This window comes from Lithobates pipiens, unplaced genomic scaffold (assembly GCF_037356315.1).
Source record: "Lithobates pipiens isolate NorthernLeopardFrog02 unplaced genomic scaffold, aLitPip1_a1.2 Scaffold_23, whole genome shotgun sequence".
NCBI classification, from domain to species: Eukaryota; Metazoa; Chordata; class Amphibia; order Anura; family Ranidae; genus Lithobates; species Lithobates pipiens.
The window spans coordinates 64,427,438-64,571,616 of NW_027507785.1; the positions used below are offsets into that span (position 1 = coordinate 64,427,438).

Here is a 144,179-nt window from a genome sequence, read left to right on the forward strand (position 1 = left end):
ATTGTCCGCTGAAACCAAAGTATGACGGACAGTATTACGGAAATTCCGAAATACTTAGTACGCCAGACTGCACGCTGAAAAAGTCAGCTGAAGCCCACACACGAGCGGACTGTCCGCTGAAATGTGTTTCGGCGGACTAAGTAGGCCATACAATCCGCCCGTGTGTACGCGGCTTTAGCCTATGTGTCTATGCACATGTAGGCGTTTAGAGGCATCTAGAGGCAGGGGCATTTAGAGGCAGAAAAAAAAAAAACACTGCCAGTGTGTCCAGGAGTAACAGTGTTTTGGCAGAAAAAAAATGCTTGATGCTTGGAAACACGCATTAACGCATACAAATGCGCATTGGCCAAAAGGCTCGCTTAGTGCTCAAGCGTTAATTAATTTCAATGGCCAAAATGATTTTTCTGAAACATGAAATGAACAAATGCCCAAGAAACATGTTACACAAATTTGCAAGTGTCAGGTTTTTTTTTTTTTCTGCCCAAACAGGGGAAAGAACAAAAGATGTCTCGAAGAGATAGCAAAACCATCCAGTGTGCATGAGGCCTAAATGTACAGCAGAGCTGCAAAAATAATTTAGATAAATACATCTGCTACAGTTTCTATAGATAGGTTTAAAAAAGTGTTTCGCTGTATAAATTATCAAAAATACTCACTCTGTCTGTTAAGGGTAAAAGGACATTGTCTTCAGGTAGCCCACCAACCTATTCAGTCTTTTATACTTACCGGGCCATGTTCCCCGCACCACTGGAGCCCTAGCCAATGGAGTGGGATATCTATGCAGATGCACATGATCTCTCCCATTTGATAGTGCTCAAGCCTGAATGGTCATTCACCAGGACCGAATTCTGTCACTTGAGTGGGACCCATGAGGTTATCTTTGTCTAAACGCCAAGGCTGAAGCTTAAAGTGGAACTAAACTGATCAATTTACTGGCATCCCAAAAGAGTTACATTCAAGGCATGCCAGGAATGTAACTGTCAAATTTGCTTGTGCTCTCAACCATCCCAACCAGATCAAAGGCTAAGATGGCAGCTTCCTTGGCTGTAAAAGATAGAAGGGTTTAGTTCCACTTGAAACTAGCTGAAATCCTGCAGCACGGAGGCAGCGTGGGATGTGTGTGTGTGTGTGTGTGGGGGGGGGGGGGCTTGGGTAGTTAGGAGGTGGTGTGCTATCTACAGACACTGTCACTTTGTCCTTATTGTCTTCTTAAAGTGTGTCCAGAGTCAAAACTTTTTTTTGGTCTGGAAAGTCTTGGATACAATAGGCAATGGTTAGAACCCCTTTGTAATTTGTGAGAGGAAAACCCCAATGGACTGTATGTTGGCCCAGTAAAGGGATACCCATGACCAGTATACTCAAAGTGGGCTTCATTGAAAGTTTTTAGAAGGTCTCAGGAATTTAAAGATCAGAGCCCAACAAGGTACCATTAGCATTATCGTATATGGGTAATCCCCCCTATGGTGGTCCACCCCTATCCCCCTTTCCCTCGCCCACCCCCTTTTTTTCTTTTTGTATCCAGAGTCAAAACTTTTTTTTGGTCTGGATAGACTTGGATACAATAGAGAATGGTTAGAACCCTTTTGCCATTTGTGAGAGGAAATCCCCATAGACTGTATGTTCCCTACAACATTTTTCCCCTCTTGGCCCAGGAAAGGGATACCCATGACCAGTATACTTAAAGTGGTCTTCATTGAAAGTTTTTAGAAGGTCTCATGAATTTAAAGCTCAGAGCCCAACAAGGTACCATTGGCATTATCGTATATGGGTAATCCTCCCTATGGTGGTCCACCCCTATTCCCCATTCCCTCGCCACCACCCTTTTTTTCTTACTTTCCCCTTTGTTTGTGGCCCAGTTCATTGCTACTCTTCCTCCCTCTTATATTTTGTCCCTATTTATACCTTTTCATTTTTTCTATCTTGTTTCTGGCCTCCAAACACAGTCACCACATGTTCCCTCTCTGACAGGACAAGAGTTAGTTATCTAGCTTGAATGGGAGCTAAAGAAGTGTGCCATCATTCACAAGAACACAACACACACCAGCTACTACTCTAGTCTCTCTGGAACAGCTGAGCCCAAACCACCAGCTATTCTGGGGAAAGAGACTACAGTAGCAGCCGATGTGTGTTGTTGTAGCACAGACCTTCCCGCCAGCCACTAACTGTAGTCTCTCTCCAGAGAAAGCTGGTGGCTGGTGGCAGGTCAGGCTAGTCTTTCTTTTCAGTACAAGGAAGTCTTTTCAGTACATGGAAGATGGTAGAGAAGAAAAAGCACAGGGCTGGAAGATTAGATGGGAGTGTCTATTAGAATGGAGAGGGGTGGGTGGCTTAAGTGTTGGTTGTAACTTCACCAACGGAATGCCTATAAATTAAGCTACAGCCTGGGGTGTAACTACAGCTAGCAAAAACATAGAATTTTTAAAAAATTTTATTATCAAACCACTGCATGGATCTGAAAATGACTACATGCTATGTGCACTGGGTCCCTTGAGGGATTCAACAAAGATTTTAACTTCTGGTCATATGTCTTCTTTAAACTGTGGAGACAGAAGATCTTATGGTTGAATTAGCTAGATGAAGAACTCATCTAAAGCAACAAACCAGATTCTCTCTTTCATGTTGTGAACAATTAAAAAAAATAATATTAAACACATTTTTGAATTTTCAAGGTGCCCCACCACATAATAGCATAACATAAAACATCTTCACAATTTTTATTTCATACAAATAATTAAAATATTAAATAAAAAGTAGAATAAACATAGATTGGCAGCCAGTTGCAACATGTAACACCTATACATCAGAGTGTATGTTTTTGTCTCTGTGCATCAACTCTCACAATTGTAGGGCTTCATTAGTTTAGTATGTTATAACCATCTTTTATACAAACCATACCATGAGAGTAGTTCAGTTCAACACGTTTTGCAATTAAGCTTCTTCAGGAACCCAGAAGTGTTTTGTGTTTAGTATCTCTTTTACTGGGATGTGGTGCCATTTGGACAATTTTTCAATCTGAGGGGCATATGTTAATGAAAATAATGAAACCGAAAACTCTGTTTGGAAGCCATGGGATACAAGAGCTAATAGTTGTAGCTTTTTGGAATTTAGCTTCAAAAAATGTTTCATGGATATAATCTGAGAGTAAAAATTGCTGTGTTTGTGAGCATAACTGAATCCTTCACAATATCTTTTCTTGAAATCTTCTAATAATAATAATTTTTGCCTTTTAGGTATGGCAAGCACTGGTATCTGCCATCGTCCACCTTCGTACATGCTAGGTCTGGCAGGCATGGACATGTGTGAACCATTCTTTTGCCAGAATATGGAATCTAAAGAAAAAAAATACATGAAATAGTTAGGGATAGGCAGCATTTGGGTCTTTTTTTAACCCCTTATCTTCTACAATCTGTATATATAGGAAGGCCAGTATGGTGGCCGGAATTTATGGGAGGAGCCTGGGGGGGGGGGCATTTAACCAGCCCGCTCACCTGTGGTCTTTGTCAGTTTCCTGTGCGTAATACCCACCCTCCCATCCCCTTTTTAGGTCATTTCTCAAATATTAATTTCTCACAGATTATTAAATTAATTTCATTTTCATTTAATTTCCTATCTAGGGTATGCCCCCTTATTTTGGTATACCGTCCATTAGACCAAGGCACACTTTCAGGTCCATTTCATGTGGTAAGTTTTATGTTAACCCGGTATGTCATCCCTATCCCTATCGCCATAGGGCTCCAACCATATATATATATATATATATATATATATATATATATATATATATATATATATATATATATGTTCTGCAGTATGATATCTTGTGCTGGGGATACATTTATAAACACCCCCACTTTGAGAACCAGGAGCCGTCACTTTGGGGTGACTTACTAAATTTGGAGAGCGCAAAATCTGGTTCAGTTCTGCATAGAAAACAATCAGCTTCCAGTTTTTTTTTTCTTCGTCAAAGCTTTATTGAACAAGCTGAAGTTAGAAGCTTATTGGCTGCCAATGCACAACTACACCAGATTTTTCACTCTCCAGTTTTAGTTAACCAATCCCTTTGTGTGGTTGATATCTCTCAATCCAAGTTGACAGCTTATGTCCGGTCTGAATATAATCACGTTATCACTATGTCAGCTATGATCTGGTGACAATAAGCATGCTATAGGCTTCAGTGTAAATTAGAAAACACAATTCTTCAGCCTGCCGTGTCTTCTGTTTAATACTGTAATTGTAAAAAAAAAAAAAAAATTGATTATTTACTTATATTTTTGCACATTTGTCAGTCTATAATAATAAAACCAGAGTAGAGTTTTTTTTTGTTTTTTTACAGTATAGCAAATAATGTCCCTAAAAACATGAAAAATATTTAGATGTTCAAATTAGCCTTTGTCAACTTGACAGATGCATGCTTGAAAATCTTCCCCTCCCACATTCACATAGTCCCATCACAATTAAGAGGGAATATAAAAATCTCATGAGAGGTTAGCTTTTCAAGTAAATTTTTTTTTTTTTTTTATTAATCCGGGAGTAAGTTTGTTTTCAAATATGTACTGTATGGTGGCCATAGGTTTGCTCATCCAATTGTTTCCTGTGCCCTACCATACCAGTAATAAGTTGTTGATTTTTAAGGGAAGGTTTGCTACAGCAGCTCAACCCATAGAATAGGGGTCTCCAAACTTTATAAACAAAGGGTCGGTTTACTAACCTTCAAATTTAGGGGGCCTGACTGTGGCCATTGGGAGAAGAAAATGTGCTGGCGTCAGTGGGAGTTAACAATGCTCCATGATTGGTATCAGTGGGAGGAATAGTGCAACATCATTTATATCACTAGGAGGAATAGTAAACCCATCACTGGTGTCAATGGGAGGAATAGCGCCTCATCATTGGTAGCAGTGGGAGGAATAGTGGCTCATCATTGGTATCAGTGGGAGGAATAGTGCCCCATCATTGGTAGCAGTGGGAGGAATAGTGCCCCATCATTGGTATCAGTGGGAGGAATAGTGCCCCATTGTTGGTGTCAGTGGGAGAAATTGTCCCCATTGTTGGTGTCAGTGGGAGAAATAGTGCCCTGTCATTGGTATCAGTGGGAGGACTAGTGTCCTAGTCAGTGGGCGGAATAGTGCCCCACCATGGGTGTCAGTGAGAGGAACAGTGCCCTGTCATTGGTGTCATTGAGAGGAATAGTGCCCCATCATTGGTATCAGTGGAAGGAATAGTGCCCCATCATTGGTATCTGTGGGAGGTATAGTGCCCCATCATTAGTATCAGTGGAAGGTATAGTGCCCCATTATTGGTGACAGTGGAAGAAATAGTGCACTATCATCGGTTTCTGTGGGAGGAATAGTGCCTCATTATTGGTATCAGTGGGAGAAATAGTTATCATCATTGGTATCACTGGGAGGAATAGTGGCCCATAATTGGTGTTAGTGGTAGGAGGAATAGTTCCCCATTGTTGGTGTCAGTGGCAGGACTTATATCAGCAACAGCGGGAGATAATGCCCCAAGTGCTGGATAAAAGAAAGCAAAGCCCCCCCTGCAGTTTAGAGACCACTGCCATGGAAGAACCTTGAGATTTCAGGATGCATCCATGAGAATAGAGGCCAGGCCTACAACTCTACTTCATCCAGGGCAACCCACCCTTGTTTCACAACCATATTGTAATCTGTAATACAGATTTGGTTTGTGGCCCTGATGAAAGGAAAGAAAGTCCCACATTTTGGATTATCCCCACAACAGGATATCTTTCAACTGAGACACTAATTCTGGTGAAAAACAGGGATTCCTCACTATAGAGGGATTTTCTCTGGCTATGGGATAAGAAATGAAGGGGAATCGTCCAAATGGAACACACATGGTAAAAAAAAAAGGATACTTAAAAGAGTTACAACCTTTCCTTACTCTAGCCCAAAAAAGTTTTACGTATATTTCTACTTTTATAACACTTTAAACAACGCATTCAATTGCTTTGACAGTCTAAATAAGCAGATCATAATATTCAGTTTGACATAAATGAAAAAGGATGAATCCGAAGCATAAAATGCAGGTGTTTGGCAGCATCCCAAAATTCTATTTTGTGCAGGGAATAATGTGGACTTTTCCATTTCCACAGCTGCAACATTAGTAACGGTTATTATCAGCAAGGACTTACTTTATGACTTAATGGATGACAATCTTCACCCTCATTGCCAAGCGGAGTACACATACGAAGGCCTCGTATCCAAAGGCTCACCGCGCAACACATCTCTCCTCCGCACTGAAGATCCCTTTCACAAGCCTATGAATATAACAATATGTAAAAAATTAATTTCACGTGTGTGCCACATTCTTGACACGCATAATAGAAGCAACAAAATTCCGTGGAATGCCATTAAGAAAAGTCCTTGTAATACCGTAAAAGTGTGATTGTTAAATAAAAATCAGAAGCTTCCCGGAGCACCACAATGAATAGCATTGTGCACATTCAATGTGTGTTGACTGATGCTTCAAAAATTGATTGTAAGGAGCGGTCAAGGCCTTTAAACGAAAATCTAAACTGATGGTGAGTAATTGTATTTTGTGAGTAATGCCGCGTACACACGACTGGACTTTTTCGACGGACTAGGTCCGATGGTCTTCCCGACTGACTTTCTGAACGTTTGAAAATCCGTTAGTTTTGAACGTGATGACGTAAACGGGACTAAACAAGGGAGTTCAATAGCCAGTAGCCAATAGCTTCCTTTGCGTCGTATTTGGTCCGTCGGACCAGCACACAGACGAACGGTTTTCCAGATTTTTAGTCTGTCAGATATGAGTCCGTCAGATAGATTTGAAATATTTTTTATTTCTAGGTTTGCTTGACTTTTGGAGAAAAAAAAAGTCCGCTGGAGCCCACACACAATCGAATTGTCCGAGGGATTCCGATCTGCCGGACCAAGTTTGTCGGAAAGTCCGATTGTGTGTACGCGGCATAAGCCCTTCTACACACGGTCGGACATTCCGACAGAGAATGTCCGAACGGACCGTGTTGTCGGATAATCCCTCCGTGTGTGGGCTCCATCGGACTGTTTCCTTCGGAGTATCCGACGGACCAAGTTTTTCAGCTGAGCTACAAAATTTTCCGACAACATGATCCGATCGGACTTTGTCCGATTGTTTGTAGAGAATTCTGATTGGACAAAGTGCCACGCATGCTCAGATCAAATTCCTAGACCAAAGCTATTGGCTACTAGCCTGAACGTAGTCCCGTCGTAATGAAATAACGTCATCACGTTACGAACGATCGGATTTTCCGACAACTTTGTCCGACCGTGTGTATGCAACACAAGTTTCGGACAAAATCAGACGGATTTTGTTGTTGGAATGTCCGACCGTGTGTACAAGGGCTAAGACTTACCTATGTTATTACATTGTAAGCTTTGAGTGTATTTTTTTTTTATATACTTACCTTTATTATGGCGTCTTCGGGTCAGTCACATGACACGCAGAGTCCTTTATGGCTCAATGATGCAGAGAGCTCTGATCTTTGCATCATTACACTATGGGGGTTATTTACTAAAGGAAAATCCACCTAGCACTACAAGTGGAAACTACAAGTGCAAAGTGCACTTGAAATTGCACTGAAAGTGCACTTGGAAGTAAAGTCGCTGTAGATCCGAGGGGGACATTCAAGGAAAATAAAAAACAGCATTTTAGCTCGCACATGATTGGATAATGAAATCAGCAGAGCTTACCCTCATTTTAGATCTACCCCTCAGATTTACAGCGACTGCACTTCCAAGTGCACTTGCAGTGTAAAGTGGATTTGCCTTTCGTAATAACCCCCCCTGTGTGTGTGTGGGGTATCATGGTGAACCCTCTAAGGCAGGGATGTGAAATTAGCGGACCTCCAGCTGTTGCAGAACTACAAGTCCCATGAGGAATAGCAAGACTCTGACAGCCACAAGCATGACACCCAGAGGCAGGGCATAATGGGACTTGGAGTTTTGCAACAGCTGGAGGTCCGCTAATTGCATATCCCTGGTCTAAGGGGTAGGTCCATGATATACTACAAACATAAGAAGACCTTAGGGCTGGTTCACATCATTTCTGTGCATTCCTGTACGATTTCTGTGCATTCATTTGAATAGGCTGAAATCACATGAGAATGCAGAGAAAGCATCATTGCACGCATTACTTTAAAAAAAAAAAAAAAAAAACATGCGACACCAAAACAAATTGTACTGGGGTACCATGTGATTTTGTGCCTGCAAATGCACTGTATTTGTGGTTTGCATTGGGGATAGACATGGGCACTGACAGGCTGCACTGATGGGCCCCAATGAGGTGGCACTGATGGGCCCCAATGAGGTGGCACTGATGGGCACTGATATGCTGCACTGATAGGCTGCACTGATGGGCCCCAATGAGGTGGCACTGATGGGCACTGATATGCTGCACTGATAGGCGGCACTGATGGGAACTGGCTGCACTGATGATCAGTGCTCTAACTGTGTACATGTCCCCTGTACTGCCGATAATTGTCAAGTTTGTTTACATTGTGATTAGCTGTGATTGGACACAGCTGATCACATGGTAAAGGGCCACTGTGATTGGCCCTTTACAGCCGGATGCATGCCCCTGGGGGCGTGCAGGGGACGTGGTTTCCGGGAAGACGTCCATGGGCTCCCTCCTGAAACAACAGATTCACACTGTAGTTGTTTTTGTGGCTATAGCACGGTAATGAAGTGGACGGCTGACACTGATGCAGGCTGCTGACAAACGCCCAGGCGCCAGGGCGCAATTCCTAGTGGCCGTGGCAACCTGGCACCTGGGGTTTGTCGAGCCCTGCATTAAGGTAAGAAAACCTTCTGCCTTCAGAACCACTTTAAGGTGATTGTTGCTGTATTAGTGCACTTTCAACAGCACAATTGACCATTTGAGTCCTTGGGGTCTACCCCCCCCCCCCCTAAAAAAAAGTCTCACATACACAAAAGGATATTATTGGAGCCAATATTACTGGATCACATAGCTGCAACACCACTAATGTCCCGTATGTCATTCAAAGCAACCAGTGCAACCAGGGATGTTACATTTGTAAAAAGACCACCCTATGGAAGACATGAGTGTTTTGGTTCTTAAAGGGAACCATTTAAAAAAGACCTTTGAACTATAAATGATAATTCTATTGAACCAGGGTGAATAAAAATCAAAGATTAAAAAACAAAACAAAAAAAAAAACAGATTTTTTGATTTTTAATCAAATTTATTTTAATAAAATGCATTTGGAGTAAAAGCTAGTTTTCTATTTAAGATATGTTAAAAATGTAGTTTGTTCAGCATGAAATGGAGCTTTTATGTAGCATGAGGTTGTATATTCTGCAATATTTAAATTTTTTGGTAAACTCATTCAATGAATCCAAGCTCTGCAAGCTGAGATAACAGGCACTACATTGATGGATTCACACAATGTCAAAGTAACCATGAGATAAAACAAAGTTCAGGAATACTTCTTTATCCCGTTGGTTTGTAAATCTATGTACACTACAAACTGTATGATTTAATTGGTTCTGATATCGCTGTTTTACTAACCTGACAGTTTATTATTCTAAATAGGAAACCTTCATTTTGTTTGCAAATATTAAAGATTCTAACTACCAACGAGAATAAGTCCTTACATTTAAAGAGCACCTGTCATTTTAGATTAATCATGGCAGCACATGTTAGTGGGTATCCAATCAGCTGCTGCCGCCACATCCCTCACCTTGTTGTGTCACTACCGCATCACCAGCCGTCCCATTAAAGTGAATGGGACTGTCGGTGAGTCAACAGCCGGTCAGAGGAAGGAGCCGCAGCGGGACAGAGATGACAGTTGTGGGACAGAGATGACAGTTGAGCTTTAAAAATTATGATTTAAATCAGATCCACCCTGTGCTGAACACAAGAGGCAACAGACTAAATGTGGACCTCAGATTTCTAAAGCCCCGTACACACGAGAGGACTTATGTCCGACAGACCTCCAAAGGAGTTCCGCCGGAGTTCCGACGGAGTTCTGGCGGACTTTTCGACCGGACGGACTTGGACACACACCATCACACCAAACTCCGACGGAGTCGAACGTGATGACGTACGACTGGATTCGAATAAGGAAGTTCATAGCCAGTAGCCAATAGCTGCCCTAGCGTCGGTTTTAGTCCGTCGGAGTAGCATACACACGAGCGGATTTTTCGAAGGGGACCGGGTCCGGCGGAGTTCCGTCGGGAAAATTTGAAGCATGCTTCATTTCTAAAGTCCGTCAGACTTTTGCGAAGCTAAAGTCCGTTGCAGCCCACACACGATCGGATAGTCTGACGGACTCGGTCTGACGGACTTTGGATGTTGAAAAGTCCGCTCGTGTGTACGGGGCTTTACTCATTAATACCGTATTTATCGACGTATAACACGCACCCTATGTTTAGGAAGGAATTTTAAGGAAAAAAACTTTTAGGAGTGAAGTTTAAGGAAAAAAACTTACATTTAAATGCCCATCAATGCAGCCTTATCAGTGTCCATCTGCAGCCTTGTCTATCAATGCAGCCTTATCAGTGTCCATCTGCAGCCTTGTCTATCAATGCAGCCTTATCAGTGTCCATCTGCAGCCTTGTCTATCATTGCAGCCTTGCCCAGTGTCCATCTCAAGCCTTGCCCAGTCTCTTTGCAGCATTGTCAGTCTCTTTGCAGGATTGCCCTGATTTAAATTTGGCGGTGATCTCCACTGACTGTGAGCAGAGAGGAGCGAGCGGAGCCGAGATACACAAAGCCAAGTGTACTTCGGCTAGACTCGGCTCTGCTCACAGTCTGCGAGAGGAGCCGAGTCTAGCCGAAGTACACCCGGCTTTCTGCATGTCAGCGGCGCTCACTCCTCTCGCAATCAGTGGAGGTGGGCGTGACTGTGAGAGGAGCCGAGTAAAGCCTAGTGTACTTTGGCTTTGTGTATCTCGGCTCCGCTTGCTCCTTTCCTCACAATCAGTGGGGGATCGGCGAGGATCGGTGTATAACACGCACCCACAATTTTACCCTGATTTTAAGGGGGAAAAAAGTGTGTGTTATACACCGATAAATACGGTATATATGGCCATTCTCACCTCAGTGACTTATTACCCCACATGTGTGTTTTTTCTATGATTTATTCAGCTTTTCTGGAAGTGGGTTCATTTTAAAAAAAAAAAAACATTTTTGGATGTGCTGCTAAAAGCGGAGTGCCACTCGTTTGCAAGTTTATTAAAAGTCAGCAGCTATAAAAAGTCTAGCTGCTGATTTTTAATAAACAGACACTCACCTGTTCCACGGTCCATCAATGCGGCCACCCGAAGCCTCTCTCCTCTCCCTCTCCGCCGGCATTGCAAGTGTGGGCACCTGGCTGTGACACATTGCAACTTCACAGCCAGGTGTGCACTGCGTATGCACGAGTCACGCTGCGCTCTCTTAGTGGCCAGGCAATCTTCTGGGATCTGTGAAGTCCAAGAAGATTGCATAGAGGGAGGGGAAGAGGAGGAGTCGCCTAGGGAGAAGGGGGAGTTGCCTAGACGGAGAGGCGATGAGAACAGGAAGAGCGAGCTGGGTACCTGTCAAAACTAGGTACCCGCCCCCCAAAGGAATGCTTAAAGCAGAAGTTCCACTTATGGGTGGAACTCCACTTTAAGGCTCGGTTCACACCTTTGCATTTTTTGGTGCTCTTCGCTTTTTTGCAGAAATGCACAACAGTCCATTTGACATGGTTTCCTATAGGACGCGTTCACATCTATGCAATTTTGGAAACGGTCAGAGTGAGTGCTGCCGCCACTGGGGAGCTACAGTTCATTGAGGGAACCATGGATGCCAACATGTACTGTGACATACTGAAGCAGAGCATGATCCCCTCCCTTCAGAGACTGGGCCGCAGGGTAGTATTCCAACATGATAACGACCCCAAACACACCTCCAAGATGACCACTGCCTTGTTAAAGAAGCTGAGGGTAAAGGTGATGGACTGGCCAAGCATTTCCCCAGACCTAAACCCTATTGAGCATCTGTGGGGTATCCTCAAATGGAAGGTGGAGGAGCGCAAGGTCTCTAACATCCACCAGCTCCGTGATGTCATCATGGAGGAGGGGAAGAGGACTCCAGTGGCAACCTGTGAAGCTCTGGTGAATTCCATGCCCAACAGGGTTAATGAAGTGCTGGAAAATAATGCTGACCTCACAAAATATTGATGCTTTGGACACAATTTGGACATTTTCACTTAGAGGTGTACTCACTTTTGTTGCCAGCAGTTTAGACATTAATGGCTGTGTGTTGAGTTATTTTGAGGGGATAGCAAATTTACACTGTTATACAAGCTGTACACTCACTACTTTACATTGTAGCAAAGTGTAATTTCTTCAGTGTTGTCACATGAAAAGATAGAATAAAATATTTACAAAAATGGGAGGGGTGTACTCACTTTTGTGAGATACTGTATATATATATATATATATATATATATATATATATATATATATTTTTTTTTTTTTGTCTTGTTGAATGGTTAGATCTCATCTGTTGGTCCATGTCCCCATTGATGGAATTTTACCCCCTCTATTTGTCCTAATGACTACTATCAACAGAGCTGACACTGATGGAGAACCCAAAGTAGCATTAAACCTTCCTATTTTTTATATTTGAAAGTATTCACTTACACCATGGAAACCTAGAACATATTTTGTGAACATTTCCCCGATCTCTTAATTTTTTTTCTTGTCCCTTCTTCCTTACGGATCTATGCTGCTAGCTTTAACTTCAGGTTGGACAGGAAGCAGAAACTGTAAAGGTTCCATGACCACTTGTGTGAGCAGTGATTGGTTATAGCACCTTGCCCCGCCCTTTCAGATTTACACAGTGTCGGGGCAAGGTCATCTAGAGCCCGGGGTAAACATGCCAAGTTATGATCCCCGCCACCCCAGATGCATGGGTATTATGTGAAAGCAAAATCCCCTCCCCCTTCCAGAAAAAACAATCTGCATGCTTACCCCTAAGCATAAATTCCCCCTCTTCCCAGTACAAATCCACTCCCCTGCTAAAATCCCCCCTTCCAGCACAAATCCCCCATCCTCCCCAGTTTAAATATTCTCATTCCACATATGCTCCGAGTACAACCCCCCCCCAAAAAAATCCCCCCTTACTGACACAAACCCTCTACCCCTCTAATTTTCCCTCCGAGCACAAATCCCCCCCTCCTAATCCCCGCCAGCACGAATTCCCTCCCCCAATCCTCTATCCTAGCACAACTCCCCCCACAATTTTCCCCTCCTAGCACAAATGCCCCCCAAACATACCTATTAGCACAAATCCCCCTCCTGAAAACTTTTTGCCCTCCTAGAACAAATCACCTCCCCTCCTACTATAATATCTTTTCTAGAGCAAACCCCCAAAATTGCCCCTCCTAGCACAAATCCTCTTCCCCCCATCCCTCCTATCAACACAATTTCACCCCAAATCACCACTCCTAGCATGCCTCCCTAAACTTCCCCTCCTAGAACAGTTCTTTCTTCCTTTCTCTCCCCAAATTCCCCCTCCCAAAACAAATCCCCTCCCTCCAATCTCCTTGTGGTGCCCCTGCCCCTCACATGATACCACAGTCCCCAGGGCAGCCACCCCACCCCTTGTGCCAGCCCTGGCTTTATATACAGCCCCTCTTCCATTATGATAAAACAGTGCATGCTTGCCCCATCCGCTCTACATAGTCACAATCCCCCATTGATAAAACAGAGCATGAGTGCCCTTTCTCAGGTTAAAATGAACACAACTTAGATACTTCACATTATAGTGGCTCTAAAAGTTTTTTTACCCTAATAAATTCTCTGCATTAAAGTGGTTGTAAAATCAGAAGTTATTTTTTAACTTTAATGCATTCTATGCATTAAGATAAAACATGTTTAGTGCCATACTGCCAACACACATGCGCAGGTTAGGGTGGCTCCTTGAGAACCTAGAAGGTGTTGGAGCCACCCTAAAGATGGAAATGGAGTACAGAGAAACTTCAAAGACAGAATGTTCACAAGTGACAGGCTGCAGACTGAAAGCAAAGAAAAGTCCTGCCGTATTCTGGCTGCTCTATATAACATTGAGGGTAAATAACAGGTAAAGGCACACAGATATCTGCACTCACCCCTGTGATGACAGCCGTGTCCCCGCACTCCACAAGAAGGAAAACCAAGCCCAGGAGAAACGGCAGACAGGTCAGTTTTCTCATAATAATGAAGGCGTGGCCGGAGGTGATATCCGCGGGGGAGGTCAAGGCTTGCTCAGGAGAGGAGCGGACGGAGGAGCAGATGAAGAAGTAGAAGGAGATCACCGGACTGGAGCCGTGTAACGTCTGTCTCTGGCTGCCTCTCTCCGGACTCCGGAGCCGTTATAAAGCTCCGCTCACCCTCACCGACCTCCATGACTCACCCGGAGATAAAGAGGAGCACAAAGATGCGCAACGGCCGCCAATCACAGGGAGGGAGACCGGCGGGCCCGCCCACAAGCGGACTGCACTTATTCTGCTCTCTGCTTTGGTCCAGCAAGATTACTGGGAAAGTGTGGTCACCTAAGATGTGATGGGAATGAAAATATAACACAGGGGGGGGGGGGGGGGGGGTTAATTCACTTTTTATGGGCTCACCAATGCATATGCAGAATTGAAATTACATATGCATATTGTTACCATACTGGAAGAAAAACTGCCATTGTGTGTGTGTATATATATATATATATATATATATATATATATATATATATATATATATTTTTTTTTTTACACTGTTAATTGCAAACCTGACATGGTAATCATATAAAAAAAAGTATATAATGAATGTAAACCCTAAATAATAATATAATAAAATGTCGTGAAAAAAAATGTAAACAGATACGCACAGGGACACATGCATTTTACAATCTATAGATTTATACCCAGTAAAGTAATTCCTATACCCATTTTAGTAATAGTAAATATGTATTTACTATTATAGAATTACTGTATAGAAACCTGTCATGACAATAATAAAAATGTATGCATGTGTGTGTATATATACACATAAATATATATATTATTATTATTAATATGATTATTATTAATACAGTGTTAAATGTAAACCTTTCATGGCATGAAAAAGTAAAAAAAAATGAAATAGATACTTACAGGGGCACATGCATTTTACAATGTCAGGTCTATACCCTGGAAAGTAATGTCCTTGGTGTATATACATACAAATACACATGTACAGTACATACACCAATATATATATATATATATATATATATATATATATATATATATATATATATATATAGTGTGTGTGTTTGCATATTCGTTTTAACTATTTACCAAAATGATGGAGCAGGATGTGTTTTTTTTTTTACATAACTGTGTCTCCAGATCATTTTCATTCCAATCAAGCCTTCAGTGGCTTAGTTTTCTGTTCTCTTCAATACATTCCTCATGTAAGGATAATGCCAGCTAGAATGTGGTGGCATTTTTTTTTTTGTCTGTTAAATCCCATGTGATCTTTAAGAGCTGACTTTTTGTATGAAATTTTAGGGCAGAAATTGAAATGATAACACGTACGCAGTCAGTTATATAGTTATTCTGGTTAAAAAAAAAAAGACTCAAGTCCAATCAGTGCAACCCACAGAGAGGAAAAAAAAACACAAATCAAAAACCTCCATATACACAATTCTATACCCACAGTTGATCCCGAGGACGGCAAAGTAAACCCCAATAAAGAATGATCCAACTTGTTCAACAGGGGAGGGAGGGGATTTCTTTCGGATCCACCAAGAGGCAATTGGAAATTCCCTGGATCAACTTTGCCTATAAATGTTAGCATCCAGCTATATTTTGTGCATTTTTTTAAAACATTTTTTTAAAACTTTTAGTGAATGAAATGCAAATTTTTTTTTGATGGTAAAATACAGTGCCTTGCAAAAGTATTCACCCCCTTTGCATTTTTTTGTGTTTTGTTGCCTCACAACCTGGAATTAACATGGATTGTTTGAGGATTTGCCTTATTTAATTTACAGAACATGCCCACAACTTTGAAGATGTTTTTTTTTATTGTGAAGCAAACAACAAATAGGACAAAATAATAGAAAAAGTCAATGTGCATAACTATTCACCCCCTTAAGTCAATACTTTGTAGAGCCACCTTTTGTAGCTATCACAGCTCTAAGTCACTTTGGATAAGTCTCTATGAGTTGCCACATCTTACCACTGGGATTTCTGCCCATTCCTCCTTGAAAAACTGCTCCAGCTCCTTCAAGTTGGATGGTTTGCGCTTGTGAACAGCAATCTTTATTTCTGACCACAGATTTTCTATCAGATTGAGGTCTGGGCTTTGACTAGGCCCTTCCAACACATTTACATATTTTCCCTTAAACCACTCAAGTGTTGCTTTAGCAGTGTCCCGCTGGAAGGTGAACCTCCGTCCTAGCCTCAAATCACACACAGAGTAGTACAAGTTTTGTTCAAGAATATCCTTGTATTTAGCACCATCCATCTTTCCCTCAACTCTGACCAGTTTCCCAGTCCCGACTGCTGAAAAACATCCCCAATGTTGCTGCCACCACCATGTTTCACAGTGGGGATGGTGTTCTTTGGGTGATGTGTTGGGTTTGCGCCAGACATAGCGTTTTCTTTGATGGGCAAAAAGTTAAATTTTTGTCTCATCAGACCAGAGCACCTTCCTCTATACATTCTCGGAGTCTCCCACGTGGTTTTTCGCAAACTCAAAATGTGCCATTTTGTTTTTTTGCTGAAAGTAATGTCTTTCTTCTGGCCACTCTGCCATGAAGCTCAACTCTATGGAAAGTACAGCTTATTGTTGTCCTATGTACAGATTCTCCAGTCTCTGCTGTGGAACTCTGCAGATCCTTCAGGATTACCTCAGGTCTCTGTGCTGATCTCTCTCTGATTAATGCCATCCTTGCCCGTTCCATGAGTTTTGGTGTGCGGCCATCTCTTGGCAGGTTTGCTGTTGTGCCATGTTCTTTCCATTTGGTTATGATAGATTTGATGGTGCTCCTAGGGATCATCAAAGATTTGGATATTTTTTTTTATAACCTAACCCTGACTTGTACTTTTCAACAATATTGTCCCTTACTTGTTTGGAGAGTTCCTTGGTCTTCATGGCAGTGTTTGGCTAGTGGTGCCTCTTGCTTAGGTGTTGCAGCCTCTGGGGCCTTTCAAAAAGGTGTGTATATGTAATGACAGATCATGTGACACTTAGATTGCACACAGGTTGACATCATTTCACTAATTATGTGACTTCTGAAGGTAATTGGTTACACCAGAGATTTTTATGGGCTTCATAACAAAGGGGGTGAATACATACGCACGTGCCAATTTCCATTTTTCTATTTCTGAAAAATAGATTTATGTATATATTTTTCTAATTTTACTTCACCAACTTAGACTATTGTGTTCTGATCCATCACATATAATTCAGATAAAAAAAAAAAAACATTGAACTAAAGGCTGTAATGTAACAAAATAGGTAAAAAGCCAAGGGGGTGAATACTTTTGCAAGGCACTGTATAGACACTAAAACTTTTAGTAAATTAAATAATAATTTTTTGATGGTAAATCACATCAAATTAGGCCCCGTTATGAATATTATACTGAATTGACCCAAAAGTAGCTTCAGTTTCTGTATATGAGCATGTCCACCAATAATGATGAAGAGGAAGCAGATTAGCAACAGCAATCACTCTAGACTGTTATTGTTAAGTATAAGCTTTAGTTGTAACACTGAAATATAAAACAATATGATCTTTAGGCGGCCATGTTTGATTTTATCAGTTGGTTGATATTGCAGCAGTTGCATTTCTGAGGTCATGGTTATTCTATAGCAGGCATTCTCAAACAGGGCTCCTTCAGAGGTTGCTAGGAGTCGCTTGAACAAAAAGCACTGGTAACGTCTCACAACAAGATAGTATCTTGACACCGTAGCACTAAAGGATTCCAGAGAAACAATTCAAACAGCCTTGAATATCTACTGTACATTGGCATAACAGCTGATGCATTTTGGGGGCATGCCCCCTTCTTCAGGGCAACCCTGGTCTGGGCTCACCATAGTTTCATAGTTAGTTAGGTTGAATAAAGACACCAGTCCATCCAGTTCAACCTGAGTAAGTGTCTACAATTGTCCCTATCCCTGTACATTGCACACTCACATTGGTCCCTATCCTCAAGGAGCCCACAATCCAAGGTCCCCATTCATATACTGGGGCCAATTTTGGACAGAAGCCAGAAGCCAATGAACCTACCTGCATGTCTTTGTATTGTACCATCTACTCTTATATATAGAAACTTTTGTCTCAGGGGAGGGGAGGGCGAAGGAGAGAGGGATCAGAAAAGAAGCTTGCTCAACCCAAAGGTTAAACTCCAAAGCTCTGTAAAAAAAATTGTAAAAAACCAAATCAACCTTTAGGCTCGGTTCACACTGCCGGGAATTGGCATCCAACTTGTGAGACTCCAAGTTGCGTGAAATGTGAAATCCCATGTTAGTCAATAAGAGTTGTCTTGATTAGCACTGCTGAAGTTGCTCCAACTTTAGAAAAGGTTCCTGTACTACATTAAGCTGACTTCTATCTGACTTTTGCCCATAGAGTTTAAAGGAAGTCGCCTCCAAGTCAGATCCTCATCTATATTGATGTGATTTGGATCTGACATTACAAGAAGATTACCCAGGCATTCCCTGTGGTGTAGCCCCTTCTTCCCTTCAAAGTCGCATCCAGTTGCATCAAAGTAGTACTCAAATCTCATCAAGTAACTAGCAAATCAACAGGAAGTCGCACTGTAAGTCGCATGACTTTCAGGTCACAATAGAGTGAACTGAGCCTTAAGTTGTATATACACTATATTCCCAAAAAGCCCAGTCTTAGTCTGTAGGGTTCAGTATTGAGTTGGCCCACTCTTTGCAGCTATAACAGCTTCAACTCTTCTGGGAAGGCTGTGCACAAGGTTTAGGAGTGTGTCTATGGGAATGTTTGACCAATCTTCCAGAAGCGCTTTTGTGGGGTCAGGCACTGATATGGACGAGAAGGCACTGGCTCGCAGTCTCCAATCTAATTGATCCGAAAGGTGTTCTTTTGGGTCGAGGTCCCCAAACTCGCTCATCCATGTCTTTATGGACTTTGCTTTGTGCACTGGTGCGCAGTCATGTTGAAACAGGAAGGGACCATCTCCAAACTGTTCCCACAAAGTTGGGAGCATGAAATTGTCCAAAATATCTTGGTATGCTGATGCCTTTATGCCCTGTACACACGGTCAGACATTCCGACGACAAAATCTGTCAGATTTTTTCAGACGGATTTTGGCCCAAACTTGTCTGGTATACACACGGTCGCACAGTTGTCGGAAAATCTGATCATTCAGAACACAGTGATGTAGAACACGTACGACGGAACTATAAAGAGCACAGTAGCCAATAGCTTTCGTCTCGTAATTTATTCTGAGCATGCATGGCACTTTGTCCGTCGGAATTATCTACACACTATCGGAATGTAAACGATTGGAATGTAAATGATTGGATTTTGTTGTCGGAAAATTTTAGTTCCTGCTCTCAAACTTGTGTGTTGGAAATTCCAATGGAAAAAGTTCTATGAAGCCTACACACGATCGGATTTTCCGACAACAAGATCCAATCGCACATTTTCCGTCGAAAAGTGCGACCAGGGATAAGAGTTTCCTTCACTGGAGCTAAAGGGCCAAGCTCAACCCGTGAAACCCTCCCTGGTTCCAGCACTAGTGATGGCCGAACGGTTCGCCCGGCGGTCGTTTCGCGGCGAATTTCCGACTTTCGCCGTCCGCGGGTTCGAACGCCTTTTTCCGTCGTTCGCCCCGGCGGACTTACGTGTTTAATGTATACAAGAACTTTAACCTTTCGTGACACGTTTATCATGTGTTACAGGACAACCAATTGAGACATGACAGCTCATGGACACTTGGACATTCCCCCTAACCTATAAATACACCCGATCCGGTGGCCATTTTACATTCTTTCTTCTGTCACTGTAGGGAAAGGATCCTGTGTGGAGTAGGGACAGAGAAAACGCTAGCTATTTGGTACACAAAAGTTCTTTTCAGGACTGGTATAGGTGTTAGGTCAGCAGCCTGAGTTTCTTTTGTCAGTTTAGATAAAGGGACAGAGCGCTGTATGCTGCTATTTTAGGGACAGCTCAGCCAGATTAGTCTTTCTTCATCATCATCATCATCATCATCATTAGCTGTTACTATCAGGTCCACAAAAGAGCTGTTCCAGCTAATCGTTCCAGCCTACTCTTTTTTGCCAATTTGTATAGGGACAGGCAGGAAGCAGTGTGTCAGGCAGTGAGGATAATTTTAAAGACTTGCTGTTACTATTAGTTCCACAAAGGTTCTTTTCAGGACTGGTATCAGTGGTACGGTAATAGGCTTGTACACGTATAATATTCTTTCTTCCAAATATAGAAAGAATATTATACTTGACTGCTGCCCTTCTGCTGCAGTCTGCTAATCATTCACAACTCACTTGTTCCACAAAGCTCTTTATCAGGACTGGTAACTTGGTCTGTCTAGGGTGCTACGGTACATAGGCTTGGGTGCGGTACAGTCTGCTGTTCTGTAAGGACCGCTATCGGTCCACAATACATAGGGTTGCCGTGCACTACTGCTGACCGCTGCCCTATACTGCAGCAGTCCTTCAGCGGTATAGGGACTGACGCACAGTCTGCTAAACACTAATACACAACCTGCTTGGTCCACAAAAGTTCTTATAAGGACTGGTAACTTGGTATAGGGTGCTACGGTACATAGGCCTGAGTGCAGTACAGTCTGCTGTTCTGTAAGGACCGCTATCGGTCCACAATACATAGGGTTGCCGTGCACTACTGCTGACCGCTGCCCTATACTGCAGCAGTCCTTCATTGGTATAGGGACTGACGTACAGTCTGCTAATCACTAACACACAACCTGCTTGGTCCACAAAAGTTCTTATAAGGACTGGTAACTTGGTATAGGGTGCTACGGTACATAGGCCTGAGTGCAGTACAGTCTGCTGTTCTGTAAGGACCGCTATCGGTCCACAATACATAGGGTTGCCGTGCACTACTGCTGACCGCTGCCCTATACTGCAGCAGTCCTTCATTGGTATAGGGACTGACGTACAGTCTGCTAATCACTAACACACAACCTGCTTGGTCCACAAAAGTTCTTATAAGGACTGGTAACTTGGTATAGGGTGCTACGGTACATAGGCCTGAGTGCGTTACAGTCTGCTGTTCTGTAAGGACCGCTATCGGTCCACAATACATAGGGTTGCCGTGCACTACTGCTGACCGCTGCCCTATACTGCAGCAGTCCTTCAGCGGTATAGGGACTGACGCACAGTCTGCTAAACACTAACACACAACCTGCTTGGTCCACAAAAGTTTTTATAAGGACTGGTAACTTGGTATAGGGTGCTACGGTACATAGGCCTGAGTGCAGTACAGTCTGCTGTTCTGTAAGGACCGCTATCGGTCCACAATACATAGGGTTGCCGTGCACTACTGCTGACCGCTGCCCTATACTGCAGCAGTCCTTCATTGGTATAGGGACTGACGTACAGTCTGCTAATCACTAACACACAACCTGCTTGGTCCACAAAAGTTCTTATAAGGACTGGTAACTTGGTATAGGGTGCTACGGTACATAGGCCTGAGTGCGTTACAGTCTGCTGTTCTGTAAGGACCGCTATCGGTCCACAATACATAGGGTTGCCGTGCACTACTGCTGACCGCTGCCCTATACTGCAGCAGTCCTTCATTGGTATAGGGACTGACGTACAGTCTGCTAATCACTAACACACAACCTGCTTGTTCCACAAAAGTTCTTATAAGGACTGGTAACTTGGTATAGGGTGCTACGGTACATAGGCTTGAGTGCGGTACAGTCTGCTGTTCTGTAAGGACCGCTATCGGTCCACAATAGATAGGGTTGACGTGCACCACTGCTGACCGCTGCCCTATACTGCAGCAGTCCTTCAGCGGTATAGGGACTGACGTACAGTCTGCTAAACACTAATACACAACCTGCTTGGTCCACAAAAGTTCTTATAAGGACTGGTAACTTGGTATAGGGTGCTACGGTACATAGGCTTGAGTGCGGTACAGTCTGCTGTTCTGTAAGGACCGCTATCGGTCCACAATAGATAGGGTTGACGTGCACCACTGCTGACCGCTGCCCTATACTGCAGCAGTCCTTCAGCGGTATAGGGACTGACGTACAGTCTGCTAAACACTAATACACAACCTGCTTGGTCCACAAAAGTTCTTATAAGGACTGGTAACTTGGTATAGGGTGCTACGGTACATAGGCTTGAGTGCGGTACAGTCTGCTGTTCTGTAAGGACCGCTATCGGTCCACAATAGATAGGGTTGACGTGCACCACTGCTGACCGCTGCCCTATACTGCAGCAGTCCTTCAGCGGTATAGGGACTGACGTACAGTCTGCTAAACACTAATACACAACCTGCTTGGTCCACAAAAGTTCTTATAAGGACTGGTAACTTGGTATAGGGTGCTACGGTACATAGGCTTGAGTGCGGTACAGTCTGCTGTTCTGTAAGGACCGCTATCGGTCCACAATAGATAGGGTTGACGTGCACCACTGCTGACCGCTCACCTATACTGCAGCAGTCCTTCAGCGGTATAGGGACTGACGTACAGTCTGCTAATCACTAACACACAACCTGCTTGTTCCACAAAAGTTCTTATAAGGACTGGTAACTTGGTATAGGGTGCTACGGTACATAGGCTTGAGTGCGGTACAGTCTGCTGTTCTGTAAGGACCGCTATCGGTCCACAATAGATAGGGTTGACGTGCACCACTGCTGACCGCTGCCCTATACTGCAGCAGTCCTTCAGCGGTATAGGGACTGACGTACAGTCTGCTAAACACTAATACACAACCTGCTTGGTCCACAAAAGTTCTTATAAGGACTGGTAACTTGGTATAGGGTGCTACGGTACATAGGCTTGAGTGCGGTACAGTCTGCTGTTCTGTAAGGACCGCTATCGGTCCACAATAGATAGGGTTGACGTGCACCACTGCTGACCGCTGCCCTATACTGCAGCAGTCCTTCAGCGGTATAGGGACTGACGTACAGTCTGCTAAACACTAATACACAACCTGCTTGGTCCACAAAAGTTCTTATAAGGACTGGTAACTTGGTATAGGGTGCTACGGTACATAGGCTTGAGTGCGGTACAGTCTGCTGTTCTGTAAGGACCGCTATCGGTCCACAATAGATAGGGTTGACGTGCACCACTGCTGACCGCTGCCCTATACTGCAGCAGTCCTTCAGCGGTATAGGGACTGACGTACAGTCTGCTAAACACTAATACACAACCTGCTTGGTCCACAAAAGTTCTTATAAGGACTGGTAACTTGGTATAGGGTGCTACGGTACATAGGCTTGAGTGCGGTACAGTCTGCTGTTCTGTAAGGACCGCTATCGGTCCACAATAGATAGGGTTGACGTGCACCACTGCTGACCGCTGCCCTATACTGCAGCAGTCCTTCAGCGGTATAGGGACTGACGTACAGTCTGCTAAACACTAATACACAACCTGCTTGGTCCACAAAAGTTCTTATAAGGACTGGTAACTTGGTATAGGGTGCTACGGTACATAGGCTTGAGTGCGGTACAGTCTGCTGTTCTGTAAGGACCGCTATCGGTCCACAATAGATAGGGTTGACGTGCACCACTGCTGACCGCTGCCCTATACTGCAGCAGTCCTTCAGCGGTATAGGGACTGACGTACAGTCTGCTAAACACTAATACACAACCTGCTTGGTCCACAAAAGTTCTTATAAGGACTGGTAACTTGGTATAGGGTGCTACGGTACATAGGCTTGAGTGCGGTACAGTCTGCTGTTCTGTAAGGACCGCTATCGGTCCACAATAGATAGGGTTGACGTGCACCACTGCTGACCGCTCACCTATACTGCAGCAGTCCTTCAGCGGTATAGGGACTAAGAGTTTTGTCACAGGGTCATTTAAAAAATGACATGCAGAGGAAGAGGCAGGCCCTTCCGCAGGGGTGGTAGGGGTAGGGCAGGAGCAACAGGCTTGAGCCAAAGTGGGAAGTTGCAGAAGGTGCGTTCAATTACTTTAAAGGATGCACCAGACTTGGTTGAGTGGCTCGCTCAGCCTTACTCTTCTGCACCCTCCTCATCCTCTCGATCTGCACCCTCTTCTTCACTCTCTGCTATGTGCACCCCCAAAGACACTACCACCAACAACACGACCACCACCACCACCACCACATACCTTCCGCTTGAGTCACTGGAATTATTTTCCGATCCATATCAAGAGGACATTTCTGATGCGCAGCCACTCTTGGTATTGGATCAGGAAGAGGAGGTAGCAACAAGCGCTACTCAGCAGTCTGACGCCAGTACCCAGATCAGCCCAAGGAGGAGGTTGGTCCCCGGTGTTGCTGCCTACTCTACTTATAGCGGTGGGGAAGGTGACGTTGATGATGACGTGTCTAGTGATGTCACGTGGGTGCCCACAAGAGAGGAAGAGGAGGGGAGTTCAGAGGGAGATATGGACCAGCAGATAGGGAGGAGAAGCAGCAATGACTTACATTGCACAGCAGGGACAAAGCAGACTGCAAATGTATCAGGAGCGAGTCATCGACCATGTACGGTCACATCTGGCGCTCCCAGGACACCGGCACATGGCTCCGCAGTGTGGGCTTTTTTTAACGTGTCCGCTGCTGACAATAGCGTTGCCATCTGCAATCTTTGCAGTCAACGCGTTAGTCGCGGTAAGCCCAATACTCACCTAGGGACGACCGCCTTAAGAAGGCACATGAGCAGCCATCACCGAGCCCAGTGGGAGCAACGGAACACACAAAGCCACACTGCAGGCTCTCACCGTCCAGCCTCGTCTTCTACTTCTCCTTCTCCTCTCTCCTCACAATTGTCCTCCACTCCACCTTCCATCACGCCAAGCTCACATTTTTCTGCAAAAAGGCAGGCTTCCGTGGGCCTAATGTTTGAGCGTAAAAAAATGATGACGCCGGATAACCCTCTTGCCCAACGGTTGGCGGCTGGCTTGTCAGAACTCATAGCCCGCCAACTACTGCCATATAAACTGGTGGACTCGGAGGCCTTTCGCAAATTTGTGGCCATTGGAACACCACAATGGAAGGTCCCAGGAAGGAAGTATTTCTCAGAGAAGGGCATCCCAGAGCTATATGGCCATGTTCAGCGGCAAGTGAATGTATCTCTGGCACACAGTGTCGGTGCCAAGATACATCTGACCACAGACACGTGGTCTAGCAAACACGGGCAGGGAAGGTATATCAGTTTTACTGCCCACTGGGTGAACCTTCTGACGGCCGTCAAGCATGTAACCCGTGGCACCCGTGTAGATTTGGTTTTACCGCCACGGATTGCATGCAGGCCTGACTCTTCTTCTCCTCCTCCTACTCCATCCTCCTCCCTCTCCTCCTCAGCTGCCTCCTCCTTTTCCGCTGCTAGCGTCTCTTCCACTGCACCGCCCAAGCTCCCCAGAACCTATTCCACATGCCAGGTGAGACGTTGCCATGCCGTGCTGCGTCTGTTGTGCCTGGAAGCAAAGAGCCACACTGGCCCGGCACTCCTTTCAGCTTTGCGTTCACAGGCAGATGAGTGGCTAACACCGCTCAATTTGACAGTTGGTAAAGTGGTGTGTGACAACGGTGCCAATCTGCTTAGCGCATTGAAACAGGGCAAAATCACGCACGTGCCGTGCATGGCACACGTCTTAAACTTGGTCGTGCAGCGATTCCTTGTCAAATACCCTGGGGTCCAGGACATCTTGCGGCAGGCAAGGAAAATCTCGGCCCATTTCAGAAGATCTTACACGGCCATGGCTCGCCTTGCTGACATTCAGCGGCGACACCATCTGCCGGTCAGACGTCTTATTTGCGATTGCCCGACGCGATGGAACTCAACCTTCTATATGCTTGATAGGCTGCTCCAGCAGAAACGTGCAGTTAACGTCTACCTGTATGAACTCTGCGAAAGAAACGGTTCTGGGGAGCTGGGTTTTTTTTCACCGCGCCAGTGGCTGCTCATGCGCGACACATGCAGACTTCTGCGGCCATTTGAGGAGATCACCAAACTGGTCAGTCGCAGCCATGGCGCCATCAGTGACATGGTACCTTATGCCTTCTTTCTGGAGCGTGCATTGCGTCGTGTCATTGATCAGGCTGTGGAGGAGCAGGAGCGGGAAGATGAGGAAGTCGCAATGCTGGATGAATTCCCAGGGGGGGCTACTCTATCTGAGACAAGTCAACAACAGGAGTCTGATGAGGAGTCAGAGGAGGATGGTGCCGGGGCGGATGAGCAGGAGCAAGAAGAGCATGCTTTAAACCTTTCTGGGATCCCTGTTGTGCGAGGATGGGGAGAGGAGAATGAAGAGGACGACATTATCCTGGATGATGAGCAGGAGCCAGGCCACCACACCGCTTCCACTTTAGTGCAAATGGGGGCCTTCATGCTCCAGTGTTTTAATAGGGACCCCCGTATAAAAAGCATGAGGGTCAAGGACCAGTACTGGGTGGCAACGTACTTAGACCCCCGGTACAAACACAAAATGGCGGAAATGTTACCGCCGTCGCAGAGGGCTGTCAGAATGCAGCACTTCCAGGCCTTGCTTCGAGAAATGCTGCATTCTGCTTTTGCGTGCGCTGGCAGAGGAGCAATTCCCACTCCCAGAGAAGGATTTGCGGGTACCAATCCAACAGCGCCTGCAAGAAGAGGCCGGTTTGAAGATGTGTTGGTGACTTCGGATATGAGGTCATTCTTTCAGCCGACCCATCGACAGGTGTCATCCGGATCCAGCATCAGGGAACGCCTAGACCGTCAGGTGTCCGACTACATTGGGTTAACGGCCGATGTGGACGCTCTGAGGAGTGATGAACCCCTAGACTACTGGGTGGGCAGGCTTGACCTCTGGCCAGAGCTTGCCCAATTTGCAATCGAACTGTTGGCTTGCCCCTCATCCAGTGTCCTGTCCGAAAGGACGTTCAGCGCAGCAGGGGGGATTGTGACCGATAAGCGTACTCGCCTAGCTCACCACAGTGTTAACTACCTCACATTTCTAAAAATGAATGAGGCATGGATCTCGGAGGAATTCAACACATGTGATCAGTAGACCATGTATATGTCTATAAACAATTTTTGGAATCAAGCACACAGACCTTCTTAATTCATTTGGCTCACTTCCCTGACCCAAAAAAGCACACCGTACTATATGCCCCTACCCTCCTCTTTGAAGAGGTTGAGCGGTGTCATATTTCTACTGGGGCTGCTTATTATGAGGGGTTCCCACCATCCCTGTGCTGTGCTGACTTCCTCCTGGGTGTTCTTATTATGAGGGGCTCCCACCATCCCTGTGCTGTGCTGACTTCCTCCTGGGGGTTCTTATTATGAGGGGATCACACCATCCCTGTGCTGTGCTGACTTCCTCCTGGGGCTGCTTACGGTGCTGCTGTCAGCGCTGTATGTCACGGAGCTGCTGTCAGCGCTGTATGTCACGGAGCTGCTGTCAGCGCTGTATGTCACGGAGCTGCTGTCAGCGCTGTATGTCACGGAGCTGCTGTCAGCGCTGTATGTCACGGAGCTGCTGTCAGCGCTGTATGTCACGGAGCTGCTGTCAGCGCTGTATGTCACGGAGCTGCTGTCAGCGCTGTATGTCACGGAGCTGCTGTCAGCGCTGTATGTCACGGAGCTGCTGTCAGCGCTGTATGTCACGGAGCTGCTGTCAGCGCTGTATGTCACGGTGCTGCTGTCAGCGCTGTATGTCACGGAGCTGCTGTCAGCGCTGTATGTCACGGAGCTGCTGTCAGTGCTGTATGTCACGGAGCTGCTGTCAGCGCTGTATGTCACGGAGCTGCTGTCAGCGCTGTATGTCACGGAGCTGCTGTCAGCGCTGTATGTCACGGTGCTGCTGTCAGCGCTGTATGTCACGGAGCTGCTGTCAGCGCTGTATGTCACGGAGCTGCTGTCAGCGCTGTATGTCACGGAGCTGCTGTCAGCGCTGTATGTCACGGAGCTGCTGTCAGCGCTGTATGTCACGGAGCTGCTGTCAGCGCTGTATGTCACGGTGCTGATGTCAGTGCTCTGTATTACGGTGCTGCTGTCAGTGCTCTGTATCTCCTGCACCCTCTTGTTTGCCTACCCTGGTCCCTGACCTTCCCTCTCCTCCATTGCCTTCATTAGCTCCATAGTCCTGAATTGTCAGAACAATTTCCCAAATAAAAAAAAAATGCTTGTAGTTATCGATCCCAAATTCACCTCATACATGTATTATGCTATTGTCCAGGTGGTGGGACTACGTGCTACCCCCTAATAATTACCCCGTGGCCGCAAATTCGACCTAAAGGTTTGCGAAATTCGCCTCCCATTGAAGTCAATGGAGCCCGCGGCGAACGGTCGTTTTCGCGAACGTTTGTGTCCGTTCGCGTTTCGCGTTCGCGAAACGTCCCGTCGGAAGTTCGTCCATCACTATCCAGCACCAATGTCACTTGTTAAAGAATTGGAACCAGTGATTACCACTATAAAGGAACATTACACTAATGATGAGCATAACAAGGCATTCTTTCCTCTGACAACCAATGTATCATAACAGGGCATTTTTTTCACTTGTCATTGTATCCTTATCTCCACTTTATCCTCCAAAAAATGATGGCTATAGATACACTCTTATGCCGCGTACACACGATCAAACATTCCAACAATGAAATCCTGGGATTTATTTCCGACAGATGTTGGTTCAAGCATGTCTTACATACACACGGTCGCACAAAGTTGTCGTAAATTCCAATTTCCAAGAACGCGGTGACTTACACGTATGATGAGCCGAGAAAAATGAAGTTCAATAGCCAGTGCGGCTCTTCTGCTTAATTCTGAACATGCGTGGAATTTTGTTGCTTCGGAATTGTCTACACACAATGGATTTTGTTGTTGGAAAATTTGAGAACCAGCTCTCAAATTTTTGTTGTCGGAAATTTTGACAAAAAATGTTCGATGGAGTCTACACACGGTCGGAATTTCCTACAACAAGCTCCCATCCAACATTTGTTGTCGGAAAATCCGATCATGTGTGTACGCGGCATTAATCTTATGCCCCGTACACATAGTCGGAAATTCTGATGTAAACGGTCTGATTGGATTTTCCGACAATATATATATATATATGGGCTCTATTGGACTTTTTCCATCGGAGATTCCAACAGAAAAAATTTAAGAGCAGGATCTGAAATTTTCCGACAAAAAAATCAGATTGGACTTTGTCCATTCATTTCTAGAGAATTCTGATCGGAAACAGTGCCACGCATGCTCAGATCAAATTACGAGACCAAAGCTATTGGCTAGTAGCCTCAACGTAGTCCTGTCTTAATGAACGAACGTCATCACGTTCCGATCGATCGGATTTTCCGACAACTTTGTCCGACCGTGTGTATGCAACACCAGTTTTATTTTGTGGTCGGAATGTCTGACCGTGTGTATGGGGGCTTAGCTTTTATAGAACTAAAGTCCATATGAAAGCTTAGGATTCAAGGGACCGCACAAGGAAACTTGGATTCATTGGAAGACTAAATAGGTACTTTTACCTACCAAGTGGATTGTTAGTATATTGTAATGGCATTTAAAAAAAAGATTTGGATAGAGTGTAGAGGGTCTAGAACAGTGTTTCTAAACTTCAGTAATCAAGGCGCCCCAACAGGTCATGTTTTCAGGCTTCCCATTAGTTTGCACAGGTGTTTCAATCGGTTTTACTGCCTTAGGCCGCGTACACACGGGCGGATTGTCTGCCCAACTAAGTTCGTCAGACAATCCGACAGACAGTCCGTCCAAACTTTTGAATGAACGGACTTGCCCACACACGGCACTTTTTGAGCGGACTAATACAGCGGACTAAGTCCGCCATACAATCCGCTCAACTTTTGAAATGAACGGACTCGCCCATACACGCGGAGGAAAGTCCGCTCATTTCGAGCGCGTCTCCAGGTAGGCGGGGCCCGCGAAGGAGACGTCGCGGGCCCCGCCGCCTGGTATGGACTTAAAGGGGAACCCCAACGCCGAAAAAAATCGGTGTGGGGGTGCCCCCCAAGTCCACAACAGACCCTTGTCCGAGCACGCTACCCGGCCGGCCAGGAAAGGGGGGCGAACGAGCGCCCCCCCCCCCTCCTGAGCTGTACCAGGCCGCGTGCCCTCAACATGGGGGGTGCCTTGGGGAAGGGGAGGCCACACGTCCCCCCCACCCCAAAGCACCTTGTCCCCATGTTGATGAGGACAAGGGCCTCTTCCCGACAACCCTGGCCGTTGGTTGTCGGGGTCTGTGGGCGGGGGGCTTATCGGAATCCGGGAGCCCCCTTTAACAGCCATTTCATCTGAGGGAAATCCTGAAAACATGACCTGTTGGGGCGCCTGGAGGACTGGAGTTGAGAAACGCTGATCTATAACACCTGTCAAGTTTGTATTGCTGTTTGTGTCCATCAGGGAGATTCATACTCTCTGTTGGTCCTGTTTACTCTTTTTGTGACTGGCCGGAGCCGCGATACCTGGAAGTTACTCCGGGATAGATGGCGGCGATGGAAGAGAAGAACGAGGGTCGCTTCGGGGGCTTCCATCTCAGTTAAGTTATTCATAATGAGCTAGTATGCTATGCATACTAGCTCATTATGCCTTTGCCTTACAGGGTGTGTTTTTTTTTTTTTTTCCTGCCTTTACTTCCTCTTTAAGCTAGGTACACACGGGACGAAAATTGTCCAAAAACTGTAGTTTCGGAAGTTACTGACCACAGTTACTGGATGTTACTGTCCTTTGACAAATAATAATTTGGCCATTTGAAAAAAAACTGTTCCCTAACGTTAATCCCAAACAGTGAACATAAACAGGCATTGCTTTTTACTGCCTTTACCTTTTAATTTAGAGCTATTCTGAGTGTACCTAGTTAAAAAGAGATCATTTTAAAGACAGATCATTTGGAATGAACAATCCTAAACCCTTGAGCATGGGTACACTTGGGAACCCTAAAGCCCCGTACACATGAGAGGACTTATGTCCGACAGACTTCCGAAGGAGTTCCGTCGGAGTTCTGCCGGAGTTCCGACAGAGTTCTGACGGACTTTTCGGCTGAGCGGACTTGGCCACACACAATCAAACTAAACTCCGACGGATTCGAACGTGATGACGTACGACTGGATTCGAATAAGGAAGTTCATAGCCAGTAGCCAATAGCTGCCCTAGCGTCGGTTTTAGTCCGTCAGAATAGCATACACACGTGCAAATTTTTCGAAGGGACCGGGTCCGGCGGAGTTCCTTCGGAAAAATTTGAAGCATGTTCCATATTCTAAAGTCCTTCGGACTTTGGCGAGTCAAAAGTCTGTTGCAGCCCACACACAATCGAATAGTCTGACAGAATCAGTCCGTCGGACTTTGGATGTTGAAAAGTCCGCTCGTGTGTACGGGGCTTAAGCATTTCTACCATGCAAAGTGTATTTTATTCATGTCAGCCTTGTAGTTGAGTTTTATTTGACATCCAGCGCTTTTTGAATGTTATCAGTGACACATCAAGCAAACATTTTACAAATTGCACGCACTAATGTAATTACATTTGTGACGGCAACATACGGTTGAGGAAGAGCATGTACAAAGTACTTATCTATATATTCTCACAGATAAAAAAAAAAAAAAAAGGGTTTTGACGAAAAAAGGGATTAGTAATCCTTCCACTTATAAAGTATTCGATGACCATGAGATAGCTCAGAGCGGTGGTTACTAAGCACTGCCTTTTTTGGCACTCCTTGGCATAAAAAATTAAGTAAAAACAAAAAAACCTTCACTTGGTTGAGCGAAAGGTTTTCAAGGATGTGCAGTAGCTATTTTTGGCATTCGTAAACTTGTGTGGTCGTTTTATAAAATGCATTATATACAGTATATTCCAACTTTTTTCAGGTTAGTCCTAATTTGTTATGAGGATATTTTAACCAACTTGCTCTTACCTATGTGTTTAGGCAAAAAAGAATAGGTGACAGTACCGGTTCTCTCTCTGTTGTAAGCCTCTCACTCTGCATGGAGGACCAGAAACCTTTCTTCTTTAGTGCTACCCCACAGGAGCCGCTGGTTATTTGGGCCTGTTTCCCCCCCTGCTCACAGCATATACAGCCAGGCACACTGCATTTTCAGCATCCTTCCAGTTCCTTTGGTTCAAGAATCAGTCTTGGGGGGTCTATATTTGGGAACAGGAACTTGGATAGGGGAGGGGAGCATGGTATACCTTGAAACTGTAGAACTGTAGAACTTGAGGACTGCTAGGTTTCTGGCCGTTCTGTACAAAAATGTTGGCTGTATTGCACAATCTTCAGCTGCACTGTACTATCTCCTGGCTGACATTCAACTCCTGACTACACTGAACACACTTTGGCAGTACTGCACACTCCTGGCTGTCTTGCACAACTCCTGGCTGCATGCACCTGCTGGTGAGACAACCCACAGTAATTTCTCCTCTGAAAGGCAGGTTTAGGTGCCCAGAATGGGTGGACCTCCTCACACACACTCTCTGTCTCCGATCCAGGCTCTCTTTGGTAGCACCCCCCTAGCTGAAACCTTGATGTCTTTAAAAAAAAAAGTCTCTCTCTCAGCCCCAAAGGCAGAGCCCCCAGCACAGGGGTCTCCTCCAGAAGGCTGGACCTGAGAAGTCTGCGCTCTGCTGCCAGTCCTTAGAATATTTATGGGCTCTGCCTCAACCTTCTGGGCATACCTCCCCAGGGATTGGCCGGAGTTCCATAAATATTCAGGCTGCCTGTCCTGTTCTCCCTCCACTATACTTCTATAAATCTCTAAAAGACAATGGGAAGTAGCAGAACAGCAGCCAATAAGACACTGAACGGCCCCAAACAATTAATCCATGCTCCACTGTTTACAGAGGAGCTAAGTACTGTAAATTTGCTTAGCAGCCTAATCTGAACTAGGAAGGTGATGCATCTGTTTTGACTTCCTCCTAACACTCAAAGAGAGAAGCAAGGCTAATAATGCTGTATAGCTCTCAGGAAGGAGTACAACTTGCAGAAGCTACATGGCTACGTCTCATTTGCAATCTCCTCCCAGAGATCAGAAGAAAGAATTTCCCACATGTGTCTGATCTTCTCTGTGCACCACTAGACTTCTTCTCCACTGCTACTACTGCTACTACATGCTCCATCTTAACTGGGGAAACCCACCAATCAAAATTAGGAATGACAGTAAACAACTGGGGACCAGATATCTGACACACCCAAAAATTTTGGATATCAGAGGCACCTACAGCTCTTCTAAAATGAATAATTGATTAATGCCTCTAGAAAAGTATTAAACTATAATTAAATATTTTTTTGCTAGATCAACAGTTTCTGCAACATTACTGTAGAAATTGTGCTCAAAGTTACAAGTGCCTGGGGCAAGTCAAGAATTGCGTCCCTTAACCCATAGACAATTAGCACTCCCTGAGTCCTTTCCACTATACATATATATAGATATATACAGTATCTCACAAAAGTGAGTACACCCCTCACATTTGTGAAAATAATTTATTATATCTTTTCATGTGACAACACTAAAGAAATTACACTTTGCTACAATGTAAAGTAGTGAGTGTACAGCTTGTATAACAGTGTAAATTTGCTGTCCTCTCAAAATAAACCACTGACAACAAAAGTGAGTACACCCCTAAGTGAAAATGTCCAAATTGGGCCCAAAGTGTCAATATTTTGTGTGGTCACCATTATTTTCCAGCACTACCTTAACCCTCTTGGGCATGGAGTTCACCAGAGCTTCATAGGTTGCCACTGGAGTCCTCTTCCACTCCTTCATGATGACATTACGGAGCTGGTGGATGTTGGAGACCTTGTGCTCCTCCACCTTCCATTTGAAGATGCCCCACAGATGCCCAATAGGGTTTAGGTCTGGAGACATGCTTGGCCAGTCCATCACCTTTACCCTTAGCTTGTTTAGCAAGACAGTGGTCGTCTTGGAGGTGTGTTTGGCTCCCACTGCTGTCAATCACAGCCAGTGAACCAATGAAGAGAGAGAGGGGGCGGGGTCGAGCCATAACTCTGTGTGTGAATGGACACGCAAAGCCATGGCTCAGGAACAAGCCTGCTTGGGGGCGCTATTGCAAGCGGTTTGGTGTGGGGGCACTTAGCAGGAGGGAGGGGTCAAAAATGTCCTATATGGCATCATACCAGTCCTTAAAGTAGAACTTCATCCTAAAACTAAAATCCCTGCATCTACAGATATCCACGATCTAGCACTGTCCCCTCAAAATAAATCAACACATAGTCATGTCCAAACCGCTGGCAACAAAAGTAAGTGAGTACACCCCTAAGTGAAAATGTCCAAATTGGGCCCAAAGTGTCAATACTTTTGTGTGGCCACCATTATTTTCCATTACTGCCTTAACCCTCTTGAGCATGGAGGCATGGAGGTCACCTGAGCTTCACCGTGCTACAGCTCAGTTTCAGGGTCTTGGAAATCTTCTTATAGCCTAAGCCATCTTTATGTAGCACAACAATTCTTTTCAGATCCTCAGAGAGTTCTTTGCCATGAGGTATAACCTCTGGGGGAATCTAGGATGGAAAAGGATCTGGGGGTCCTAGTAGATGATAGGCTCAGCAATGGCATGCAATGCCAGGCTGCTGCTAACAAAGCAAACAGAATATCGGCATGCACTAAAAAGGGATCAACTCCAGAGATAAAACGATAATTCTCCCGCTCTACAAGACTCTGGTCTGGCCGCACCTGGAGTATGCTGTCCAGTTCTGGACACCAGTCCTCAGGAAGGATCTACTGGAAATGGAGCAAGTACAAAGAAGGGCAACAACGCTAATAAAGGGTCTGGAGGATATTCGTTATGAGGAAAGGTTGCGAGCACTGAACTTTCTCTCTCTGGAGATGAGACGCTTGAGAGGGGATATGATTTCAATTTATAAAGACCCCACAATAGTGCTAAAACTTTTTAGCGGAGGGGAGCTTAACAAGACTCGTGTCCACTCCATGTGGCCAACTGTATGTTGTGGTCGTTTAGGTGCTTATCTAATAGTCTTTTTAAACCATCGATGCTTCCCGCTGAGACCAGCACCTGTGGAAGGGAATTCCACAGACAGTGGTCTCAGCGGGGTGCATCAATGGTTTAAGAAGACTATTAGATAAGCACCTGAACGACCACAACATACAATGTAATACAGACATATAATCACACACATAGGTTAGACTTGATGGACTTGGGTCTTTTTTCAACCTCACCTACTATGTAACTATGTTGAACTTCCAGTGACCAGTATGGGAGAGAGAGCGATAACACCAAATTTAACACACCTGCTCCCCATTCACACCTGAGACCTTGTAACACTAACGGTTGTGTGTTGAGTTATTTTGAGGGGGCAGCAAATTTACTTGGTTATACAAGCTGTATACTCACTACTTTACATTGTAGCAAAGTGTCATTTCTTCAGTGTTGTCACATGAAAAAATATAATAAAATATTTACAAAAATGTGAGGGGTGTACTCACTTTTGTGAGATACTGTGTATATATATATATATATATATATATTATATATATATATTTTTTTTTTCCAGGTTTCAATATATATTTTAAAGAAACGTGATAGACGCGTTTTAGTATCTTGTTTGTTATATGCTGTCAACATCTTTTGTATATTCATGAATTGCTAATGCCCTGAATCCTATTGTTTAGCTGCACATGACAAGAATTTTTCTGTGTCCCTGGAATTATTTGTCCTTCTATCCAAGGTTTACAAATAATATTGATGACAACAGAATATGCTTGAATGAAAACCACATAAACGTCGGATCCTGTCCTTGATTTCCAGCATACCTATTATAGAATCATCAAACCACTCTTTGAAATACTTACGTAGGACATGATGTTAATGATGTTCAAGATAAAATGATCGTGTTTAACTGGTGTTATCAAACATCCATGTGAACCTGTATTATTTTTGAAGACATTTGGTGCTTTATCAATTTAATGTGGAAGGCCATAATTAAAACATTTAACTAAAAATGTTAAGTCTGAACTCCACCCTTACCTTCAGTCTGGGGATCAGATATCCACCGCAGGCTTAATCTCCTAAACGTACCTTGTAAAAGTATGGATAGGAGGCATTCTAATTGGTTGGCGCCATCACATAGGCAGCGGCGACCAATCAGAACCCACCTAGCCTGTCTTGGCAGCACTGGAGAAGAGGAGAGAAAGCCGTAGGGATTTCAAATTCCCATACCGGTAAAGTGGCTTTATGATGTGTCAGTTTGGGAGCTCGCCAGCTTCAGGTACTGTGCGATGGGGAGGGGTTCCAGTGTAAGTTCACCTTACAGATTTTCTGAAAAGGTGAACTTAAATTTTAACAGTTTAAAAAAACAGTTACATTCCCAGCACGTACTGGGAATGTAACTGTAACATTGGTTGTGATCTCAACCAAACTGTCAAACCATCAAATGGCTGGTTTCATAACGGATCACATGTGCAGCATCATGGTAGTTGGAGATCGAATAGAGACCAAGATTGAAGCTTCATTGGCTGAAAACGATAGGAGGGCTTAGTTCTGCTTTAAAAGATCTCTACTAAATAGAAGAGACAAACAGCAACTCACATGAACATAATGGAAAAAACAGTCAGCATCAGAAGCTGTAGAAAAATCAGAAAAACCCTTCTCATTTCCTGTATGAAGGTCATACATTATCATCCACCTCTTTCCACCCCAAGCTCTACTTTCACTGGCCTGCCCCTTTAACTTATTAGGTTTCACTTCAATTATTAAGGCTCAGCATTACATGTGGGTACTACATAAAGCATTCTTCTTCATGCAAATACAGCCTGCCAAGGAACACGCACTCTTCCAGACTGACATCTACCCAACAAGGCATTTTGATACTTGCATAAGTCTGCTGCTTTCATCAGAGCTGTGGGCTCTCGAGAGGAGTGGTGTGAACATACTGTATGTAGCACCCTCTAGTGTGCTACTAGTGGCAGTACAAGAAGATTTATATGGACCAGGGATAAACCTGAGCCATGGAATCTGGGTCAGGGTTACTAGAGGTCAGGACTGGATGACTCATCCTAGCAGCTCTCCGGTGTCTCCCCCTGTTTTTAGAATGTTGGAGAACATTCTAAAAGATAGCGGGTGGAAGATAGGAGTAATTGCCTTGAATATTTAGGGACCCTTACCCATTCCCCAAGAGTGAGCCTGGCAGGAGACTTATGCCGCGTACACACGATCAAACAATCCGGTGTGGGCTCCGGCGGAGTTTTTTTCCCAAAAGTCCGGCGGACTAAGAAAGTAGTTTTGCACCAAAATATATCCGCAGTCCGGTGGACAATACGGCCCTGTGTGTGCTAGTCCGCCGTACTTTTGAAATGAACGGACTTTTCCCGCACGGAGAAAAGTCTGTTCATTTTGAGCGCTGCTCCAGGTAGCCGGGACCAGCGAATGAAGCGTCGCTGCCCCATCACCTGGTATGGACGTAAAGGGGAAGCCCTACGCTGAAAAAACGGCGTGGGGGTCCCCCCCAGGTCCATATCAGACCCTTATCCGAGCACGCAACCCGGCCTGTCAGGAAAGGGGGTGGGGATGAGCGAGCGCCCCCCTCCTGAGCCGTACCAGGCCGCGTGCCCTCAAAAAGGGGGCGTGCCCAAAGCACCTTGTCCCCATGTTGATGAGGACAAGGGCCTCTTCCCGACAACCAACGGCCAGGGTTGTCGGGAAGAGGCCCTTGTCCTCATCAGCATGGGGACAGGATGCCTGTGGCCAATCATAGCTCAGGCTGTGTAGTACATGCCCCACACTATATAAGGCCTCCAGCATGGCGGCCTTGTGTAGTGTGTTGGCGTCTGTAGGAGTTAGTGGCTGTTCTCTGTGTACCTTCAACGCAGTACACACCGTCCGTTATCCACCGATTTAGCATTCTTGCTCTTCTGTAATTGAGCTTTCAGTCATCTGCAGGAGTTTGTGGGTGTTGTCTGTGTGCCCTGAGCGCAGTATACACCATTATCCCCCTATATAGCTATATTGCTCTTCTGTAATTGAGCTTTCAGCCAGCTGCAGGAGTTTGTGGGTGTTGTCTGTGTGCCCTGAGCGCAGTATATACCATTATCCACCTATATAGCTATATCGCTCTTCTGTAATTGAGCTATCAGCCATCTGCAGGAGTTTCTGGGTGTTGTCTGTGTGACCTGAGTGCAGTATACACCTTATACCACATTATCCACCTATTTTGCTCTTCTCTAATTGAGCCATCTGCCATCTGCAGGAGTTAGTTGGTGTTGTGTGCCTCCAGCACAGCACAGTATACACCGGTATATACCCTTTAATTCCTGTTGTTCTATAATAAAGGCATCTGCAGGAGTTAGTGGGTGTTGTGTGCCTCCAGCACAATATACACTACCCAATTGCTGTTTTCCCATCTCCCTTCAGGCCATTACCATGTCTGGAAGGCCAACAAGGAGAGGCAGACAGGCACGAGCCGATAAAAGAGGGCAAGCAGGCTCTGTGTCTAGAGACAACAGTGCTGGTCGTGGACGCGGTGCATCGTCATCAGCACGTGGCCATGGGACATGCTTGTCCTTATTTTTGGCAGCTGGACGTGTTGAGCCGCATCATGCCGAAGACTTGGTAGAGTGGATGACCAAGCCCTCTTCATCCTCCTCATCCTCTCTCACCCAGGCTCAGGGTACTAGCAAAGCAGCTGCCAACGCATCGTCTAACCTCGTCTCAATGTCATCATCAGTGACTCCTTCCCTAGACCCACCACGTCCTCCTGAGAAGTCCCCTGAACTCTTTGAGCACAGTGTTGGGTACATGCTCCAGGAGGATGCCCAGTGTTTTGTAGGCTCTGATGATGATACTCAGCTAAAGGAAAGCAGTAGCTGCAGCATACTGCCAGATTTGCTCCAGCGATGAAGAGGGAGGGGATGATGAGGGCACTGACTCCACGTGGGTGCCTGGTAGGAGAGAGGAGGAGGCACATCTCCAACGAGGCAGGATGCCCTCCGAGGGCCAGCTTAGGGGCAGCATACCAACTGAATTACACCGCAGAGCTCTGCGCGTTATTCTAAAAGTTCTTTGGTGTGGGCCTTTTTTGAGACGAGTGCATCAGATCGCACCGCTGCTATTTGCAACATATGTCTCAAGAGTATCTCGCGTGGCCAAAACATCAGCCGCTTGGGCACCACGTGCTTGACCAGACATATGTTGACCTGCCATGCAGCTCGTTGGCAAGCGTACCTCAAAGACCCACACCAAAGAACAAAGCGGACCTCTCCTTGCTCCTCATCAGCTGGCATCTCCAACCCCACTAGACCTTCAGTCCTCTCTGAAACCTGCGCTGAGAGGAATGAAGGTGTAGAATTAGGTGTGTCACAGCCAAGTGCTTGCGGCCACTCTGCTAGCAGTACACCCACCTGCCCCAGCTGCTGGACCATCGAAAGAAGTTCACTCCCAGCCATCCACATGCCCAGCGGTTGAATGCTAGCTTGGCTAAATTGCTAGCACTTCAACTGCTGCCTTTTCAGTTGGTAGACTCTGCCCCCTTCCGTGAGTTTGTACAATGTGCGGTTCCTCAGTGGCAGGTCCCCAAATGCCACTTTTTCTCACGGAAGGCGATTCCGGCTCTCTACCGGCATGTGGAAGGCAATGTCTTTGCCTCGCTGGACAGGACGGTCAGAGGTAAGGTGCATATTACCGCTGACTCATGGTGCAGCAGGCATGGACAGGAACGTTACCTGTCTTTCACGGCCCATTGGGTCACTCTTCTGGCAGCTGGGGAGGATGCAGGACAAGGTGCAGTAATGTTGGAGGTTGTTCCGCCACCACGTCTCCAAAATGCTACTACTGGTTGTGACACACCTCTCTCCTCCACCCCCTCCTCTTCTTCTTCCTCCATGGCCTCTTCCAGTGCTCTGTCCTCGGAAACAGCGGTGCTCCGTAGGCGTTCAAGAGGCTACGCAAGTACGCAGGAAAAATGATGCCATGCCGTGCTTGCGCTGTTTTTTCTGGGGGACAGGAGCCACACTGGGGCAGATATTTTGTCAGCTCTGCAGGGGCAGGCCGAGAGGTGGTTGACGCCACGCCAGCTTAAGCCAGGATTGGTGGTTTGCGTCAATGGCACCAACCTCCTCTCCGCCCTCCGACAGGGACAACTGACCCATGTGCCCTGTGTGGCTCACGTCCTTAACCTGGTGGTGCAGAGCTTCTTGGGCAGGTACCCGGGCTTACAGGATGTCCTGAAGCAGGCCAGGAAAGTCTGTGTGCATTTCCGCCGATCATTTAATGCCTGTGCTCGGCTGGCTGAGCTCCAAAAGGAGTTGAACCTGCCCAAGAACCCTTATATGTGACATGCCCACCAGGTGGAACTCAACGTTGGCCATGCTGCAGCGGCTGCACATGCAGCAGAGGGCCATCAATGAGTACCTGTGCGACTACGGCACCAGGTCAGGGTCAGGGGAGCTTGGTTTTTTCTCACCACGCCAGTGGGGCATGATCAGGGATACATGCACTGTCCTGTCACCGTTTGAGGCGGCCACAAGGATGGTGAGCAGCGACAGTGCATGCATCAGTGACACTGTACCTCTTGTCCACCTGTTGGAGCATACGCTGCGTGGAATAATGGACAGGGCACTTGAGGCAGAACAGAGACAGGAAGAGGAGGACTTCCTTGCCTCTCAAGGGCCCCTTTATCCAGTGTTCCTGCTGTCCCACTCATCACACAGGAAGAGGAGGAGGAGGATAATTGTTTCAGCATGGAGGTGGAGGCTGGCACTCAGCATCAGCAGTCTTGTAGGGATGATTTACAGTCCCAAGAAACCCGTAGACTTGTACGTGGCTGGGAGGAGGTAGCTGCGGATCATGTTGTCCTTAGTGACCCAGAGGACTCCGGACCGAATGCCTCAGCTAACCTACGCTGCATGGCCTCCCTGATCCTGCAAAGCCTGCGGAAGGATCCTCGTATTCTTTGGATCAAGGAGAGGGACCATTACTGGCTGGCCATTCTCCTTGATCCATGGTACAAGGGTAAGGTTGCAGAGGATGAGACATCTCCGGGAGGCCTTGCAGAAAGGTCTGTGCAACGCGTTCCCAGAGACTGGGAGGTTACAAACTCCTGGTCCTGGACAACGTGTTGCTGAGTCATCAGTCAGAAGGAGCGGTGGAGAAGGTGGCCGTCTGACCGATGCGTTCAGACAATTTTTTAGTCTGCAGCCCCAAGGTATGATCGGTTCCACAACCATCGTCAGCGTCTGATTTACATGGTGCAGGAATACCTAGGGGCAAAGTCAGACTTGGACACCTTTCCCACCAAAAATCCTCTGGCTTACTGGGTCTTGAGGATGGATCACTGGCCAGAGCTTGCACAGTATGCAATTGAGCTACTGGCCTGTCCTGCATCCAGCGTTCTTTCGGAACGCATCTTCAGTGCTGCTGGTGGCTTTGTTACCGATCACAGGGTGCGCCTGTCCACCGACTCGGTTGATCGACTGACCTTCATAAAGATGAATCAGTCTTGGATCACCACCAGCTACCAAGCACCTGAAGCTGATGTAACCGAATATTTTTTTTTTAAAATATCACATCTCTTCAAGACTGCCTATGCTGATGCTGAGTGACTGTCCTGTTATGTTGATTGTCTATCCTCTTCCTCCTTGGAAGAACATTTTTGGTTCTGGGTGATGCCACCAGCCCAATTTTTCAGCCCCTGTTTAACAGGGGCATTTAATTACAATTTTTGAAGCAATGCTTTGCAGCAGGGCTCATTCCTGCACTACAACTAGAGTATATGGGAGAGGTTGCAGTGTTGTGGCACCAGTGCCTAAGGCCCAGTTTTTCAGCCCCTGTTTAACAGGGGCGTTTAATTACAATTTTTTAAGCAATGCTTTGCAGCAGGGCTCATTCCTGCACTACAACTAGAGTATAGGGGAGAGGTTGCAGTGTCGTGGCATGAGCACCAGTGCATAAGGCCCAATTTTTCATCCTCTGTTTAACAGGGGCATGTAATTACAATTCTTGATATAATATTTCACAGCAGGGCCCGTTCCTGTGCCCACCGAGAGTAACTGTGAGGACTTACAATGTTGTGGCAACACCAACACCTTGTTCCACCATTTCTGCAGAGCATATAGGGCAGGACCCTACTTTCAAACATCCAACTTACAAACGTCTCCTACTTGCAAACGGAAGGAGACAACAGGAAGTGAGATGAAAAAAGACGGACGGCAAAACAAATTATACAGGGGTGATAACCTTCCCCATGTTTTCCAAAAAGCTTAAAAATAGATTTTTTGACTGGAGCTACACTTTAAAAATGTACCAGTTCAAAATTACAAACAGATTCTACTTAACACAACAAACCTACACAGTCCCTGTCTTGTTTGCACCGCCTGTATACTGCTGTTCTGAGTATATAGGGCCTGGGGGCCCCACGTATTTCCTTTCTTTAATATGGGTACGGGGTTCCCCTTAATATCCATACAAGACCCAAAGGGGCTGGTAATGGGCAGAGGGGCTACCCATGCCATTTTTCTCAAATGATTTTCATCCATATTGCCGGAACCAGATATAACATTAAAACCGCAAGCAGTTTTAAATGACTTTTATTCCGTTAAATGTCATTTTGTGCAGGGACTGTTCTAAACACGGGAAACACGTGCCACTTCACAGGCATACTATAGACACCCCCCAGGCACGATATTTAAAGGAATATTTCACTTTTTATTCACTTTAATCGTCATTAAAATCAGTTCTGAAAAAACTTCAGTTTTTCAAAACATTTTAGGCATTGACCCATGTCCCCTGGGGCAGGAGCCAGGTCCCCAAATCCTTTTTAGGACAATATCTTGCATATTAGCCATTAAAATTAGCACTTTTTATTTCGAACGTTAGAGTCCCATAGACTTCAATGGGGTTCTAAAGTTCGCACAAATTTGTGGTCCGTTAGAAACTTCTGGTGCGAATCAAACCGGGGGGGATGTTCGGCTCATCCCTAGTCCCCAACCAAGCCTCCTTAAAGAACAGGGGCAATTGGACTATCTTGGAACAGTATAAACTAGCGTAGGTTCAGATATGTAAGCAAATATGTAAAAAATTGATTGATATAAAATGTTATTAATTCAAAATTAATAACACATAATGAATAGTCAAATACAGATTAAAAGCATGGTAATGATCCATGTGTATCACCAAGAAAATGATCCCCAAACGGGGTAAATCACAGTAGGTTAGTTGATCACAGATAGCATCTTGACTAGTTTTGCGGTCTAATGTTGCTGCGTCAGGAAGATATCTGTAATTTGATGGACAAGTGATCAATAACAATTAACTTGACCAGTGTGATGACGACACTTAGTACAGTAATATCAATATATATAAATATATATATATATATATATATATATATATATATATATATATATATATATATATATATATATATATATATATATATATATATATATATATATATATATATATATATATATATATATATATATATATATATGTAGAGCAGAGCTGCTTACCCAAAAACACTGGCATGCACAGGACAGAGGACGTCACCATAAGGGTGCCCTGCGGCGACTAGGGGGGACTTTCAAATCACTGGACTGGTATCTAAATAGATGGAGTAAGACAGATGGTATGAGTTGTCTGTGAGCTGGTTGGTAAGTAGGCTTGGGTTTTTTCTTGGGCATTCCCCAACTTTGTTGTTACCTGTTTTAGCCTTCCAATGCCACTTACTGCAATAGCCAGCTATAGGTGTGGGCGGTGGAAAGTTTTTTGTTATCATGTTGGTGTTTGTATTTGTCCAGCAACGCACCAACACTTTTGCAGCCATTGTGCTACTTGCTGGGTGTTTGATGTGCTCCTGCACTTTTAAACCCTTGTACACACGGTCGGAGATTCCAACGGAATGTGTCCGATCGGACCGTTTTGTCGGATATTCCGACTGTGTGTGGTCTCCATCGGACTGTTTCCGTCGGAGTATCCGATGGACCAAGCTTTCCAACTTGTTGGTAAAATTGTCTGACAAAATGCTCTGATCGGACATACTCCGATCATGTGTAGAGAATTCCGATCGGACAAAGTGCCACGCATGCTCAGATCAAATTCCTACATCAAAGCTATTGGCTACTAGCCTGAACATAGTCCCGTCGTAACGAAATAACGTCATCACGTTCTGAACGATCGGATTTTCCAATAACTTCGTCCGACCGTGTGTATACAACAGTTTCGGACAAAATCCGTCGGACAAAATCCAATGGACAAAATCAGACGGATTTGGTTGTCGGAATGTCCGACCGTGTGTACAAGGGCTTAGAAGTTGTAGGCTCTCCTTCAGTCACCTACCCTCATTTATCCATCAGAATGCATGTGCCTCCACTGTGGGGACACTCATATTTTAGTGTTAGGACCATAGAAACCAGGGTGCCATGGCGAGGCTCCGTGGCTTACGCATGTGTTTGCAAAACTCCTGTTTTTAACGCATACTGTTAGACAGGTTAATTCGGTTGTCTGCGAGCTGGTTGGTAAGTAGGCTTGGGTTTTTTCCTGGGCATTCCCCAGGCTTTATTGTTATGGGTAAACTATGTACTTGAGGGGACTGGAAGTGAAGGGATGTGACTGTGACGAGTGTGTTCAGGGAGGGAGGGATTGGTGAAGGAATGTGAATGATTGAGGAAATAATGGGACATAAGGGGGAAGGGCAAAGGGAAAGGGGAAGGGGGAAAAAAAGAGTGGAAGCAGAGAAAAAGGGGAGAAAAAGCAAGGGAAGGGATCAGAAGAATAGGGTAGATGGAAAGGGGGAGTGGTAAGAAGAGGGGTTGTGGTAAAGCATGCACAACTCTACCTAATGTAAGTGACCTAATGGGAGAAAAACAATGGCCACAGATAAATAAACAACCTGACTAACAGCTCCATTAAGAGAGGCTGCAGGGTGGTTGCAAATAGAGGGTATACCAGTAAGGTATACTTACTGTGATTTTGCAGAAGTGAGAAATTCCCGGGCCCAGCGTCCAGAGCACTATCAAGCAGGCAACAGCCTACTTTTTGTAATCCCCAACCCAGCGGCGTTTCACATGCACCAGTCGTCGCCAGCATGTGAAGTCACTGGGTCAGAGCTTTTGCAATGCGCGTGCGCAAAGGAAACGCATGCGCGCTCGTCCTGGGCACACATGCGGAAGCCCATGCCAGGACATGTGCAAGTGGAAAAGGTGGCCTCGAACAACCGGGACTCGTCTATCCACCTAGCCGCCGCATGGAAACAAATGGTGGGACGCCAATATACAAAAGCATGTCACCAGGGGGAGCAAGCAACAAAGCTCTGGGAATACAATAATGTAAACAAGAAAATGTATACAGCAATTAAAGTACAATGAAAATAAATGCGTAAGATATTACAGTACAGTAAGAGCTATGCCAAGGCAACCCTTAATAATTGTAATTGTGTCTGGATGCAGGAAGGAAATGTTAATAGCTATGCAGCAGTGGGGAACTCTGGCATTAGCAACTCCTACAGGGGGTAGTGCTACATTTGGGGGCTCGTCTTGGGATTTTCCCATGGTACCCGGCACGGCCCCTAGCAGCCGAAAATCATCAAGCCAGAGACTGTACTTTGCTGTTTAAAAATCCTTACAGGGATGATTGTGGGAAGCTGAGATTGTGTACTGCTGAACTGTGAGTGTCAAGATGGTGTTCAAGTGCCATTGTCCATAGCAACCATGGTGAGGTTGCTGCCAACCAGCTATACTGCATATGCAGTTGCCCTAACCGCAGCTGGGACAGCTACTTGCGTTACACCAGAGCCTACCTTGATTAGTGAGAACTGTGTTGTGTGCTGTTGCCCGTGGCAACCACGGCAGGCAATTGCGCCTATGGATTACAAAGTATACAGCTGTCTGGTCATGGCTTGGAAAATTGACTGTGTGTCATAACATTCTGCTAAAACCAGTAAAATGTGCATGGATGTGTCTGCTGTTACCCACATGGCAACCGGAGTAAGCCAGTGGGATCCAGAGGGATTATGTCTGTCAGCTATTCAACCACTGCTGAAATAGTAGAGTTTTTCCACATTTACAAAGCTCTAGAGCAAATGCCCTTGCAGAGTGCACAGTCTATTTGCCTTTAGTAAATCAACCCCTGTGTTTCATTCATTGTGGTAAAAATACAAGTTTTGCCAAAACACGAGTGAGAATGGGCCTCTAAAGTGGTAGTAAACCGCACCTTAAAAAAATAAAAAAATAAACTCTGCAAGACAATGGCATAATGTGCTAGTATGCATCACATACTAGCACATTCTGAAATACTTACCTTAGAACAAAGTCCACCAGTGGCATGCTGCCATCGCTGACAAGGCTTCCATGTTCATTGGTCTCCCTTCTTGGTTACATAGTTACATAGTAGGTGAGGTTGAAAAAAGTCCAATCTATGTGTGTGATTATATGTCAGTATTACATTGTATATCCCGGTATGTTGGGGTTGTTCAGGTGCTTATCTAATAGTTTTTTGAAGCCATCGATGCTCCCTGTTGAGACCAACGCCTGTGGAAGGGAATTCCACATCCTTGCCACTCTTGTAGTAAAGAACCCTCTACGCAGTTTAAGGTTAAACCTTTTTTCTTCTAAATTTAATGAGTGGCCACCTGTCTTATTAAACTCCCTTCCGTGAAAAAGTTTTATCCCTATTGTGGAGTCACCGGTATGGTATTTGCAAATTGAAATCCTATACCCTCTCAAGCGTCTCCTCTCCAGAGAGAATAAGTTCAGTGCTTGCAACCTTTCTTTATAGCTAATATCCTCCAGTCCCATTATTAGCTTTTTTGCCCTTCTCTGTACTCGCTCCATTTCCAGCACATCTTTCCTGAGTACTGGTGCACAGAACTGGACAGTATACTCCAGATGAGGCCGGACCAGAGTCTTGTAGAATGGGAGACTTATCGCTTTATCCCTGGAGTTAATCCCCTTTTTAATGCATGCCAATATTCTGTTTGCTTTGTTAGCAGCAGCTTGGCATTGCATGCCATTGCTGAGCCTATTATCTACTAGTAGTTGCCCACCCCATTAATTTGTTCAGATCTTCTTGCAAGGTTTCCACATCCTACGGAGAAGTTATTGCCCTGCTTAGCTTAGTGTGGTCCACAAATACAGAGATTGAACTGTTTACCCCATCCTCCAGGTCGTTTATGAACAAATTAAACAGGATTGGTAACAGCACAGAATCCTGGGACCCCACTACCCACCCCTGACCATTCAGAGTATTCCCCATTTATCACCACACTCTGAACTCACCCTTGTAGCCAGTTTTCAATCCATGTACTCACCCTATGGGCCATACCAACGGACCTTACTTTGTACAGTAAACGTTTACGGGGAACTGTGCAGAATCCAGATACACCACATTTACTGGCCTTCCTTTATCTAGATGGCAGCTCACCTCCTCATAGAATGTTAATAGATTGGTTTGACAAGAACGATTCTTCATGATTCCATGCTGATTACTGCTAATGATACCATTCTCATTACTAAAATCTTATATATAGTCTCTTATCATCCCCTCCAAGAGCTTGCATACTATTGATGTTAGGCTAACTGATCTGTAACCAGGGATGTATTTTGGCCCTTTTTTTAAATATTGGTGCGACATTGGCTTTTCTCCAATCAGCTGGTACCATTCCAGTCAGTAGACTGTCAGTAAAAATTAGGAACAATGGTCTGGCAATTACTTGACTGAGTTTCCTATGTACCTTTGGGTGAAAGCCATCTGGTCCTGGTGATTTATTCATGTTAAGTTTCCAAGTCTATTTCTAATTCTGTCCTCTGTTAGCCATGAGGGTGCTTCCTGTGATGTGTCATGAGGACAAACACTGCAGTTTTAGTTACTGAAGCCCCCCCCCCGATTCCCTCATTAAGACTGAGAAGAATAAATTCAATACCTTCGCCATCTCCCCGATCTTTTGTAACCAGATGTCCTTCCTCATTCTTTATGGGTCCAATATGGCCTGTCCTCCCTTTTTTACTGTTTATACTGTATACTTAAAGAATTTCTTGGGATTTTTTTTGCTCTCCTCCGCTATGTGTCTTTCATGTTCTATCTTAGCCACCCTAATAGCACCCTTAGATATCTTGTTGCATTCTTTGTAAGGTCTAAATGGTGCTGATGATCCCTCAGCCTTGTATTTTTTGAAGGCCTTCTCCTTTGCTTTTATATGCATTTTTACATTGGAGTTAAGCCATCCAGGACTTTTGTTCGCCATTTTAAATTTATTTCCCAATTGGATGCACTGCCTAATGCCCTCATCTAATATGCTCTTAACGCAAACCCATCTCTCCTCCGTGTTCTTTGTTTCTAAGATTTTATCCCAATTTATATCTTCTAGCAAGGTTTATAGTTTAGGGAAGTTGGCTCTTTTGAAATTCAGTGCCTTTGTGTTCCCCTTGTTTTTCCTATTTGTGTGATTTATACTGAAGCCAATTGACCTGTGATCACTGTTTCCTGAATAGCCCTGTATTTCCACATCCATGACCAGGTATGTATTGTTTGTAAACAATAGATCTAGTAACACCTTGTTTCTAGTTGGTGCATCTACCATCTGACCCATGAAATTGTCCTGCAAGACATTTAGGAACTGGCTAGCCTTGGACGAATGCATGGTTCCCTCTGCCCAGTCTATGTATGGATAATTAAAATCCCCCATTATGATAACACTTCCCATCCTTGCTGCTAATTCAAATTGTGATAGGAGGTCTGTCTCCATATGCTCTCTCAGGTTAGCAAACCTAAAAGCATACTCCCAGTATTATTTTCCCCTTAGCTTCATCCCTTTGGAGCTCTACCCATAAGGATTCCACCTCCTCCCTAGCTCCCTTATTGATGTCATCTCTCACATTTACTTGTACATTAATCTTTATATATAGGCATACCCCTCCCCCTTTTTTACCCTCTCTATCCCTGAGATAAAGGGAATACCCTTCAATGGTGCCAGCCAATCACAAGAGCTGTTGAACCAGGTCTCTGAAATTCCCACAAAATCTAAATCCTCCTCATTCAACAGTATCTCTAGTTCACATGCCACATAGTTAAGACTGGTCGCATACTGTCCTCTTATTGGGTGTTCCAAGATTGCAAATAGGACTTGTTACTATACTTACCTTGGGTTTATGTGCTTTAGTCAACCTACCACTAATGCTCTCAAATACTACCCCCTGGAATATGTTCATTGCTCACTAGCTCTACCTCTGGACCCTCCCCCCGTCGCCTAGTTTAAAAATCCCTCTAAATTTTCGTCCAGCTTCACTCCCAGCAGATCTGCACCCTCCTCATTTAGGTGCAGTCTGTCCCTTTTATAGAACTGGTGACCGACTGAGAAGTCAGCCCAGTTCTCCAGGAACCCAAACCACTCCTTACTACACCAGTTCCTCAGCCACTTGTTTACTTCACTAATCTCCCTCTGCCTTTCTGGTGTGGCTCGAGGTACTGGTAGTATTCCTAAGAATTCCTGAGAATACTACCTTGGAGGTCCTTTTCCTCAATTTGGCTCCTAAGTCCCTAAAATCGTTCTTTAGGACACTCCATTTGCCTCTTACTTTGTCATTAGTGCCAACGTACACCATGACTGCCGGGTCTTCCTCAGCCCCTCCCAGTAATCCATCCACCAGATCCGTGATGTGCCAAACCCGATCGCCCGGTAGACAGCATATAGTTTGGCGCTTCAGGTCTTTGTCACAGATTGCCCTCTCTGTCCTTCTAAGAATTGAGTCCCCTACCACCAGAATCTGACTATCCTTTCCCTTCGCTTCCCCCCACTCTTACTGGAGGAATTTTTCCCTTGGCAGCTAGGAGAGTCCCTCAGCTCCAGCAGTGCTCGTCCCTGACCGGTTCCGCCAATGTCACTCAATAGAGCGTACTTATTGGGATGCTCCAGCCCAGGAGCGGCCTCCCTGGTACTTACCCCTTTATCCTTCCTGACTGTCACCCATCTACTCGTTTCTAGTACCTGCTCCTCTTTGTCTCCACTCGCCTCTGTGCTGGTCCCTGCCGACACCTGCCAGGTATGTTCCCGGCTTTCCTTTAGTATGGAGGGTCTTCTCAGTGCTGACAGTTGCTTCCCTAGATTCAGAACCTGGGAAACAATGTGTTTACATTTTGCACAGCAGTATTTGCCCTTGATCAGATGATTAAGGAACGCATACATGCTGCAAGATGTACACCGAGTCACATCTCCACACCTGCCGGGCATCGTACAACTAGCTTCCTGACACTAATACAAGACAAGAAGTGAAGGGAAATCCCCAAATCTCTTTAAATGGACACGAATGGCAAAAAAAGTTGGCATGGGTTATAACCCACACTTACTCTATTAAGGATGAAAAATAAAAAGTTTTGCATTTAGAGACACTTTATCCGTGGTGAAGATATTAGATTGTAAACTCTTTCATGGACAGGGGATGTGAAGGTGCTACAAACACTGTCTCTACCCAGATTATACCTCCTGATGTTCTGAGGTGGTAAAGAAGAGAACCTTTTAGGAAAACCTGTGTAGGCAAAGGCCACACTCCTATCGTGTCACCAGTTACAGATACCAGATACCATGAAGATTTTGTAGCCCTATTTGTAATGACCTCCTTCAATAGTTGCACATGAATATTGATCTTCAGCTGCCAAATGGCTACATTAAAAATGCTCCAGGTTCGACTTACTTGGCGCGGAAGTCTCACAAGCATTCCCCTCAGGTGCGATTCCTGGCTCAGAATTAAGGGCATCATCAGCTGTAGTAGATTTAAAATAGAGAACAAGTTTATTGTACATGGCAATATGGGAAGGAGGGTGAGGTCTGGGTTAGGATTAGGGATGGTCCCGATGTTCGAGTCAAACGTAAGTTCGACTCGAACATCGGGTGTTCGCCTGTTTGCTGAATAGCGAACAATTTGGGGTGTTCGTGGCAAATTCGAAAGCTGCGGAACACCCTTTAAAATGGGAGAAATCAAATCAAAAGTGCTAATTTTAAAGACTTATATGCATGGTATTGTCATAAAAAGTGTTTGAGGACCCATGTCCTGCCCCAGGGGACATGCATCAATGTAAAAAAATGTTTTTTTTAGGGAGCAGTGATTTTAATAATGCATAAAGTGAAAAAATAAAAGTGTAATATTCATTTAAATTTCATACCTGGGGGGTGTCTATAGTATGCCTGTAAAGTGGCGCATGTTTCCTGTGTTTAGAACAGTCTGACAGCAAAATTACATTTCTAAAGGAAGAAAAGTACTTTAAAACTACTCGCGGCTATAATGAGTTGTCAGTCTGGCAATACATATAAAAGTTCATTGATTAAAACAGCCTGGGAATCCCCCACAGGGAAACCCCGCACCAAAATTAAAAAAAAAAAAAAATGTGTGGGGGTCCTCCAAAATTCCATGCCAAGCCCTTCAGGTCTGGTATGGATTTTAAGGGGAACCCCACGCCAAAATGTAAAAAAAATAAATAAATGGTGTGGGGTCCCCCCAAAAACCTGGCAGGCTGCAGGAAAAGAGAGGGGGACGAGAGAGCGCCCCCCCTCCTGAACCGTACCAGGCCACATGCCCTCAATATTGGGAGGGTGCTTTTGCAAAGCACCTTGTCTCCATGTTGATGGGGAGAAGGGCCTCATCCCCACAACCCTTGCCCGGTGGTTGTGGGGGTCTGAGGGCAGGGTTTATCATAATCTGGAAGCCCCCTCAGATCCCGGCCCCCGGGGTATACCCCTACCATTTCACAAAAAATGTGTGAAAATGGTAAAAAAAGACACTACACGCCTTGGGACAGGCTCTTTATTTAAAAAATAAAAAGTGTCCCACGGAGTCTTCTTCTTCTCGCACTCCGACGGACCGAAAAAGGAAAAAAGAAAAAAAGAAAAAGCAAGCCGCCTACAATCTGCCTCCATGGGAGGCCCCCGCCGTAATGACGGGGCCTCTCAGGTGACAGTTCTTTTATAATGATCTCTTCTTTTATGAGGGCGGGGCCACACTATGACATCGCCGGGTGACCCCACCCCCTCTGACACATGGGGACATCCCTATGGCTTTTCTGTAGCGTTAAAGGGGACGGGGTCACTCAGTTACATAACATTGCCCAGCCATTCAGGGCGCGCAGTCAGAAACACGCATGTGCAGTGCGCACCTGGCTGTAAAGCCACAAGATGACACAGCTGGGTGCCTAGTTTTGACTGGTACCCAGCTCCCATTTCTTGTTCTCATCGCATCTCCACCTAGGTGACTCCTCCTCTTCCCCTCCCTCTCTGCAATCCTCTGGGACTTCACAGATCCCAGAAGATTGCCTGGCCAGTGCAATTCGCGCACGCACAACACACACCTGGCTGTGAAACTATCATAGCTGGGTGCCCACACTTGCAATGCCGGCGGAGAGAAGAGGGAGAGAACCGAGGCTTCGGGCAGCCGCATCGCTGGACCCTGGGACAGGCGAGTGTGTGTTTATTAAAAGCAGCTACACTTTTTGTAATATGTGTTTAGAGGACACTTGGAGCCAGAGCACCAAGTTATCAGAAACCTTGTACGGATATTTAGGGACTCTGAAGATAGTGCTGCACTTGCCTTTTTCCAGAATGTATTTGTTTACATGGATAGAGACAAACCATTTACCACTCACAGGAGTGATTAAAACGATCACCTTTTATTGATTCATATAAAACCTTTATCCCAAAATGAAAGAAAAAGTTTGTTGTAACTGATGTGGCAGTGCTCTGCCCTGTCACTGTGAAAAAAAAAAAAAAAAATAAAAAAAAGAAGAGGTTATGACCCAGGATTCTCATCCAGGAAGGTTGAGGGGCTCCAGGGAACTTGTTCCATTTAGAGGAAACTGAATTTTCAGTTTCTTCATTGGTTGGTAAAACTTGTTTTGGGACCTGGAGTCTGAAGATCTTGTAAAGATCTGGGAGGAATGAAATCTCCAATCCTGGATCTGTGTTTTGAGGACCACCAGCACACTAATTGGATAGGTGTGTGTCTTTTAAGAGGGACCTGACTAGGGGTCTGGGTTCCACCCCAGCAGACAGGAGGTTGTTGCCCAGGAGGCAGGAGTAGACATGTGCAAAAGGAAAAAATTGTTTTGTTTAGTTTTAATTCGTTAATTAATTCATTTAGTTTAGTTATATCCGTTAAATTCGTTTTCGGATTTCGTTTTGTTTTCTACCGAATTTGAAAAATCGCTCGCATTCGAAAATATTTCAACCAAATTCGAAAATATTTCTACCGGATTCGAAATTATTTCAACATGATTCGAAATTATTTCAACCGCATTCGAAAATATTTTGCGACCCGACTTTGGGGCCACGTATCACAGGGCCACTTGTAGCTAGGAACCCCAAATGTTGTATGCAAACACAGTAGAACTAGCACTACAAAATCACCAAAGTCGGGTCGCAAAATGTCATTCTCTGCTGCAGAAAAGTGCGACTTTGGGGCCCCGTAACTCGGGGTCACTTGGAGCTAGAAATTTGAAGATGTTGTAGTGCTAATTCTACTGTGTTTGCATACCAAATTTGGGGTTAATAGCTACAAGTGGCCCCGAGATACTTGGCTCCAAATTTGAGTCGCAAAAAGTCATTTTTCTAATTTGATTCGAATTTCGTCCGAATTCGGTTGAATTCGTTAGCATTGTAATTCGGTAATTCGGATGCATCCGAATGAAAATTCGTCCGAATTTTCATTCGTAACAAAACTAAATGCACATGTCTAGTCAGGAGTGCTCTACCCCTACAGACATAACGAGGAGGTCTCCATCCAGGAGTACAGATGGGAGCCAGAGAGAAGCCCCCCCCTCCCCCAAACTCACTATGCTGATGTCTGCTGTGCCTCCTGTTCTCATTCATCCAGTTGTGTCTCACTAATACCAGAGGTGTGTTATTAGCTAGATCACTGGGTGAAAACAGTGAAAGAAAACAAAATTGATACAGCCACCACAACTAATGGATTGGTAAGCTGCAAGATATGCATTTTGGTTTTGGGTTTATTACTGCTTTAATGCTCAAGTGCCCCTCACTAACAAGTGTATTTATTTTTGTTAAACTGTTTTGAAGACATTCCATTGTAAACTCTTTCAGGGACAGTGGATATGAATATTCATATGCAGTTTGGAGTATGTTAACGATATATGAATGAGTAAAAAACTAAATTATACGAGGGCTGCACTGAAAGTAATGCAAAAGTGAGTATAACTTGCTTAGCACTTACATAGGTTGTTCAATCTTCACATGCCAGTAGAGTGACTTTTCCTCTCTTAAGTAACTCTTCTTCTTTTTCATTGCAGGTAAAAAAATGTATTCCAAGCAGAAACAACGTGCCATTATTGAGTTCTTGACAAAGGAGGGGTGCAGGCCATCCAACATCTGCAGAAGGCTACAGAATGTTTATGGAGAAGTGACACACTGGCAAGAGCATTGTGTACAGATGGATGACTTTTACAGAAGGGGAAACCAGCACTGAAGACAAACCACACAGTGGGAGACCATCAATGTTGGACAGCCTGCACCCCTCCTTCACCAAGAACTCAATGATGGCATATTGCTTCTGCTTGGAATCTATTATTTGCTTACAATGAAAAAAGATTAACTACATGGGAAGTGTTACTTTACCAACCTGTGAAAATTGAATGACCTATGTAAGTTATGTAGCACCCTCCTAGGTAGGTACTAGAAGAGAGTATCATTTTTGATCTTTCTGCTTACCAGGAAGACGGTCAGGTAAAACTTAAGAGTGCTCTCTGCCTACCAGGGAGCAGGATCTATTGGTTAGGTCTGCTCATGGTACTCATGTGCAACTCAGCTTGTTTGACTGTCCTTCCTGGTCGTGCAGCCTTGGGTGGTCGACCCGAGGGCCTAAAGAGTCAGAGAGAAGCTGAACCCAGAGGGAAGGATCTGATTCTGCCTACTGTGAGTACAGATCTGTGTATTTGGGGCCTATCAAGTGAGGGCCGCCCCCTTCAGCTAGAAGAGTCAGTGGATGGGTGTAAGTAAAGGAGATGCTAGAGAGTATCCTGAAGATAACACAGCGCATAAAGTCTGCTGCTAGTGAGAACAAGAAGACTTAATTCCTCCATACATGTGGCTGTATGATTAAAGCAGTGTGACTGCTTCCACAAATGATTCGGTGAGGTCAAGTGAGAGTTGTCCTTATCCACTGTGAATAGTTCCAGTTGGAGTATCCCACTAATCCCTTCTCCCATCCAAGTTCCAAAATAAATAACAAAAGAACCCCAAATACCCTGGACTGGTCATTGAGTAACGAGCAAGCGGGACAAGGGTGGGAGAGGTGGAAACCCTTAGCAACCAGCTGCAGGTAACTGGAGATAGGTCTTAGCCCACGTACACGGTCGGAGATTTTGCCAACCAAATCCGTCGGATTTTGCCCGTCGGATTTAGTCCGACGGATTGTGTCCAAAACTGTTGCATACACACAGTCGGACAAAGTTGTCGAAAAATCAGATCTTTCAGAACGTGATGACGTAATTTCGTTACGATGGGACTACATTCAGGCTAGAAGCCAATAGCTTTGATGTAGGAATTTGATCTGAGCATGCGTGGCACTTGGTCCGATGAAAATGCTCTACACATGAACGGATTAGGTCCGTCCGGCCCAGTTGGTCGGGAAATATTTCCAACATGTTGGAAAATTGGGTCGGACGGAATCAGTCTGATGCATACCACACACAGTCGGATTATCTGATGACACGGTCCGATAAGACTCATTCCGACAGATTCTCCGACCGTGTGTACAAGGGCTAAGATGTCAACACTCAGCAAGCCCTACGGGGAGAGTGCTACAGTTAAAAAAAAGTCATGCACACTTTTGCATTACTTCTGGTACAGCCCTCGTACATTGCTGTGAATCATAGTTTTGATGCATGTATTTTTTTTCAATTTTTTTATTTGTAGTGGCCCTTCAAACACTGCCTCTACCCAGACCATACCTCCTGACATTCTGAGACGGTAAAGAAAAGCACCTTTTAGCAAAACCTATGTAGACGAAAGACACATTCTTATCATGACTCCAGTTACACATATCATGAAATGTTTAAAGCCCTATTTGTACTGAAGTTTAATAGTTGCACGTGAATATTGATCTTCAGCTACATTAACCACTACAATACAGGGAACTTTCGTCCCCTTCCTTCCCAGCCCAATTTTCAGCTTTCATCGCTCTCGCACTTTCAATGACAATTGCGCGGCCATGCTACACTGTACCCAAATGAAATTTTTATAATTTTGTTCGCACAAATAGAGCTTTACTTTGGTGGTATTTATTCACGACTCCGTTTATTTTTTGCGTTATAAGCGCAAAAAGCGGAAATTTGGAAAAAAAACAATATTTTCTTTTTTCTATTTTAAAAGAAATCCAATAAAATCTAATTTTGTCATAAATTTAAGCCAAAATGTATTCTGCTACATGTTTTTGGTAAAAAAAATTCCGTTAAGTGTATAATAATTGGTTTGTGTGATCACGGACATATGTACGCAAAGGATCATGTACATATGTGTGCAGGTGATCACATACATATGTGTGCAGATAATCATTGGAACATGTGATTTTAGTGGGACATATGTGGGGGACATGTGTTTTTTTATTTGGGGACATGTCTTTTTATTATTTGGGGACATGTGTGTTTTGGGGACATGTGTGGTGACATGTGTATTGTGGTGACATGTGTATTTACACTGTGTGGTGATGTGTGTATTACACTAGACTGGTGATCAGTTAGTAAAAAGCTGTAAAAACAGCTCATACTCACTGATCACCAGCCGGCTGCAGCGATCTGCTTTCCTCTCCCCAGCGATGACTTCTGTGTGAGCAGAGGAGGAGCCGATTGCCTAGCAACCGGCTGTTTGTTTACATCACATGACGGCCGTGATTGGACACGGCCCTCATGTGATCAGGAGGGCCAATCACAGAGCCCTCCTGCCGATCCGAGATGCACCGTTTCCGGGTGACACGAGCACATCGGGGGTCGCGCCGCTGCGCGGGCACGCGATCCCCCTCCTTCTGAAGGACGTTCCTGAACGTCCTATCAGAAGTAGAGAGCTCCCACCCGGCCGTATATGTACATTGGCCGGGTGAGAAGTGGTTAAAGATGACCCAGATTCACTTACTTGGCTCACAGTTATGGGCGTCATATACTGTAGTAAAAAAAAAAAAGAGAAGAAGTTTTATTAGGCATAGCAATATGGGTAGGAGGGTGAGGTCTAAATCAGGATAGCCCTAAAATGCACTGGATCACAAACATAAGACTACATCATCTCTTCTAGATCTTTATCCAAGGTCTCTCGTGGTTACCTTCAAAATCACAGACTGTACTGCCGCATACCCAGAAAAACTACCCTCCACCAAATGATTTAGACCAGTGTACAAAGCAAGGTCCATAAAGACATGGATGAGCGAGTTTGGGGTGAAGGAACTTGAATGGCCTACACAGTCCTGAACTCAACCTGATAGAACACCTTTGAGATGAATTGAAGCAGAGACTGCGAGCCAGACCTTCTCATCCATATCAGTGCCTGATCTCACAAATGCGCTTCTGGAAGAATGGTCAAACATTCACATAGACACACTCCTAATCCTTGTGGGCAGCCTTCCCAGAAGAGTTGAAGCTGTTACAGCTGCAAAGGGTGGGCCAACTCAATAATAAACACTACAGACTAATGCCGCGTACACACGATCGGAGTTCTCGTCAGAAAAAGCTCTGATAATTTTCTCAACGGAATTCCGATGGAATTTGTCTCAAGCTCTCTTGCCTACACACGGTCACATCAAATTCCGATCATTTATAACGCGGTGACGTACAACATTTACGACGTGACTAGAAAAAGGAAGTTCAATAGCCAGTAGCCAATAGCTTCTGTCTCGTAGTTGAATCTGAGCATGCGTGATTTTTGGCGTGTCGGAATTGCATACACACGATCGGAATTACCGATAGAAAGTTTTTCCGTCGGGAAAATTGAGAACATGCTATACATTTTTGGCTGGTGGAAATTTGGACAGCTAAATTCCGATGGAGCATACACACTGTCGCATTTTCCGATGAAAAGCTCTCATCTGTCTTTTTCTGGCCGGAATTACGATCGTGTGTACGCGGCATAAGACTGGGATGCCATTAAAGTTCATGTTGTGTGTAAAGGCAGGTGTCCCAATACTTTTAAATAATATATTGTATGTAAACTTCTGGAGCCTATACATCAAAACGGTTCTGCTTATGTAGAGATAAGTATGGAGCTTAAACCCACAGCATATCATCAGCAAGTGTCCATAATAAAAATAAAAAAAAAAGTCCATCATATATAAATAAATTCAAATTCAAATGTAAATGGTTGCACTACTTTCACAATTGATTTTTTGATATTTGAATTTATTTATGATGGACATTTTTTTGATTTTTATTATGAACACTTTTGAATACGTTTTATTGTTCTTTGCGCTACTGTGATTGTGTAGATTGATACTACATTGTTTTTCACCTTTTTGTTTAATTATTTGTATTTAAAGTAGCAACACGTTTATTTTGTTCAATAGTGCAGTGCTTATATCAGAATATCATCAACAAGACCAAATACAACACTTACCTGAACAGTATCCCCACTTCTGATCCTTATTAAAGTCAGCTGTTGTAGCGCACCAGAAGCGAGTACTAGAGATTCCATCATTAGTACAGTCTGAATACCACTTGTCGTTATACTTAAATGGGAAGACGCAGGGTTGACCATCAGAATTTCCACCTACAGCAGAGATCACTGTGCAAAAAATATAACAGAGTTACTTGTCAAGGGAAAATATTCCGAAGTCCTTCTCTATAAAAATAATGATACAAAAATGTATTAAGGAAGAGTAAGGCCGCGTACACACGGGCGGACTGTATGGACTACTTAGTCCGCCGAAACACATTTCAGCGGACAATCCGCTCGTGTGTGGGCTTCAGCGGACTTTTTCAGCGTGCAGTCCGGAGTACTAAGTATTTCGGAATTTCCGTAATTCTGTCCGTCGTACTTTGGTTTCAGCGGACAATCCGCTCGTGAGTAGGCTAGTTCGACGGACTAAGAATGGCGCATGCCCAGAAAGGATTTACACGGCGGAAGGTTGCATTGCTGTGTATTGGACTTCCTATTTCTAGTCCCGTCGTACGTGCTGTACACGTCATCGCGCAAGCTTTCGACGGACTGTTTGTGCATCCGTGTGTGGTCAAGTCCGTTCATTCGAAAGTATGACGGACTGTCCGTCGGATTGTATGACGGACTAAGTAGGCCATACAGTCCGCCCGTGTGTACGCGGCCTAAGATGAGTGATAATGGAAGGAATCCCTTATTAACTATCAGACTTTTTTTGAAGTAGAAGAATCATGACTGCTGAGAAGTATAGGCTTAGCCGACCATTACGCAATTATATACCATTTTCATCACTCCTCAAGGGCAAAGTTTTATTTGATTAATCAGCATATTATAAGCCATCATCTTTAATAAACCAAAGCTTAAAGTGCCAGATTTTTCAAAAGTGAGCATTCCCTACTGCGCATGGGCAGCCCCTAATGTGCATATATCCAATGGAGGGGAGGGCACATATCACGGACATCTGTGTGCAAATAATCATTGGGACATGTGATTTTAGTGAGACATATGTGGGGAACAGGTGTTTATTATTTGGGGACATGTGTGTGTTTACATCGTGTGGTGACACTAGGTTGGTGATCAGTGAGTAAAAAGCTGTAAGAAACAGTTTATACTCACTGATCACCAGCCGGCTGCAGAGATCCCCTCTCCTCTCCTCACCAACAACTTCTGTATGAGGAGAGGTGAGCCTATTGCCTAGCAACCAGCTCTGTGTTTACATTACACAGCCATCATGTGATCAGGAGGGCCAATCACAGAGCCCTCCTGCCAGAGTTGCGCCGTGTCTGGGTGACACAAGTGCATCTGGATCGCGCCGCAGCGTGGGCACGTGCACGAGCAAACCCCCTCCTTCTGAGGGATGTTCCTGAACGTCTACTCAGAAGGAGAAAGCGCCTGCCCGGCCGTTTATGTACATTGACCAGGTGGGAAGTAGTTACCCACTTACACCCCCTTCCTGCCCAAGCCATTTTTCAGCTTTCAGCGCTGTCGCACTTTGAATGAAAATTGCGCGGCCATGCTACACTGTACCCAAACTACATTTTTATCATTTTCTTCACACAAATAGAGCTTTCTACGGGGCAGCAAACAATAGACCCTGCTGGCCTTCTTTTTTGTTATGCATTGTGTTTTGGCTATAGAGCCTCACTTAGCCCTAGTGAGTGGGTAGGTTATTGGAGGTTTCATTTGACACCTCACTATTTATAATCATACTAATCATACTCTTCTAAAAAAAGAAAAACCCTCATTGGAATCCATGCGTCCAGCGCCCTGCATGTATATTAGGGGCCGGACGCATGGATTAGGATGGAGGCGCCCCTGCGCCTTGTATGGACAGGCCGCCACTGCACTCTAAGCCCCTGTACATACGGTCAGAGATTCTACCAACCAAATCCCTCGGATTTTGTCCGTCAGATTTAGTCTGACGGATTGTGTCCGAAACTGTTGCATACACACGGTCGGACTAAGTTGTTGAAAAATCCGATCTTTCAGAACGCGGTGACGTAATTTCGTTACGATGGGACTACATTCAGGCTAGTAGCCAATAGCTTTGATGTAGGAATTTGATCTGAGCATGCGTGGCACTTGGTCCGATCAAAATTCTCTACACATGATCGGATTACATCCGACCAGCCCAGTTGGTCGGGAAATATTTCCAACATGTTGGAAAATTGGGTCCGATGCATACCACACACAGTCGGATTATCTGACGACACGGTCCGATAAGACGCATTCCGACGGATTCTCCGACCGTGTGTATGCGGCATAAGGATGTGAAAACCGGACAATGAAAAAGCAAAAAATAGGATAAGATAGGATCTTATGCTGGCACGCAGATACCTATTCCTTAAACAGAACCATAAATAATATCTATAGGGGCTAGGGCCATATATTTCACATCTATTCTGTTATTGAGATAAGTATGGAGCTTTGCTAAACCATCAGCATATCATCAGCAACACCAAACACAACACTTACAATTACGTGTACAGTATCCCCACTTCTTATCCTTTTCGTAATCCGATGTTGTAGCGCACCAGAGACGTCCTTCAGAGCTGTCATCACTGGTACAGTCTGGATACCACTTGGACTTATACTTAAATGGGAAGACACAGGGCTCACCTTTAGCTGTTCCACCTACAGCATATATCACTGTGGAAAAGAAGTGTAACAGTTACCTAGCAAGGGAAAATAATATGTAGAAGCTCTTCTCTATAACTATAATGGATACAAACATTTAACAAGGAAAAGTAAAAAGATTAATAATGTAAGGAATCACATATTAACCATTAGACCTTTTAAGACTCTATGCAATGTGCAAACAAAAAAAAAAAAAGAAAAGAAATCACAGCAAACAAAAACAAACGTTTTTTCTTTAAATTCCAATGCATTTTCTTCTGATATACTTCATCTTTTGTCACTCAAAATACATACATATGCCTGCATAAAAATCTTACAAATTAAAACTGTATTGTTTAGTAGGTGACCAGTCCTTAGCTGGGGTGGCTGCATTGATTTCAGGCTTGTTTTCCTTTATTTTCAACTGGTAGTTCTGGCAGTAACAAACTCTGTCTTAGCCCTTGTACACATGGTCGGAGAATCCGTCAGAATGTGTCCTATCGGACCGTGTTGTCGGATAATCCGACTGTGTGTGGTATGCATCGGACTGTTTCCGTCGGAATATCCGTCAGACCAAAATTTTCCAACTTGCTGGAAATATTTTCCGACAAATTGGTCCGATAGGACATACTCCGGTCATGTGTAGAGAATTCCGATCGGACAAAGTGCCACGCATGCTCAGATCAAATTCCTACACAAAAGCTATTGGCTACTAGCCTGAACGTAGTCCCGTCGTAACGAAATTACGTCATCACGTTCTGAAAGATCGGATTTTTCTACAACTTTGTCCGACTGTGTGTATGCAACAGTTTCGGACAAGATCCGACGGACAAAATCCGACGGATTTGGTTGTCGGAATCTCCGACCGTGTGTACAAGGGCTTAGGGTGGCTGCACTCACTTTTCCACTATCCATGTGTAGCAAGTAGGGATGAGCCGAACACCCCCCGGTTCGGTTCGCACCAGAACTTTCGAACGGACCCCAAATTCGTACGAACGTTAGAACCCCATTGAAGTCTATGGGACTCGAACGTTCGAAATGAAAAGTGCTAATTTTAACGGCTAATATGCAAGATACTGTCCTAAAAAGGGTTTGGGGACCTGGCTCCTGCCCCAGGGGACATGGGTCAATGCCTAAAATGTTTTTAAAAATGGCTGTTTTGGCGGGAGCACTGATTTTAATGACGATTAAAGTGAAAAAAAAAAAGTGAAATATTCCTTTAAATATGGTGCCTGGGGGGTGTCTGTAGTATGCCTGTGAAGTGCCACGTGTTTCCCGTGTTTAGAACAGTCCCTGCACAAAATGACATTAAACGGAAATAACACCATTTAAAACTGCTTGCGGTTTTAATGTTATATCTGGTTCCTGCAATATGGTTGAAAATCATTGAGAAAAATGGCATGGGTAGCCCTCCCTGCCCATTACCAGCCTATTTGGGTCTTGTACGCATATTAAGGGGAACCCCGTACCCATATTAAAAAAAGGAAATGCGTGTGGCCACCAGGCCCTATATACATATATATACAGAACAGCAGTATACAGGCGGTGCAAACAAGACAGGGACTGTGTAGGTTTGTTGTGTTAAGTTGAATCTGTTTGTAATTTTCAACTGGTACATTTTTAAAGTGTAGCTCCAGTCAAAAAAACTATTTTTAAGCTTTTTGGAAAACATAGGGAAGGGTTATCACCCCTGTATAATTTGTTTTGTCGTCCATCTTTTTTCATCTCACTTGCTGTTGTCTCCTTCCGTTTGCAAGTAGGAGATGTTTGTAAATTGGATGTTTGAAAGTAGGGGCCTGCCCTATATGCTCTGCAGAAATGGCGGAACAAGGTGTTGGTTTTGCCACAACATTGTAAGCCCTCAAAGCGACTCTTGGTGGGCGCTGGAGCGCCCTGCTGTGAACAATTATATCAAGAATTGTAATTACATGCCATTGTTGAACAGTGGTAGAAAAATTGACCTTTGGTGGTTGTGGCGCTGGTGCCACAACACTATAAGTCCTCACCGTTACTCTGGGTGGGCACAGGAAGGGGCCCTCCTGTGAAATATTATATCAAGAATTGTAATTACATGTCCCTGTTAAACAGGGGCAGAAAAATTGGGCCTTAGGCACTGGTGCTGATGCCACCACACTGCAACCTCTGCCATATACCGTATATACTCGAGTATAGGCCGACCCGAATATAAGCCGAGGCCCCCAATTTACCCCCAAAAAAACTGGCAAACTTATTGACTCGTGTATAAGCCGAGGGTGAGACATGCCTGTCCATCCCTGTGTGTGTGTCCGTCCATCCATCCCTGTGTGTCCGTCCATCCCTGTGTGTCCGTCCATCCATCCCTGTGTGTGTGTGTGTCCATCCATCCATCCATCCCTGTGTGTGTGTGTCTCCATCCATCCATCCATCCATCCATCCCTGTGTGTGTGTGTCTCCATCCATCCATCCATCCCTGTGTGTGTGTGTATCCATCCATCCATCCATCCCTGTGTGTGTGTCTCCATCCATCCATCCATCCGTGTGTGTGTGTCTCCATCCGTGTGTGTGTGTGTGTGTGTGTGTGTGTGTGTGTGTGTGTGTGTGTGTGTGTGTGTGTGTCCAGCCTACCTTTGTCCCGAGCCTCCGTCCCGTGTCGTGCCTTGCCTTCGTCCCGTCCCGTCCCGTCCTGTCCCGTGCCGTGCGTTGCCTTGCCTCCGTCCCGTGCCCTCTTCGTTGGCGGCCATTGTAAAATTCAAAAGCCGCGCCTCCTCCTTCGCCTGTGATAGGCGGAACACTGAATTTCCCAGCAGCCTGTGTTCCGCCTATCACGGACGTCGTATCATCCTCGTCCGTAGTACGAGGATGAGCGGATGCCCGTGATAGGCGGAACACAGGCTGCTGGGAAATTCAGTGTTCCGCCTATCACAGGCGAAGGCGGAGCCGGAGGCGCGGCTTTTGAATCAGAATGGCCGCTGTCTGTCTGCTCGACACGCTGATCGAGCGGGCAGACAGCGATGACTCGAGTATAAGCCGAGGGGGGCACTTTCAGCCTCAAAAAAGAGGCTGAAAATCTCGGCTTATACTCGAGTATATACGGTACTCTAGTTTTAATGCAGGAATTAGCCCTGCTGCAAAGCATTGCATCAAAAATTGTAATTAAACGCCCCTGTTAAACAGGGGCAGAAAAATTGGGCCTTAGGCACTGGTGCCACCACACTGCAACCTCTCCCATATACTCTTGTTTGATTGCAGGAATTAGCCCTGCTGCAAAGCATTGCATCAAAAATTTTAATTAAACGCCCCTGTTAAACAGGGGCAGAAAAATTGGGCCTTAGGCACTGGTGCTAGTGCCACCACACTGCAACCTCTCCCATATACTCTTGTTTTATTGCAGGAATTAGCCCTGCTGCCAAGCATTGCATCAAAAATTGTACTTAAACGCCCCTGTTAAAAAGGGGCAGAAAAATTGGGCTGATGCCATCAACCGGAACCAGAAATGTTCTTCCAACATATCAGCGGAGGAGGAAGAGGATAGACAATCAACATAACAGGACAGTCACTCAGCATCAGCATAGGCAGTCTTGAAGGGATGTGATATTTCAAAAAAGATTATTCGGTTACATCAACTTCAGGTGCTTGGTAGCTGTGGGTGATCCAAGACTGATTCATCTTGATGAAGGTCAGTCGATCAACTGATTCGGTGGACAGGCGCACCCTGTGATCGGTAACAAAGCCACCAGCAGCACTGAAGGTGCGTTCCGAAAGAACGCTGGATGCAGGACAGGCCAGTAGCTCAATTGCATACTGTGCAAGCTCTGGCCAGTGATCCATCCTCAAGACCCAGTAAGCCAGAGGATTTTCGGTGGGAAAGGTGTCCAAGTCTGACCTTGCCCCTAGGTATTCCTGCACCATGTAAATCAGACGCTGGCGATGGGTGCTGGAACCGATCATACCTTGGGGCTGCGGACTAAAAAATTGTCTGAAAGCATCAGTCAGACGGCCACCTTCTCCACCGCTCCTTCTGACCGATGCCTCAGCAACACGTTGTCCAGGACCAGGAGTTTGTAACCTCCCAGTCTCTGGGAACGCGTTGCACAGACCTTTCTGCAAGGCCTCCCGGAGATGTCTCATTCTCTGCTCCCTCTGCGATGGCAAGATAAGGTCGGCAACCTTACCCTTGTACCGTGGATCAAGGAGAGTGGCCAGCCAGTAATGGTCCCTCTCCTTGATCCGAAGAATACGAGGATCCTTCCGCAGGCTTTGCAGGATCAGGGAGGCCATGCAGCGTAGGTTAGCTGAGGCATTCGGTCCGGAGTCCTCTGGGTCACTAAGGACAACATGATCCGCAGCTACCTCCTCCCAGCCACGTACAAGTCCACGTGTTTCTTGGGACTGTAAATCATCCCTACAAGACTGCTGCTGCTGCTGCTGATGCTGAGTGCCAGCCTCCACCTCCATGCTGACACAATCATCCTCCTCCTCCTCCTCATCCTCTTCCTGTGTGATGGGTGGCACAGCAGGAACACTGTCTGGATAAAGGGGGCCTTGAGAGGCAAGGAAGTCCTCCTCTTCCTGCCTCTGTTCTGCCTCAAGTGCCCTGTCCATTATTCCACGCAGCGTATGCTCCAAGAGGTGGACAAGAGGTACAGTGTCACTGATGCATGCACTGTCACTGCTCACCATCCTTGTGGCCTCCTCAAACGGTGACAGGACAGTGCATGCATCCCTGATCATGCCCCACTGGCGTGGTGAGAAAAAACCGAGCTCCCCTGACCCTGTCCTGGTGCCGTAGTCGCACAGGTACTCATTGATGGCCCTCTGAAGCCGCTGCAGCATGGCCGATGTTGAGTTCCATCTGGTGGGCATGTCACATATAAGGCGGTTCTTGGGCAGGTTCAACTCCTTTTGGAGCTCAGCCAGCCGAGCACAGGCATTAAATGATCGGCGGAAATGCACACAGACTTTCCTAGCCTGCTTCAGGACATCCTGTAAGCCGGGGTACTTGCCCAAGAACCGCTGCACCACCAGGTTAAGGACGTGAGCTACACAGGGCACATGGGTCAGTTGTTCCTGTCGGAGGGCGGAGAGGAGGTTGGTGCCATTGTCGCAAACCACCATTCCTGGCTTAAGCTGGCGTGGAGTCAACCACGTCTCGGCCTGCCCCTGCAGAGCTGACAAAACATACGCCCCAGGGTGGCTCCTGTCCCCCAAACAAACCAGCGCAAGCACGGCATGGCATCGTTTTGCCTGCGTACTTGCGTAGCCCCTGGAACACCTACGGAGCACCGCTGGTTCTGAGGACAGAGCACTGGAAGAGGCCATGGAGGAAGAAGAAGAGGAGGGGGTGGAGGAGAGAGGTGTGTCACAACCAATAGTAGCATTTTGGAGGCGTGGTGGCGGAACAACCTCCAACACTACTGCACCTTGTCCTGCATCCTTCCCAGCTGCCAGAAGAGTGACCCAATGGGCCGTGAAAGACAGGTAACATCCCTGTCCATGCCTGCTGGACCATGAGTCAGCGGTAATATGCACCTTACCGCTGACCGCCCTGTCCAGCGAGGCAAGGACATTGCCTTCCACATGCCGGTAGAGAGCCGGAATCGCCTTCCGTGAGAAAAAGTGGCATTTGGGGACCTGCCACTGAGGAACCGCACATTGTGCAAACTCACGGAAGGGGGCCGAGTCTACCAACTGAAAAGGCAGCAGTTGAAGTGCTAGCAATTTAGCCAAGCTAGCATTCAACCGCTGGGCATGTGGATGGCTGGGAGTGAACTTCTTCCGCCGGTCCAGCAGCTGGGGCAGGGACATTTGCCTGCTATAATCAGACGTGGGTGTACCGCTAGCAGAGTTCCCGGAAGCACTTGGCTGTGACACACCTAATTCTACACCTTCATTCCTCTCAGAGCAGGTTTCAGAGAGGACTGAAGGTCTAGTGGGGTTGGAGATGCCAGCTGATGAGGAGCAAGGAGAGGTCCGCTTTGTTCTTTGGTGTGGGTCTTTGAGGTACGCTTGCCAACGAGCTGCATGGCAGGTCAACATATGTCTGGTCAAGCATGTGGTGCCCAAGCGGCTGATGTTTTGGCCACGTGAGATACGCTTGAGACATATGTTGCAAATAGCAGCGGTGCGATCTGATGCACTCGTCTCAAAAAAGGCCCACACCAAAGAACTTTTAGAATAACGCGCAGAGGAAGCGCTCTGCGCAGGCGGAGCTCTGCGGTGTGATTCAGTCGGTGTGCTGCCCCTAAGCTGGCCCCCGGAGGGCATCCTGCCTCGTTGGACATGTGCCTCCTCCTCCTCCTCCTCCTCCCTCCTTCCAGGCACCCACGTGGAGTCAGTGTCCTCATCATCCCCTCCCTCTTCATCGCTGTAGCAAACCTGGCAGTATGCTGCAGCTTGTGGAACATGACTGCCAGATTGCTGTCCTTCTTGAGCATCCCCTCTCTCTGCGCTCACGCTACTGCCTTCCTCTAGCTGAGTGTCATCATCAGAGCCCACAAAACACTGGGCATCCTCCTGGAGCATGTACCCAACACTGTGCTCAAACAGTTCAGGAGACTCCTCAGGAGGACGTGGTGGGTCTAGGGAAGGAGTCACTGATAATGACATTGAGAGGAGGGAAGACGATGCGTTGGCAGCTGCTTTGCTAGTACCCTGAGACTGGGTGAGAGAGGATGAGGAGGATGAAGAGGGCTTGGTCATCCACTCTACCAAGTCGTTGGCATGTTGCGGTTCAACATGTCCAGCTGCCGAAAAGAAGGACAAGCGTGTCCCATGGCCACGTGCTGATGACAATGCACCGCGTCCACGACCAGCACTGTTGTCTCTAGACACAGAGTCTGCTTGGCCTCTTTTATCGGCTCGCGCCTGTCTGCCTCTCCTTGCTGGCCTTCCAGACATGGTAATGGCCTGAAGGGAGTTGGGTAAAAAAGCAGTTGGGTAGTGTATATTGTGCTAGAGGCACACAACACCCACTAACTCCTGCAGATGCCTTTATTATAGAACACCAGAGATAAAGGGGTATATACAGATGTATACTGTGCTGTGCTGGATGCACACACAACTTCCAATAACTCCTGCAGATGGCAAGTGGGCTCAAATAGAGAACAGCTATGTAGGTGGATATAGCGGTATGTACTGGGTACAGAGCACGCACTATCTCCTAACACTACTGACTGCAAGCTCTATTATAAAAGATAGATCACTAGCTATATAGGTGAGGTGAATATAGCGGTGTATACTGCGGTCAGGGCACGCAGACAATAACCAGAGAACACCAGAGATAAAGGGGTATATACAGATGTATACTGTGCTGTGCTGGAGGCACACACAACTTCCAATAACTCCTGCAGATGGCAAGTGGTCTCAAATAGAAAACAGCTATGTAGGTGGATATAGCGGTATGTACTGGGTACAGAGCACGCAGACAGCACCTACTATCTCCTAACACTACTGACTGCAAGCTCTATTATAAAATATAGATCACTAGCTATATAGGTGAGGTGAATATAGCGGTGTATACTGCGGTCAGGGCACGCAGACAATAACCACTACACAACAGCAAGATCGAAAATCGGCCGAAAACGATCGGTGTGTACTGTGTTGAAGGTACACAGAACACACACACTGCTTCAGACGCCAACACACTACACGAGGCCGCCCCGCTGGCGGCCTTATATAGTGTGGGGCATGCACTACACAGCCTGAGCTATGATTGGGTGCCTGTGGCCAATCATGGCTCTCCTCGCTGCTGGCGCTGCGATTGGCCAAGCATGCGGGGTCACAGTGCATGCTTGGCCAATCATGAGCCAGCAATGCACTGCGCCATCGCAGTGCATTGTGGGCCGTCAGCGCCACACGAATTTGACGCGAACGGACCAAAATGTTCGGACTTCGCCGAACGGACGAACAGCCAATGTTCGAATCGAACGTACGTTCGACTCGAACACGAAGCTCATCCCTAGTAGCAAGGTCCCGGCGCCCTAGAGGCCTAATGGTGACCTCAAGGGTTAGGGAGAGCTGACATCCTTTCTTGGAGTGGGTTAACAAGCATGGTGGGTGTGATGCAAGAAGAATGATGGGCGCCAGTCACTTTTTGAAAACAAAAGATTTATTGTCTTTTAACAGAACTGGGGTAGAGAGGGTTAGGGCCAGGACACCCTTGAGTAGATTCAATGGTAATTGTCAGACTCCGAGTCTTCTATAGATAGACAGTTATGCAGTGTAAGGCTTCCAGCCAGATAACACTTCTGTATAGGTAGTACGTTGTCTCCTATGGCATCTAATCTTGCAACAGTCACTAACGGCAGTTGTACATAACTCTTGGTAACACAGAACAGTCCTTTTACTTATCTCACAGTATCCCGCTGTATATTTTCACTCACTGAGCTCATAGTCTCTCCCTAGACTTCCGGATCCCAGTGGTCACTTTTCCACAGCTATACTCCTAAAGCATCACCCCCGCTATCCTGCTGGGTCCCTGGCTTGGCTCTTCCTAATGCTTTACCACTTCTTCACCATCCCCGGCTGGTAAGAAGACTGCTCAGGTACTTGCTTCAGCTTACTCACAGTAGTCTCCGGTAACAAGGTGGATGGTACCCTAGAGGCGACAGCTCCCCCTCTACCTCTGACCACAACTGGTTCCTCCTGCAGCTGAATCTTCTCAACTCGGTTGGACTCCAATCCTGCAGTCACAACCCTACCCTGCTTCTGTTCCTGGATAGGCCTCAGGCTTCTACCCTGTTTCCCCTAAAATAAGACCTAGTGTGATTGTTGGTGATAGCTGCAATAAAAGCCCTACCCCCCAAATAAGCCCTAGTTAAAGTCCTTGTAGGTCTTCTTTTCAGGGTAGGGCTTATTTTTGAGGAAACAGAGTAGGGCTTATTTGGGGTGTAGGGCTTATATTGCAGCCAACACCGACAATCACGCTAGGTCTTATTTTAGGGGAAACAGGGTAGCCTAGCAGCCCGGGGCGACATAACACACATCCATCCAGACAGCCATCCAGGTGTCACAGAACCCCGATCACCTGACTCCACCTAAATAAATAGGCTCTCCCAGCAGGCCAATAAGCTTAAAGAAACCCTTGCCCATTGGCTGAGACACTCCATCCATTCATATTCTGTCCTTGCTATGCCCTTGTCTAACTAATGTCACCAGCTACAATGCCACTTAGTGAAAGAAGAGAAAAGTGCAGCAATTCCAGAATTAGGGGGAAATCAGTGGATCTCCTAACAATTAACCAGGATAATTACTACCTAGCAAACTAAATTGGTTAGCAACCCTGCCTAAACACCAGGGTGCTACATCTGGATTGTCACCCAGGCTGCTTTCCTGATTAGGACTAAAAATTGTTCTTCCTTTATTCAGGGAGGAATGTTTGTGGTTTACAGAACAGTTGAGGAAAGGGGAAAGATAGTGCTGGACCTGCAGGGTTATCTTGCTATTATTGGTATCGTAAGGTATTGATGATTAAGTAAATCTTGTTCCTGGGCAGACGGCTTTTACATCCTAAAGGATCTTCACAGTCTCTTTGACTTGTAGTGTAATGTAATGAGAATTTAAATTGAAATGCTACACCAATGCTAAGAGGTCCAATTACAACTTTAGTCCATTGAAAGTCAGGAGTACAATCAGAAATACAGTGAGGGAAAAAAGTATTTGATCCCCCGCTGATTTTGTACATTTGCCCACTGACAAAGTAATGATCAGACTATAATTTTAATGGTAAGTTTATTTTAAGAGTGAGAGAAAGAACAAACAAATCCAGAAAAACGCATTTCAAAAAAGTTAAGTTTATTTGCATTTTAATGAGTGAAATAAGTATTTGATCCCCTATCAGCAAGATTTCTGGCTCCCAGGTGTCTTCTATACAGGTAACTCTTAAAGGGAGTAATCTTACCTTGTTACCTGTATAAAAGACACCTGTCCACAGAAGCAATCAATCAGATTCCAATGTCTCCACCATGGTCAAGACCAAAGAGCTGTCCAAGGAGGTCAGGAACAAGTTTGTTGACCTACACAAGGCTGGGATGGGCTACATGACCCATCGCCAGGCAGCTTGGTGGAAGGGTGACCACAGTTGGTGCAATTATTTGCCATATGGAAGAAACACAAAATACCTGTCAATCTCCCTCAGTTTGGGCTCCATGCAAGATCTCACTTCATGGAGTTTCAATGATCATGAGAATGCTGTGGAATAATCCCAGAACTACATGAAAGAATCTTGTTAATGATCTCAAGGCAGCTGGGACCATAGTCACCAACATAACAATTGGTAACACACTACGCCATGAAGGACTGAAATCCTGCAGCGGCTGCAAGGTCCCCCTGCTCAAGAAAGCAAATGTACAGGCCAGTCTCAAGTTTGCTAATGCACATCCAAATGATTCAGAGGAGAACTGAGTGAAAGTGTTGTGGGCAGATGAGACCAAAATCAAGCTCTTTGGCATCAACTCAACTCGCCGTGTTTGGAAGAGAAGGAATGCTGTCTATGACCCCAAGAACACCGTCAAACATGGAGGTGGAAACATTATGCTTTGGGGGTGTTTTTCTGCTAAGGGGACAGGACAACTTCACTGCATTACAGGAACGATGAATGGAATCATGTACCATCAAATCTTGGGTTAGAACCTCCTTCCCTCCGCAAGGGCATTGAAGATGGGTCATGGATAGGTATTCCAGCATGACAATGACCCAAAATACATGGCCAAGGCAACAAAGGAGTTTCTCAAGAAGAAGCACATTAAGGTCCTGGAGTGGCCTAGCCAGTTTTCAGACCTTAATCCCATGGAAATAATGTGGAGGCAGCTGAAGGCTTGAGTTACCAAACATCAGCTTTGAAGCCTTAATGACTTGGAGAGGATTTGAAAAGAGGTATGGGACAAAATCCCTCCAGAGATGTTTGCAAACCTGGTGGCCAACTACAAGAAACCTCTCAACTCTGATTGCTGGGTTTTGCCACCAAATACTAAGTCATCTTTTGCAAATGGTTCACATACTTACATCACTCATTAAAATGCAAATCAATTTATAACTTTTTGAAATGCGTTTTTCTAGATATTTTAGTTGTTCTGTTTCTCACTCTTAAAATAAACCTACCATTAAAATGATAGACTAATCATTTCTTTGTCAGTTGGAAAAGGTACAAAATCAGCAGGGGGGTCAAATACTTTTTTCCCTTATTGTACAGTGCCTTGCAAAAGAATTCACCCCCTTGGCTTTTTACCTATTTTGATACATTACAGCCTTTGGTTTTTTGTTTTTTTAATCTGAATTATATGTGATGGATCAGAACACAATAGTTTAAATTGGTGAAGTAAAATTAGAAAAATATATACATAAAAATATTTTTCAGAAAAAAAAAGATAAAAAAAACTGATAATTGGCATGTGCGTATGTATTTACCCCTTTTGTTATGAAGCCCATAAAAAGCTCTGGTGCAAGCAATTACCTTCAGAAATCACATAATTAGTGAAATGATGTCCACCTGCGTGCAATTTAAGTGTCACATGCTCTGTCATTACATATACACACCTTTTTGAAATGCCCCAGAGGCTGCAACACCCAAGTAAGAGGCACCACTAACCAAACACTGCCATGAAGACCAAGGAACTCTCCAAACAAGTAAGGGACAATGTTGTTGCAAAGTGCAAGCCAGAGTTAGGTTATAACAAAATATCCAAATCTTTGATGATCCCAAAGGAGCACCATCAAATCTATCGTAACCAAATGGAAAGAACATGGCACAACAGCAAACCTGCCAAGAGACGGCTGCACACCAAAACTCATGGACCGGGCAAGGAGGGAATTAATCAGAGAGGCAGCACAGAGACCTAAGGTAGCCCTGGAGGAGCTGCAGAGTTCCACAGTAGAGAATGGAGTATCTGTACATAGGATGACAATAAGCCATACGCTCCATAGAGTTGGGCTTTATGGCAGACTAGTCAGAAGAAAGCCATTATTTTAGGCAAAAAACAAAATGGTACATTTTGAGTTTGCGAAAAGGCATGTGGGAGACTCCCAAAATGTATAAAGGAAGGTGCTTCGGTCCGATTAGACTAAAATTTTACTTTTTTGCGATCAAAGAAAACGCTATGTCTGGCGGAAGCCCAACACACCACATCACCCAAAGAACACCATCCCCACAGTGAAACATGGTGGTGGCTGCATCAGTGGGGATGTTGTCAGCAGTCGGAACTGGGAAACTGGTCGGAGTTGAGGGAAAAATGAAGGGCGTTAAAGAGGAAGTAAACTCTGATGAGTTTACTTCTTTCATTCCCTGCAAAGGCAAAGCCTAATGGACTGCTATGCATCGCATAGTAGTCCATTATGTGTCACTTACCTGACACAGGAGCCAGCGAAGTCACCGCTGTCCCCTGTAGTCCGGCCCATCCATCTTCTTGGTGGGGTCTCGCAGCTCCGCCGCTGTCATTCGGCGAAGCTGCGATGACGTCACTCCCTTGCGCATGCCGACACTCGCGGCATCTTCGTCGTTGACGATGCCGCGCTCAGTGCGCCTGCACGCCACTGTCTACGGCGCATGCACTGTAGACAGCTGTGCCTGTCTTCGGGCAAATATCTCCTAAACCGTATAGGTTTAGGAGATATTTCTTGGACCTTTAATCCAGGCTTACCTGTAGGTCAAAGTGTGTTGTAAGGGTTTACAACCACATTAAATACAGGGATATTCTTGAGCAAAACCTGTACCACTCTGTGTGTGATTTGAGGCTAGGACGGAGGTTCACCTTCCAGCAGGACAAGGACCCCAAACACACTACTAAAGCAATACTTGAGTGGTTTAAGGGGAAACATGTAAGGGGGGCGTGGCTACCACGCGAGAGTATGGACGCTTAGTCTCTCTGCTACGCTCCAGCTCTGGGAATCCGCAGCAATTCGGGGACTTCTGGTACCGCTGACACCGCTCATCTTTTCACTGGACACCCAGAGATCAATACGGGATGGCCCGCAAGAGGAAACAATCGATCCAACCGAAAAGATTGCCGGACTTCTTCGCACCGGCGGGCCGCGATCCTCTCCAAAATGGCGCAGCGACCTGCGGAGCTCTCCGTTATCGGCTGGAGGCCCCAGCTCAGCCTCGTCCAGCCCAGGCACTTCCGAGGGTTCATCCCACTATTCGCCGGAGACCTCCACACCGATCGCCTGCAGCCCGGCTAAATTTAAACCCCGTCTGTCCACTGCCATTCCACAGGTAAGCACGGGGCAGGAAACACTGGATGACATAAGAGAATTGGCTGAATGCATCACTGATTTCCCTACCACTAACAAGCCGCTGTCTGACACCACTCTAAAAAGACATGCTTATTTCTCTCAGGAGTTCACTACATGCAGACATGCTACAGTGTATGAACACCTTAAAATCTGAAGTAGGGGAACTGGGTGGCAGAATAACCCATGTGGAAAAGAAAATGGGAGAATTTGCATCTTCTCATAACATCTTAGTAGACGCACATGAGGAACAGGCGGAGGACATTGTCATGCTTAAAGCTAAACTAGCAGATCTCGAGGACAGGGCAAGAAGGAACATTAAGCTGTGAGGGATCCCAGAAACGGTTCAGCCAGCACAGCTACAGGAATATGCCAGACCTCCTATCAGCATTTCTACCCTCTGCCTCGGATCTGGTCATCGACCGAATCCACCGTATCCCAAAGCTGCTGCATCTCCCTGATAACATCCTTAGAGATGTTCTCATACGCATCCATTTTTTACAAACTAAACAGTTCATGATGGCTTTCCACAAAAATACACAGCCACCAGAGAGATTCTCACATTTACTGACCTTTCCCAACATACGATGCAAATACGTAAGTCACTACTGTCCGTAACTAAAGCGCTACGTAATCATAAGATCCTATATCACTGGGGATATCCTACAAAATTAATTGTGACCCAAGATGGCAAAACCACTGTGATCGCCACACTAGAAGAAAGTCTTAAGTTCCTTAGGTCACTGGATATTATTCCGGATCAAATACAGGATCCCCCCCACACCTCAGCAAAGGTGGACACTCAAGATTTATGGCAACTGGTGTCATACAAACATAAGAGTAAATACAAGAACAAAACCTAAACTTCTGGAGTGCCCTCATTTATTCACTCACTCACCGGCACCATTGGATTCCCTTAAAACCTTGGAGCTATTAGCAGGATTTTCTATCCCCCGTTGAGAAAATGGGCAGTTATTCTGCCCCCAGATTCTCCTCAGAAACTTCCTTTTTACCTCTCTGTTTTCATTATGTGTTTTTTTTCTTTCTTCCTGTTTTTTGTACCCTACTTATCTCCTCACATTCTTGGTCTGACCTGCTAAAGACGACTCAGCTTATTCAACCAAATCATAAGAGAAACCTTTCAACTATGACCGTGGTGACCTGCGACTCCTTGAAACCCCGTCAGCTCACCCTGAGGTCCAGCTGTCAGCTTGTCAACATACGACTGTCAGAACATCTTGGTATTTTATCATAAGGTATTGCTTTTATCTTTTCCTAAACGTCCACAATGGTACGGAAAATAGTGTCCCTTAATGTTCACGGCTTAAATCACCCGACCAAAAGAGCCTCAGTCTGGAGAGAAGCAATGACACTCCAGGCGGATGTGCTGGAGAAACTGTGGAGCGGTAGGTAATTTATACCACATGATGTGGAGCTGCAAAAACTTAACCAGCTTTTGGAAAAATATATTTCACACCATCTCTAGGATCACAGGGATCTTAACACCACCTACCGCAGCTTTGGCAATTTTAAATGTAGGTATTAAAAAATCCCCCCCAGAATTCCGCATAGTGATTACTCATATCATCTTAGTAGCCAAATCACTAATTGCCAAGCACTGGAAATCCAACGAAGCCCCTAATGCATTAGAAGTGATTAAAATTACTCAGACCCATTGCGTATATGAGTCATTGCTGGCGATTAGGGGGGGACAACAAAAAATGATTTGATACCCACTGGAAGATTTGGAAAGACAGTGTTTCTCAATGAATCCATATAACTATCCAACTCTATACGTCCTTTAGACCTCACGCAGGTCAGGCCATAGCAAAAACCTGTTTCCTTCCCTTCCTTTTTTGTTTTCTTTTTCTTCTCTCTTTCCCGCTCACCTTTCTTTGTTGTTTGTTATTTGTTATTTGATACATTTTGTTCTACTGCCTACCAGCATATATATGGGATCCTATATTCTACGATATTACTGTTAACTCGTATGAGTATTGGTTAGAGAATTGCCACACTTTTGTAACGTGGGTGTTTGATAAACACTAGAACAGAGCAGTTTTGCAAGGAGGAATGGGCAAAAATCTCAGTGCTAAGATGTGGCAAGCTCATAGAGACTTATCCAAAGGTGGCTCTACAAAGTATTGACTTTAGGGGGGTGAATAGTTGTGCACATTGAGTTTTTTTTCTGTTATTTTGTCCTATTTGTTGTTTGCTTCACAATAAAAAAAAAAATCTTCAAAGCTGTGGGCATGTTCTGTAAATTAAATGATGCAACATAACACAAAAAATGGCAAGGGGGTGAATACTTTTGCAGGGAACTGTATATTCAATGCATTTCAGGGGTGCAAAAGCGCCCAAACAAGCCACCGACAAGACCTGTTCCTGTAATTCCCACAGGAAAAAAATATAATTGTAGGTCCAGTTCTCTTTTGGTTAGTTCACACTGATTGTGATTAATTTTAAAATTGTTTTCGTATTTTCAGATTTGTTTCATATATATTCCTTTAAAGGTCGAAATGCATTGGGATAGCCTGGGTGTTATTTGCAATTTTTGAAAAATGTATGTATTTGTAAATTGTTCCTGTAACCATTTCCGCATTAAGTGTTGCATATACCTTTTATCCATTGATATGCTGTAATAATATATAATATACCAGAGCCTGTATTTTAAATCTATGATGGCGAGTAAGCCTTTGAACCAATAAAACAAATATATTTTTTACAAATTTATTTCTGCTTCTTGTTGCTGCCTGAAAACCCCAAGGGGAATTTATCCTTTCATTCTCTCCAGAATATTTAGGGGTGTGCAGCTATACCTATTTTATGCACTTTCCTTCTTTCTTACATTTAGTAAATATCGGTGGTTAAACACCATTTCCCCAATTTTTGTGCATACGAGCTTGAATATGGTCTCTGGTATGTGAGGTGGGAGGGGGTGTGAGGGGGAGAGGGGAGGAGGGGGAGTGGAGGAGGGAGATGGTTGTGCGCAGTGACTGTGTAATATATTTTGTACAATTGTTATACTGTTCTTGTAAACATTGTATTCCACTTTACCCCATTGTTGTTAACCTGCTTCATCTATGATGAGTGCTTTTCAGGGGGATGAATGGACCCAGCTTATGTCCGGTTACGAGACTGATTTTGAACAAGGCGATCAGGTAGAAACTCAAATTTCTTCACTAATACGTAAATTTACACGTTTATTAGAAAAAAAGTCTGCTCTTTTTTGGCATGTGAAATCGTTTGACCGATACATCACAGAAAGTATCAATCCATACGGATTGAGGGTTCAAATTTTTCCCAATTTAGAACAAATTAGTGACGAGTGTAAGAAGGAGTGGGAAAATAATTTACAAAATTGTTCACAGACCATGATGACTATATTGATTAAAGAGTATACAAAACAAATAGCTCTCATCGATCGGGAAATTATTATCCTGGAAACACAGCTGGCACAATTCAAGTACCATACGCTGTATTTTAAGCTATATACACAATTGAAGGAACATCTTTCCTCTTACAACAAAAATATTTTACAAAATAAGGAAACGAAATTCTGAAGGGATAAAATATCCTTCTCAGAGGGTAAGGCATATAAATGGTCAACCCACACTACCACGTCATTTAGAGGGCGCCCACGAGATCGGCCTCAAAATCACAAAAGATACCACCAATCTCGATCATCCTCTCCTCAGACAAATTTAAATCCAAACCAAAGGAGGCGGGGACGCCAGAAAAGGAGCAGGAACAACAGAAGCTCCATGGAACAGGACCATAAAAAACGTACTATGGACATAACTAATGAAAATTCTCCATTAGCACCCCGAGAGGGTGGTTCTTTGCAAACGGGGTTGGGTGAATCGGACTCGTCATTATCAGATGCTACTTTCGTAAGGAATCGCCCCTCTAACACTTCTGAATGTACAACCACACAAACGACTTTAAACTTTACCCGGGGAGTGCACTCCCCACTCAACAATCAATTGGGAAGAGGAATGGAAACTCATTTGAGTCATCCCTGACCCAATCACAAAATGTAATTAACTTATCATCTCAGACGATTACACTAGCTGAGACGAGACTACTGTGTAAAGGTCTCAGCTTCTGTCCTGAACAAAATTTTGACGTTTTTGAGCTTGTCACGGATTTGCACTTGTTTGCAAGAAAACTATTGTTAAAATGTCAATATACACCTCAACAATGCAAGGTAACTGATCAGGATGATTGGTCTAAATACTCTATGTGAGAATTTAAGGCTCTTCGCGATTTGACACTATTATATAATGAGAACAATACGGTAGATCTCATTGATCAAGTGGATCTAGAAGCCCTACTAGCCGAGACAAATCAACCTAGTTCGAATCCTAGATTGAGGTTCAAAAAACCTTCATCTAAATTTCCTCCCTTAATTACCAACTCCAGTGTACATATTTTTGTCAAACAAGTGTTAAGAGACATTGCGAAAATCCAGTGCAGTCGCTGCACAGTAAGAAATTTACCTGACAATGAAAATAAGGCATTATGCACACTATTATCTAAAAAGACTGTTACAATTAAACCATCAGACAAGGGTGGTAATGTGGTGCTGATGGACAGCGCCGCATATCGCTCTATGTGCCGAAAAAATTCTTGACAACAAAGAATGGTATAAAATCACACAAGCAAGATACATAGAAAAATCATACTGCATATTTTATGATTTAATAGACACAGAGTACAAAGAGGCTATCATGGATAATCAGCTATACGAATATATTCGAACAAAATATCCAAAAATGGCAGTTTTCTACAGTATTCCTAAGGTACACAAGGGTTTGGGTGATCTTACGGGACACCCTATAGTGTCAGGCAACAGAAGTATTTCCGAAAATCTAAGCAGAGTCATAGACTCATATCTGCAACCTTATGTAAGAGCCTTACCATCCTATGTTAAGGACACTATTCACTTTTTGCAAATAATTAAAACACTCGAACTACCGCCTGAGGCACTTCTTGTTACCATCGATGTGGAATCTTTATATTGTTCCATCCCGCATAATATGGGCCTCTCTTCCATCCACGATGTTTTGATCCAAAACTCTCACCAGGACAGGTCATTCAATACATTCATTCTGAATGGCTTAGATTACATTCTAAATGACAATTACTTTTCCTTTGATGGTTCCCACTTCTTCCAAGTGCAGGGCGTAGCGATGGGGACATGCTGTGCCCCATCCTACGCCAATCTGTACCTGGGGGAGTGGGAAAGATTTCTCTCCGATGATGGGGGCCTCGTCGGGGACCTGGGCCAGGTGTTTATCTGGCTCAGGTACATTGATGACATCATCATCTGGGGAGGCTCAAGGGAGACTCTTTTTGAGTTTTATGATTTACTTAATATCAATAAGTTTAATTTAAAATTCACCCTAAACTATGATGTCAAATCTGTGACATTCTTGGATGTCAAGGTAGAATTGGACTCGTCAGGTAATCTTTCTACTACCTTGTACAGAAAAACCACTGCTGGCAATACAGTATTGCATGCAGACAGTTTCCATCCCCATCCCCTAATAAATTCTATACCGTATGGACAATACTTTTGCCTGAGAAGAAATTGTTCTAGTGAGGTATCATTCAAAATTGAAGCAAACAATCTTCAAAGTCGTTTACTGGATCGCGGCTACAGTCGCAAATGCCTTCGTCGGGCGTATAATTCAACCATTGGGCAAACTAGAGATTCCTTACTATTGAAGTCGAAAAGTGGCAAAAATCTAAAAGATGAGAAGACTCGCATTATAACACGTTTTTCCGTACAGCATAAAGAGATTAATACTATAATTAAAAGAGATTGGTCAATTTTAAGAGATGACAAGATAGTCAGGCACTTTGTGTCTCCCTTTCCCTCAATCACGTACAAACGAGCTAAAGGACAGGCTGGTAAGGAGTGAGTTCATAGATCTGACTAATAAAAAACACTGTACAACTTTGGGTACCTTTCCATGTGGCAGTTGTGCACACTGTCCATTAATAAGAAAAGATAGAACATTCAAGTTACCCAATGGCCGAATTTATCAACCTAAACATTTTGTGAATTGCCAGACTTGTGGGGTCGTATACTTGATGACCTGTGAGTGTGGGGCCTACTACATAGGAAAGACCAAACAAAAATTCTGGTGCAGAATTTCAAAACACGCATACAGTATGCAAATTGGTAACATCTACCTTCCCCTTGGTAGACATGCGGTCACGAATCACGATTATATCATGCCAAAAATTATTTTCACCGCCCTAGATAGGGTACATATTCCCAAACGAGGCGGTTATTGGAATAAGACATTGCTACAAATTGAACAAAAGGGGATACATTCACTTCAGGCTACACAATATCCGGGCCTCAATGAGGCAATCTCGTTCGTACCTTTTCTAAAAGGTTTTACCTCAGGTAAAAACGAGCTAAGGCAGTAAGACGATAGATTAAAAAGAAAACCCAAACAATGCTAGTGAATGCAAAGAAATATATTCTTTGGTTGAATTTCAACATTGTCGCTGTGTGGGCTCAGTCGCTGTCCCTCTGCTTTCCTTTTCCTTTTTTCCCCCCTTCTTTCCCTTGTCTGTCTCCTCCCCTCCCCCCTTCTCGTCCCCTCCTCTCTTCCAGGATCATAATTGAATTATTATTAACACATACCATGGAAGAAGCAGTGAAACAACAATGGTGGTATTCATTACTTTGACAATATTGTGTATTACCGATATTTTTATTGTATTTGTACTATATTTGTATTGTGCACTGTCATCTTATGTGATTCCCTCTGGGCATTAAGGATCTGCTGTCTTTATTGAGGTTGGACCATATCGGGGGTCTCGCTGGCTTCCCGGCACGGGGAGGGGAGGAGGGAGCATTTTCCTATTGCTTCCTGTCCCCGGATTCCCTCGGCTAGGTTTGGCTGGGGGTAGTAAGTCCCGTGCTGGCGGCATTCCGTGATCGCCGCCGGACGTCGCTGTTTGCGCAGTGCGCCTGCGCGGGCTCTCCCCGGGCTTCATGGGGAGTATTGCATTGCGCAGGCGCATTATCGCGACGTCACGCAGGTTGTCGGAGACGACGGCATTTCCGGGGCATTGTTTGCCTTCCGGAACGCCGAGGATCTGACAGGAGCCATAATTATGGCTCTGGTGGCTGAGGGGAGCAGCGGATGGGCGGAGAATAGGCACACTCTCAAAAAGAAGGAGGAGAACCCCACCTACATTCAATTGAACTAATTAAGTAAGTGATATAAATAAGGTGCAATAGTCAGGACTTTTCTATCCGAGTCCTGGAACAGCACACCAGACAGATCATTGAAACAGGTATGGAGATTGTTGAAGAGGGACATCTCCCCTTCCTGTGTGTCTCTCTCTATTGATATAATGTAAAGTTTTGTAACTATACTATTTTATATTTAGCTGTAGGGTTGCTGCGGCACTGTGGGCTTTTTCGTTATTCGCAATAAGGGGCTAATTTATTTATCTGCAGACTACAAAATAAGTGCAGCAGATACAATACACAGGTAATACATTACTATTTACTAATGCTACTAATATCCTTTTAGTTAACATATTTCATCACCATTCATATCATCACATTCTCAGGCACTTCATTACACACTGATGGGGTCAGTGGTTTAAGCATACACACCTATGCTAGTCTTTTCAGCTTTATTTCTTTCACACACATTCACACACCTTGGTTTGGTTGAACCACTAGTTAATTGTTTTTGAACACCCACACTATTTCATGACAATGTCGATTATCACTGTGGTGACTACACCTGTTTATTATTAGCATAAATACCATTTGGGTATTACTCCCTTTCTACTTTGTTATCTTCATTTTCATTCACATACGCTCTTGTAGAATAGCACAACGGTGCAACACATTAGTCAAACATTCAGTTAAAATACATATATATTTTTTTGCGATATATTTGCTCTATATCTCATTATATTTTATTATTATTTTTAGGTGCGGCCACCTAGTGTGTGCCAAGAACCTCCTCCTCTGTTCCTCTGGTCCCCCTGGGGAAAACTCCAGATACTGTCAATTCTTGTAAGCTAGCGATCGATGACCCCGTGAAGTCATTTTCCTCTGTTCCCTCCCCCCCCCCTCTTTTTTCCAACCTAGTGGGTGGCTAAGGAGGGCCATAACAGCAGGGCAGTGGATCCAGGATGACCCTTTGAGAGAAGGCACAAATTTCTCTTTTTTCAGATTTTAATAAAAATCTCTGGTTGAACAGTAACGGTTTGGTGGAATTGGTAAATATCACTGAAATAAGTTATGATAATTAATACATTTTTGGTAAAAACCCATTATATTGAAAGTCTTTTTTCCTCTGATTATTTGCAGAATACACAATACAATTACTCTTTTCGCTTGGGCTTTGTTGTTTTTTCCCCCCCTGAAGAAGGCCCTGACTCTTTGAAGGTCGAAATGCATTGGGGTAGCCTGGGTGTTATTTGCAATTTTTGAAAAATTGATGTATTTGTAAATTGTTCCTGTAACCATTTCCGCATTTAGTGTTGCATATACCTTTTATCCATTGATATGCTGTAATAATATATACCAGAGCCTGTATTTTAAATCTATGATGGCGAGTAAGCCTTTGAACCAATAAAACAAATATATTTTTTACAAATTTATTTCTGCTTCTTGTTGCTGCCTGAAAACCCCAAGGGGAACTTATCCTTTCATTCTCTCCAGAATATTTAGGGGTGTGCAGCTAGCACGTCCTTTACCTATTTTATGCACTTTCCTTCTTTCTTACATATATATTCCTTGTTCCAAATCAATTTGTATTTCAGAAGTCGTTTTGAGAGATTGGCTATATTATTTTTAACATGTTAATTTGTTACCTTGGAGATTACCTATGTTAAGGTGGTCAGATTTTTTAAATGAAATCCAGGGACATATTTTTTTTTTACTAGTAATGGCCGCAATTATCGACTCTCTGCCCGTCACCGCCCCCCTCACAGCCTGTCAAGTCTTACTCTCCGGGCCCCTGGCTACTACTGGGTGGGGAGCGGAGGAAGATCACTTGGCCAGGGAAGGCAAGGAGATGGGCACGTGGCTGGCCGGGACTTGAGCCAAGGCAGAAGAACATGCGAGCAGGAGTGGAACGGGCACACACCCTAAACTAAAAGGGGCACAGATAATGAAAAAAATACACCCCACCCCCTAAGCTAGTAGGAGCGGCAGAGCGGGGGTGGGGGGGTTGTAATTCAGATTTTTTTTTTTTTATTCTGCACTGACCGTTTTTGAAATTGCCCCAGCCCCTGTTCAAATGCAATCCAGGGACAAAACCGGGGACAGACTTGGTTCGGGGACTGTATCCTCAATCCAGGGACTGTCCCCGGAAGCCGGGGATGTCTGGTCACCCTAACCTATGTACTCTGTTTGGGTTGCACGGAGGTGGATCCATCAGAATCTCAAAATCTTAACAAATGAATCTGAAATTCATTTTGTTTCATTCTTTAGATCATGATTCTGAGATTCTGATGGATTCACCTCCATCCAACCCAAACACAATAAGTAGGAATCTGTAATTATTGCAATATATTTCCACGTCACATGTAGCGTATTTTTCATAATAATGAAAAATGTTAATGCAACCTAAAAACAAAATAGATCTGGATCAATTCAGGTCATTGGCCCTGTTGTTACAATATTTTGAATGCTAACAAAAGGCCCAAGCTGATGCATTATGTCATCCAAATGAATGTGAATTAATTTGTTGTTTCTTTATCATTTATTTCAAAGTCATTGAATTTCGTTACTATTGTGATTTGGAGATTCAGATACATCCAAATCTCTGAATAACAATTAAATTTTTTTTTATTTTTATTAGTAAAGTAACGAATCACACATGTCTGGTTGATAGAAGAGGCAAGTTAGTGCCTGATAATTCGCTCAGTTACCCATCCTGGTACACATAGTAAAATCACCTATCATTGTTCTGGCTGCTTTGGGTTATACTTTATTATTCCTCTTTGCTATGTACCAAAAAAATAAAAAAATAAATCGTAAATTTGAACTCCAAGATAAGGAAGAATTGTCTGACTAAAAGAGGCATGTGTATTCTTATTGGGATCTTGGTGCGCATTGTGTATTTCTTCCAGATCTGTGCAGTAATCCATTAAGAAACTTCCACTCCATGCAGAAGCTTTCTTAAAGACCAGTCACTGTTGATTCATCGCCTTGTGCAGGCTGATTGGTTTTGTCTCCGCCCCCTCCTGTAGGTGCCTATAGTAGGTGTCCCCTGCTGTGCACCTCCCTCAGCTCAGCTGTCTGCACAGGCTAGTGGCGACGTCATTGTCACATTTACAACAAGGTAATCTCTAAGTTTGCAGGGACATATGGTACACATAAATTACATTTATATCTTTTGCGGCTATTGAGAAAAGAAAAGGATGAAAACCTCTTCAGCAGCAGTACCAAGTTGTCTTCCAGTACTAAGATCGGGGCTATAGTATTGTATGTATGTATATGTGTATGTATATAATATGTCTGTAACTCTCTAAAGCTGCCCATACATGGATCAAAATTTGGGCAGTTCAGCAGGGACCAGCCAAATTTCGATCCCTGTGTGGCCATTGTGGTGAAATATAAGTCGATCAATAGATCAACTTCTATTCAACTGCCCTGTTGGCATATTCTCACTAGATCAGTGCCACAGGCCATAGGCTGCAGTGAGGATGATGAGCATATCATCAATAAGAGCAAACAACACTTACAATGACGTGTACAGTATCCCCACTTCTTGTCCTCATCATAATTCGCTGTTGTAGCGCACCAGAGATGTCCTTCAGAATCGTCATCACGAGTACAGTCCGAATATGACTTGGACTTATATGTAAATGGGAAGACCATGAGCGGGTCCACCTACAGCATAGATCACTGTGGGAAAAAAAAAAAAAAAAAAATAGTATAACAGAGTTACTTAGCAAGAGAAACAATACACAGAAGTCCTTCTCCATAAATACATACATTTATCAAGGAAGAGTAAAAAGAGAAATAATGTGAGGAATCCCATATTAACCAGCAGACCTTTTATAGTGTAGAAGAAACATGACTGCTGAGAACTACAGGTTTAGATGACCATAACCTAGTTACATATAGAAATGTGAACCCTATCTAAGTATTACATGTGACCCCCGAAGGAGCTGCTGAATGGGTAAGCCCTCTGAGACTAGTCTAGTGCCCCAAAGTTGTTTTACCACCTCGACTGCTATGACACACCCCTATTCAATCAGATAAGCAGCACAAAGTGAAATGGGCTCATATATATATATATATATATATATATATATATATATATATATATATATATATATTTTTTTTTTTTTTGTAAAATTTTATTATATCTTTTCATGTGACAACACTGAAGTGACACTTTGCTACAATGTAAAGTAGTGAGTGTACAGCTTGTATAACTGAAAATTTTCTATCCCCTCAAAATAACTCAACACACATCCATTAATGTCTAAACCGCTGGCAACAAAAGTGAGTCAAAGTGTTAATATTTTGTGTGGCCACCATGATTTTCCAGCACTGCCTTAACCTGCCTTAACCCATCACTGCCTTAACCCATCCTAGTGTTTGGTTAGTGGTGCCTCTTACTTAGGTGTTGCAGCCTCTGGGGCATTTCAAAAAGGTGTGTATATGTAATGACAGATCATGTGACACTTAAATTGCACACAGGTGGACATCATTTCACTAATTATGTGACTTCTGAAGGTAATTGCTTGCACCAGAGCTTTTTATGGACTTCATAACAAAGGGGGTAAATACATACACACATGCCAATTATCAGTTTTTTATTTCTGAAAAATATTTTTATGTATATATTTTTCTAATTTTACTTCACCAACTTAGACTATTGTGTTCTGATCCATCACATATAATTCAGATTAAAAAAAACAAAAAAACAAAAGGCTGTAATGTATCAAAATAGGTAAAAAGCCAAGGGGGTCAATTCTTTTGCAAGGCACTGTACAGTAAAGGGAAAAAAGTATTTGACCCCCTGCTGATTTTGTACCTTTTCCAACTGACAAAGAAATGATTAGTCTATCATTTTAATGGTAGGTTTATTTTAAGAGTGAGAAACAGAATAACTAAAATATCTAGAAAAATGCATTTCAAAAAGTTATAAATTGATTTGCATTTTAATGAGTGAAGTAAGTATGTGAGCCATTTGCAAAACATGACTTAGTACTTGGTGGCAAAACCCTTGTTGGCAGAGTTGAGACATTTCTTGTAATTGGCCACCAGGTTTGCACACATCTCTGGAGGGATTTTGTCCCACTCCTCTTTTCAAATCAGCTCCAAGTCATTAAGGTTTCAAAGCTGATGTTTGGTAACTCAAGCCTTCAGCTCCCTTTCTTCTTGAGAAACTCCTTTGTTGCCTTGGCCATGTATTTTGGGTCATTGTCATGCTGGAATACATATCCATGACCCATTTTCAATGCCCTTGCGGAGGGAAGGAGGTTCTAATCCAAGATTTGATGGTACATGATTCCATTCATCGTTCCTTTGATGTGCTGAAGTTGTCCTGTCCCCTTAGCAGAAAAACACCCCCAAAGCATAATGATTCCACCTCCATGTTTGACGGTGTTCTTGGGGTCATAGGCAGCATTCCTTCTCCTCCAAACACGGAGAGATGAGTTGATGCCAAAGAGCTTGATTTTGGTCTCATCTGCCCACAACACTTTCACTCAATTCTCCTCTGAATCATTTAGATCTGCATTAGCAAACTTGAGACTGGCCTGTACATTTGCTTTCTTGAGCAGGGGGACCTTGCAGCCGTTGCAGGATTTCAGTCCTTAATGGCGTAGTGTGTTACCAATTGTTATCTTGGTGACTATGGTCCCAGCTGCCTTGAGATCATTAACAAGATTCTTTCATGTAGTTCTGGGATTATTCCACAGCATTCTCATCATTGAAACTCCATGAAGTGAGATCTTGCATGGAGCCCAGACTGAGGGAGATTGACAGTTATTTTGTGTTTCTTCCATTTGGCAAATAATTGCACCAACTGTTGTCACCCTCTCACCAAGCTGCCTGGTGATGGTCTTGTAGCCCATTCCAGCCTTGTGTAGGTCAACAAACTTGTTCCTGACCTCCTTGGACAGCTCTTTGGTCTTTACCATGGTGGAGACATTGGAATCGGATTGATTGCTTCTATGGACAGGTGTCTTTTATACAGGTAACAAGGTAAGATTAGGAGCACTCCCTTTAAGAGTTGCCTGTATAGAATACACCTGGGAGCCAGAAATATTGCTGATAGGGGATCAAATACTTATTTCACTCATTAAAATGCAAATCAACTTATAACTTTTTTGAAATGCGTTTTTCTGGATTTGTTTGTTGTTCTTTCTCTCACTCTTAAAATAACCTTACCATTAAAATTATAGTCTGATCATTACTCTGTCAGTGGGCAAATGTACAAAATCAGCGGGGGATCAAATACTTTTTTCCCTCACTGTATTTTCGATTGAACTCCATTCCCAAGAGGGTTAAGGCAGTGCTGGAAAATAATGGTTGTCACACAAAATATCTGCCATAACCCCGGTATCCCCTTCTTCAGCGAGCGGTCCGCTACAAGATAAAAGTGGTCTCTGCGGGAGATTCACAGCGAGATCACTTTTATCGGTGGCGGAAGAGGGCCCTTCCCGTCGTGATCCAGTGCCCTGCACCGCTTACCTGAGCCGTCAGCAGCGGCGGAGGCAATCGCATCCTGACTCCTGTAAGATATGGAGGCGAGTGAGGGGAAGATGGCCCCCACCCGTATCCATACAATTGCTGGGCGGAAGAGATGTCACTTCTGCCCACAGCTCTTAAAGGGAAATTTTTTTAAATCATTTTTTTAAATTACAATTTTCTTTACATTTTTTTTATTGCATTCTAGTCTAAATATGAGATCTGAGGACTTTTTGACCCTAGATCTCATATTTAAGAGGTCCTGTCATGCATTTTTCTGTTACAAGGGATGTTTACATTCCTTGTAATAGGAATAAAAGTGACAATTTTTGTTTTAAAACAGTGTAAAAATAAAAAATAAAAGTAAAAATAAATAATAAAATTTTTTTTTTTAAACGCGCCCGGTCCCTCCGAGCTCGCGCGTAGAAGCAAACGCATAAGAGAGTAGTGCTCGCATATGAATACGGTGTTTAAACCCCACATGTGAGGTATCACTGCGATCGGTAGAGCAAGAGCAATAATTCTCTCCCTAGACCTCCTCCGTAGCTTAAAACATACAACCTGTAGAATTTTTTTTTAACCGTCGCCTATGGAGATTTTTAAGGGTAAAAGTTTGTCGCCATTCCACGAGCGGGCGCAATTTTGAAGCGTGACATGTTGGGTATCAATTTACTCGGCCTAACATTATCTTTCACAATTTAAAAATAAATTGGGCAAATTTTACTGCTGTCTTATTTTTTTATACAAAAAAGTGAATTTTTCCCGAAAAAGTGCGCTTGTAAGACGGCTGCGCAAATACAGTGTGAAAAAAAAGTATTGCAAAGACCCCCGTTGTATTCTTTAGGGTGTTAGAAAAAAAAAACACTATATAATGTTTTGGGGTTCTAGCAAAAAAAAAAAAAACTGTTTTAAACATGTAAACACCAAAATCTTAAAACAAGGCTGGTCCTTAACCACTTGCTTACTGGGCACTTAAACACCCTTCCTGACCAGACCAATTTTCAGCTTTTGGTGCTCTCACATTTTGAATGACAATTACTCAGTCATGCAACACTGTACCCAAATGAATTTTGTGTCCTTTTTTTCCCACAAATAGAGCTTTCTTTTGGTGGTATTTGATCACCTCTGGGGTTTTTATTTTTTGCGCTATAAATGAAAAAAGACCGAAAATTTTGAAAAAAAAACGCATATTTCTTTGTTTCTGTGATAAAATTTTGCAAATTATAATTTTTTTTTCATAAATTTTGGCCACAATTTATACTGCTACATATCTTTGATAAAAATAACCCAAATTAGTGGATATTATTTGGTCTTTGTGAAAGTTAGAGAGTCTACAAGCTGTGGTGCGAATCGCACAAAATTGATCACACCTGATGTACTGGTGGCCTATCTCATTTCTTGCGACCCGAACAAGTCAGGAAAGTACAAATACCCCCCAAATGATCCCTTTTTTGAAAGTAGACATTCCAAGGTATTTACTAAGATGCATGGTGAGGTTTTTGATGTTGTCATCTTTTTCCCACAATTCTTTGCAAAATGAAGATTTTTTTTTTTTCTCACAAAATTTTCAATGTAATAGGTTATTTCTCTCACATGGCATGTGTATACCACAAATGACACCGCAAAATACGTTCTGCTACTCCTTCTGAGTATTACGATACCAAATGTGTGAGACTTTTACACAGCCTGGCCACATACAGAGGCCCAATATTGAAATAGCACCATCAGGCGTTCTAGGAGCATAAATTACACATTTCATTTCTCAACCACCTATTACATTTTTGAAGGCCCTGGAGCACCAGGACAATGGAAATGCCCACAAAGTGACCCCATTTTGGAAAGCTAACACCCCAACGTATAATCTATGAGGCATAATGAATCGTTTGAATGGTTAATTTTTTTTCCAGAAGTTTTGGGAAAATGTGGAAAAAAAATGAAAACGCATTTTTTTTACGCAAAGTTGTCCATTTATAAGATATTTCCAACACATAGCATGTACATAGCAAAAATGACACCCCAAAATACGTTCTACTCCTCCTCCTGAGTATAACGATACTAAATGTGTGAGACTTTTACACAGCATGGCCACATACAGAGGCCCAACATTGAAATAGCACCATCAGGCGTTCTAGGAGCATAAATTACACATCTTATTTCTCAACCACCTATTACAGTTTTGAAGGCCCTGGAGCACCAGGACAATGGAAATGCCCACAAAGTGACCCCACGTGGCACTGACGACACGTGGCACTGACGACACGTGGCACTGACAGATGGCACTGGAGGCAGATGGGGCTGACAGATGGGGCTGACAGATGGGGCTGACAGATGGGGCTGACAGATGGGGCTGGGGCTGGCACTGGCAGATGGCACTGGCACTGGCACTGGCAGATGGTGCTGGCTATTTGCTCTGGCTAATTGCTCTGGCAAATGGGGCTGGCAGATGGCACTGCGGCTGGCAGGTGGCACTGGTGCTGGCAGGTGGCACTGGTGCTGGCAGGTGGCACTGGTGCTGGCAGGTGGCACTGGTGCTGGCAGGTGGCGCTGGCAGGTGGCACTGGGGCTGACGGATGGCACTAGCGCTGGCACTGGCAGGTGGCACTGGCAGGTGGCACTGGCGGCACTGGGGCTGACGGATGGCACTGGCGCTGGCAGGTGGCACTGGTGCTGGCAGGTGGCACTGGCGGCACTGGCACTGGCGCTGGCAGGTGGCACTGGTGCTGGCAGGTGGCACTGGCGCTGGCGGCACTGGCGGCACTGGGGCTGACGGATGGCACTGGTGCTGGCAGGTGGCACTGGTGCTGGCACTGGCGGCACTGGCGGCACTGGCGGCACTGACGGCACTGGCGCTGGCAGGTGGCACTGGCAGGTGGCACTGGCGCTGGCAGGTGGCACTGGCGCTGGCAGGTGGCACTGGCGCTGGCGCTGGCGGCACTGGCACTGGCGGCACTGGGGCTGACGGCAGGCACTGGCGCTGGCAGGTGGCACTGGCGGCACTGGCACTACTGGCAGATGGCACTGGGCTGACAGATGGCACTGTCACTGGGGCTGACAGATGGCACTGGGGCTGACTCACAGATCCTCTCTCTCCTCACACGCTGTCTCTGTGTGAGGAGGGAGAGACACGCAATGGGAGATGATCTCATATGTTTACATTTGAGATCATCTTCCATTGGCAGCTGCGATCGCGCTGTGAACGGCCGCTTTGATTGGCCGTTCACGGCGATCTGTGTTTGCCTGTCTCCGGGAGACACGGCGAATACAAAACTTCCACGATGCGCGCCCCCGGCGGCGCGCATTGTGGAAGTAAACACAAGGATGTCCAGGGACGACCAGGCGAAGGAACCCGCCTGCTCTACGGCCGTCATTCGGCTATAGGGCGGGCGGGAGGTGGTTAAGTGGTTAAAGTCTGTGTAGATGAATATGGGGCAGGGTGGGGTGGTCTCACAGTAATTTGTCTTCTTTAAGTCAAGAGGACAACTGCAGCAAAAATAACTGGAGAAGTTAACTCATAGTAAATCTTGAACCAGTAAAACTACGATATATTTAAAGGGGGAGGAAATGTCAATCCTAGGTTAATGATACAGTTCTGGATGATTAAGGCAGTAGTATTGAGAGTAGACTAAATAGGTTGGGTGATTCCCAGGGAGCTGGAGAGTAAAGTAGTGGTGAGCTAAAGTTATATTTTCTGCTGTACAATGAATACAATGAATTGAGAACTCCCTTACCAGATTCCTGCAACTCAGCCATAGGTACTTGTGGTGGAGAGGCCCTCGTGGATTGATGTGCTGCATTTTGGTGAACTCAATTTGTACTACTGGAGATGCAGGGAATTCACCGGGAGACCCACTCTATAATGATAGAGGTGCACAAAGTAGACCAGCGGACCCGTTCTGTATTGATAGGCCCATGCTGTTAGGCAAAGCCACCTCTTTATTCGGTTAAAACAGCTCATTTAATAACCAACATCTTTACTAAAGCAACATAGACATAGACTGTGAGTACCCAAACACAGCCCACATTCTCTAAACCAGTGATTCTCAACCAGGGTTCCTCCAAAGGTTGCTAGGGGTTCCTTCACCATTGTGCGATTTCTGCCTCTCTGATAAGTTCCCACTGACACCATTGATCTTTTTAGCTATCTGTAGGGAGGTAATTCTTCCCAATGACCACAAGTGTAAGGACCATTCTTCCCACTGACCATCACACTAATGTATCATGAGTTGTAGATTTCTAATTTTTAGCAGGGTTTCCCCCGAGACTGGAGAACTATTTCAAGGGTTCCTCTGTGTTGAAAAGGTTGAGAAAGGCTGCTCTAAATTATATCATATTTTAAAACGTGTCTTACAAGTTACAAGACTACATTGGTAACTGTTTTGTGTTTTTGATAACTGTAAAAGATTCAAAGAGATGTAAAAAATTAAAATATCAATGCCAAAAGTTGATCTACTGGCTGCATTCTCATACTAGGGGGAGACTGAGGCCTGGGACTATAATCATCTACAGGTATTCTGGGATGCCTATTTATTAACATGACTATCCTTTACTCAGGCAATACAGAGAAATCCAGATGACAAAATAACTGAAAAAAAAAAAAAACATCAAATCAAAAGATGTGAAAAGTTATATTTACAGACATGTTTTATGTTCTGTGATATTTTATAGTATATAATGTTGGAAGACATATACCTATTTTTTAACCACTTTAGCCCCAGAAAAATTTACCCCCTTCCTGACCAGAGCACTTTTTGCGATTTGGCACTGCGTCGCTTTAACTGACAATTGCGCGGTTGTGCAATGTGACTCCCAAACAAAAAAAAAATAATAATTTCTATATCCCAAATAAAATTGACGTCCTTTTTTTCCCACAAATAGAACTTTCTTTTGGTGGTATTTGATCACCCCTGCGGTTTTTAGTTTTTGCGCTATAAACAAAAAGAGCGACAATTTTGACCGATACGTATTCCTCTATATATTTTTGATAAAAAAAAACAATAAGCGTTATTGATTGGTTTGCGCAAAAGTTATAGCATTTACAAAATGGGGGATAGTTTTATGGCATTTTTATTAATATATATATTTTTTTTTTAAATGACGACGATCAGCGATGTTTATCATGGCTTCGACATTATGGCGGACACACTTTTGACACATTTTTGGGACCATTGTCATTTACACAGCTATACAAATGCACTGATTCCTGTGTAAATGACACTGGCAGTTAAGGTGTTAACCACTAGGTGGCAGTGTAGGGGTTAAGTGTCCTAGGGGCGTGCTGCTAACTGTGGGGGGGGTGTGGTTGTGTTTTACACATCACTGATCCCTGCTCCAATCACAGGAAGCAGAGATCAGTGTCACTGTTGCTAGGCAGAACAGGGAGATGCTTGTTTACTTTAGCATCTCCCCATACTTCCTCTCCGTGAGACGATCGCGGGTATCCCCACGGCGATCGAGTCCGCAGAACCCACAACCCGACTCACGGAGCTTCCAGCGGGCGCGCGTGCCCCCGCCGCCTCTTAAAGGGCAATGTACAGATGCGTGACTCTGCCTGTATGTGCCCTTCTACCAACATATATTGGTGTGACGCAGTTAAACACAACCATGGATAATATCTGTAAGCTTCTGGGGCCTATACATCACAACTGTTCTGCTTAAAAGATGTTTTGCTAAACCCAGAGCATATCATCAGCAAGACCAAACAACACTTACATTTACATGAACAGTATCCCCATGTCTTATCTGTATCATAATTCGATGTTGTAGCGCACCAAGGACGCCCATCAGAACTTCCATCACCAGTACAGTCCGAATATGACTTGGACTTATATGTAAATGGAAAGACACAGGGCAGATTGTTAGCGTTTCCACCTACAGTAAAGATCACTATGGAAAAAAAAAGAAAAAGTACAAAGTTACCTAGCAAAGGAAAATTATATACAGAAAGTGCTTCTCTATAAACCCAATGTATACAAAGATTTATCAAAGGAAGACTAACAAGAGTAATAATATTAACCATCAGACCATTTATAGGGTAGAGGAATCATGACTTAGTTGACTGTGTGACCAATTATATAACATTTTGAGCCCTGCCTAATTAAAACACAAGACAATTTGCAATGGAATGGCAAAGTCACAACTTTGTTGGATACAAACAGCATATTTGTTAGCCAACATCTTTAATAAACTAACATGAAATGTCATGGACTGTGAGCACCCAAAACTATTATATCCATAACATTGGGTATTAAAACTTGTCTTTGCCACAAGGACAGTCAACTAACTAACTCCCAGAGGACTGGAGCTGGTAAGGTAAAAAAATGAAAAAAAAGAGGATATAACCTCAAAAAGCAGGGTCAATGACAAACTATTAATCTGCATAATTAATAAATTATGTTTCTTTGAGAGGGAGGAAGAGGGAAGGTTGTTTCAGTTTGATCATTTGGCCCATTACCCATCCTTTAGATGTGCTTTATATATAAATATAGAGCTTTGCTAAACCCACAGCATATCATCACTCATCAGCATATTATCAGAAAGACCAAACATAACACTTACATTTACATGAACAGTATCCCCATTTCTTATCCGTATCATAATCTGCTGTTGTAGAACACCAAAGACGCCCATCATCGGTTCCATCACCAGTACAGCCCATATACCACTTGGACTTATACTTAAATGGGAAGGCACAGGGCTCACCACTAGCCTTTCCTTCTACAGCTGAGATGACTGTGGGAAAAAAAAAAAATATATAAAAAAGAGAGACTCAGAGTTAACTTTTATTACTTAAGGAAATGTTTGTCCCTGGAGATGAGCTTTGAAAAGCAAACCAATTATTTTTCTTTTAAATCCAATGCATTTCTTCTGATGCACCACTTTTGTCACTCTAAATCAGGCATGTCCAAAGTCCAGCCCGCGGCCCGGTTTTGAACGGCCCGCCTCGTAATCTAAACATATATATCTTTTGTGGCCCCCGGCGATCTCCCAGCGCCGGGGCCACAAAAGATATATAGTCTGGTTGCATTGGAGATAGGAGGCTGTATGAGCGCCATGCACACAGGAGTATTTCCTGTTTACACGGCAGCTTCTGTAATAGGAAGTCCCATCTCCGCTATTGGACGACTGTTCTGTCCATCAAAGGAGGCGGGACTCTCTCTTAAAGAGGCCGCTGTGTAAACAGGAGATTCTCCTGTTCTTTGGCGCTCGTTCAGCCCCCTCCATGTCCCCTCCAAGGCTGCACTGATGGCAATGGTAAGTACATTCCTGGCTAATGGTGGCTGCATTCCTGGCTAATAGTGAGTGAAATCTTGGCAATGGTGGCTGCATTCCTGGCTAATGGTGGCTGCATTCCTGGCAATAGTATGTGAAATCCTGGCTAATGGTGGCTGCATTCCTGGCTAATAGTGAGTGAAATCCTGGCTAATGGTGGCTGCATTCCTGGCAATAGTATGTGAAATCCTGGCTAATGGTGGCTGCATTCCTGGCTAATAGTGAGTGAAATCCTGGCTAATGGTGGCTGCATTCCTGGCAATAGTATGTGAAATCCTGGCTAATGGTGGCTGCATTCCTGGCAATAGTATGTGAAATTCTGGCTAATGGTGGCTGCATTCCTGGCAATGGTGGCTGCATTCCTGGCTAATGGTGAGTGAAATCCTGGCAATAGTGAGTGAAATCCTGGCAATAGTGAGTGAAATCCTGGCAATAGTGAGTGAAATCCTGGGCAATGGTGGCTGCACTCCTGGCAATGGTGGCTGCACTCCTGGCAATGGTGGCTGCACTCCTGGCAATGGTGGCTGCACTCCTGGCAATGGTGGCTGCACTCCTGGCAATGGTGGCTGCACTCCTGGCAATGGTGGCTGCACTCCTGGCAATGGTGGGGGCTGCATTCCCAGCAATGGTGGGGGCTGCATTCCCAGCAATGGTGGGCGCGCAGATGGGCACTGACCCTTATTTTGCTTTACATTTTTTTATTTAAAATTTTAAGGTTTTTTCCTGAAACTTCCCTCTTATTCGCCAATAAATACGGTATATCCAAATAACACGCCCAAGCTCATCTCTTCAACACACACAGCCACAAAGGCAAGAGAATTCTTGTTGGGCCGTGTATTAGTATTCGAACGAACACACTTAGACCGAATTTTAATGGTTCAAAGAATGTCAGGAAAAATAGTCGGCCCTCGTGCATGTTCACTTCATCAAATCTGGCCCTCTTTGAAAAAAGTTTGGACACCCCTGCTCTAAATGCATATGCCTGCTTAAAAAGCTTACAGCACTAATATTTAGAAAGAAAGCATCTGCTACTTTGCATGGGAGACCCCTACTGCACTTCATCCAGCACACAAGGCAACAGGTAGCGGGTATCACCAGGAAGACACTGAAGAAAAAGGTGACACCCTATAGGTGGAAACTCAAAGGAACAGCAAAGCCTTTCATAGGCTGGTAATGTCAAAAAGACTAAACAAAACTGGAAAAGAAAGCAACAGTGACACTGGGTATGCAGCTGCATTTATTTATTTATTTTTTCTTGGAGGGTTTAATATCACTTTAATGGAAGCTGTGGATTTAAATATACTAAAAATAATTATTTTTAAATTACACTAATGCCCTATACACACGGTCGGAAATTCTGACGGAAAAGGTCCGATCTGATTATTTTGTCGGAACATCCGATCGTGTGTGGGCTTTTTCCGTAGGAAATTCCAACGGAAAAAAATTGAGAGCTGGATCTAAAATTTTCCGACAAAAAAAATCTGACTTTTTCCGATCGTTTGTAGAGAATTCCGACGGAAAAGTGCCACGCATGCTCAGATTAAATTACCAGACCAAAGCTATTGGCTACTAGCCTCTACGTAATCCCGTCGTACGCAACGAACATCACCTCATTCCAAATGATCGGATTTTCCGACAACTTTGTCCGACCGTATGTATGCAACACAAGTTTCGGCCAAAATCCTTCGGAAAAAAACAGACGGATTTTGTGGTCGGGATGTCCGACCGTGTGTACAGGGCATAACAGTTATTTTTTTTCAAGACTAATGTGGTACTAATTGGCTTGTGTAATTTTAAATACCAACATTATTTATGTGCAGTCATTTATAAAGAAACATTGCAAAATAGGTAGTCATCCATTGCATTCAATATGATCTATAGCTAAAGGATAGTGGATGTGTTTGCAGATCTAGCGGAAAGTCCTCTTGCAATCTTTTAAACTGAGAGAATCCATTACATTTTTTTTTTTTTGACAGCCAATGGAAAACTGATAAGATAGATTTCCTTTGCAATGCTTAGTTTTCAACAAACCAGTTATTTTCTGTCTGGGTATGGAAGGAAGAAATTTTCAACAATCTTGGATATGCCAATCACTCATAAGACACACATAACCTGATAATATAGAATACCTGGGGATCGGGAACCTCACATAAAAGTATAATTAATACTAAGTTTATGATGGCAAGGAAGGCAGATAACTTTAGATATGTAAAAACTGATGGAATAGAAGACAGCTCTGCCTCCTTGGATCAGTTTTTAACGTAACAAGATCCAGCAGCCAAAAAATAAATAAAAACACACACACTGCCACTTGGAAGAGCAAAGATGAAAAAATCTTCAACAGTACTGATGTGTCTATAAGTACAAAGATCAAAATCGTTGGGGCTATGGTATTTTCTGTCACTCTAAGGATGTGAAAGCTGGACAATGAAGAAGCAAGAAAGGAAAATATAGGATCTAATGCTGACAAGCATATACACTACCTATCCCTTAAACAGAACCACAGATGATATACAGTATCTCACAAAAGTGAGTACACCCCTCACATTTTTGTAAATATTTTACTATATCTTTTGTGACAACACTGAAGAAATGACACTTTGCTACAATGTAGAGTAGTGAGTGTACAGCTTGTATAACAGTGTAAATGTGCTGTCCCCTCAAAATAACTCAACAAACAGCCATTAATGTCTAAACCGCTGGCAAAAAAAGGGAGTACACCTCTAAGTCACATGACACTGGGGAGGGAAAATGGCTAATTGGGCCCAATTTGGCCCTTTTTACTTACGGGTGTACTCACTTTTGTTGTTTAGACATTAATGGTTGTGTGTTGAGTTGTTTTGAGGGGACAGCAAATTTACACTGTTATACAATCTGTACACTCACATTGTAGAAAAGTGTAATTTCTTCAGTGTTGTCACATGAAAAGATATAATAAAATATTTAAAAAAAATGTGAGGGGTGTACTCACTTTTGTGAGATATTGTATGTAATCTTCTTGGGCCTGTACATCACAACTGTTCTGTTAAAGTATAATTAAGGGCAAAAGGTTTTTTTTTTTAGTTTTGGATAGAGTGAAGATGGATTGCAACCCCTGTCAGTTTTTATTGTTGGCTGTGTCCCCGTTAAAGGATTCACTCTCACTATTTTTCCTGTTTACCATTATCATTGAAAGTGAAAGTAAAAGAAAATCCCAAATTTTGGGTTGTCCTCAGAAAAGTAATAGAAAAGTAATAGAGGGGAAATCTTCCAATAGGGACACTAGTTTTGCTGACCTGGGGGTCCCCAAGCAATTCCCATAACTTCAGGGATTTCCCCACACTTCCTGTTTGGCTATGGGACAGGAAGTGAAAGGAAATCTCCGCAATGAGACACAGATGGTGAAAAAAAATTCTGACAGGAGTTATAATCCTCCCTTGCTCTATCCAAAATGAAAATAAAAAGTTTTGCCTATAGTTCTACTTTAATTTAGAGATAAGTATGGATCTTGGCAAAACCAACAGCATATCATCAGTAAGACTAGGACCAAACACAAAACTTACGGTTACGTGTACAGTATCCCCACTTGCCATCCCTATCATGATCCGATGTTGTAGAACACCAGAGATGCCCACCAGAGCTTTTATAACTAGTACAATCTGGATACCACGTGGACTTGTACTTAAATGGGAAGACACAGGGCTGACCGCTAGCGGTTCCACCTATAGCATAGCTCACTGTGAAATAAAAAAGTATAACAGAGTTACCAAGTGAGGAAAAAATTTGCATAACAGGTACAAAACTTTAATGAGTAATGAAATGAGTAGTCAAAATTAGTAATAATGTGCGGAATCCCATATTAACCATCAGACCTTTTATAGAAGAACCATGACTGCTAAGAACTATACACTTAGTTGACCGTAGCCCAATTGAATATAGAAATTTGAACCCTGCCCAAGTAATACAGAAGACCATTTGCATTGGAATTGCAAAGCCGCAGCTTTATTAGTGTAGCCCGATCTGCAAAACTGTAACATCATTGATCTGACTCCCAGTTTACTGTTTCTAGTGCTGCATTTGTTCACATTTAGGAAGAGGATTCAGTGTCTGATCAGTGACAGCGTCAGATTACAAGGCACAGCTGCAGGAGAGGCTGCTGTTATAGAAAATAGAGCAGAGTGTTAAGCCCACCCTCCCTGTACTAGGTGTGTGCTGAAGACGTGGACTGCTACAGACTCTGGGAGAAGTGTGAAGGATTGTGGGAGTGTTTTACAGACTGAGTTGGCTTCAGATCCTAAAGGAAAGGACTTCAGGTCCCAGAGGCACCGGAGGGGAGAGTAGGAGGAGTGGCAGCTTGTTTTCTGATTGAGTAGCGGGACACTGGGGACACTGACTGGCACAAGTGCACTTGCAAGTGCAGTCACTGTAAATCTGAGGGGAAGATCTGAAATGAGGCGAAGCTCAGTTGATTTTATCATCCAAACCTGTACAAGCAAAAATACTGTTTTTTATTTTCCTTGCATGTTCCTCTCAGATCTACAGCGACTGCATTTCCAAGTGCACTTTTGGTATGTTGGTAAATAAACCCCAATGTCAGTGCCTGCATCTGTTAAAGCGGCTTGAACTGGAGCATTCTACCATAACAGTTGGGCCCCAACAAACTGGCCAGCTGAAGAAAAATAGTAATACAGCCCTTTAAATAAATGTTTTTTGCCTTGAGTGCAGCCATAGAAAACCAATATTTGACGTAGTTACTGCTCTTTGTTTTTAATCACCTTTATCGTCTCGACTTACAAATGTACTCTAGAATTGTCCCGCTTTTCATTTTGCTCTTATCAGTTCTGAATGGCCGTTCGTCAACCAGACATGTTGCGCAATCGGAGGAGATAACGTGTTATTTATTATTGGCCTTGAAGTTATTGCTTTGACATTATTTTTTTGGTTGAATAATGATTTGATTTTGTATATTTTCTATATTTTTGGATGCATAGAGGGCACTTTTTGGTTAACTTCTATTGGCAGATAGCATGTCTAATTGTATTTGTTTTATTTTTTTAATGCACAATAAAAAAATTGTGTAGAATAATACTTGGCTATGTATTTTACTTCAAATGACAGCTTGGGATTAGGCAGTTACATTTAAAAAAAACACAATGTAAAATTGACAAGGGACACCAACATAGTTGTATCTTTGATCTTAAAAACTACAGGATAATGGTGTTGTGGTAACTTGCCCAAATAATAAAAAAAAAAAAGCATAATAATATTATTCATGATATCACTAGAAAAAAAAAAAGCCTGAAAATTTGTTTGCAATAACTATCAGTATCACCAGTAAAGCAGCTTCATTATTATCCCATTAAAGAAGAAGAAAATGTGCTCTGAATTTCGAGATTTCATAATTTGCCGCGTCATGAATGTCAATTCTCTATTACGAATGCTAGTTTCACAAGATGGACCGCTTCTGGCTCATCCTTGCTTCCGAGCATGCGCGTTTGTACTTTGGACTTTTGTACACACGCTCAGATAATCCGACAACATACATTTGTCCGTGGAAAAATGTAAAACCTGTGATCCAACATTTGTCCGCGGCAAATCCGACAATTGTCCAATGGAGCGTACAAACGGTCAGATTTTCCGCCTGTCATCATACATTTCCCGCTGGAAGATCTGATCGTGTGTACGAGGCTTTAGGCTGACTACAGCCCACTGCTGTTTACAGAGATCACAACAATGCAAAAGGGAATTTGGCAAAAATACTACAGTCTTACATGTTAATATGCAAAAAAGATGATTGGTTAATCCCAATTTTTTTTACTGCTTCTTTACACTGGCCATTGAAAATAACAAATACAATACTTTAGAGATTTCATTTAATGTTTAGTGTACTATAGCACTTTTATTAGATAAATAATCTATTTTTATAGAGGGTCATGCATTAGGCCAAAAAAAAAAAGAAACTTAAAGAGGAAGTAAACCCTGATGGGTTTTTCTTCCTTTCTTCTTACCTGGGAAGTAAAGGCATAATATGACACTTACCTCCAAATGAAGCCGGCTGTGTGAGTGGGCAGAGCTGTGTGACATCATTCCCGTGCATGCGCGCAGGAGCGGCCTGTACCGGCACACAGTCCTGAAGAAACGCCACGGGTGGCCGTTCCTTCAGAGCGCATGCTTATATCTCCTAAATGGCGCATGTTTAGGAGATATTTACTGTACCTATAGGTAAGCCTTATTCTAGGCTTACCTATTGATACAAAGTATACAGGAGTTTATACAATCTCTTTAGGAGGAAAGATGGACAGATGAATTTGGATTGAAAATAGGGACCGTTCTTTCAAATGGGGATCAGTTAGGAGCTCAGTGTTACTGAACTTTGCATTACCTATTTCTGACCTCTCAACTCTGTGTTATATATTTCTAAACTCTGCACTACTCACTCTTGACAAAATTAACAAAAAAAAAAAAAAAATAAAAAAAAATAAAAAAAAAAGAAATGGAAACCAAATAATAAGGTACAAATAGTACCACCAAATACTCATCCACTCACTCCATGTAAGGGTGGGGCTCAGTGGCCAAACTGGCATATGAAAAAGAAACACTATACCAAAAGAAGGTGTAGCGCAACACTCTTCACTCTTGACCGCTGTGCTCTGCACGACTTACTGCGGACCTCTGAGTAACATACTACTCACCCCTGCACTCTGCATTACTGATGCCTAACCCCTAAACTTTGCATGGGAACAAGGCAGATCATTTGCATTTCTGGCGTTGTGTGAAGAAAAATGCTCCGGAAATCCCTACAGATTTAACGGCTTCATGACCATCTACAGGGATTCTGGGATGCGTATTAATAGGACTACCATTTAGTCAGGTGATGCAGGGAAATTTGATGTTGCAGAATACACAAGAACACAATTATATCTTTCAAGTAATAAAGTAAAAATGTGAAGTTATGTTTACAGACATTTTTATGTCCGGGGATATTTAACCACTTGCTTACTGGGCACTTAAACCCCCCTCAGTCCCAGACCAATTTTCAGCTTTCAGCGCTGATACACTTTGAATGACAATTGCGCGGGCATACAACACTGAAAATCATGTTTTAATAGTTTGTTATAAAATTTTGCAAACGGGTCATTTTTCTCCTTCATTGAAGTGCGCTGATAAGGCGGCACTGATAGGCTGCATTGGTGGGCACTGATGGGCTGCACTGGTGGGCACTGATGGGCTGCACTGGTGGGCACTGATGGGCATAGTTAAGGCGGCACCGATGGGCACAGATAAGATGGCACGGATAAGTGGCACGGATGGGTACTGATAGGTACCACAGATAGATGGGACTGATGGGCACTGATAGGTGGCACTGATAGGTGGCTCTGATAGGTGGCTCTGCTGGGCACTGATGGGCGGCACTGCTGGGCACTGATGGGCGGCACTGCTGGGCACTGATGGGCGGCACTGGGGTGCAGCACCTTTGAGGCAGATTGGGTGGCACTGTGGGTGGCACTTACTTTTACTTTTATTTATCTTTCAGGATGGCACTGCGGGAGGCAGGTGGGCACTGGCAGGTGGCATGTGGTGCCTTGCATTGCTGGCCGTGATCGGGACTGATGTCCCGATCACGGCCGCCGGTGATCGGCTTTTTTTTTTCTCCTCGCGCTGTCAGCGCGAGGAGGAATAATAGCCGATTACCGGCTCCGTTCTATCACATGATCAGCTGTCATTGGCTGACAGCTGATCACGTGATAAGGGGTCGGGATCGACCCCTTGCACGGATCGGTGATCAGGCGAGTCTCATAGACTCGCCGATCACAGAGCGCGCCGCGCGCGCCCCTCAGGGGGCACGCAGGCCGCTCGTAACCGGGACGACGTCAATAGACGTAGTCCCGGAAATCTAGGTCCGCGCTAATGCCGTCATTCGGCAATAGCGCGGTACCCAAGTGGTTAAAGGAGCCAATAGTGGCAAATATACCTATCCCATAAACAGAACCATAGGTAATATGGGATCTATACATCACAACTGTTCTGTTAATGTAGAAAAGCATGGAGCTTTGCTAAACCCACAGCATATCATCAGCAAGACCAAGCTTACAATTAGGTTTACAGAATCCCCACTTCTTATGCTCAGCGTAATCCGGTGTTGTAGCGCACCAGAGACGTCCATCAGAGGTTTCATCACTGGTACAGTCTGAATACCACTTGGACTTATACTTAAATGGGAAGACACAGGGCTCACCATTAGCAGTTCCATCTTCAGTATAGATCACTGCAGGAAAAAAAAAAGTATAAAAGCGTTACCTAGCAAAGGAAAATAAGATACAGAAATGTTTCTCTGTGAACATAATAGGGTGGATTTACTAAAGACAAATAGACGTACTTGCAGACATTGCACTCTGCAAGTAGAGTTGCACTCTTTTTTTATTAGTAAATTTAAAATGTAGTAAAGCTTCTGTGGTACCCTTCTAGATAGGTGCTAGGATTTGGTAAATTTAGTTTGGTCCACTATATCTGGTGGAGCTAGTTTGTTAGGCAAATTTCGTTTTGGGTCAGGTCACTGTAACCAGTGGAGCTGTGTTGATTGTTTTGGTCTGTTCAGGATTGACTGCTCCCCCCTCATTAGTCCAGAAAGTTCTGGAAATTGGTGGCCAGGAAGGGTCTAATCAGCAGCTAGATATTCATGCAACCCTAGTCAATCCCTGAGGAGGGTCGCTCAGATGGCTGCTGGGAGCCTGCATAAATACTCTAGGACAGTAAGCAGTGTGGTATTTTTCCTTAGGTGATCAGAGCTTAAGGGGGAGTCCTTACCCCCTTAAGCCATCTTGCCATGTGCCTGTGGGCTACCTGGAGGCCTGATTTGCTGGAAATCTGCAGATGACTGAGGGACTGTCGTCTGAGGATCTAATCTGGTATCACAGGGAGAAAGTGTTGCATGGCTATTGGAAGAAGGCAACCAATTTTCCAAGGAAATTTGTGAGTACAGACTAGAGAGAGAGGCTACTCTTCATGTGTTAAAGTCAACTGTGTGTGTAAAAAAAAGGAACATCCAGTGACTTGAAGAGCTCAGTCTATTTAATTCCTAGTGAAAGGACTTTGCTTGGACTTTCCACAAAAGGTAGATCAATCTCCTCAAGTTGCTACAGACTCATAGTTCTACAGGACGTGTCCTCTTATTTATACACAGTCTTGGGATATCTTACTCAATTCCCTAACCCAAACCAAGCTACACAAAAATAAAAATATCAAAAAGAAAACCCCTGGACAGTTTATTGAGCCAAAGAATGACTGTGACTGCGTTCTTGGCTGCGGGACAACTATTGGGGAAAAGACATCAAGCAATCCACTTAGCGGCTTTCGCCATTAGTATTACACTTTGCTTTGTAAAGTAAAGACGCCCAAGGGAAATGAAAAAAGTAGCATTTTTGTTTGCACCTGATTGGATGATGGAAATCCGCAGAGCTTCACCACATTTACTGAATGCAACTGTGTGTGCAGTTTATTTGCCTTTAGTAAATCCAGCCCATTATGTTCTGCCTCACTTACATGTATATTTTTTGTAACATTTTTTGTAGTATGCTTACATCTAGTGGTGGTTTAGGGCCACAGCAACATGTTTACTTGATTTTGGCATCTTCCTCTGTTCTCATCTATTTAGTGCTAGTTAGTTTAGTCTTAGCTAGACCCTATTGAATTTGTATATGTATGTGCTAAGACATATAATCCACATCAATGTGCCACTCTTTATATACTGTATCATAGACCATCTATTTGTAGTATTTCCTCAACCAATACATCTGTGCCTTCAAATATAAATATTGTCCTTCATGCTGTAAAATAAATGTCCTTCAAATTCAAAGTTCAATCCAATAGTACAGTGATCCCCAGCAACCACACTTCTGGTTCCACCCTGCGTGCACTCTTGGTTTCAGATTTTGGTGTGTGACCTGCAAATTCTAGAGGTCAAATCAAACCTTTCCCTTCAGGGGTAAAATTAAATTGGCATTTCCACCTTTCTTCCTTTTTATCAGAAGACATTTATTAAAATGTCAAAATTACGCTAACATTTATTATGCACATAGTCCGATGCACATCAGAATAGCACTTGTGTCATTAATGTCCCATATGGTGTTTGTATAGTGATCTGCACTACTGTTCCCTGTGTGTTCTGATCACTTCCTGGTAGTGTGTATTTAGATCACCCATCTCCTGCCTACACATTATGTTACACCCTTTGACTTCTTCAGAGTTTATCTGGCCCATAGCTAGGGTCATTGGTGTGCCCTTAATGTGCACAGATAGAGGATTCATGTCTCTCTGGTCTCTCCTGCCTTCTGCAGTCTCAAGCATAGGTTCTCCTTCCCTACCATCATTCTTTTCATTGGTCGCTAGGATCTAGAGCATCCTAGCAACCAGCAGCATGATTGCCCTGGCATTCACAGGAGGATGGAGCTTTCTCCAGACCTTCTCTGCCTCCTCGCTTTCATTCTGCTGCCACAAATGTGCTCTAAGCTGGCCACACAATAGTCGATTTTTGTAAAGCATTTGTATAAAAAGTTGTATCAAAATTCTCAGCACATTCAGCAGCTTGACAAATGTTGTTTGAAAATACTGCTAAATGTTTATTTGTTTTTAACAGTCACTGTTAGAAATGTGTTCATTCAAAAAACATTTCCATCCTGCTCCTTCCCAGATAGCAAGCAATTGTGCTGCAAGTTTGAAAATGTCTTGCTAAGCTATTGCTAGACTTGCCAGGCTTCACAACTTTCTTTGCAAACATTCTATGCGTCTGCTGCAAGTTCTGGTTCAGTTATGTTGTGCAATAGTCACCCCACCACAGTAGCTGAATTTTCAGAGCTCTTGCTGTAGACTCACTACTGCAACTTTGCTCCTACTAGAAACTTGCCATGCAAATTTGCTACAAAAGTCAACTAGTACTTGTGCTTCAAGTGCTCTGCAAGCAAACAACTTGCCTGTGAAAATGGGCAGCAAGTTAACAGACCTACAATTCAACACTGCTGCAAATTTGTGGAAAGTTATCCTTGCTATCTGGGTTTTCATTTTCTCATCGCTGTATCACTTTGGGCTTAAACAAATGTTGATTTGACCCCACTAAGGATTATAATTACTGAACAAACTTCCTTAAATAAAAATTAAATTCCACTGGCATAAACCCAGCATTACAGGGGTAGGGGGAAATCTGATTGGGACACTAATGCAATGGGAGAGTTCTGATGGAGACATGATGTAAGGTGGACTATGTAAAGGGGGACTGATCGGGACCCAGATGTAAAGGAGGAGTAATTTTCTTTTTGGCCCCTAAATATATGTAAAATATATGATGTGGCCCTCATACTGAAAATTTTGGAGATCCCTGCTTTAGAGGTTTGATGTTTGAATGTTTAGTGTACTATAACACTTTTTACAGTTTAAAAAAAAAAAATCTTATTAGAGTTTGGCCCTGTATATCAGGCCAAAAAGGGATAATTGGAGGAAAGATGAACAGACGGATTTGGCTTGAAAATTGGGATAATTCCTTCAAATGAGGATCATGTGGGAGCTATGCCCAAATGACCACATCCTCTTAACTACATCTTAGTTTCAAAATGAAAAAAGTAACTGTGTTATGTTTTTTGATAACTGGAAATGATTCAAAGAAATGTGCATTTTGTTTTAAAATTAAGAACTGCAATCCAGAAAGTTGTGTAGAAACAGATTTGTCTAACGGCAATACCATTAAACAAAAGGATATCCTTTGGGAAGGAGGAGAAGAGGCAGACAGTTTGCATGTTTGGTGTTGTGTGATGAACATCCCTGGCATCCCTACAGATCTTCTGCCTTTATTCTCCTACCAGAAAGAGACCAGGGCCTGGGAGAATGATCATCTACGGTACATGGATTCTGGGATGCTTACTTATTGATATAACTAACCTTTAGTCGGGTCACTAAAAGAAATTGGAGGTGACAGAATAATTGAGAATATCTTTAAATTTCTCAATAGAGAAAACAATGTGAAATGTTATGTTTACAGACATGTTTAATGTTCTGGGATATTTAAAGGAGTTAAAGATGCCCAACATATACCTCTTCTTTAAACGGACCCCCAGATAATATATGGAAGCTTCTGAGGCCTATACATTATAACTGTTCTGCTTATGTAGAGATAAGTATGGTGTTTTGCTAAATCCACAGTATATCATAAGCAGGACCAAACACAAAACTTACAGTTATATGTACAGTATCCCCACTTCTTGTCTTCATCATAATTTGCTGTTGTAGCGCACCAGAGTCGCCCTTCAGAGCCGTCATCACTGGTACAGTCCAAATACCACTTTGATTTATACTTAAACGGGAAGACACAGGGCTGACCATTTGCATTTCCACCTACAGCAGAGATCACTGTGGAATAAAAAGTATAACAGAGTTACCTAGCACAGGTAAATACACAGAAGTCATTCACTTTAAACATAGATACAAAATTTTATCAAGGAGAAGTGAAAAGAGGAATAATGGAAACAAACAATCTTATATTAACCATCTGGCCTTTTGTAGTGTGGAAGAATCATGACTTCTGGGAACTTTAGGCTTAGTTGACTGTAACCCAATTATGTTTAGAAATAGCCCTTATAGCCAACCAGATATGGCCATCAGGTAGTTAATCCTTGGTACCGTCCAAATACAATTGGGAGTTATATCGGAATGGGAAGACCATTTACAGAATAGATCTCTGTGGTGTTGCCAACATTGGCCTGTGTTATCATTCCTCTTCTTGGCTCCTGTACATGTGCCTTGCCTTGGATTGCTACTCTTGCTTAACCCCTTGCCTGACATTTGCCTTGATATAGAATAGTCTATTGATTTCCACCTGACCTGACTGCTCAGTTTTCTACTGATTGCCACCAGCTCTAAAATATACCTGGTTAATAAATCTGCTGATTTCCTCCTGCTCTGACTCTTGTTTAGAAAATGGCCTCTACTTCTAGCTGACCACTGCTTGCTTGGCGTACATCCAGTTACTAGTCTTGGCCAGAAAAAAGAAATGGCTGCACATCCAGAACTTCCGATTGCCTTTTATTTTGTTTCACAAAGATAACACCAAAGACACCAAACTGTATTCACATATCCTGAGGTTGTCTTTGGGAAATAAAAGTATTAGTGCTACATGGTTTTCTGCAGAGGTTGAAGGGGTTGGGGGGGGGGGGGGTCAGCCTGTCAGTGCTCAGACCATACCCCACACACTGCATCAAATTGGTCTGCATGGCTGTCATCCCAGAAGGAAGCCTCTTCTAAAGATGATGCACAAGAAAGCCTGCAAACAGTTTGCTGATGATAAGCAGACTAAGGACATAGATTACTGGAACCATATCCTGTAGTCTGATGAGACCAAGATAAACTTATTTGGTTCAGATGGTGTCAAGCATGTGTGGCAGCAACCAGGTGAGGAGTACAAAGACACACGTGTCTTGCCTACAGTCAAGCATGGTGGTGGGAGTGTCATGTTCTGGGGCTGCAGGAGTGCTGCCAGCACTGAGGAGCTACAGTTCATTGAGGGAACCATGAATGCCAACATGTGCTGTGACACACTGAAGCAGAGCATGATCCCCTCCCTTCAGAGACTGGGCCGCAGGGCAGTATTCCGACATGATAATGACCCCAAACACGACCACTGCCTTGCTAAAGAAGCTGAGAGTAAAAGGGATGGACTGGCCAAGAATGTCTCCAGACCTAAATCCTATTGAGCATCTGTGGCGCATCCTCAAATGGAAGGTGGCGGAGCACAAGGTCTCCAACATCCACCAGTTCTGTGATGTCCTCATGGAGGAGTAGAAGAGGACTCCAGTGGCAACCTGTGAAGCTCTGGTGAACTCTGTGCCCAAGAGGGTTAAGGCACTGCTGGAAAATAATGGTGGCCACACAAAATATTGACACTTTGGGCCCAATTTGGACATTTTTACATAGGGGTACACTCACTTTTGTTGCCAACGGTTTAGACATTAAGGGCTGTGTGTTGAGTTATGTTGAGGGGACAGAAAATTTACACTGTTATACAAGCTGTACACTCACTACATTGTATCAAAGTGACATTTCTTCAGTGTTGTCTCATGAAAAGATAGAATAAAATATTTACAAAAATGTGAGGGTGTACTCACTTTTGTGACATACATACACACATACATACACACATACATACACACATACATACACACATACATACACACATACATACACACATACATACACACATACTGTTCAAAAATTTGTCAAATTATGTATATACAGAGCATCATACTATCTAAAAAGACTCAATGATGACAAGAATTATATCACCATACATATGTATTGTAATACTTGAAAATAAGAAATTGCTATGTTTGTATAATATATTATGGAAAGTAAGATGGAAAATGATGATACGTGATATTATCCAGATATCCTTAAATGACTGATAAAAAATCTATAAAAATTGATCTCTGGATAAATCACACATCTTTAATATGTATCAGAGGATTAAAATGATAGTACAATAAAGATTACTATCACAAATAATATTACACACATTGGGGACTAACAACCTTTTATAAGGATACCATATTTAAATTTAATGCAGGATAAATTATATCCTATAGAAGATTTAATTGAATAATTCATTAAATATTTTATTTCCAGAAGAATATAGAAATTCATAGTCTTAGAGCATCATCTGGTGGGCAAGAACAGTCAGACATTTCATCTATAGAAGTACCTTCCAATAAGACTAGTCCTGGGAAATTCAGAAATAAAAAGGGAGAGTTTGGGGAGGAAAGTCATCTCTCTCACCCTTGCAACTTTAACATCAGCACACTTCACAGGCAGGGCTGAACTTACCATTGGGCTTGACTGGGCTCAAGCCCATAGGCCTCGCCCAATAGGGGGCCCTGCAGAGATGAATAGCTGTGTGTACTCGGCTCAGCAACACTCACAGTCACGCCCGGTCCCGTCTTATGATGGACATAACAGGGATTGGGTGTGACTGTGAGCCAAACCAAGTACACTCGGCTACTCTCAGCTCTGCTCAGGACTGCGAGATGGACCCGAGAGCCGCCGAGAGGCCCTGAGACGCCATTTTTAAACTTCAAGACTGCAATGACAAGACTGCAATGACAAGGCTGCACTGGGGATAGGCTCCTAAATTTGGGTTGTGTGTTATACGCGATAAATACGGTAATGTATAGAAGGTAGGGCCCGAAAGTGACTTAAGCCCAGGGGCCCCCACCACCCTAAGTCCTGCCCTGTTCACAGGTCATCATCATTGCCCTCTCATAACTCACAGTATCCCGACGTAAGACGCTTGATCAATTTATATCCTCAAAGCTCAATAACCATCCCCTACAAGTCATTATACCGGCCTTATGAATCCTTGGGTGCTTTCATAATCTAAGAACACAATCGTTGGATTGGTAAAATACAATTTTATCTCCATACGGTGATTGTTCCATCACTTCTGAATCCCATTAAATGTGGCGTCTTAGTTTTCTATGATAGATTGGTGGTATTATATTGTATTAATTGGTATCACCTCCACTTAGGAATTTTTGTAATTACGTGAAGCTGTATTAGTGTAGCTAGTAGCATAGATTCAACCCCTTTCATTCTGCGGCAGAAGGTCAGATCTTATTGTCTGCTAGTTTAGCCCAAATTGTTTGTACTTTGAGCCAGTGGTGGTGATACAGTTTTAATGAAAATTAATTAAATTAAAAAGTTCCTAAGCCTAAATCTTTTGTTGTCCTAAATAGTGCTGTAGTTAGTGATTTTAATTTACATGTGTAAATGTTATGTGATAAATCATACTTATACATGTGATTGTTAGTGACTTGATTGGTGAATAAATTGTTACTTACTTTATCATTCTGTAGTCCATACAATATTCACCAATTTTGTTGCAAATAACCGACGCCCCGTTAGCTGCACAAATACAGGCGCTAGCACCGAACTTGTGCTTATCTTCTGGGGACTGGAATTTTTAATATACTTCTATTTAGCAGCTGTTTTAAATAGGGTTTAAACTCGAAACCCACTCAAATGTAAAAAAAAAAAAAAAAAAAAAAAAAGTACCAGTTACTTACCGGTAACTGTCTTTCTGGGAAATCTTCCAGGACGGCACACCTGAGAGATGAGAGGCTCCTCCCTACAGGAAACACAATCAATCGACAGCTGTTTTAAGTCCCCACCCTTCCCCTTGATCCTCAGTTTGTAGAGAAGTAACTCCTGAACCAGGTTCACAAGGGAAATCATTCCTCATAGGTACTCACCTTCTAGTGTTCTAGAATTTTCCCTCCTCCAACGGGCGGGAAGTAGGCCTGCCGTCCTGGAAGATTTCCCAGAAAGACAGTTACCGGTAAGTAACTGGTACTTTTCTCAAGTCATCTTCCAGGACGGCACACCTGAGAGGATAAACAAGTACCTCAGGCCTACCTTAGGGTGGGGCCACTGCAAAACCCTCTTGGCGAACATTGGCTCTGCAGTGAGCTTTACCTCCACTCCATACGCTCATATGCTTGATGAAGGCATCTTAGCTGGATCATGCGGCTGATCTGCAGGTCTGCTCCACAGATGTTCCTGCCTTTTCCGCTTCAGATGCAGTATCTAGGTGAAATGGGCTCTTAAAAATGGAATCAGAAAACATGTTAAACTTGTAGGTTAGCAATGTTGCCTATCTCACACATCTAACAACCATGGCCTATTATGCCTGTAGGTGCTACTTAGAACCACTAAAAAGATAAATAAGAGACCTGTGTAAGACAAGGACACTACATTAATCAATAAGAGGGCCTGTCTTAACACTATCCTGTTGAGGGAAATAAAACTGCTTCCTTTTTATCTTTATGTCAGCAAAAGACTAAAGGGAAGCCTACTTAAGGGAAATAGATTAACAGAAGCTTGAACCCTGGGTTTAAGGCACGCCCAATCTATGTCCTTACTTACGCCTGAGAGCCTTCTTCAGGAGATTAAAGTCCCTAGCAGGAGTAGACTACCCATATTGCTATGTCTAGTTTTGCTAAAAGGGCAAAATGAAGGCCATGCACCAAGCCGAAACCTATTCGATCGGGTATACATCTTTATACTTCATCCTCAGGCCCTAATACTCCTCTGAATAGAGCTCTCCAAGTTCTTACTAAAAGGGGGATTCATTATCCCCTTCCTCCAGTGTCCCATAACCCTACAGGGCTTCAACCCTAGGAAATGGTTCTGGCATCCCTGAATGCAAGTGGTCAAGGTTTTCTGACATGTGGCAGCTGCAGCCCGAACTCCTGGCCCCTCCATGGAAAAGAAGGCTGAAATACAAAAAGGTGATACATGCATTATTAATATCACAAATAAAATGATCATAGATTGTGGGCACGGCACAATAGATTTAGACAGAAAGGACACAAGCATAGACAACAATGTTGTGTGCCTGAGTGTGACTATCTAAACCAATATATCAAATATGGGAAGAGACCCAAATCTGAACCTCAATGTTGACAAACAGTCCTCATAGTCTGGTTTTCTGATGTGCTGCCAAGACGTAAAAACATTAAGACTCAAGCAAACCCTAAATGCTGCGTATTTCTTTAGTGCAGCTAGCTAGGTCATAACTGATATATAAATACGGAAAGGACAGGAACCCCCTTTACTGTTGTGCTTTACCTATGTACAGCAAAACAAGGCTATAAAGACAGAAAGACCCAAACTTCTATGTTGTGCATTTCTGACAAACCACCACAGTTATAAGATTAATATGAACACCAACTCCCGTGTTGTGCATTTCTGCTATGCCACAGGGAAAAAATATGGAACACAAGACATTCCTTTCTGTCTTGCACTTCTGTAGTGTAGTTCAGATAGAACCAACACTGAGAAAGGACACAAGCAACCTGCAGCATTGTGTTTTTCTGAAACAGAAAGCACCAACAAGCTTCAATCTTGAGTATTTCTGCTGTGCAACAACATAAAAGCAGAAACTGAGGAAAAAGACAGACAACCTTTACAGCTGAAATCTTTCTGGTCTGCTGCAAAATAAAACAATAACGTCATGATGAGTATTTCTGCTGTGTAGCAAAACCTCAATCAGAAGGGACAGATAAGTTTAGGGTTCCCACACCCGTGCGACCCAACCTGCGACTTGGGACTGCAAGACGCATGAGAAGTCATATACTATGGCTTCCAATGGGTACCATTTGTGTCTGTGCGACACCAGCAGTCCCTGATTCCTGGATCCACAGACCTCAAGATTACACAGGTCGCAGGGAAAAAAAAAACAAATAGCAATTTTCAGGTCGAACAAGTAAGGGGTCCCCAATGCTGTGACTCCCTGGAGGATTGCAGCCAACAAACCCCTGCTGTGTATCCCTAAGATGCAGAAAGGTAGATCCATGAGAGACACTGATTACTGCTGTGCCTGATATACAAACGATAAGGCAGTAAATATAGGACATACAGGACACAAACATTCAATCTTTGTGTATGTCTGATGTGTAGTAATATACCAATACTGAGCAGAGAGGCCACCATCCTCAATGTGTCTCTCAGCTGAGCAGCAAAAACAAAATCAGAAAAAGACAAGCAACCTTCACTGCTGTGTCCTTTCTGATATGCAGCCAATAAGGCAGTATATGCAAGACATAAAAGGACAGACAACCTTCAATCTTGTATATGTCTGATGTGCAACAATATAACAATTCTGAATAGAGATAGCACATCCATATTGAAGCGATTTGGCCTTGCGACTCAACATGTCAAATCGCATGGCTAAAATCAGCACAACACCACTTTGTGGTGCTACATGGATTACCAAAGGCAGTATATGTACTACACCTGGCAGGGGTTCAATTTGTATTTCTACTATGTAGCCCAACAAATTCGAACCATCAATTTTCACTGCTGCCTTTCTGATAAGGCAGTAATACAGGACACAAAAACCTCACAGACCTTAATGCTGTATAAATCTGATGTGCAACAATAAAACACTATGAATAGAGATAGCACATCCATATTGAAATGATTTGTCATGCGACTCAACATGTCAAATCGCATGTTTAAACTCGGCAGCCATTGCTGTTAATAGCACTGTCTGAATCAGCACAGCGCCACGCAAATCAGGACCATCAGACTTCACTGCTGCCTTTCTGATAAGTAACCAACAAGGCAGTAAAACAGGACACAAAGCCCCACAGACAGACCTCAATCTTGTGTATGTCTGATGTGCAGCAATATAACCATTATGAGCAGAGATGTCACCTGACTCAACGATGTGCATTTCTGCTGTGCAACACAAAACCAGAAAGTACAGACCACCTTCACTGTTGTATTTTTCTGATCTGTAGCCAAACAAAGCAGTACCTTTAGTATATAAAGGACAGAAAACAAGCTTCAGTGCAGTGCACTTCTGATGTACAGCAATATAGCCCTTATTAAGCAGAGATGTCACAAATCTCAATGTGTATTTCTGCTGTGCCACAAAAACATCCCAGCAAGCACAAACCTTCACTACTGAGGTCTACTGGTGTGCAGCCAATGAGGAGTCATGGTCTATCCCTTTATGAAATAACCAACAGGCAATTTATTTCATAGGCATAGCCTGGGCTGTAGATACTAAACCTTCACCACCAGAGAAGGAACAGATCCTAAAATGGTTGGACACCCTACTATTAGTAGTAGTTGTTGTCCTACCTTACCTCCATAGACTGAGCAAACGCTAGCCAGCACATATCCAGGTGGTGCTGATTAGCAACTAAAGTCTTAATGAGCCCAGCCCTAGAGACTAATTTAAGACCTCTCTAGAAGAGGTGGTTACCAGTTTAGCCTGGGAGGTAAATAGCTATTTGCAGGCTTCAAACAATCAATTATGTAGCTCTTGCATAGGTTTGCACAGAAAATCCTCAATTAAAAGGATGTAGGGAGCGATCTATGGTGAATCGCCTTTAGATCTGCCACTGAGTGGATTGTAGCCCAAACCAATAAAAAAAGTTTCTTCTTACCTCCTACACTATAATATAAACACAGTGTAAAGGTGGAGTGGGAGGTTGGAGCTTATGAAAGTTAACTATAGCAGGCAACCTCCAAAAGGAGGATCTGTGACAAGGGAACCCCTACTGTGCCATACAGTAGCTTGGTCTCTGCCCATCCTTGAATGTTAGGTCAGCTTTTAAACATTGTGAAGCAACTTCAGATTCCTAGCAGCTGGGCTAATAGGGCCGGTAACCTAGTGCACCTGCTGACCAGGGGAGCTTCTGAATCCACCAACCACTGCCCAATTAATAACCTGTTCAGTGGTATACCTGGCCTGTAAGTAACTTTGTATCTACCAGGTCCCCTCTGTACGCTATATTCATCCCTACTAAATGTACCACAACTGGGCATGTAGGGAGAGGCTGGCAACCTACTGCTGCGATAACCACAGTGTCTCTGCTGTAAGAGGGAGCTGTGGCTGGTGGTTTTAGCAGTGGCGTCTGCGCTATTTGTATCCCGACCCCAGGTTCTGCACTGCACCAGTCAGTATATTATACACGGGGAAGGGGGAGCAATGGCCTACCTACCTCTTTCTCATCTGAGGTGGTTTAGGCACACTCGTTCCTCTGCACCACCTGTCCACCATACAGCTTCTCTGATGTAAGAGGGGCTGCAGCTGGTGTTTTTAGCAGAAGCTTAAGGGCTATTTGAATCCAGACCCCAGGTGAGATCTCAAATGCCTAGAAACCCTCTGGCTGGAATTGGGGATTTTGCAGCTAAATTCCCACGGCAAAAGGAAAGTAAAGTACTCACCGTTGTCGTCTTCCTCTTTTTGCCACAGCCAGCGGGCTTGCTTTTCCATCCTTATGGTCCACACGCAAGGAGGATAGCCGCCAAAGTGCTCCCCCCCCCCCCCAACTGCTGTCCCCATAGGGAGGTGCCAGGTTAGGCTGTGTCCTGCACTGTACCAGTCAGTCTATATACATGGGGGGGGGGGGGGCAATGCCTTCCATTCCTCATTCCCATCTTCATATCTGAGGTGGTTAAGGCAGACATCCACCGTAGTAAACTGGTGCCTCCTCGCTCTAGAGAAAGGAGGATGTGGGCGCCTGCTCCTACTGACTCTCAGCCTTCCCTCCTGGGTAAGAACGCCGCTGCCATTTTCCCGAAGTTTGAAAATGACGCGGGTGCTTGTTGCCACGCCCTCTCCGGCAGCCCACGCGAGCTACCGGGGACCCAGGAGTCGGGGACAAGCCCCCTGGAAAGAACCGATGGCCAGCACCCCCGTCTGAACAGCCACCTGTACAGGTAAGGAGGGGGAAACAGGATAATGGCCCCTGAAGTTCTGGGTACACCACTGTACCCAGGGTCCTTCAGCTCTCAGGGGGGCTCTTCCAATTTCTGCTGCCCGCCCTGAGGAAAAGATAGGGGAACCCCCCAGGAAGGACAAGAATATCCTACCAGACCCAGAGGCTTCCCAGGCTTGTGGTCCGGCTCCCAGGGGGAGACCACCAGCCCCAGGCTTCGGGTCATTTGGAAAAAAACAAACAGTTTCGCTGTGTAGGGAGAAACACAATCAAAAACTGAGGATCAAGGGGAAGGGTGGGGACTTAAAACAGCTGTCGATTGATTGTGTTTCCTGTAGGGAGGAGCCTCTCATCTCTCAGGTGTGCCGTCCTGGAAGATGACTTGAGAAAAAAAATTATATAAAATGAATCAATGCATCAAACGATAGACCAATCCACCAATAGAGAAACTGTCCGGCCATCTCTCCTCCCAGCATCACTCATTGCCTGGCTGGGATTCAGTTTATGGACTGAGCAGCGGCAGTGAGAGGAGGCGACATCCCGAGCTGAACTCTATAGCGGGAGATCCGGGGCTGAGTAGGGAGCAGAGGGCGGCACTACTCCCTACTGATCGGGTATGAGTACTCCCTCATACAGGCTTTTTGCTCTACAGTTGCTGAATTAGTGGAACTATAGACAGTGATTTTGAACACCCGGCATATGACGTTAATGGAGTCCTGAACTAGGAGCCAGCAAGAGGTTAAGATATGGCTTGTGAAACCAGCTGAGTCTGGTAAGAGCAATACCAAAGGGGGATCTCTCACTTTCACATATCCTCCGGCGTGGCGTGTGTGTGTCAGTGCACGTGTGGAGGTGTATTTCAGGCAGAGGCGCAATATATATCATAAAGTTAAAGAACTGTGGCATATTTTTCCCTGATTGGACTGACTATTAAGGGATAATTATTGAACATTGGATTTGGACCACAAGTTTGGATATACGCTTTGATTTTATGAACTGAATGCACATCATGTATCCATGCATGATTAGTATATATACATGTTTTATTTGAACAAATTATTGCACTTAATAATCATTCAGTGTAAATATAGTATTATGCGCTGTTTCTCTATTGGTGGATAGGTCTATCGTTTGATGCATTGATTCATTTTATAGAATTTTTTTTTAAATGCTTCCATACAGTTCAAAAGTATACACAGGAGACATTTGCTGGTTTAAAATAAAACACAGACAATCTGCCCGTGTGTATGTCGGCACTGTCAGCAAAAGTTAGTACACCCCTACGTGAAAATGTCCAAATTGGGCCCAAAGTGTCAATATTTTGTGTGGCTACCATTATTTTCCAGCACTGCCATAACCCTCTTGGGCATGGAGTTCACCAGAGCTTCACAGATTGCCACTGGAGTCCTCTTCCACTCGTCCATGATTACATCACGGAGCTGGTGAATGTAAGAGACCTTGCACTCCTCCACCTTCCGTTTGAGGGTGCCCCACAGATGCTCAATAGTGTTTAGGTCTGGAGACATGCTTGGCCAGTCCATCACCTTTACCCTCAGCTTCTTTAGTGGTCATCCTGGAGGTGTGTTTGGGGGTCGTTATGTTAAAATAATGCTCTGAAGGGAGGGGATTATGCTCTGCATCAGTATGTCACAGCACATGTTGGCATTCATGGCTCCCTAAATGAATTGTAGCTCTCCAGTGCCGGCAGCACTCATGCAGCCCCAGACCATGACACTCCCACCACCATGCTTAACTGTAGGCAAGACACACTTGGCTTTTTACTCCTCACCTGGTTGCCCCCACACACGCTTAACACCATCCGAACCAAATAAGTTTATCTTGGTCTCATCAGACCACAGCACATGGTTCCAGTAATCCATGTCCTTAGTCTGCTTGTCTTCAGCAAGCTGTTTGTGGGCTTTCTTGTCTATCATCTTTAGAAGAGGTTTCCTTCTGGGACAAGAGCCATGCAGACCAATTTGATGCAGTGTGCGGCATATGGTCTGAGCACTGACAGGCTGACCCCCCCACCTTCAACCTCTGTAGCATTGCTGGCAGCACTTATACGTCTATTTCCCCAAAACAACCTCTGAATATGACGCTGAGCATGTGCACTCAACTTTTTTGCCGACCATGGCAAAGCCTGTGCTGAGTGGAACCTGTCCTGTTAAACGACTATATGGTATTGGCCACCATACTGCAGCTCAGTTTCAGAATCTTATGATTGATCAAATGCAGAGACAGCTTCCTGACAGGATCACTCGGGTGGGTTCAGAATAGTATCTGGATACTCCTAAGCTCATCCATAGTGTCAACTATCATCCTGCCACAGATTTCCTGCTTAGAAGATCCCAGAGCAAACACACCCAATCACTTTCTAGATTTTAATTTTAACATACACTCCACAATGTCACCAAAAATTATGAGTCGCCAAAATCTTTCAAAGGGGACAACTGCTTTGGTGACAACGGAAGTAAAAGAAAATCTCTTGAATTGCGACACAGGTAGCAAAAAAAAAGTATTTTAAACAATTCTTACTCCATTCAAAAATTCTTACATTCACTCCATCCAAAAAAATGTTGACTTTAGAATCCATTCTGTCCAATGAACAAGTGAACTCTTGCCTCACAAACAAAATAATAACATATAAATGTTGTAATACTCACTTGTGTTGACTGCTTGGGACTGACTCCATCCATAGCAGAGGAGCAGTGCAAGCCCAAAGTACTGGTTCATTTTGTCTGTTGGTCTGCAATGCTGCTGGGGTCTTCATCGTCTTCTTTATATTATCATACCAGAGCAAATAAACTTTTCTCTGGAAGTAAGACATTTCATGGAAGAGCATAGGGGTTGCTTCACAATTTTCCATGAAGGAATGTGCAATGTTTGAAGACTTTTAATATGTTACACATTTCATCAAGATGACATTGCACTAGAATAGCAAGCTCAGCATGTTTCCCAAAGACCCATTCTAAGGCCAAAATTCTACATTTAAATTAAAAGAACCTATAGTAACAAACCACATACAATTGAGCACTAGAAGGGATAACAAAGATAATCAAAGATTTACAACCCATCACAAGAGAGGATGAAATTCTGAAAGAATTATTCCAACAACCCCCAATACAGGCTTTCAGTCAACCACCCAACCTCAGATATAAACTAATCAGTGTCAGGCTAGGAGCAGCTAACAGGTAACAGTTCAGGTGTGCTGATTATACAAAGAGTTCAAAGAACAAGAGCACATACCATGAGCAGGTCTAAGCAGAGTGGGTCAGCTGGGACTTGTAGTTCACCGCTGCAGATGAAGGTAGATGATTGCTGGACCTTGTAGTTCACTGCTGCAGATGAGGGTAGATGATTGCTGGAGCCTGTAGTTCACTGCTGCAGATGAGGGTACTACAGTAGAATCAGGCAAAGCGTAGTCTAGGCAAGCTGGGTCATACACAGGTAGATCAGAGTCCAAACAGTACCGAATTAGAAGCGAGCAAGGAGGGTCAAACAAGCCAGCTCATACACAAAAGACACAGAGCAGATATCAGCTAGATCAAACACAAATGTAACCTCTAACACAAGCACTGACTGAATGCTGATACATATGAAATAAATTGTTAAAAGAATCTGGTCCCCAGCCAGAAATATCAACCAAGAAGAAAGAGCGAGGGGGCTATTACGGTGCAATTTACAGGATATAGAACATTGAAAGAACGGACGTAAAAAATATATCAATTTATTTAAGTATAAAAACATTTAACAATACAAATGGTCCACAGTTGGTGTAGAAAATGATGTATTTCGACTAGTTTCGCTTTTCAGCTTTCTTTAGGAAATACATATGTCTAGGAATATATATAGAGATCACAGTTAGGTATATAGTAAAAAGTAATATATGGTCAAAAAGATACAATGGGGAAGAGTATGAAGTTACAATATAGAAAGACACTTCAGAAGGACTTACCCGAACACCCGTGCCCCCGAGACAGCTCAGGTAACCAGGAGGAGCCTCCCCCGGCGACTGGGAGAGGCATTTAACCTGACACAAGCCGAGATCTATATGAAAATATTTATATTAAGTCATGATTTATATTTGTCATAGAACTTTTCTTGAGTGACAGCGTAGTCTAGGCAAGCTGGGTCATACACAGGTAGATCAGAGTCCAAACGGTACCGAATCAGAAGCGAGCAAGGAGGGTCAAACAAGCCAGCTCATACACAAAAGACACAGAGCAGATATCAGCTAGATCAAACACAAATGTAACCTCTAACACAAGCACTGACTGAATGCTGATACAGGTGATTTAAAGGTGAGCTGGCCAATCACTGTTGTTTCCCAAACAAAGGCTGTGTCAGGTGAGCTGTGCTGGGTCCTAAAGGGATTCTAGTACTGACAATCAGCAGGTAACATCATTCTGATTGCGAGGTCACAAATAAAGGAACCAAGCCCTGCAATAGGAAAACACAAACTGTGCAACCAAATCAATCCATCTAAAAGTGTCACACACACAAAAGGGACCTTCAATATCCTGGGATCATACAGCTGTACCTCTAGTAATGTTGTGTACCTCATCCAAAGCAAGAGATCTTACATTGGCAAAACAGGTCAGAAGTTACAGTACAAACAAGGATGAAGTTTCATAGATAAATCATCAAGGAACATAAGGAAGATGAGTTCTGCACACCTGTGGAACATCATTTCTCACAACTGGACCATACTATGGGAGACCTCAATGTCTTCTTAACCACTTAAGGACCGAGCCTCTTTCTGAGATTTGGTGTTTACAAGTTAAAAACATTTTTTTTTGCTAGAAAATTACTTAGAACCCCCAAACATTACATATATATTTCTCTAACACCCTAGAGAATAAAATGGTCGTTGCAATACTTTCTGTCACACCGTATTTTTTAAAAAAAAATACACTTTTTTAAATTCAAAAATAAGACAACAATAAAGTTAGCCCAATTTTTTTTTTATATTGTGAAAGATGATTTTATACCGAGTAAATTGATACCCAACATGTCACGCTTCAAAATTGTGACAAACTTTTACCCTTAGCCCTTGTACACACAGTCAGACATTCTGACCACAAAATCCGTCGGATAAATTCAGACGGATTTATTCCGGAAGTGGTGTTGCATACACACAGTTGTCAGAATTTCCAGTCGACAAGAACGCGGTGACGTAAACCGCGTACGACGGGACTAGAAAAGGGAAGTTCAGCACCACGTGTGTCAACCTATGGGCTTCTTCTGCTGCTCTTGTGTTCATCCCGTGTTAGTAGAAGTTTGGTTAGAGACGATTTGCGCTTTTTAGATTTGTGCTTCAGATCGTTACTGCTCTTCAGTTAGTGCTTGTCGGTGCATATCTGATTATCAGTGCGTGTAGTCAGTTCACATTTGTTGGTCATTGCGGACTGTATCTTGGTATAGTACGCTTTGATTTGCTGTGCTTATTGTCCGCCCATTTCTGTTTTTCAGTTCTTTCTTTCAGGCATTGCTGTTTATCGGTGCTTTCTGTTAGTCCGTTCTGACCAGCCGACCGTTTTAAAGCCAAATTTCATGTACGTACTCGTCGTAGAGTTTGTGCTGTGCAGGGGCATAGTGTTAGGCTTTTAGCTTTGACACAAGCCCAGTCCATGAACAGGGCGAGGAGGAGTTCGTGGACCAAGAATTGGTTGTTCCAGCGTGACCAATTCTCGCACATGCCTTTGCTCTGTGCGATTCGGGAGAAGAATCCTGATGATTTCAGGAATTATCTCCGGATGACGGACCCCGTTTTTCACCATCTGCTGGCTTTGCTGTCCCCTTATATCAGCAGGCAGGAAACCTGTATGCGGCAAGCCATCACTCAGAGGCTCATCGCCACGTTGCGGTACTTGGCGACTTGCATCTCCCCCCAGGCTCTGGGAATCATTATTCCAGAGACCTGTTCTGCCATCATACAGGTCCTGCAGAAGGACTATATTAAAGGTAAGTTTTCTCCTTTAACATCACATTCTATGTATTTAATGTTTTCCAATGTATTGTATTTCTTTCCTCATTCCCTAATTACCATGATTGCAATATGCTGTAATTGATATGCTGTGCCCCTTTGTCCTCATGCATGCTGGAAGCTTTTAAAGTTCCTTTTTTGTCCTTCATGCATATTTGCCTTCACTAACTTCCCCAGCATGCTCTTCTGGGCCCATAAACCTATAGCCTAGTCACTTAACAATGTAATTTGTCAGCTCCATAGTATTGCTTTCCCCTAAAGACCCCCTAAAATGTGTACAAATGTTATGTGTGTGCTTAACCACTTAAGGACCGCCTCACGCCGATATACATCGGCAGAATGGCATGGCTGGGCACAATCACGTACCTGTATGCGGCTCTTTAAGTGCCCAGCGATGAGTCAGGAGCGCTCCGGTGGCAGCGCGCTTCTGACCTGGTCCTGAGCTCCGTGACCTTGGCCACGGGACCAGCGGACTCACCTCTGGTGTCCTGCGATTGGGTCACAGAGCTGAAGAACGAGGAGAGGTCTGTGCTTCCTAGTGTGGCTGTTACCAATCGTCTGTTCCCTTTTATAGGGAAAGACAATCAGTGACGTCACATGCCAGGCCACTCCCCCCTACAATAAAAAAACACATAACCTCACACATAACCCCTACACTGCCCCCTAGTGGTTAACTCCTTCACTGCCAGTGTCATTTGCACAGGAATCAGTGCATTTAAATAGCACTGATTGCTGTATAAATGACAATGGTCCCAAAAATGTGTCAAAAATGTCCGATGTGTCCACCATAATGTCGCAGTCACAATAAAAATCGCCGCCATTACTAGTAAAAATTTTTTTTATAAAAATGCTAGAAAACTATCCCTTATTTTGTAAACGCTATAACTTTTGTGCAAACCAATCAATAATCGCTAATTGCTATTTTTTTTTCCAAAAATATGTAGAAGATTACGTATTAGCCTAAACTGAGGGAAAAAAAATTTTTTATATATTTTTTGGGGATATTTATTATAGCAAAAAGTAAAAAATATAGAATTTTTTTCAAAATTGTCGCTCTATTTTTGTTTATAGCGCAAAAAATAAAAACTGCAGAGGTGATCAAATACCACCAAAAGAAAGCTCCATTTGTGGGAAAAAAGGACGCCAATTTTGTTTTGGAGCCACATCGCACGACAGCGCAATCGTCAGTTAAAGCGACGCAGTGCCGAATCGCAAAAAGGGGCCTGGTCCTTTGGCTGCAAATTGGTCCGGGGCTTAAGTGGTTAAATTCATGCAGAGTGTCAGAGGGTTTTTTTTTGTGGGCCAAACTCATTAGGAAAAAAAAATTGATAGCAATCCTCTATCTGCTGACTTTGCCAAACCCAATACACACTATACCTACCTTTTTTCTGGTCAGATTTATGGATGAATTCACCAAAGCATGTAGTGCAAGGGCCTGCCTCAATACTTTCAAACGCTACAGTTTAAAGTTTTTTTTTCTCCTATTATTATCTTGATACGTAATAGCAGAATGTCAAAATGTGCTTCCATTTGTTCCTTTTTTTTTGTATTATGACACTTCTTACCTGTCCGGTGGGCTGCCAATAGTGTAAGTAAGGAGGGTCTGGCCAAACTATCACACATTATTTATGCATTCAGCTCTCAATGAAGTGGAAAGGGTTACCTGTCCAAAAATGCCCCCTTCCCTAATTTTTTGCAATGGGCCATCAGATGGGGGGGGGGGGGGGGGGTGAGGAATATGATAAGGGGACCTTATACTTTTGGCTTTAAATACTCCAAAATTTCCAAAAATGTTATACTGATCTTGGCCAAAAATGTTTGTGTCTAATCTGCTTGCAATGTTGATGTGCAAAATGACAAAAAAAAATTTCTTGTTTGACTTCACAGTTTCCTTCAACGCCACAGGAATGGCAGACTGTGGCCTCCCACTTTGCCAGCCGTTGGGACTTTCCCAATTGTGGAGGTGCAATTGATGGGAAACATGTCCACATCGTCCCACCCCCCAACTCGGGGTCCTACTATTATAATTACAAGGGGTATAATAGTATCATGAGATTGGCGGTGGCGGTGGTGTCAGTGACATATGACTTCCTGTATGTGGACGTGGGGAAAAATGTCCGGATGTCGGATGGTCCACAATTTTTTTTAAAAACACTCACCAAACTATGTGGCCTCAGTTGGGCCTGATGCAGACTTACTGGAAAATGCCAACCTGACAGCCCTTGAAGCTGGTTGTCCTGGCTTGCCCCCCCCAAAGCGCCCGCGAGGTCAGATCAAGATATGTGGAGTACTTTGTGGGTAGGGGGGCCATTGATATGCCAGACAATGTCTGAGAGGCATTTTTTAAAATAACATTTTCTTTCAAACTCCAATAATCTTTGTTTTCATTTACTGCTTGGCTTTGTTTTACGTGTTGTTATAGGTGTCTCCTAGATTTTATTTGGGGTTTTTTAGGCATTTTTCTACAACAGTGAAAACCCACTTTCAGAGCGAGATGAGGTGACAGTCTCTTCTTCAGATAATCTTATTATGTTGTGGGTTTGCTACACACACACCTTGTTTTTGTTGTTAATGTATGTAGTTCATTACTGACAAAAATATTGCTCATTTTCAGCACCATGGCAGAAATATGTGGGGTCATGAAAAAGGCATGATTGGGGAAATTTAAACATCACTGTGGGTGTTATTTACTAAAGGCAAATCCACTATGTACTACAAGTGCACTGCAAAAGTGCACCTGAAACTGCACTTGGAGTGCAAAGTGGAATTTGCCTTTAGTAAATAACACCCATTGTCACAGAAAACAACAACTTTACTACAAATACTACTTTTGCGCAATGAAAAAGAAAGCCACACATTGTTGATAATTTAACTTTTTACTCAAAGCACATTCACATGTGCGTTTAGAAAAGGGTTGTACAACAAACCAACATATTTGGTGTATATAAAACATTATTTTTGGTAACATTTATCTAACTTGGCGTGTATCAAAGCATAACATACAGAACACAGGAACTTACAAAGTGAAGACAATATCAGACATGAGTATGTACAAACTGTGCTAATATTGCCTTCATCAGATGGGGCGTCACCCCTGGAAAAGGCAAATTTGGAAGATGCGCACAAATTGTGAATCAAAAAGTGGCCAGTTTCCTCCTGATCCCATGCCTAATGTCAACATGTGCTATCTCCCATCATGGGGTATCAATGTACGTGTTTTGAGGGTGCAACCCCTTCATCTCAGCCACTTTAGTAGAATCCCCCATGATGGGAGATAGTACATGTTGACACACTGTGTGCATCTTCCAAATTTGGCTTTTCTAAAAATATTAAAGTGTTTTTGAAAAATGAAAACGGATGCTAGCTAGTTTTGGGTGTTTCAAATGATCAATGATGTTCTTCATTTTTTGCTGAACATCATTGATGTTTTTCTGGATGTTCTCTAAATCGCGATTGCACCCCATTATCTCCCCAATGTGGATCTGGGCACTTTCACTGGTAAAATGCGGTTCTTCTTCCACAACATCCACATAACCTGAAAAAAAACAAAAAAAAAACAGTGTATTATAAATATGCAGGCATACATTGATTAGCTTACCAGAAGTTGTGGTCTCAGACACTCACCTGTTGTGGTGCCAATTTCGCCAATCTCTACAATCTCTCCTTCCTTCTCCTCCTCTGCTTCTGATGTTGGTATTTCCCCTTCTTTGGGAGGTGTGGGGTCCCTGGTGTCCTCAGACGTCCTGAGTCTTCTCTTCCCTATGAGAATGTAAAAAAAGTAATACTTAGCACACAGATATTTGAGGGCAGAAAGTATCGTACAATTGTGTTTTTTGGCAGAGTTCAAAGGTGAAAACATTATTGTCAGGTCACCTAGAGCCCAGGTGACAGGTACACACCGTAGGGTTGGGGGTGCACCGCAAGGCTGTGGACCCTACGGCTGACGGCTGCAGACGGGGGACAGATCCCACTGGGGTAAGAGCGTAAGATTCCCCGGGGCACGGAGTCTAAGAGCCAGCTGGTGTTCACCAGAGCTTCGAGTGGTGAAGATGGTCTTGGCTGCAACTGGCTCCAGGTCGCGACCCCCAGGGTCCCCCAGCTCACACCCACAGTAGGTAACAGGAGGATAGGGATGGTGAGGGACAAAGCCAAGGTCGGGGCCACAAGCAGAACAGAATAGTCGGGTACACGCCAATAGGTCAGGGTCACAGGCAAGCAGGGATGGTCAGAACACGCCAAGGTCGGTAACGGAAATCAGTAGCAGAGCAGATGACAGGAAACAGGAAGCTAATACACAAAGGTTGATCAGCAGGATAGGCTAGCAGTGCAAAGGTTAATATAGTGTAGTCAGATAGGGGCTAGGGTGGAGCCATTCCAGAGGAAGGAAATAAAGGCAGTCAGGTGAAGCTCGGCTGGTCTCTAGAAATGAACACATGCAGACAGGTAAGGAGAACAACTCTAATGCATAACCATGACAATTATTTTTGACACTTTCTAAAGCTGGAATACTTAAGTGACGTCCGGAAGCGCGAACGTGACACGCGTTCGTTTAGTTGTGCTTTTTTATTACTGTTTTAAATGTGAGTACCTTTATCTTCGTTTTATATCCAATAAATTGTGAATACGTACTTCACCATTGGAGTGTTCCCCTTGCTTTCTCTGCATGTTACAACGTGCCCACGGTGAATGAGAGTCTAGGATCACATCACCTACTGAACCTATATTATTGGACAACAAGCGTTACTTTGGAAATGCTGTTTACCTTACAGCAGTAAGGTAAGGTAATTACTGCACCTAGTGTGAGGATATTACCGTATTTTTCGGACGATAAGGCGCACCGGATTATAAGGCGCACTAGCAACGACCGGCTGATATAATGGATATTTCCATATATAAGGCGCATCGGACTATAAGGCGCACTGGATTATAAGGCGCATTTAATGAAACACAACTCGGATGCGGTACTGTAAGTCAAATTTTATTCAACTCTTTAGCAATAACCATAAAATGGTCTATAACAATAACTCTTAACACTGTTCAATTAAATACAAAACCAGACACTCACTTTTTCACTTTATTCTTCAATAACTCTTAACACTGTTCAGTTACCGGTGAATACCGTACAAAACCAGACACTCACTTTTTCACTTTATTCTTCTCCCGCAAATCCATCAAATTCTTCATCTTCAGTGTCTGAGTTTAACAATTGGGCAATTTCGGCATCAAGCACGCCCGTATCCCTCTCATCATTCTCATCAGTATCCGAGTCAGTCTCGTTGCTGTCATCGGTACCGGTACTTAGCTGTTCAGTGATAATTCCGGACTTCTTGAAAGCTCGGATTACACTGGTGACTGATACCTTCGCCCAGGCATCCACGATCCACTGGCAGATAGTGGCGTAACTCGCCCGGCGTTGCCTCCCTGTGTTGGTGAATGTGTGTTCGCCTTCTGTCATCCAATGCTCCCACGCAGCTCGCAATTTAACTTTAAATGACCTGTTGACACCTATATCTAGTGGCTGCAGTTCTTTGGTTAATCCACCCGGAATGATGGCAAGCACCGAATTAGTTTTCTTCACTTGGGCTTTGACAGTATCTGTCAGATGGGCGCGCATGGAGTCACAGACCAATAGGGATGGAGATTCGTGGAAAAAGCCACCCGGTCTCTTGACGTAAACCTCTCTCAGCCACTCACTCATCTTCTCCTCGTCCATCCAGCCCTTCGGGTTAGCCTTGATGATGATGCCAACCGGAAACTTTTCTTTTGGCAGAGTCTTCCTCTTGAAATTTACCATGGGTGGTAGTTTCTGGCCATTAGCCTGGCAACCGAGAACTACAGTGAAGGATGACTTCTCGTTTCCTGTAGTGCGTATAGATACCGTACTGGTCCCTGTTCTCTCGACAGTACGGTTTACAGGGATATCAAAGGTAAGGGGGACCTCGTCCATGTTGGTGATGTGCTCTGGTCGGATTTTCTGTTCATTGATCTTGTTCTTGCAGTAGGTATGGAAAATGGCCAGCTTTTCTTCGTAATCCTTTGGCAGTTGCTGTGACATAGTGGTTCTTGTGCGGATAGAGAGATTCCGCCTTTTCATGAAACGGAAGCACCAAGAGGGACCTCCTCGAAAGTCGTTGATCTCCATGTCGCGTGCGATCGCTGTTGCTTTGAGTCGAATAGAGACAGTAGAGACACTTCTACCTGCGGTTCTCTGTTCAATAACCCACTGTTCAATTTTGTCCTCCAACTGTGGCCATCTTGCTTTGTTTCCTCGGAAACTCAGTTTGGTCTTCTTTACCTGGCGCAGGGCATCTTCTTGCTTCCTCCACTTCCGTACCATTGATTCATTAATGTTGAATTCTCTCGCAGCTACTCTATTTCCATGCTCTACTGCATGACTGATAGCCTTCAGTTTGAAATCCGCATCATAAGCATGTCTCTTAACAGGAGCCATTTTTGGGGCAGCGGGTATACCATAGAAAATGAACGAATGAATGCGCACACCTCCTGACTAAGATGGCCGTAATGCCCACGAAGCTGCACTGCTTGGATTGGGCATTACGGCCATCTTAGTCAGGAGGTGTGCGCATTCATTCGTTCATTTTCTACGGTATACCCGCTGCCCCAAAAATGGCTCCTGTTAAGAGACATGCTTACGAAGCGGATTTCAAACTCATCGCTATCAGTCACGCAGTAGAACAACCTGAGAGAGGTTTACGGTACGTCGGTTTACGGTAAGAGACCGGGTGGCTTTTTCCACGAATCTCCATCCCTATTGATCTGTGACTCCATGCGCGCCCATCTGACAGATACTGTTAAAGCCCAAGTGAAGAAAACGAATTCGGTGCTTGCCATCATTCCGGGTGCATTAACCAAAGAACTCCAGCGATGTCAACAGGTCATATATAAGGCGCACCGGATTATAAGGCGCACGGTCGATTTTGTGAGAAAATTTAGGCTTTTTCGTGCACCTTATAGTCCGAAAAATACGGTATACGCATAGGAGCACTGGTGGAATCCACCTCCTGTTTTTGGAGCACGCAGGATACTGCTTTATTGATCACCAAATGGACGTATTTTACCACTAAATGGACATGCTTTTTATATAACTATAGTTCACCTTATTCTCGTTTTTGGAATCTTTGTTCAAACACATATCTCACTGTTTATGGACTATTAGTATATTTTTTTCATACACGTGACACACTGCACATGGGCTATTAGCATTTTGTGCATTTTTCGATTTGTATTGCACTTTTATAACGACACTCAGTTTTTTTTTTTTTTGTGCCATATCATCTATACATTTGGGTGCACTTAATATTATTTCACTGTCATTTATAGAAGATTTCTTATATCAAGTTTTTTTGGTCAAGTGCACAATTTGACCTGGTGTATTGCACTTTAATATTTATGCACATTGTCTGAGCTTATTTAAACATACAATTTCACACTTTATTCTATTTCTGTTTTGGTTGTTACTTGAGTACATGTTAGTTTAATTAGATTTATTTAGCCGGAGCGCAACACCATTTCTTAATTACTATGGAATACTTACCTGTTGCGTAAACAAATGTAGTCAAGTGCAACTTGCCAAAACATCGTTTTTGGAGGGGGCTAACGAACGATGTTTATTACGAATGATTGAACCCATGAACATGAAAGTGGCCATTTTAAACTGTACAACATTAAATCAAAGCACATGGAGAAGTATGCAAGCAATAATAATAATATGAACACACAACAACCACTTACTTTTTTGAAGAACTTGCTTGATCGTTCTGTACTGATCGTGCTCCCTCAGTTTCAGGTCCGACCAGCGCTTTCTCCTTGGATCGTCGTACCCCAAAATTCTTCTGAGGACTCTTCACAACCTGTGTCATGATCTTGGCCTTTCTGGCATTTGGGTTTGGGTAAGGTCCATACTTCCCATCATAGTCGTTCTTCTTCAATATGTCCACTAACTTCAACATCTCTCCAAAAGACATATTTGAGGCCCTAAATCTTCTCAAATTTCTGGCTAAGGGCTTTCCTCGTTCTCCTCCACGTTAGTGCTCCTGCTGTGTCTCCGCCATGTGCTCTCCCCACTGTGCCGAAAGAGAAGGGGTGGGGAATAGACTAGAAAGAAGGTCAGAGGCAGTGGAGTGTCACGCATGCACACTGTATATAAAACGCAACACGCGTGTGTCGTACATACGATCTGTGAGCAGAGTGAGGAGCTGACGCGTTGATCGTTCAAACAAAGGTACAATTTTAACTTGGTACATCACTAGACTATACTGCTTCTAGATTGAAGCCTATATTGGGACAAGATTAGGAGAGTTTAGCTTGATATTATTAGGGTGTGTCTTGTGTTGTGTCTTGCAGAGAAGATGGATCCCTTCAAGGAACCACATTTTCTGGAGCTAATTATTGATATGCTCAGGGAGCTGCCCTCTCCATCCAAAAAAAATTTTGACTTTAGAATCCATTCTGTCCAATAAACAAGTGGAACTCTGGCCTGACAAACATTAACAACAAAAATAAGAACATATAAATGTTGTAATACTCACTTGTGTTGACTGCTTGGGACTGACTCCATCCGTAGCAGAGGAGCAGTGCAAGCCCAAAGTACTGGTTCATTTTGTCTGTTGGTCTGCAATGCATAGGGGTTGCTTCACAATTTTCCATGGAAGAATTTTGCAAATTTTGAAGACTTTTAATATGTTACACATTTCATCAAGATGACATTGCACTAGAATAGCAAGCTCAGCATGTTTCCCAAAAGACCCATTCTAAGGCCAAAATTCTACATTTCAATTAAAAGAACCTCTAGTAACCACATACAATCCAGCACTAGAAGGGATAAGAAAGATAATCAAAGATTTACAACCCATCATAACAGAGGATTAAATTCTGAAAGAAATATGCCAACAACCCCCAATACGGGCTTTCAGACAACCCCTCAACCTCAGACATAAACTAGTCAGCATGTTACATCATTCTGATTGTGAGGTCACAAATAAAGGAAGCAAACCCTGTAATAAGAAAACACAAACTGTGCAACCAAATCAATCCATCTAAAAGTGTCACACACACAAAAGGGACCTTCAATATCCTGGGATCATAGAGCTGTACCTCTAGTAATGTTGTGTACCTCATCCAAAGCAAAAGATCTTACATTTGCGAAACAGGACAGAAGTTCCAGTACAAACAAGTATAAATTTGCACAGATACACCATCAAGGAACATAAGGAAGATGAGTTCTGCACACCTGTGGAACATCATTTCTCACAAGTGGACCACACACCATGGAAGACCTCAATGTGTTACTTAAAGTGGGGTACCCCCTAAAAAAAAAAAATTAAAAGTCAGCAGCTACAAATACTGCAGCTGCTGGCTTTTAATAATCGGACACTTACCTGCACCAGGGTCCAGCGATGCGGGGGAACGAAGCCCCCCCCTCGCTCCCCGCTCCGCTCGCGGCGCCGTCATGCATACTGTGGGCACCGGCTGTGGCTTCACAGCCGGGCACCCACTGCGCATGCGCGAGCGGCGCAGGGCGCCGTGATACGCCGTACAGTCACCTGGGACACGTGACAGGTCCCAGGTGAATGTGCAGCGCGAGGGGAAGTGATGTCACCAGCCTGGGCAATGAAGAAGGCAGACTACGAGGGACCCCCTAGCAACCGGTATTTAGAGGTGAGTAAAAATTTTTTTTTTTGACAATTTTTTTTTGATTTTTTTTAAGAATTTTAAGTAGTTTTATTTTTTTGGTGGCAACACCACTTTAAGGACCGAGCCTCTTTCTGAGATTTGGTGTTTACAAGTTAAAACATTTTTTTTGCTAGAAAATTACTCAGAACCCCCAAAAATAATATATATTTTTTTCTAACACCCTAGAGAATAAAATGGCGCTTGTTGCAATACTTTCTGTCACACCGTATTTGCTTAGCATTCTTACAAGCGCACATTTTTAAAAAATACACCTTTTTGAATTAACAAATAAGACAGTAAAGTTAGCCCAGATGTTTTTATATTGTGAAAGATAATGTTACACCGAGTAAATTGATATCCAACATGTCACGCTTCAAAATTGCGCCCGCTCGTGGAATGGTGACAAACTTTTACCCTTAAAAATCTGCATAGGCGACGTTTAAAAAATTCTACAGGCTGCATATTTTGAGTTACAGAGGAGGTCTAGGATTATAATTATTTCTCTCGCTCCAATGATCATGGCAATTTGAATACCGTTTTAATATGCGGGCACTACTCACATATGCGTTCGCTTCTGCACGCGAGATCGGCGGGACGGGCATATTTAAAAAAAATTGTGTCACTTTTATTCCTATTACAAGGAATGTAAACATCCCTTGTAATAGAAAAAAAGCATGGCAGGATCTCTTAAATATGAGATCTGGAGTCAAAAAATGCAATAAAAATTAAATGTCATTTTAAAAAAAGAGCTATGGGCGGAAGTGACATTTTTACATCGCTTCTGCCCTGTAATGATATGGAGGCAGGTGGGGGCCATCTTCCCCTCACTCATTTCCAGAGAGGCGGGCCCTCTCCTGCCGCTGATAAAAAGTGATCTTGCGATGAATCCAATGCACAGACCATTTTTATCTGAAAGTGGACCGCCCGCTGAAGAAGATGTTACTGGGGTTATGGTAGCTATCTGCTGCAATAACAACGATATTCCTCTTCAAAGTAGTGACATATAACGACGGCGGGCGGTCCGTAAGTGGTTAAAGGGAATTTCAAAACTTTTCAGTTTAGCTCTCCTTCTGTCTTGTCTCACTAATTATGCTATTAAATACATATATACACAATATATGTATATATATATATATAAAGGGTTCAAAATTTCAAGTCCTGAGCTTATAGCCAGGACTGTTAGCCATTGTACACACGGTCGGACATTCTGACAACAAAATCCGTCGGATTTTGTCCGACGGATTTTGTCCGAAACTGGTGTTGCATACACACGGTTGGACAAAGTTATCGGAAAATACGATCGTTCCGAACGTGATGACGTCCGTGCCTTGCGACGGGACTACGTTGCGGCTAGTAGCCAATAGCTTTGGTGTCGTAATTTGATCTGAGCATGCGTGGCACTTTGTCCGATCGGAATTCTCTACAAACGATCGGACAAAGTCCAATCAGATCATGTTGTCTGAAAATTTTTATATCCAGCTCTCAAACTTTGTTGGTCAGACATTCCGACGGAAAAAGTCAGATGAAGCTCACAAACGGTTGGATTATCCGACAACACGGTACGATCGGACATTTTCTGTCGGAATGTCTGGCCGTGTGTACAAGGGCTAAGGGTTACTTGCCACCAGTTGCCCTGCCCATAATTCTGCCCCACCCCTAATTCCACAACATGCCCTCATAAATCATCTCATGAAATGACACTTAAATGTTTTATGCAGAATTAAGTTATAAAAATAAATATTAACAACAACTTTATCTGTGCCCACCAATGCAGCCTGCCTGTGCCCACCAATCAACCTGTGCCCACCATGCAGCCTCTGCCCACCATAAAGCCTGTGTCCACCATGCAGCCTCTGCCCACTGCCTGTGTCCACCATGCACCCTGTATCCACCATGCAGCTTGTGTCCACCATGCAGCCTCTGCCCATCGCCTGTGTCCTCCATGCAGCCTGTGTCCACCATGCAGCCTCTGCCCACCGCCTGTGTCCACCATGCAGCCTCTGCCCACCATGCAGCTTCTGCCCACTGCCTGTGTCCACCATGCAGCCACTGCCCACCGTCTGTGTCCACCAAGCAGCCTGTGTCCACCATGCAGCCTGTGACCACCGTGCAGCCTGTGTCCACCATGCAGCCTCCCCCTATACAATATATTATTATATATATCCAAATATCCAAATTACAGTATAAACAAGGTTTACCGAATAAAAAAAACAAATTCCGAAAATTGAAATTGAAATTGAAATTGAATTTTACCTAAAAATAAAAATCTAATTCAAAATAATGCTGTTTGAGTTAGAATAGAAAAAATATATAAAAAAATTTATTTGACCGATTTAAAATTTATCGGCTCAAATGTTTCTAATCTACAAAATTCTGGAAATTATAAGAAAATTACATAAGATAGATAAAATGAATATGAATTGAACGAATCAAACAAATTTAACGAAACTAAAGAACTATATTAACAAATCTAAATGAAATGAAACAGAACTATTTTTTTCATCACGCACATGTTTGTATGGAGTGCTTGCTTAGAATTCGATATATGTCGGAGATCAGTCCTTTATGCGATCTGCCCTCAAGTATGATACATTCAAATGAGGAGGGCGCAGAAAACTGTAGGCACAGGGCTATAGTTTGGGGGGTAGTGACGTGTCTGTAAGTAGCTGTAGAACACCTGTCTGGGAAGATCATATTTGGATTGTAGCTCAGAAAACGGGAGAAGCTTACAGGACCTGGGATCCAACAAGTGTCCGAAGTGAAAAAGGTTCCGCGACGCCCAAGGCCATGACATCTGGCGAGTGAGACTAACCGGCACTTTGGGATTGCATAGGAAGGAGGTCATAAGTTACCATTCAGATTTAAGCTCACATTCACAAAATCGCTTCCGCCACAACCATCAGAGCTGGGACATAGAACTCAACAATCGACTAGGTTCCACCTTCACTTTTGCATTCCAGAGGAGAATAGTGATGGACGAACTTCCGACGGGACGTTTCGCGAACGCGAAACGCGAACGGACACAAACGTTCGCGAAAACGACCGTTCGCCGCGGGCTCCATTGACTTCAATGGGAGGCGAATTTCGCAAACCTTTAGGTCGAATTTGCGGCCACGGGGTAATTATTAGGGGGTAGCACGTAGTCCCACCACCTGGACAATAGCATAATACATGTATGAGGTGAATTTGGGATCGATAACTACAAGCATTTTTTTTTTATTTGGGAAATTGTTCTGACAATTCAGGACTATGGAGCTAATGAAGGCAATGGAGGAGAGGGAAGGTCAGGGACCAGGGTAGGCAAACAAGAGGGTGCAGGAGATACAGAGCACTGACAGCAGCACCGTAATACAGAGCACTGACATCAGCACCGTGACATACAGCGCTGACAGCAGCTCCGTGACATACAGCGCTGACAGCAGCTCCGTGACATACAGCGCTGACAGCAGCTCCGTGACATACAGCACTGACAGCAGCTCCGTGACATACAGCGCTGACAGCAGCTCCGTGACATACAGCGCTGACAGCAGCACCGTGACATACAGCGCTGACAGCAGCTCCGTGACATACAGCGCTGACAGCAGCTCCGTGACATACAGCGCTGACAGCAGCTCCGTGACATACAGCGCTGACAGCAGCTCCGTGACATACAGCGCTGACAGCAGCTCCGTGACATACAGCGCTGACAGCAGCTCCGTGACATACAGCGCTGACAGCAGCTCCGTGACATACAGCGCTGACAGCAGCTCCGTGACATACAGCGCTGACAGCAGCACCGTAAGCAGCCCCAGGAGGAAGTCAGCACAGCACAGGGATGGTGTGATCCCCTCATAATAAGAACCCCCAGGAGGAAGTCAGCACAGCACAGGGATGGTGGGAGCCCCTCATAATAAGAACCCCCAGGAGGAAGTCAGCACAGCACAGGGATGGTGGGAGCCCCTCATAATAAGAACACCCAGGAGGAAGTCAGCACAGCACAGGGATGGTGGGAACCCCTCATAATAAGCAGCCCCAGTAGAAATATGACACCGCTCAACCTCTTCAAAGAGGAGGGTAGGGGCATATAGTACGGTGTGCTTTTTTGGGTCAGGGAAGTGAGCCAAATGAATTAAGAAGGTCTGTGTGCTTGATTCCAAAAATTGTTTATAGACATATACATGGTCTACTGATCACATGTGTTGAATTCCTCCGAGATCCATGCCTCATTCATTTTTAGAAATGTGAGGTAGTTAACACTGTCGTGAGCTAGGCGAGTACGCTTATCGGTCACAATCCCCCCTGCTGCGCTGAACGTCCTTTCGGACAGGACACTGGATGAGGGGCAAGCCAACAGTTCGATTGCAAATTGGGCAAGCTCTGGCCAGAGGTCAAGCCTGCCCACCCAGTAGTCTAGGGGTTCATCACTCCTCAGAGCGTCCACATCGGCCGTTAACCCAATGTAGTCGGACACCTGACGGTCTAGGCGTTCCCTGATGCTGGATCCGGATGACACCTGTCGATGGGTCGGCTGAAAGAATGACCTCATATCCGAAGTCACCAACACATCTTCAAACCGGCCTCTTCTTGCAGGCGCTGTTGGATTGGTACCCGCAAATCCTTCTCTGGGAGTGGGAATTGCTCCTCTGCCAGCGCACGCAAAAGCAGAATGCAGCATTTCTCGAAGCAAGGCCTGGAAGTGCTGCATTCTGACAGCCCTCTGCGACGGCGGTAACATTTCCGCCATTTTGTGTTTGTACCGGGGATCTAAGTACGTTGCCACCCAGTACTGGTCCTTGACCCTCATGCTTTTTATACGGGGGTCCCTATTAAAACACTGGAGCATGAAGGCCCCCATTTGCACTCAAGCGGAAGGTATGTGGTGGTGGTGGTGTTGTTGGTGGTAGTGTCTTTGGGGGTGCACATAGCAGAGAGTGAAGAAGAGGGTGCAGATCGAGAGGATGAGGAGGGTGCAGAAGAATAAGGCTGAGTGAGCCACTCAACCAAGTCTGGTGCGTCCTTTAAAGTAATTGAACGCACCTTCTGCAACTTCCCACTTTGGCTCAAGGCTGTTGCTCCTGCCCTACCCCTACCACCCCTGCGGAAGGGCCTGCCTCTTCCTCTGCCTGTCATTTTTTAAATCACCCTGTGACAAAACTCTTAGTCCCTATACCGCTGAAGGACTGCTGCAGTATAGGGCAGCGGTCAGCAGTAGTGCACGGCAACCCTATGTATTGTGGACCGATAGCGGTCCTTACAGAACAGCAGACTGTACTGCACTCAGGCCTATGTACCGTAGCACCCTATACCAAGTTACCAGTCCTTATAAAAACTTTTGTGGACCAAGCAGGTTGTGTGTTAGTGTTTAGCAGACTGTGCGTCAGTCCCTATACCGCTGAAGGACTGCTGCAGTATAGGGCAGCGGTCAGCAGTAGTGCACGGCAACCCTATGTATTGTGGACCGATAGCGGTCCTTACAGAACAGCAGACTGTAACGCACTCAGGCCTATGTACCGTAGCACCCTATACCAAGTTACCAGTCCTTATAAGAACTTTTGTGGACCAAGCAGGTTGTGTGTTAGTGATTAGCAGACTGTACGTCAGTCCCTATACCAATGAAGGACTGCTGCAGTATAGGGCAGCGGTCAGCAGTAGTGCACGGCAACCCTATGTATTGTGGACCGATAGCGGTCCTTACAGAACAGCAGACTGTACTGCACTCAGGCCTATGTACCGTAGCACCCTATACCAAGTTACCAGTCCTTATAAGAACTTTTGTGGACCAAGCAGGTTGTGTATTAGTGTTTAGCAGACTGTGCGTCAGTCCCTATACCGCTGAAGGACTGCTGCAGTATAGGGCAGCGGTCAGCAGTAGTGCACGGCAACCCTATGTATTGTGGACCGATAGCAGTCCTTACAGAACAGCAGACTGTACTGCACTCAGGCCTATGTACCGTAGCACCCTATACCAAGTTACCAGTCCTTATAAGAACTTTTGTGGACCAAGCAGGTTGTGTGTTAGTGTTTAGCAGACTGTGCGTCAGTCCCTATACCGCTGAAGGACTGCTGCAGTATAGGGCAGCGGTCAGCAGTAGTGCACGTCAACCCTATGTATTGTGGACCGATAGCGGTCCTTACAGAACAGCAGACTGTAACGCACTCAGGCCTATGTACCGTAGCACCCTATACCAAGTTACCAGTCCTTATAAGAACTTTTGTGGACCAAGCAGGTTGTGTATTAGTGTTTAGCAGACTGTGCGTCAGTCCCTATACCGCTGAAGGACTGCTGCAGTATAGGGCAGCGGTCAGCAGTAGTGCACGGCAACCCTATCTATTGTGGACCGATAGCGGTCCTTACAGAACAGCAGACTGTACCGCACCCAAGCCTATGTACCGTAGCACCCTAGACAGACCAAGTTACCAGTCCTGATAAAGAGCTTTGTGGGACAAGTGAGTTGTGAATGATTAGCAGACTGCAGCAGAAGGGCAGCAGTCAAGTATAATATTCTTTCTATATTTGGAAGAAAGAATATTATACGTGTACAAGCCTATTACCGTACCACTGATACCAGTCCTGAAAAGAACCTTTGTGGAACTAATAGTAACAGCAAGTCTTTAAAATTATCCTCACTGCCTGACACACTGCTTCCTGCCTGTCCCTATACAAATTGGCAAAAAAGAGTAGGCTGGAACGATTAGCTGGAACAGCTCTTTTGTGGACCTGATAGTAACAGCTAATGATGATGATGATGATGATGATGAAGAAAGACTAATCTGGCTGAGCTGTCCCTAAAATAGCAGCATACAGCGCTCTGTCCCTTTATCTAAACTGACAAAAGAAACTCAGGCTGCTGACCTAACACCTATACCAGTCCTGAAAAGAACTTTTGTGTACCAAATAGCTAGCGTTTTCTCTGTCCCTACTCCACACAGGATCCTTTCCCTACAGTGACAGAAGAAAGAATGTAAAATGGCCACCGGATCGGGTGTATTTATAGGTTAGGGGGAATGTCCAAGTGTCCATGAGCTGTCATGTCTCAATTGGTTGTCCTGTAACACATGATAAACGTGTCACGAAAGGTTAAAGTTCTTGTATACATTAAACACGTAAGTCCGCCGGGGCGAACGACGGAAAAAGGCGTTCGAACCCGCGGACGGCGAAAGTCGGAAATTCGCCGCGAAACGACCGCCGGGCGAACCGTTCGGCCATCACTAGAGGAGAATACTCAGGTGCACAGGCGCTAATCAGATTTTCTCTATCTCCGTCCATTTATTGTACGACATTTGGGGGAACCAGGAGACTATCACTTGCAGTTGGGCCCCTTGGTAATATCTAACCAGGTTGGGAAATGCCAGTCCCCCGTCAGTGTGGGCCGTAGGCATGATCGAGCATGGGACTCTGTGTCACTTATAGTTCCACAAGTGGTGCAGAAGGTCAGTCTGTAGTTTACATAGGTGGCTATAGGGGATGGAGATGGGTAGGGTCTCGAATAAGTATAAGCGCTTAGGGAGAAGAACCATTTTAATGGATGTAATTCGCCCTAGAAGAGATATTTAGTGGGTCTTCCACTTTTGTATCAGCTCCCTAATTGACTCATACAGGGGAGGGAAATTGGCCTGATATAACGAGTCAAAAGACGGGGTAATGTTAACCCCCAGGTATTTCAGGGAACTCCGCTCCCAGTTATAGGGCAACTCTGACTGTAAATGGAGAAGTTCTTTCTCTGGGACATTAAGCGGGAGGGCCATGAACTTTGTAGCATTTGTTTTATAGCCTGAGAGCTCGCAATATTTATCAAATTCAGCATGTAGGTTAGGTAATGAGGTCCACGGATATACCTCAAATATCTGGGTTTCTCCGAATGGTCGCTGCTAGGGGCTCAACGCATAAGGCAAATAGCAGGGGGGAGATCGGACAGCCCTGCTGGGTACCATTGGTTACTGGGAGGGCAAGTGAGGTGGAAAATTGGGTTTTTACCTGTGATGTTGGGTTAATGTAGAGGTGTCTTACCGCTTGCAGGAAAGGTCCCCTAAATCCCACGTGGCTTAAAGTGACAAGCATGAATGGTCTAAATTCAGGATCAGGGAATTCTGTGTTGCCTCTATTGGCCACATCGATTAGGTCTATGACCTTTCTCGTGTTGTCACCCACATGGCGAGGGGGAATGAAGCCCACCCGGTCCTTGTGGATTAGAGAGGGCAGTATCTCGTAAAAGCGTATCGAAAGGATTTTTGTGAAGATTTTTAGATTCATATTTAGTAAGGCTATGGGCCTATAGCTGGCACAGGAGGAGGGGTCTTTGTCTGGCTTAGGGATTAGTGTGAGGTAGGAGCATTGCATGTCAGTCGGGATGGGAGTCTGCTAAAGGAGTAAAGGGAATTGGGAAATTTCGGCCTGCTCTAGATATTGTGCCATTCTATCCATTAGGTCAAGTGGGGGTTATGTGGTATCACAAGTTTATTGTACAGGCCAGTGTTAAAGTCTGAAAACGCATTCTCTATGTCCTGGGGATGGGACAGCAGGTCACCTGATCTGTTCTTAACTTGGTGTGGAGTAGCGGTAATCATTCAGTCAGCCAGCTTCCTGCCCAGGAAGGCTTGCGCCTTGTTGCCTTTGCCACAATATAGCTGCTTCAGTCTAATCAGAGCTTTTTCTACCTGACCTATTGCAAGTTCTCTGAGTGTGGACCATATCCAGGTGATTTGTTTAAGGAGTGATAGAGATGGGGAAGATTGCAGCCAGGCCTCTAGGGCCTTAAGTTGTGTTTTGGCCTGTAATCTTTCTTAAGAGCCAAGAAGAGGGCAAGGCAGCGACCCCTAAGGAACATCTTATGGGCGGCCCAGAGAGGAGTAAGGGATATGTCTGGGGTGTCATTTTCGGTAAAATAATATTTTTGGGTGGATTCAAGTTCAGTTCGGGAGGAGACGTGCTGTAAAAGGAAGTCGTTCATCCTCCAATTGTATGGTCTGCGCAGGGGAACGCTGAGGTTCAATGTTATCATAACGGGGGCATGGTTGGACCAGGAGATGGGGAGTATCTTTGTGGAGTCGGTGATGCAGAGCATGTTGTTATTAATAAATACATAGTCTATACGCGAGTGGATATGATGAGGAGCTGAGTAGAAGGTGTACCGGCGATCGCCCGGGTGGAGAGCCATCCAAGCATCAAAGAGAGCATGTTTTCTGGTGAGTTAGCAAAAGAGCCTAGCGTCCCTCAGGGATCAGGGTTGTGAGGCCCGGGGGCTGACCAAGAGGCGATCACAGGTCACAGAGTGCAAAATATTAAAGTCTTCCCAGATTACAAGGAAATCATGGGGCATTCGAGATAAGCAAGTGAGGACCTTAGCTAGGAAACGATGTTGTCTTCGGGGTGCACAGGGCGCAGAAAGTGACATCTTGCGTGTGCCAGTGGCCGTGCATAATGATTTAGTAACCTTGCGGATCTAGATAGGTGGCAGAGCAGGTGAATGGGGATCCATTTTAAATAGTATAGCGACACCCGCTCTTTTACGTGGGTTGAAAGCCTGATAGATTTGGGGGTAATGTCTAGAGGCAAACGTAAAGGAGTCCCCCTTGTTAAAGCGGGTCTCCTTAATCATGATGACGTCCATCCCTGATTGTTTCAATTTCTGAAGTGCCAGGTGTCTCTTCTTTTTAGAGTTTAGGCTGTGGACATTTAAGGACATAATCTTAGCCATTGTATAAGGTAAAGTTAACTATGTCTATAATTAGCTGAGTCTCTAGTTGGTGGATCTGGGTCTGGGAGCTTGGCATCAATGGGTGGAGACCTGGCAGTCATCGAGGCATCCGTGGGGTACCGGTCTGAGGCAGAGAGAGTCTAGGGAGGAAAAAAGAGGTTAGAGCAAGAAACACATAGTTTAAAAAAAACACAATCTTCATCAAGCAGGCCCTGTTGACCCGTGGGATCACAGGAGCCATGTAGTTCCTGTAAGGCCTCCTGACCAGGAAGTCCAAAAAAAAAAGGTAAAAAAGAACAAGAAAAGTGAGAGAGGGTGTGGACTGAGTCCTGGGGGTCTACCGTCCAGTAGGATCAGGTGTTCCTGTGTTTAGGAGATTTAAGGGAAGGGTCTGGACCCCTGGATCGTTTGGGTGGAGGGACCTTCTGCCAGACAACTGGTGGGGGGGCGGGGTGGCCACCAAATCCCATTCTGGTAGCTGAGGGATTGGGATGCTTAGGGTATCGCAAAAGGTGTTTAGATCTTCTGGATAGCATAGAGTCGCAGACTTCCCCTGGTGTTTTGCAGTCAGTCTGAAGGGGTATCCCCATCTACAAATAATGTCCTTATCTTGTAGGGTTTGTGTGTGGAGTAGGGGTTGTAGCAGCCGCCGTTTCTGGAGTGCAATCCAGGAAAGGTCCGGGAAGATCTGTATTGGGTTATTGTCCAAGACCAATTTGCGGATGGAGCGAGCTTTACGCATGATGTCCTCTTTTAATGGATAGGAGTGTACCGGGCAAATGGCGTTGCGTGGTTTAGAAGTGGGACCTTTAGGTCTAAGGGCATGATGGGCTCTGTCCATCTCGATATGTTTGTCTGCTGGTTCCCCTAGAAGATTGTTAAACAGGACCTGGAGGGAGGCCTGTAGGTCTTCTGCTTCCTCCGCTTCAGGCAGGCCTTGTACGCGAATGTTGTTTCGATGCCCCCTGTTATCCAGGGCCTCGACATGGTGCTGCATGTCTCTTAGCATAAGGCGGTGGTTTAAACCCTAAATTTGGGTACGGTGCACTGCTAGCTTAGTCTCCTGTATCTCTTCTTCCGCCATTTCCACTCTGTCAGCAAGATGTTTGAGGCCAGTGTGGAGGGCCTGGATTTCAGCCCAGCAGGTGGCTTTTACATGCTCTGAGTTGCTTGAAATCTTCCTTTGTTGGAATGGCTTGCAGATAGGATTGCCATTGTGGGGAGGGGGGGGGGGGGTTGAGGTGGATCATCCGGTGTGAATGGAGGTGAAAGGGTGAGGGCTGATGGTGGGAGTCCTCTGCTGATGCAGCGTGGCCATGGGGGGGGTAGGCTGTCATGGAGAGTCCCAGCATTCAGACCAGCTTGGAGTATGGGAAGCCTGTCGAGCCGGGCCTCCCCTCTGTGGCTGGGCATGGGCACTCGCTATTTGGGCATAGGATGGGGGGTTTACACAGGCCCCCAGGTGCACGATTGCCTTTGGGCCTTGGGAGAAGCCTGGTCAGGCCTGTTGGGGTAGTGAGGCCTACTCCCGTCTGATGGGCCCGGGTAGGCCTGGGAGTGTGTATGGGGCCCTGGAGGGCTGGAAAGTCCCCTGCACCAAATGAGGGGGTGGGGGAGGCAGGGCTGCCTTCTTGGAGGCCGGGGTCGGTATGGAGCATTCTGGGGTATGCATCTGTGCACTGGGTGTAAGGGGATGGATTCTGGGTATAGGCCTCTGCCCCCTCCACGTGCAGTGTGGCAGGGGGAGGGAAAGCTCACTCGGAGCAACTCACCGCTTGCAGGGGATCCTCTCGGCTTGGGTTCGGGGTCTGAGCTGATCGGTTGTCCCATGGTGGGGATTGCCTCTGCGGTGATGTCAGTGAGGAGGCCCGTGATCACGAGGCTGCGGTGTTCGGCACCATCTTGTACCCCCTGTCCGGTGGCATGTCGGGAGCTTTAAAATAGTCCCCGAAGGACATGGAGGAGCTTGGCGGGGGCTGAGATGATCCCCTGGATGAGGAGGATCGGGTGGTTGCCCATGGATGGAGTTAGATTCCTTGGATTTAGTGCCTAGTAGCTGCGGGCTGGAGAGGAGCTC

At 44.3% G+C, this 144,179-nt stretch overlaps 2 protein-coding genes across 5 annotated transcripts; both read right to left on the minus strand.

Annotated features, from left to right (window-relative positions):
* Positions 1–1,215: 1,215 nt before the first annotated feature.
* Positions 1,216–14,496, minus strand: LOC143927601 (toxin MIT1-like). The gene is made up of 3 exons (XM_077451758.1): positions 14,123–14,496; positions 6,152–6,277; positions 1,216–3,329 (listed from the first exon to the last, which is right to left on the minus strand). Exons 1-3 carry the CDS (start codon positions 14,204–14,206, stop codon positions 3,204–3,206), a joined length of 336 nt encoding a protein of 111 aa, XP_077307884.1. The 5' UTR covers positions 14,207–14,496; the 3' UTR covers positions 1,216–3,203.
* A 28,657-nt stretch (positions 14,497–43,153) lies between these two features.
* LOC143927604 (72 kDa type IV collagenase-like) lies at positions 43,154–119,574 on the minus strand. 4 transcript variants are annotated; one of them, XM_077451765.1, is made up of 8 exons: positions 119,413–119,574; positions 107,697–107,870; positions 103,714–103,743; positions 99,041–99,214; positions 94,785–94,958; positions 93,939–94,112; positions 85,265–85,427; positions 61,208–61,348 (listed from the first exon to the last, which is right to left on the minus strand). In XM_077451765.1, exons 1-7 carry the CDS (start codon positions 119,480–119,482, stop codon positions 85,378–85,380), a joined length of 846 nt encoding a protein of 281 aa, XP_077307891.1. In that variant the 5' UTR covers positions 119,483–119,574; the 3' UTR covers positions 61,208–61,348; positions 85,265–85,377. The 4 variants fall into 4 exon arrangements, with proteins under 4 accessions (XP_077307893.1, XP_077307891.1, XP_077307889.1 ...); XM_077451763.1 differs by having other exon boundaries at positions 103,570–103,743; XM_077451767.1 differs by lacking the exons at positions 94,785–94,958; positions 99,041–99,214; positions 103,714–103,743; positions 107,697–107,870; positions 119,413–119,574 and adding exons at positions 43,154–43,351; positions 50,757–50,825; positions 57,194–57,220; positions 58,661–58,828 and having other exon boundaries at positions 61,175–61,348; positions 93,939–94,078.
* Between the last annotated feature and the right edge of the window lie 24,605 nt (positions 119,575–144,179).

Excerpts from the sequence above, each read along its gene's own strand:
- LOC143927601 (XM_077451758.1), bottom strand. The coding sequence starts at position 14,206 with ATGAGAAAACTGACCTGTCTGCCGTTTCTCCTGGGCTTGGTTTTCCTT. Across the intron at positions 6,278-14,122 it reads ACACGGCTGTCATCACAGGG|GCTTGTGAAAGGGATCTTCA; the intron begins GTGAGTGCAGAT and ends TTATATTCATAG. Across the intron at positions 3,330-6,151 it reads GTCATCCATTAAGTCATAAA|ATTCCATATTCTGGCAAAAG; the intron begins GTAAGTCCTTGC and ends TTTTTTCTTTAG.
- LOC143927604 (XM_077451763.1), bottom strand. The coding sequence starts at position 119,482 with ATGAACCAGTACTTTGGGCTTGCACTGCTCCTCTGCTATGGATGGAGT. Across the intron at positions 94,113-94,784 it reads GGGATACTGTTCATGTAAAT|TGATCTTTACTGTAGGTGGA; the intron begins GTAAGTGTTATG and ends TTTTTTCCATAG. Across the intron at positions 85,428-93,938 it reads GGGATACTGTTCATGTAAAT|TGATCTATGCTGTAGGTGGA; the intron begins GTAAGTGTTGTT and ends TTTTTCCCACAG.